The 121,896-nt window shown below is 40.9% G+C and overlaps 1 protein-coding gene across 1 annotated transcript; it reads left to right on the forward strand.

The window, feature by feature from the left end:
- The first annotated feature begins 31,918 nt into the window (after positions 1 to 31,918).
- On the forward strand, positions 31,919 to 121,583 carry ptprdb (protein tyrosine phosphatase receptor type Db). Its single transcript, XM_085357022.1, has 38 exons — positions 31,919 to 32,133; positions 54,269 to 54,415; positions 67,974 to 68,119; positions 70,683 to 70,824; positions 77,110 to 77,298; positions 82,869 to 82,979; positions 84,434 to 84,703; positions 86,588 to 86,697; positions 87,546 to 87,743; positions 89,313 to 89,438; positions 89,594 to 89,741; positions 89,824 to 89,972; positions 90,837 to 90,981; positions 91,795 to 92,097; positions 93,217 to 93,410; positions 95,237 to 95,263; positions 95,863 to 95,980; positions 96,260 to 96,847; positions 97,240 to 97,334; positions 97,961 to 98,217; positions 99,901 to 99,994; positions 100,717 to 100,941; positions 101,040 to 101,200; positions 103,199 to 103,210; positions 103,519 to 103,631; positions 103,720 to 103,761; positions 104,265 to 104,362; positions 106,347 to 106,470; positions 108,641 to 108,816; positions 112,206 to 112,325; positions 112,757 to 112,911; positions 114,458 to 114,743; positions 116,967 to 117,145; positions 117,230 to 117,356; positions 119,072 to 119,197; positions 119,289 to 119,443; positions 120,558 to 120,693; positions 120,788 to 121,583. Exons 2-38 carry the CDS (start codon positions 54,334 to 54,336, stop codon positions 120,854 to 120,856), a joined length of 5,796 nt encoding a protein of 1,931 aa, XP_085213148.1. The 5' UTR covers positions 31,919 to 32,133; positions 54,269 to 54,333; the 3' UTR covers positions 120,857 to 121,583.
- Positions 121,584 to 121,896: the final 313 nt, after the last annotated feature.

Raw genomic sequence — 121,896 nt, forward strand, 5'->3', positions numbered from 1 at the left:
CGAGTGACAGGGATGAGAAAGTTCGTTTTTTTTTTTAAAAAAACAACAAAAAAAAACAACAACAACAACTGTGCAGAGTGGCATTACTTATGATTATTTATGATTTGTAGATTTTGGATTACTCTGCCTAGTGTAATACAAAACTTAATTAGGTTGCTCATTGACTGAAGGGGTTTCGTATGATGTTCTGTGCTTTTTGTTTTGCTTTTTGAGTTCTTGTTTTTGTTTTTTGGTTTTTTTTTTTTTTGTCCTAATTCTTTCTGTAATTACCAATGTTATTATGTTATTATTATTGTTATTTTCATTATGTTATTACTTTTTGTGTTTGGTTTTCGGATGTCTGAGGTTATCCTTGAATGGCATGGATACAACAGTGTGCACCTAGGAGTGCTCCTGTGGTCACAATGGCCTGCCATGTTGTGGTTAGTTGTAGATGTTTGTGAGCTTTTTGTTTGTTTCTTTTTTTTGTTTGTTTGTTTTTCAATTTAAAAATGAAAATAAATCTTATGAAGAAAAAAAACACTAACCATTTCAGAAACATGAAAATGATTTAGGTAGTTATCAGTAGGGCTGGGCGATATATCGAGTTTTTTTAAAAATATCGATATATTTTCATACGAGATATAAGATGTGGCAATATCGTTTATATCGATATAGCCTATGTTACGTTATAATTATACTTGTGGAGCCGCAGGTTTGCCTCTCTTTCGTCCACTTTTGTCTCTACGCAACGTTACTCGGCCTCGCCTCTCCTTCACTGAACACAACTCCGCCTCCCCCATAGCTTCACCTGCAGGCAATGACAAGATGAAAGCGGAAAATCTCCGTTAGCGAGTTACCGCGGATGGCCCCGTGCGTGGGGCTGGACGGCGTCAACGTGTTAGCGAGCTAACCGCGCTAACGACATGCAGCCCGGAGGGGCTGCACGGCCTAAAATCCTTTCATTTTCTCAAAACTCGACAGTGCGCCTTATGTATGAATTCTGGTTGTGCTTACTGACCGCAAACCGATTTTATGTGGTACACAGCGCTCAGCAATCTGTCAAAAAATGTTTTAATATGACTTTGCTAAGCTACGGAGCTGCACGGCTTGATGTCGGAGGATTACGGCTACCGGGGAGGAGCCTCGCGGAGTGATACGTACTGTGTGTGTATAAGGACCACAAATGGCACCTGTTTAGAGACGTGGTGCAGCTGTGAAATCTGTCTCTTTGTTATTACGCTCAGCGTCTATTAGTTTACATTTTGACTGCACAATTGTGAGCTTTTTGTTATGCACAAAAACAACATTGTTTTCTTTTATTTATGGACCATGATTATTTAATAAATGCTGATAATTTATTTTTGAGTAATTTCTTCATGTACATCTACGCTGTATGTAAATAAAAGTGCCCGTGTGACATCTGGGACACAGTGTGACTAAGAACTCTCTTTTTGTTCTTAACTTATGGCTTAAAAAAAAAAATCGAGATATATATCTTATATCGCCATCCAGCTAAAAAATATCGAGATATGAATTTTGGGTCATATCGCCCAGCCCTAGTTATCAGTAATTTGGTACTAAACCTTACTGTATGTATAACATGTTTCCGTGATGACTAAACCTCAGTCACTCCTACTTACAGCATTAATGCACTGTGCAATACACTGTGGGCTGTAATCGAAAGTGTGACAAAAATATAGTATGCTCCTGGATAAGACAAATGAGTACAAGTGCTGAAGAAGTTATCATAAGAAAATAGGTACTAGCAAACCGTGGCTTAATTATTGAATTTTAAAATACAGTACCTTCAGTACTCATAACTGAAAAAGTAGTCGTATTACTGAACTTCATTGCTAAAAATACTTATAGGAGAAAAGGTAAACTATGTGAATCGAGCTGTGTTTTCCCTTTGGTTTGTTTATGTTTTAAATATGTGATTTTCTTTCCCTGTTCATTTCCCCCTGTTTGTATGTGTATGTTTTTTTTTTTAAAAAGGGGCAGTTTTAAAGTGTTTATGAATCATTTCTTATCTGAGAAGGTGGGGAAATTATAAAACTAGTTAAAAACACCGTCCTCTTCATGCTGTCCAAGCCCCTTGGTAGAGCACAGTCTAGCTCAAGCATGGAAATAGAGCATCTCTTATTGAACTAACAACCGTGTTCACTTACACTGGGTGTCTGAGTACTGTATAATCAGTTGCCCACGGGAATTTTGTAATTGCAAGATATTTAACAAAATCCCCATCTATCTTGCAATGGTTTGCAATTTGGACTAGTCCTCACACTTTTACTTCATAAACCCTCCAAAATCTGTTTCTTATTTCTAAAAGTTTTGCAGAAACCCTTAAGGAAAAATCAATTCATTCATCCATACATAAAAAACACACATTTTCAATCCCATCTTGTCCTTTAAAGTGAAAGTTCATTTGTGTTATTGTAATTTACCATTTTCACTGTGACATTTTCTCCCAAGAAGGAGGACTGACCCCATCAGACTCCTCACCTGCCATAGTCCGAGCAAGCCCAAGAACTAATGGTTTAGAGGGAGGCTATACGAATCTCACCCAATAATTTTAATTAAATTTATGCATATTCTTCCCTCTGAAGAATTTGGGGCATCTGTATTAGTGAGAGAAGGAAGAAAAAGAGAGAGGAAGAGAAAATGGGTCATCTAAACAGAGGGACTGAGATGCTTCATTAGGATACCCGCTGCAGTCATTCTGTGGTCATTCTAATTCTGCCTCAGCATTCCCATTCAGCGCTCGTGGGAATCCAATATCTGCCTAACATTTGTGACCTCGTCAAAACAAAGAAATAACCAGGAGTCAGGTCACGCCGGTCTCACCCACCACCACAGTTGTGACATCCTGCCACCGCTTTCTATTTATTCTGCCTAAATTAGCACTTCATCTCGCTCGCCTTGGAAAGAAAAATGTCAGGTTGTTTCTAATCCAAAACTTTGCAGGTTCTCGGTGAAATGAAAAAAAATGCAGCCTTTGTCTTTGTCAGTGAAAGAATTAGGATGTTAGCGCTGAGACAATTTGATGTTAACTGTGCAGGGGAATTTGATGTACCATGTAATTTTGCCTTTCAAATATGATAGCTGAGCAGATGGAATAGGGCAAAGCTCTGTCAAAGTTTCTGCACTTCAGAAGTTCCTCCTCCCTCTCACATACCATTTGCACTTTCTCATTAGCTATAATTCTCCGTATCACCCTCTCTCTTCTTCACCCGATAGACGCTTGTAGACGCTTCCTTTCACTTGTTTCACTCCCTCAGTCAGCGCTCTCTTGGCCCCGAGCGCAGTAGACTCTAATATGTCTTTAAAAGTAGGACACCACTGAGTAATTTGTTGCACCTAGCAAATGATAATTCACAATTGTCACCATATATCCATGACTACAGGGCCACCCCAAGCACACAATAGCATCTGCTTCTCAGGAGAACAGCCATTGTGCTTTTTTTTTCCGTCATTGTATTACTGAATTGAATTTGAAAATATAGGATTATTTCACAAAGGCATGACACCATTTCACAGCAGGGATGTTTGTACCCTTTGTGTAAGCTGCATCATTTCACTGACATTACATGGAATTTGCTGTGTTCTCGATTGCTTACAGCCACCTTCTGTTGTAGCTGCTCTTCCTGGCAGTAAGCGTGAAAATATATCTGCCTTAATTTTAAGCTTTTATGCTTTAATGTTGAAGGCTTAGTGAAAGCAGTTTCACAAGGTTTGGCCTCTCAAGTGACTGAATGCCAACATTAGTATTAGTATCAGCAATATGTAAGTAATAATGTTACTTATATTATTTAACTGTCAGTTTTATGGTTCCGGTGGTTCTTTGTTAGTGTACAGTTTAAAGGGGGTGAAAAAGACATTTACAAGTCAAATACAGATGCAGGTCAATAGCATTTGTGGTCGCCTTGACCCATAGTAGCAGTTGTAAAAGTAAAAGCTTTTCAGTCTGCCGTCTTAGTCTTATGGAAATCTATAAATGGAGTGTTCCTACTGTTACAGTTTCTGAAACACAGGATTGCACTTAAGCTCACATTCATACATTTAGATTTAAATACGTTTTTTCCAAGATGCAGCACAACAGGCTGTCAACATAAGGCTGGCATGTTCTCGCCCAACAAAAGTTGACACTGTCAATCCATTATTACCCAAAGAAAGCCATGTATTGCACATTTCCTACAGGTAATACAGTCTGTTATATAATATTTATTACTCCCCATATAAAGTATATATATATATATGGTACTATGCTACTCGTTACATTATTTCTGCTTATTCCGTCATATGACCCACATTAAACTCATGGACTGACCCACAACCACCTACACACACACAATGGACAACTGTACCCTCAAACACACAATAATAACATGGACTGAACCACCACTCACAACCACTTACACTTTATATAGCCTCTGTAGAAACTATCCACATATCTCACTTATCTTGCACTACTGTATAGTTCTGTGTAAATAATCATTCTGTACATACAATAATTTTTAATCCAACAACTGTTTATAACCTGCATAGTTCACATTTCTGTATAACTGTATATCTCAGATTTCTGTATAGTTTTTTTTATTTCATATTCTGTATAGTTTTTCATATTTATATCCTGTACATAGCTTGTACTCACTACAGCCTGTGCATACTTATAGTTATAGAATATTCATAACATACTTCATACCGTGTACATTATAACATACCATAATAGACCCATTTCTGTAATATACTTACATATCTATATTATTGCTAATGTATATTGTAATATATCTATATCGTGGCTAAAGCACTTCTGGATGGATGCAAACTGCATTTCGTTGCCCTGTACCTGTGACATGTGCAATGACAAAAAAGTTGAATTCTAATTCTATTCTATTCTATATGAAATGAAATGCATTTACTGTAGTACAGTAACTGGAAAGTGTGTGATTATAGTAACACGCCATCACACCCAGCACTATTTATGATGTGCTTTGTTCCGTACCAGCTCTTTTCCCTAAATGGACATATCTTCATCTTTAATGGCTAAACACTCCACTGTGTTCAAGCTATTCTTGATCCCTTGTCTATACTGCTTTCTAGGAAGACCACATAATGTGGTGTGTTAAACAATCAAAGGCCTGTACTGTGAAGTAAGATTTTATCTCTTTGTGTGTGAGATAAAATTGTGTGTGATTGTGTGTACAGTGTCCATGTATGTCTATCCCTACGTTGGGTGAGTGCTGAGTATTTGTATATGTGTGCATGAGGGTGGGAATGCATGTTTGTGTCTGTGTCTATATGGTAAATAGCCTGCATTTGTATAGTGCTTTTCTAGTCCTTAAGGACCCCAAAGCGCTTTACACTACATTCAGACATTCACCCATTCACACACTGGCGATAGCAAGCTACATTGTAGCCACAGCTGCCCTGGGGCGCACTGACAGAGGCGAGGCTGCCGGACACTGGCGCCACCGGGCCCTCTGACCACCACCAGTAGGCAAACATGGGGTTAGTATCTTGCCCAAGGATATTTGGCATGCAGCCAGGAGGCAGCCTGGGATCGAACCACCGACCTTCAGATTAGTGACAGGTCGGGTCTTACACTCCACCTCTCTGGGAACTCCCAGGCCCTCCAAAGGCCTATCTCCCCTCACCACACTCCCTGCTGGTAACTGATGCCCTCAGGGGTCGGTGCGTTGGTGGTTCTTGGTGTCCAGTGCTGGGCGCTCAGGTATGTACCAGCTCACTCCCGGTGACTACTTGGCGGGGCCTGGTGCCTGGTGCCTGTTGCTCGGTTAGGCCTCTTCCGGGGCAAAGGGGGCCCTCGGGCCTCTGGCCTCTGGCCTCTGGGCCTGTGGCTTAGTTCACTCTGGCACAGCTGGCTGCCGGCAGAGCCAGCGGGCACGCCACTGCAGCCCCCTCTGGCTTCTGCTCAGTGGCTACTGGGTGACCCCTCATCTGGGGCTCTCCTCAGCTCTTCCCAGAAGGGTGGCACGGATGCCCCTCCGGTGGTCCTCCTTGGGCTCTCGCACTCTGGGGCCTCTGGATGTCTGGAGCCTGGATCTCCTCCATGCCTGCTTCATGCCCTGGAGGACAGAGCCATGGCTCTCTACATCCTCTAGCAGACCATTACATGGGGAAACCTTTTGAATACAAGCGCGCTGATCCACACAGGTGTGCACACGGGTGTTCACTGTTCATAGACACAAACCTTTATTGGCTGCTATATCCAAGCACATTGTGCGCTGTCGGTCCTGCTTGCTACACAACAACATTCAATATTTAGTATTTACTGCTGTTTACACTTAGCTAGATTAACGTGATGGTGCTGTGTTTAGTATGTTGCTCTGTTGTTGTTTTTTTGGCTTGTTTTCTCTTCTTTTTCTCTCAACAGGTGATCCAGGAGATTTCTTTTTCTCTTCTTTCTCGTTTTAAGTGCCCTTTCTCACTGTCCCTCTTCCCTTCTGTTTTTCTTTTCCTTCATCTTTCTTTCTCCCTTTCCTATCCCTGAGTCATGTCTGTCCCGTCTGTAACAACTGAAAATAAAATAAAATAAATAATAACAACAAATGTCGATCAAATGGACCAATACGCCAAGGCCGTGATGATCCATTTGGCAAAGTAAATCCATTGGGTATCCTTGCTGGTCTTTAGACAACAATTCTGACGTCTAAAGAACCACATGGGACAGGCAAAAAAAAAAAAAAAAGATTTTATCTCTCTTTCGCGTCTTTTTTAAGATCACCAGGTTTCAACTTGCTTGCATCACCCTGGTTACTGCTCTGAAGCACATTAGAGATCAACATGTGTGAAATTAACACCTATTTGCCAGTCAGTTCAATCAAAATATGATCAAAATTCATGAAAGATTGAACTTTTGCTGGTGGATAGTAGGACTGTCTAAAGTTTTTGTGTTTCCATGATGAGCTTCAGTAATAAATACAGATTCGTAGACGCGGCTTTATTTTTTCCCTGGTGGCTGCAAACAATTACTTTTAAACTATTTTACTTTTTGTATGCATTAATAAATGATGTACTTTCTGACCTTACATCAAATTGGAGACAGTCTGTGCTTGAATTGAAAAAATAAAAACTAAAACTGTATTTTAAACATTAATTTACTGTCAGATTCTCTTGCGTCTTTCAGATAAAGTTGTTGTTTTTTACTTGCAGTACAAAGTTTGCACTTTTGCCAGACTTCTTTCGAGGTTTCAAATAGGCTACATTTTATTGATCTGAGGTCTTTTCCAGTCTCACTAATCAAAAACTTTTCAACCACACACACAACGCTTCAGTTTTTGTTTTTTTTTATCATACTGTTTAGTGTTTGTGCTCTCAGACTTTACAGACTTTGTCTGCAGCAGCAGTGCTACTTTCAGTCTGTATTATGTGTTTGACCTCTTACTAGTTTTCCATAGCGTAGGCTGCCAGTGCACTTATTCATATATGTGATTGGGCTGATGCTTCCAGCGTCACCTCTTTTGTGTGAATGCGCAAAGGAAACCCCGGGTTAATTTAGGGAACTGATAATCAGCTTCATGTGCCTGCTTCTTCTGATTGCCAGTGTTGGTGTAACTGAATTCAGATAAGGGAAAGGTACCCAGCATATGTTCAGTTCACTTCACAGTAGTACAGGCCCCAGGTCAGGTATGTTTTTTGTTTTGTTCTTTGTTTTTTTCAGTCTGTTCATACCCACGTTGTAATACAACTGGACCAAAATCTGTGCAGTATAATCTTCTTTATTAATTTCCTGTATTGATGTTTTTTGTTGTAGGAGGTGGAAGTAAGATTTAACTTTTTGTATATAACTTTTTGAAGCATATGAACTAATTATTTTAGTTTGTGTGGCAGACAGCACACAGCTATTAATTACATTATTAATGAAAGCTACTGGTTTGAACCTAAAGCTTTTCGTTAAGTGGTCTTTGGGCATGTGAGTCTCTGGTTGGGTTCACGTAAGATCAGATCGCTTTTGAAGTTGTCTGGATGACAAACTTAGGCTTATGTGTGAAGGCTTGAACTGGACACTAATTTATACTAATCCTGATGATCTAAAAGAAGGTTGATGAACGTTGTGAGACGGAACCACAAACAAAGCCTAGTTTGTCTGCTTTTTTGTTGTTATTGGGTTTTTTTTTTCAGTTGTCAGGTGCATTTGATTGAAAGATGTGCTCCTGTTTCAGTCAATAAAAGTGTCCACACAGGCTGTGCAGCCTGACACGTGAAATGTAGATTGAGCTCTTGCTGGTCTTTTGATGGAACGCTTTAGTCACAAAATTTTACACAGGCTGTTTATAAAAGTCCCATGATTAATCTAAAACTGAAAATCTAAAAAGCAGAAAAATATAATAAAATATGCTGTAGAACTGAGAAAGGTTGGTTGCTGCTTAAGTACACAGGCACTACCACTTCTGTTAATTAAAAATAAATATTAGCACAGAAAATCCAGTTAAAATGGACAAAAAAAACCTTTCACCATATAATGAAAAGCTTTATATGTGGAACCCCTTTACTGTGATCTAACATAAAGGCAGCTGTATGTCATTTTTTTATTGTTTCTCTGTGTGCTTCACAATAACTTGTCATTTGTCTAAGGTTATTCTGCATCGTCTCTATTAAAGTGACAGTTTGAAATTGACCTCAAATTCCAAGCCATTTTTTGAGTGAAATACTAAACTACAATATCTGCATCCTGTTGAAGAAAATGAAGTAACAGAGCACTTTATAGAAGAAAAGGAAATCATTTGTATGCATTGAGCCGAGTGGAAAATTAAACAAGTATTGCGAAGGGGTGCTTATAACCCACAATGTAATGCTTGAACCAGATCATTTGCTGAAATAGAAATAGTCATACAGATATGAGATTTAAACTGGGTGAATAACAGCCAATGACAGTTTCATCTAAAGCGTATGGAAAGAGTTTATATAAGAAGAAAACTTAAGCTGGGCTTCTTGCATCAGCAAGGTCTCTGACAGGCAGAAAGCGTTGTTCAATGAAAGTGAGTATGGCAGATGAAAAATACAAAAAGCTGACTTACTGTTCTCTGAATCTAAAAGATGCCCGGCAGCACCATCAGCAAAGAACTGGCAGAAACAAGTGGGTACATCCATCTAATGTGTACAGTCTGGTCATAAGTAGACTTTACTGAATCAGTGCTTATTAAAGTTGTATTTATGGAAGTATCTATAAATGTGGAAACAAAGAAAAGTGATGCTTGAAAATATAAAAACTGGGTCTAACTGAAGGCAATTTAGAATAGAATAGAATTGAATAGAATTCAACTTTATTGTCATTGCACATGTCACAAGTACAAGGCAACAAAATGCAGTTTGCATCCATCCAGAAGTGCTTTAGCCATGATATAGATATATTACAAAATATATATTAGCAATAATATATATACATATTTTACAGAAATGGGTCTGTTATAGGTATGAGGGTACAAAAATGGGTCTATTATGGGTATGTTACAATGTACATGGTATGAAGGTATGTTATGAATATGCTATAAGTATGTACAGGCTGTAGTGGGTATACAAGCCATGTACAGGCTATGAACAGGATATACATATGAAACTATACAGAAATATGAAATATAGAGCTATACAGAAATATGCAAGTTATAAACAGTTGTAGAATTATAATTATCTTATTGTGCAGAATGATTGTTTATACAGAATCATACAGTAGTGCAGTTAAGAGAAGAGAAATATGTGGCTACTTTCTACAGAGGCTATATAAAGTGCTAGTGGTTGTGGATGTCTGTATGTTCAGTCCATGAGTTTAACGTGGGTCAGATGTCAGGAGGCAGAGTTCAGGAGTCTGACAGCTGTGGGGAAGAAGCTGTTCCGGTACCTGGTGGTCTTAGTCCGGAGGCTCCTGTAGCGCCTCCCAGAAGGCAGGAGGGTGAAGAGTCCATGTGATGGGTGACTGGGGTCTTTGATGATTTTCCCAGCCCTTTTCAGACACTGCTTCCTGTAGATGTCATTTATGGCAGGAAGTGGTGCTCCGGCGATGCGCTGGGCAGTTTTCACGACCCTCTGCAACGCCTTCCGGTCCGAGGCAGAGCAGTTCTCGTACTAGACTGTTATACAGTTGGTCAGGATGCTCTCGATGGTGCAGCGATAGAAGTTCACCAGGATGTCTGAGGACAGGAGTCCTCAGGAAGAAGAGGTGCTGGTGAGCCTTCTTGACCAGCTTGGAGAAGTCGGTCGTCCAGATGAGATCCTTGGAGATGAGGACACCCAGGAACTTGAAGCTGCTCACAGCAGGTTGTTTCTGTCGCACCACTCAGCCAGACGATCCACCTCCTCCTTGTAGGCGGCCTCATCGTTGTCATGGATGAGGCCAATCACCGTGGTGTCATCTGCAAACTTAATGATGGTGTTGGAACCATCGGTAGGTCTGCAGTCGTGGGTGAAGAGGGAGTAGAGGAAAGGGCTCATCACACAGCCTTGTGGTACACCAGTGTTCATTGTGATTGTAGATGAGCAGTGGTTATCCAGCCGGACATGTTGGGGCCGGTTGGTCAGGAAGTCCAGTAACCATTTACACATGAGGGAACTGATGCCTAGGTCTGTCAATTTCCTGATGAGTTGTGAGGGGAGGATTGTGTTGAACGCTGAACTGAAGTCTTTAAACAGCATTCTGGCATAGGTGTTGTTATTCGTTGGCAAAGTGCAAATTTTGGTGGCAAAGTGCAAATTTCGTTGGCAAAGTGCTGAAGAATCATGCTTTAACCAGGAAACACAGTAGAGGTTCTCTGCTGCTTTAGGACTGCATTGCTGCAAATGGAGCGAGGGGCTTGGTCAGAATTAGTGACCTTCTCATTAATAAGAAATATAGACAAAATCTCATTTGTCGTCCAATACCACCAAAGAGGCATCTGTTTGTCCCCAACCTTAAAAATGAGTCATAAAGAATTATTTTAGTGGCATGAAAAAGAGCCAAGTCGTGTAACAGATTGTTTGCCCAACACAGAACCCTTCAGTCAACATCAGTGAGTCAGTCTGGGGATTCACAAAGAGGAAGAAGTGACTTAGAGTCCCTAAACAGATGCAAAAACTGTAGCAGGTTCACAGGGATGCTAAAAAACTGTACCCTGATGGACCTGGGGAAAAATCATGTTTTTTTGTTTTTTTTTAAAAACCATGGTCACAAAAGAATTAATTGCAGTTGATAGAGATTATGTTTTTCCCTTTCTGCATTTTTATTGAATAATGATCAGCTCTTACTAAAAATATCCTCACTTTAAAGCAAATGCTTAAAGATTTTACTCATTGTTCTGGATGTACGGTGGGGATAAATGTCTGAGAATGCCAATAGAGGAATCAAATTTTAACTCACTGTTTTGAATCAAATCCCAAGAGACCCAGCTGCATTTGCTATAATAAACCGAGACGTGAAGGAACACCAGAGCTCTGTAATCCGATCAAACTTGAAACGCCAGACAGCTGTACTTACTTTTGACTTTTCAGAAGTGGTAATTTTATGTAGTTTAGGATTAAAGTGAGTGTGTGTCTGAACTGCCTACCTGTCAACTTGCTTCTTCTTATACAGCTTTTTCAATGGGTGGAGGAACAATTGGGTTTTGAATGTAGCTGTATTATTATACTGTATATCTTTTCAGCTTAAAAGGTTCAAGAGCAGCAGGTCAGTTTTGAAGTTTCATTTGAATTATGCAGGCATCTTGAATCCTCTCAAGATGTTTGATCATCCTTGTGGGGTCAGATTTAATCCTCACCCAGTTTATTCCCTTTGTGTAAACTCTTAAACGCTAGAGATGCACACACACACACACACACACACACACACACACACACACACACACACACACACACACACACACACACACACAAGTATGCAAGTTGTAAACAAGTTGGAGAAGTTGTTGAAGCAAGACTGTGCCATTCCACTCTGAGAGTCCCTGTTGCCAGCTTGACCTGCAACAACCTCCTTAACGTTCTGGGCCAATTCTGATCAGTGTCGCACATACACTTCGAAAGAGTAAACATGTTTACAAACTGAAATATGCTGCTGAAATATATTTCTCTAAAAGGGAATGACACTTCTGGTGAACATATGATCTTGAAACATTTCACACTTTACTGACACTGTAAAAAGATGGTGCAGCTTGAGGACGGTTGCGTCTGCAGATAAAGTTTGTAGGTAATCATGTCAGTGTTGTCCGTGGCTTAACTGTGACACTGCATTTAAAATAGGCTTAAGAGACATCTGATGCCCACTCTGCTGCCCCGCTTCCCCACTTGCCTTGATTTTGAGTCTGAGTGACAGAAGCCTATGAAGAGTGTTTCATACATGCTGAGTGAAGCCAAACCAAAGTAAGCGGAGTTCCACTGAGCTGCCCTGGTTAGGGTTAGACATCAAAAAATTATCTGGGCCATTGCTGTGCAGATCAGTGCAGAAATAGTTTGGTTCATGGTGTGAAAGGGCCATGTGAAAGCACTTCAGTGACCTAAATAATATGCTACCATGCCCAGAACCATTTCCACCACCAGCAGAAACCTTTAAGGTGACGTCCAGACGTAGCACCTAGAGATGAATTCCCTTCAAATTACTATCAACATTTTCACTCTCTCTGAATAATCACTTTCAGCCATTAACATAAAAGGGCTTCAAAGGCTGCTCTGAAGGGTTCCCATGGGAGCAAAAAAGGTTTGCAGACAGGCTTTCACCAGTGGGTGCCACTTTATTGCATAAAAGTCACAGAAGAATCTAAAGTAACGCCGTGTCCACCAATGCAGGACAAACATAACTTGTCCTATGTCGCTATGCAAGATCTGTAAACTGAATTGCTTGCACCAACACGAGCTTTCTCACTGATCTAGTTTCCAGACTCTCCCTTTCCTGCACAAAGCTGCTGAGGCTTTAATTACTTCTGCTGGGCCAGCACAGGTGAAGCACATTCTCACTAACAAGGTGGTTTCCAACCAGGGAGTACTGAAACCCAACAGGAAAACAACATGATTGAGGGGGAAACCAGTTCCCGCAATAGAGGGTAACCGATGCTTATAATAATCCTCTGCACAACTCATTTCACCAGCACTGTAAGATCATTACAGAGGAAACATGTTGCGAGTGGATGGGAATCGAGGGAGGAATGTGTCATCGACTGAAAATAAAATGTTAGCTTGCCTCCACACGTGATGCACGGTCATTTGCAATTGTGCGAACACAAGCCTGAACTCAGATCACACGCTTAGGTTGTCAAAGTCAGACAAAGAAACACATTCTTTGAATTTTGCATCATTGAAGATCTCACCTTTATAACCTAAAAACAACAGGTGATTACAGGCCAAGGAACGCACAGCATGACCTGGTTATGATTTGCAAACAAATCAATCTTGATATTTACATCACCAGATTCTGCAGTTAATGTATTCTGCCATCACCGTCTTTGCCCTTGTTTGGTAAGTCGGTCAGCAGCACAAACACAGGAGTGGTATAATAGCACAGACCAGTGGTGACTCTTTGTTATGGCATCTTTTGGCAGGGACTGATTTATTCTAATCATCTTGATATTATTAATAGGCTTTTCTATTACATTCTTTCAATTTGATTTTAATATATTTATTGCACATTATATTATTTATTTGGTGATATAAAAAATTTATAGGCTAGCCACCACAGTGCTTAGAGTGGCCATCCCATCAGATACACCAGAAGTAGTAGAAAATAATAAAAAGAAGAAGAAGAAGAAGAAGAAGAAGAAGAAGAATTATAGATTTAAGTTGAAAATGTTCAAAATGTTCTTTTTTTTAAGTGGCTGATTCACAGCATGTGTGTAGAGGACTTTTGGTCAAAATATATAACTTCAATAAAAGACAAATATCATCATCAACGCAAGCAGTTCTGGAAACAACCCTGTAATCCTTTCAGATCCACACTGATTTCCCTCCACCAGTGATTGCTTCTTTGCTACATCTTGATGTCACTGGAGTCACAAAACATAGAAGAGTGACATCTGTATATCTGTGTGCAGGTCTGTGTGTGCACATGCATGTATGGTCTGTTACATTAAACATGCCTCCTTGCTAGTATTCTCACATGAACCTTTGATCTGCGAGTGTGTACTTTTCATGCCGAGGTGCTGCATGCTTTTCCCACTTGGGCATTTCAGCCCCTGTTCCACTCACAAGCCTGTACATCTTGCTGGCACGGAAGCCTTAAAAGCCTTAAAAGCTCCCAGTGTAGAAGTTGAGCCGCGGCTGTCCATTTGACCCAGACTGCTTTTGGAACGACTGAGCTGCACTAGCTGAACTCGGGTTTCAGATTGGAAGCTTTGATCTGAATGCAATGATATAAACAAATGAGTGCAAGAAGAACATGGAGAACTTAGCTGAAAGTCAGAGTTGTCTTTAAGATCAGTGACTTCTATAAAGCTAAAGCTCTGCTCTTAATTCCTTTCCTTCTCCTTCTTTCTCTTCTCTTTCCTTCCCCAACCTCTTTGCTTTCTCACTGTATCCTCTCTTCTCTCTTGCAGGAGAATTCTGGGGAGATTTCTTACTCTTTCATTCCTCAAGGATGAAGCAGCGCAGTGTGTCTGTGCACTGAAACAGGTAGGCAATGATTACCACAGTGAACGTCAGACAGACACATGCACGCACATGAACATTTACCGTCAGAAGCCCCCTTTTCCCCAGGTGTTTTGTGTATGATCTATTTTGCTAAAAGGCTGCACCATGACCACTAAGGAAGAAACAGCAAGGGAGCACACAAAGATAAAGAAAGGAATGGAACCTTTCTTCTGAGAGAGTGAAGAAAACTCAGATGGAGATTCATCATAAGGCCCAGAGAAAAATCAAGTGAAGACGTTGATAGGATGAAAGTTTAACCAAACATCAGCTCCCCACAGGAGTAGCAAATCTGCTGCCGTCGCAGTGGACGGACCGGGAGAAAGACATGCAAAGAGACAGACTGACAGACAGGACAAGACAGAGCGGCGATCCCCAGCTGTTTTTAAAATCCTGCCTCTGATACATTATTGAATATGCGGCTCTCTAACGCATCGCTGAGCTTTCCTCTCATGTTAGTGCTCAAGTTTGTATAGCGTCACCATTCTAAATATAAAGCATTCGCTCACCCCCTTTTATTTTTTGCTAAAAGATGCAGAGGCTGCACGTAGGCTGTGTGTTGCTCTGAGAGCCACTTTCCTTTTCTGAGGCTATAGCTGGAGTTTGAGTTGAGTTTGTGTGTGACTCATTTTGGTACCAAGCCTCAGCAAACTTTACAAAAACCAAAATAGATATCATCAAACTCCTTGAAAGCTGGCTAGATGGTGCATAGAGTATGCTGAAGCACGATGAGTGCTTCACTGGGACTCGTATGTACTGTTTGCTGAAGGAAGGGGATTGATTTTGCTGCTTAACAGCAGGTGGAATACGGCAGATCTAAGACACCTCATTTTTCTTAGTTCCTTTTTTTCTAATTTTTAATATGGTGAATTTCCGTGGATGTTGCAAGGCCAGAGTCCTGAGACTTATATGTTTATATTGTGGAGTACCAGGTGTAATCTACAGGTGGCAGCAGAGCAGCATACCCAGCAGAAATGTTTCTGGAGCAGACTTTATTTGCTCATTTTAAGCGGCTAAGGCTTTTGTACAGTAGGGTCTTCATAAACCTCTGTGGCATCATTGCAAGTTTTCAAACAGATCATTCTTCCGGTCCTAGAAAACCAATATTCTTCAATAATCTTCTCTTGCAGCTCCCACTTTCAAACTTCATGTGACAGGATGAACCATGAGCAAAGGTAATAAAGTTTGCTTTCTTTAACTGTTTCTGTGCTTGTGTGCTTCATTAGTGTATGCAGTGGCATGCACATTTTAAGGGCGTGTGTCTCCGTTGTCTGACAGATGTTGCAATGGCATGATTAGTCCTCTGTGTGTGAGGTTGCTATAGTGACTGTGGGTTGAGTGTTGGGGAGGCCAGAGTGGAATAGAAGGGGTGCTGAGGATGAGAAGAGGGGGTGGAATAGGAAATGAAGTGCTTGTTGCCTCTGGCCTGCGTGTGTTTCTTTTTCTTGTTTTGTATGTGAGAGTGGGAGTGTTTGTGTGATGTTTATGTCTGTTTGTTTGTGTATCTGTATAAAGAGCACAGCATTGAAGAGACACTCGTCTGTGTAATTGGGAATTTGATCAAGATAACTCACTCGAATACACAGTCGATCATGTGCGCACACACATTTTCTTTCTGCGTAGGAGCGACAGAGACAGGGATCCTGTGATGGCTGGAGCGTGGGCTTGGGGTAACCTGTTCTGCCTCACAGACCAACACTATGAGTGGGTCATACTTATCACTTAAACTGCCACGTCAATGAAGCTGTTTAGCAAACTGGTACAAGCAAAAGAAATGCCCTCTGCTTCTGTGAGCACAGAGATTGTACAACACTAGTCTGAAGCACTTAAATGTAAGGCTCCAGAGTAGGACAGTATCAACAGTATTACCCTGAGGGTATCATCTTCCATGAGGCTTTGTCAGACCAAAGTGGGGATCCCTGAGATTGACTTTTAGATGTTTTGTAACCTTTTCGTTTCCTTTTGTGAAGTAAGAGACAGTTTGGGAGTTCTGAAACATATCTTGTTGGTTGAACTGCATAAAACTCAGACATGATTTACAGGTTTGTTTTAAGGGGAGCTCAAAAGCCACCTATAGACATAGAGATGATTGTGAACTCTTTCATTAATTTTGTGTTTCTATTGTTATCTGTAGGGATAACAATAGCGAGATCAACTTTTTATTACTTGATACACTTTCAAGTACTTGAGCTCTCGCTGTGTTTGATGTTGATTCTGAGTACTGACCCACAACCTGTGCATTCCTAACCCTTGTTTGAGGTTCACGGTTTTGTTGCGCTCCTGTTTACTGATCTGGTGGAGAAGCAATAATTTACAGAGTATATTTAAAGGTTGAGTAATGTTATCTTATCTTCAATTACAACATATGAAGAAAGAATTCATGATTAGTTTCTTCTTTTTTCTGCATTGGTAATTTTTCGTCTTATTTTGAAATTGCCATTTGTTAGGGAATTGTCATGGCTACTGAACGGACCCACGCGCAGACAGTTCTTTCAAGGAAACAAAAAGGGGATTTATTTACAATAGGGATCACCTTAGTGCAAAATATATGTACAGTGAGTTGGGAGGGGGTCCAGGGCTCCAGGGAGAGAAGGGGGGGGGGGGGGGGGGGGATCCACACACACGCTTCCTCTTCCACTCAGTCACCGCCACCGCTCCTCCGCACACGCGCACTCCTCTTCAGCCGCACTCGCTCCAACACTCCACACACTGCCCCACTTGGACAGGTCCGGTGATTCGGTCCAGAATCTACAGACAGAAGGTCAAGGTTAGTTCCACAACATAAAACACGTGTAAGCGATTCTTCTTTGAATATGCCGCGAGCACGAACTCAGGTGGTTCGACGTTCCAGCGGTGAGCTGCTCTGTGCCACTGCCTTAAATAGCAGCTGGGGAAATCAGCCAGATCAGCCGCAGGTGGACACCATCCACAGGGGTGCGTGGGCCAAGAGTGAGAGCCCGTAATGAGCTCCACCCAGGCAGAGAGGAGGAGGAGAGACAAAAAACTAAAACTAACAACAACAAAACCTGTAGCCAGCGTGGGCCAACCAGAGAGACACGGGGACCGTGACAGGAATTCTTAGAAAAAGCTGTAGAAAGTCTATTCAGATCCTTATTATGCTAATTACATTTTTCCCAACCTATTACAGTCTAGCTTTCAAAAACAGCATCACGCTGAGACTGCGCTTTTGAAATTCTATAACAGTCTTTTGATGGCTTCTAATGCAGGGATTTGTTCTGTACTCATTCTACTTGACCTCAGTTCAGCCTTTGATACTGTTGATCATACAATTTTACTTAATAGGCTTAAGTTTCTGGCTGGTCTCTCTGGCTCTGTGTTACATTGGTTTTCTTCCTATTTATATATTCCTCTGACAAGACTTTCTCTGTTAGGGTGAACAAGTTCTTCTCTGATTATGCCTCCCTAACCTGTGGGGGTTCCACAAGGTTCAGTAATGGGTCCATTATTATTTTCTTTCTACATTCTTCTCCTAGCTGGCACCATTAAGTATTTTTCTGATGTTTCTTAACATTTCTATGCAGATGACGTTTAGCTGGATATGTCTTTAAAACCTCACCAGCTGAATTGTCTGTTCGCTCTAGTCTCCTCTTTAACCCCCATTAGTGTCTGGCTCTCAAGCTATTATTTTGTTCTAAACAGCGCAAGACTGAGGCTATGATTGTAGCTTCTCCTCTATTATATATGAAAATCAGTCAGGCTCATGCTTCTATTTGTTCATCTGCTAGGTCCGGCATTTGAAATATTGGCATAATATTTGATTCCTCTCTATTTATTGTTCCTGTTTCTTTCATATCAGGAACATTTTAAAATGTAACATATGGTCTCTTTGGCCAAACCACACATAATTGTTCATGCGTTTGTGTTATCATGCTTAGATTATTGTAATTCCCCGTTTACTGACTCAGATAAATTATGTTTTGGGGGCCTCAAACAGGCACAAAACGCTGCAGTCAGACTATTAATGTTTATAATATATATAATATAATATTTATTATTTATTTATTATTTTATTTTATTTCTTTACCAGTAGATTTTAAGATCTGTTTTAAAATTCTTGTACTTAGATACAGAGCACTAAATGGCCAGGATCCATAGTATTTATATAAACTTTTTACTAAACAAACCTGTCCTCGCAGTATTCGATCACAGGCTCAGAATTTGTTAGTTGTTTCTTGTATAAGATTAAAAACTAGGGCAATAGACAGCCTGTGGCACCAAGTCTCCCGTTTTGTATTGCTATTACAGCTCTTGATTTTCTTGTTTATTTTACTCTGTCTTGTTGTACAGCGCTTTGTGATTGCTTGTCTGTGAAAGCGCTTTATAAATAAACTGTTGTGGTGGTACATATGAAGGTTCCCCCGTTTGATTCCAGAAGGACACACAAACTCAGCCTCAGCTAGTGTCCTATTAGTGCCAGTCCCAAGACAGTTGAGAGGGTTGTGTTAGGAAGGGCATCTGGCATAAAATCTGTGCCAAATCAAACATGTGGATCCATCCGCTGTGGCGACCACTTGGGAAATAAGGGAGCAACCAAAAGAAATTAGTGGTATTTCTGTCAGCTACAGTGCACTTATCAATACAAATACAGTTCTGGTTTGGAATAAACCACTAAATCTTTGCCCTTTTTAAAATGCACTGTAGGTTTATGGGGTGCACAATCTCTGATCCCAGATTTCTTGATTTTGAAAATAAATAAAGAGTAAGTGAATAATTTAACATCTGATATTCAAAACCAAACATACTCCCATATAGGAGATTTGTCTAAAATATGAGTAGAGAAGCATGTTAAAATATCTTAAAATCTGTATTCCTGTATGTAAGGTGTCATGACATGAGGGATTTCTCTGGTAATAAAAACTGACTCAGCTGCTCACTACTCGAGCAGTAGATGAATACAAAATGTTTTTATCTGTACATCACTACTTCCATACTTTGTAGCATTCATCATGACTTTAATCAAAGGATGAACGGATTAGAAATTTGTAGTCAAAGATCAAGGTCACTATGACCTTACAGAGCTGAGTTTGGGGATAACTCAAGACAATTCCACACCATTGTCTAATATAATAAACTGCTGATGTTTATCTTCAAGGTCAAAGGTCATTGTCACATCATAAAGCATTTTCTCACCTGTACTCCAGTCTGACATTACCCAGGGGAATTCACATACCCTCCACTGTCAGAGCAGATTTTTGATGGTTACCACTGTCTCCTCACAGAAAGAAGGTTCTGTCTTGTTTCTTTTATGAGTTTGCACATTCTCCTCTTACCTCAATAGACTTCCTTTGGTTGGTGATAACCCCTTATGAAGGAAGGGTGATCATGTTGTTCCCCAACCCTCACCCTAGGACACCTGGGATAAGCTATCATTATATTTAACTACTTAATGCAATTTAATTCATATATAGATGGAATTTGGCTTATACATATTAGTTCCTTCTATAAATATCTGATTGTCTGTAAAGTTTGTCATTATTTCTGTTATTCAACTGTTTGTTTTTGATTTATAGGCACTTTCGGTTTATTTGCCCTTATTACTTTATTTCTTTCTTGATTTTTTTTTCTCCCTGCACATTCAACAGAAAGGGAAATGGAAAAATGCAAATGTTAAATGTTCATGCAAATGTAGAAAATGGGAGACAGGATTACTAAAGAAATATGTGACAGAGTGTATTAAAATGTTAATATTTTAATCACCTAGGTGTGGAAAAACAACTTGCCAGAATTAGCTGATCTCTTCCCAGGAGGGCCCACCTTAAGTGAGCCAATCTCACTTCACATAACAAACCCTTAAGGTCCCTTGCCTATGCACAGCAAACCGCCCTTGTGCTTGTCTCCAGAATCTCCAGAGTGCACAGCCTGATGTGAATAATAGTCATTGTGAGAGATATAATGTGCTGTACCATACAGGGCTGGCTTCACACAGGGATTACACCTAGATGATTCTTCAATAGAGAATTTAGTCTCGGGTAGCCGAGCTTAATCCGCGGCTGTGGAAGCAGACCACAGTGCTGTGGAGCCATGGCCAGATATGACAAAGAACAGAGAGCAGCCAGATTAGTTCATACTAGGAAAAGGGCTGAGCTTGAAGCTGCCTGACAGAGCATCTCTTGACAGCTCCTCCCAAATCTCTCTGCTCTCTCTAATGCAGGCTGAGGGAAACATTGTTCCCCTTTCTGTCTTTTGGCTTTCTCTCTTTCTTTTGCTCTGTCCTTGTGTCTCTATGTGAGGTAATACCAACACATAGAGAGAAACAGTGTGTGTGTGTGTGTGTGTGTGTGTGTGTGTGTGTGTGTGTGTGTGTGTGTGTGTGTGTGTGTGTGTGTGTGTGTGTCTTATCGCTTCATTAGCCTGTGGATTTCTGGGTCAGTCATAGCCTTGTTCCCACTGTCTCAGATGCGGTAATTACCCTCACGTGAGCCTCGTCTGATAATTAGGATGGTCCAAGCGGGACTCGGCCATACATGCGCATACACACCCTTCATGCTCATACGTGTGAGTTATTAGTGGAGAGCTTAACATGCAGTACAGTACTAATGGGATTATCATTGCTAAGGGTTCCACTCATCAAGCTCTCACTCCTCTCTCTACTCATCATCAAGCAGGATTCTCAAAAAATGAGAAGACTCAGTGCTTTCTATGCAATGTAATTCTTTCTCTTTTTCGTGTTTCTTTCTTCATTACCTTTAAGGACATTTTAATGAAAGTTCATTCAATGGATTCTATGGATGGATGGCAGCACAGGGGCCTTCACAGATGTGCACGCTACTCATGCCAAGAGCACTAATGCACATCCACAGCATCACAAATACTGGCTTTTCAATTGCGCACTGGAAAAAAAATTATGGTCCCTCTCCTCTTTAGCCTGAAGGACGCAGCCTTCATAATTTCCAAAAAGAATCTCAAGTCGTGATTTGTCAGGGAACAAAATCATTTTCTAATTCACTCTGGTCTCCATCTTAAATGAACTTGAGCCCAGACCATGCCCTTTTCATTTTTATGCATGGATTTTCTTTGAATAGCAGTTTTAACTTGTATTTGTTATTGCAGGGACAGTTTTTGTTCATAAGGATTTTCTAAAGCTATTGACCCCATTCTCTGATTTCCACAACAGAATTTCATCTGGTTTTAGTTGAAATATTAAAAATCACAGCCACCTAAATATTGTTTTTCAGCCGTGTCCAAGATTTATCCAGCTCATAATCATTCAATAATATTGTGACATCATTCCCAGTGTCTTTGGCAGCCTTGGCCTACTTTGAAGGGCAGCTGGCTGACATGAATCACAAACAGTGTGTGCATGTTCAAATTCCCTCTGGCTTCCATCCACCTAAATCTCACCTTTTTATTTTTTGTTTGTACCATCAACAGGTTCGCAGGAAGTATGACACACAATCGATGCTTGTATCACTGATGTTACTGACTTCTTCTGAGATTAATTCCTATTGACTTAACCAAATCTATTGCATTGACTTTCTACTAGGCACTTTATTACAGTCATTTTTTGCAAATGCCACGTGGCTCATTGGTAGTCACTATAAATCACTCATAACAGGAAGCTTTAACATAACCAGATAGGTTTGATTGTCCCGGACAAACCCCCATTTATCTAAAACTTGTACTAACAAACTGACAAGCAGGGAGTCCATGCAAGAGCTTTTCTTGGCCCACCAGAAGAGAGCGAGTGTTTGAGAGAGAAATAGAAGCGCTTTTACAGCCTGCATTAGCTGATTGTCTGTGTTACTGTTTAATGTACAGTATATACTGAAGTCTCCAAGTCGTAATAATTTTATTTTAAATTTTTGAACTGCTTTTCCATGCACCCATCTTTAATTCTTATTTTGAAAGGCTGAGCTTCTCTGAGATGATCTTTTAAGCTGATGCACCATTACTGAATTGTGATCAAGTAGGTTTTTTTGTTTATTTATTTTTTTATTGTTAGAGTTACACAACTTTTTCAGTCTTTTTTTTACCCCATCTCTGCTTTTTGAAAAGTGTTCCTGGGATCAGATTAAAATGACCTTACATTTTTTAAAGAAATATGGTTCTCAATGATTGAATTCTGTTTTTTCCATTATTTTTCTCATTATTCCCTGTCTGTTTAAACAAAATATCTAAAACACCAAAATAAGATCTAAATTAGTTTCTATCTATGACTATATAGTAGTATTTTCCAAGCATTTTGGTCAGTGACTCCATGCAAACAAAGAGTCTTTTGTACAAACCTTTATCTCAGATTGCATATGCAGTTCTGACCACTTAAACCAGACTGTTTTGTTTGTTTTTTCTGTGTATCTGAATCTGTTTAGAGGCACTGAGAATTGAAACAATCCAGTATTTTACCAGAAAACATAGGAAGAGGAAAGTGTTTTGTGCAAGAAATAGTTTTATGCTTTATTGCCATAAACCCACCTGGACAGTCTGAACACCAGACTAGGAATTACTGGTTTATAGTCATGTGTGTCATAATGAAATTAATTAAACTTAGAGTAAGCTTGCATAATATAGTCTGTGCAAAAGTGTACAGGCACTTGAACAGGTTGTCCTACTCAAAGTGATGCATGAAAAAAATCCTTACATTTGAATAAGAATATGAAACCAAAACAGAAAAGATATGACTGTGAGGAAAAGTAATACTGATTTGTTGGTCTGTTCATGTATCTTTTAGTTAAAATGACATATTAACCTCTCCTCATCTGAGCCACTCTCGGCCCTCTCTCCCATCGCCACTGCACCCATTTCATCAGCTCATTTAAAAGTAATATAACCCATAACCATTCAATTTCCACTGTGTTTATTCTGTTGACAGAAATGGTAATGGAGATATTGACTGCAGAGCGATTGTGTCTAGGCCATTGTGCTGAGTGGTTCGATGGAGTGGAGTGGATGACTGGAGGGCTATCTATCTGTGATGTTACATATAGTGTTGAAGTCATGGGAAAGAGAGACCCTCTGAAAGCCACGAGCTTAAATACCATGTATAACACGCACAAACGTAAAAGGACAGCACAGACACACACACACAGGCAGACACACAGGCAGTGGATTAGGATGGGGATTATCAAAGCATAGCTGTAAAACAGGCAGAGACAGATCAGTGTCATACTTCATAAGCACTCGCACACACACATTGAGTGTGTATTAAGAGTGTACAGTAAGATGGATTTATTTTGAGGTGGATGGTATGATGACTTTGGTTCACGCATCATGACTGAGCACCATTCAAGCTTAAATAGGAGGACAGTTCGGTTTAACAGTAGAGAAGCTTTAGCAATCAATTATGGAGCTATAGAGCTCGAATGGAAGGAACATAAAGCTGCAGATATTTCCTGTCTGGGTCTTGAAGCATTTTACAATGTGTGTTTTTACTTTCTACTAAATGACCAAAGTGAAAAATTACAGTGAAGCACACATTTGAGAGCTTTATATGTTTCTATTACATCCATAAAAAGAAAAAGATAAAACCTCAGATGATGAGCTGTGATGCAGCTAAAGTCTGACAAAAAGTCAATGAATGCCAAGCAGATAATATTTGACCCTCTGGGTAGAAAGGATCATGGTTACCTTTAAACTGGAATGTCAAAACGAGATATGTCTTCTTCAAGTCCCTAATCACTACCTTTATAGCTGTACAGGCTATTACGATTGTCATCTAATTAGTCACTTTGTTAATTCTTAGTAGAAAAAAATCTTTTCCCTATATCTAAAGACATAAATGCTTTCTGTGTCACTGTGGTCTGATTAACATCTATAACAGCTAGACATACAATCATTGTAATTTTCATGGTTGATTTTGATTTTTCTGAGAGCCTGACCTGCTTTTCTTCCAAAGAACTATAACTGCCATAATGTACAAAACAAAAATGAAATTTTCTCCTCTTACTAAAATAACAGAAAGCAAAGTTCTCTGCTTCTCGAAAGAGGTACAGATAAAAGAGCTGCTGTACTTATCTGATGATTTCACCTTACTAAACAAAAGCGGGTGCAGCCGATTTATGCAACAAAACAAGCCTCAGTCACTTACATAATTTTAGAGTACGTTTTATACTTCACCAGATAACAGGACATCAACCTTTTTCTCTTGTCTCCATAATTTTGCTTATATCTGCTTTTGTCCTTTCACTGCTGATACCCAGGCTCATGATGAAGCTGTTGACTTTAGCTTTAGCGTCTTCAAACGAGGCATGTTGAGCTGGCTGATGGTGATGTTCACCTACAGTTTACTAAAGCTAAATGTGTGGCTTGCTCACTAACAGGGAAAACTTTGCTAATAGCCAATGGCTGCATTCAAACCACATGACAGCATATTGGGACTGTTTGCCTGCGCCACTGTGCGTGTATTGCATATGCATAAAACAGACTGGCGCATTATTGGATATAGGTGAGAGCGACCACGGTCTGAGCTTAGTTCACTGAAAATGTGTTCAATTCTGGTCTTCAGCAGGCTGATTGCTGCATCTTTAATGGTGGCTGGTGGACTTTGTAACCAATCTTGACCTAAGTTGTCATGCTGAGCGTGGAAGACACAAACTCACATTATCAGAAAATGAGAGCTCTCAACCACTCACCTTGTTAGTTTGTAACAGTCTCTGATTCTGTGCACTGCTGTGAATCAGAGTGCATATGAGCTTTATACTTTGTGCTGTTTCTGATGAATTTCAAAGTAAATGGTAAATGGGCTGCATTTATCTTTTCTAGTCTTATCGACTACTGAAAGTGCTTTTCACTTTAAGCCACATTCAACAAATACCACACACTTTCATACAGCGCTTTATTGAATACATACAAAGCTTTGTCACACACAGTGACATATCAAGGGCAGTTTTGGGGTTCAGGATCTTGCCCAAGGGCACTCTGATATGGTGATTGAAGCATAGAGCTTCCAGTTAGGCAGGTCTGTACTCATCCTAATATTGCGATGGTACCTTCTGTCCGCACTAGTCAGAGCTCAGTCACACACTTCATATATGATGAAGCACCAGTCATATGCTGACTGAGAGCCTCAATCTGCGGCCATCTAAACTTTAGCCCTGCCGCATCAGGCATGTCGGTCACCAGACATCTGTCATCAGCATGCAGCTCAGCGGAGGTCTGTGGCTCCTCCGTGATCCCATCTTCTCTACTACTGTCAAATATAATAATCAATCTCTTCTTTGCTTCCTTTTATATTCACTCTGCATATTTCTGCCTGGTCTACTCAAACTCTCCCCTCTTACCCTCCTCCTCTTTCTCCTCCTCCACATTTCTCCTCTCTTCTTTCAGCATGCTGAAATATATAACTAGCAATTTGCCAATCTCTCCCCCTATGACACACATGCACGCTCGCGCAGACGCTCATGCACACACAGACACATGCAGAGTTATCCAGACCGCAAGAGCTTCTGTGGTGTATAATGACAGATAATTGGCTATTGTGGGTTTGCCCTCGGCAGCAGGAACCAATCACAGTGACAGCCACTTCTCTGTGACCCGTGCATGCGCGAGTGAGCGTGTGCGTTCATGCAAGTGTGAGTCTCTGTGTGTGCGAAGTGCTGATAGTATTTTATTTTGCTGTCTGCTTTTGTTGCTCCGTGCATAGAAGTAATTGCTTGTCGAGTGTGTACAGCAAGTAACTGACAGCTCTCTTTATAGTTCACAGTAATGCATTTATGTAAACATAAATAAGCTGTTCGGCGGCAGCAGTTTGTGTGACAGTGTGAGTGTTTGTGTGCGGGAGCGCGATTGTGCGAGTGTGAATATGCAGGTACAGCCTCCTTATATAGCACAAATTTCTTTTGCTCCTCGTTTTACATTTTCAGGGTTTATACACCCAACTTGAGAATCTACAGCTTAACACAGTGCAGCCTTGCCAACAACCATCAGTACTGTGATCATTTGCCACTCATTTTGAGTCAGCATCCATGGGTAATGGTCTGTCTGCTTGACATTTGTATAGAACCTGTTGAATCCAGCTGTTCCTAACAGTAGAATAATGATTTTCTTTTTTCTTTTTCGTTTTTTTTTGGGGGGGGGGTGAAAAACAATTCTGATGTGTTGAATTGTCACCACATCAACAGCAACACTTTTAGCTCCTACAGTGGTGCTGATGAAGGATATCTTGCTCTTTTTTCGTGATTCGCTCATCTATTCCTCAAACCTGCTTTCTGTCTCTCTTTCTCTACCACTTCCTCTTCTCTTGCTGTCTCTTCACTCTTTTATCTCTCTCCCTGTTTGCACCGATTCTCATTTCCGCTCATTCAATAGTGGGAAGTGCTGATCCAACCCATGCACACAGACTAAATGAGATCCTGTGTGCGTGTGCGCGTGCAACGTGTGCATGTAGCTCTGTGAGCATGATTGTTTCTGTATTGCTAATACACTGTACCATAAAAATGTGAGCATTTGTGTGCGCGTGTGGGGGAGGAGTTGTGTACTTCATCATGCCAGCCAGTTCAATATTCCCAAATGCAATTTCCTCAATGTGAAAAGCTCAGGCTGGGTGTTCATCATTCTATACTCCCTTCTTAGTGTTCAATAAAAGCTTCTTTAGAACTGCCAGGCTGCTCGCTCTGTGGCTCTTCCTATTTTGTCACGCCTTCATTTTCAGTCTTTCTCACCATGCACAGTCAAGCACATGTGCACGCACGCACACTTTGAAGTGTCATACCTTTGTGGCCTTTGTTAAACAGATCTGTCTCAGGTGCACGGTTACAATGTGTATCATAGCATGTTGCCTGAATGCTTCTTTGTAATTCTGCTCAACATTCTGAGCCTGTAACATGTCATTGAGACCACCTAAGCTCATCTGCAATGTGTTTGCAAAAATCAATTCTAGTTATGGAGGTTTTAACATTTATATATAAATGAAAACACATTTCAGAAATCGATCAATTCCCGTTGCGAAAGCTCTGAAATGCCTTTTCCAGCAGCTATTTCAGAGGGGATTGACATCGTCAGAGCTAAATCAACATGTTTACAGTAGTGAAAAAGAAAAAATACTCAATCCCTTTAAGACTGATAACAAAGAATTCATAAAAGAAAATGGTAGGTGTAGAGTGAATTGGACAATACAAATGTGTTGTTATCCTTGTTTATCCTTTTAGCGTGATTCCGATATATGACTGCAGAAAAGAATACAGCTTTCATACACTACAATAAACAAGTCAACAGCTTTTCCCCTGACATCCCCCTGACTGTTTATGCCTGCCTTATTAGTTGCATTAGTGTCTCCCGCTATGAAATTATAGTCGTAATTGTCCAGGTGCAACTAGAGAAGGTGCCATCTCCAATACCAGCCAAAGTCGCTAACGGTTAGCAACTGCAGCCTCTAATGTCTGTGCAGAAAACAAATGACGGGAGCACTAGCAAATGTCAAGTTGGTGCCTAAAGGAAGGAAGAGATAATGATGTGTTATGAAGTCATAGATGTGCAAATTATACAAAACAAATTTTTCACGTGCACTAAGAGAAAGATGCCCGTGCGTGTCACTGACTTGTCAGTGTTTAGCTTCTGATCCATCTGGCAATCCCACCGTACTAAAAACGACCTAAAACACGCAGCTGGAGTCATAAAAACACAATCTTAAGCTACAAGGACTGGGATTCCTGCAACAGATAATAAATATCCTGAGCACAGAGCTCTGATCTCAACATCACAGAGTGAATCTGGGAGTACAGAAAGAGACAGGAGCGACCAAGAATCCACTACACAAGTGGAAGGCTTTCCTTGAGCAAGTTCAAGCCTGAACCTTGTAACATTTTCCTGTGTTTAGTGAACCTCCATGAAATTAAAGAAATAATCAATTAAATATAAATTTGCATATATCATCAGGCATTTTCTTGCAGATCACTCCTTTAAAATGTATCAAGCAATTTTGAAAAATTGAAAAAAATCAACCTGATGATGTAAAAGTGTCAAAATCTCAATTTTTGAAAACTATTCTTCTCAGTATCTAGAGTCGTCCAGTTTGCATAGCATGTACACGCTGTGCAGCGTGTGTGTGTGTGTATGTGGGAGTCGAGTGTGTTGGGAGGGGGACATTAATCATTAAGATCATTAAGGTTAAAGAATGTGTGAGTGTGTGTCTGTGCGAGTAGTGCAAGTGGGTGGTACTGTGACTCTCTGTGATGCTGAGATTGGAGGCAATTATTCGAAATGTCATGGCTTTAATGGGCTTCTGCTCTGTTCCCCTCTCATAAGTCATGACTTGAACTCTCAAAGTGATGAAACAAGAGCCCGTATGCTGCGAGGCTGTGTGTTTATTAAATGCTTTTTTGTTTAGCATACTCTATCGTTCCTTTGTAGCCTCCTTTTACCTTCATTTATGTGGTTTTCTTTCTCTCGCAGGCTGTGTTCTGGCAAAACTTTTCAACCCGTCAAGCGTGCGTGTCAGCAACAGAATTAATGATGACTGCTTTCTAAATATAATTAATGAAATAATCCCATTTATGTTATCTTTTAGAAGATGAAAGCACCACATGCCGCAGGTGGCGTGATGCAATCGGCTTCTTTAGATTGATACTTTTTCTCATTTTGCCTCTTTAGCTTGGACTTGAAACGAAGTAGTCAAGGAATTATTAAAGTGTGGACCACATTGTTGTTTTGACCAGTCCTAAAGCTCCTGTTATCTTTCTGATAGGTTTTTTGTTGTTGTTGTTATTTTTACAGCCTAATTACGCCCACTTGCACTTGCTATTCTTTGTACAGCTTATTGAGATTTCTCATTAAGCTGCTACCAAATGCAAATTACACAATAATAATGAACTCGAGACCTTTATCGGCTTAATTTGTCATGAAGTAATGAGGCAGCAGGCCGCACCTGACCATGAGACTTTTTGTCAGTGAACTTATTATTAATAAGCTTGTGAAAATGGAGGGATGATGTTAAAAGGAAAACATGGCTTTAATTCTTGAATGGCAAAAGAAATATTTCTGTTAAACATCTTGAATTAAAGCTGAAAGTCTCACACTTCTTTTGAATTACTTTGTTTTAAATCCCATGGCGTCGCACAGAGTGAAACGTACAAAAATTGTGCTACCATCCCGATATTTATGGACCTCGCTACTATCTCTACACCACAGGAGTAAATCCATAAGTGAGCAGGACACTTTGTATTACAATCACTTATTTAAAAAAGAAAATTTGCCGCCCTTACAGCCTGGAGTACAACCAGCTTTCCCAGAACTGTCGGGACTTTTCGTAAAACATATTGGAACAATTTGCACATCATTTAAGCCCCATATTTATTTGGAAATGGTACAGAGACAAGATATGAAATGTCGGAAACTAAACTATTATTGTTCTTATCCTCACTTTGAATTTTGTTCTTATTTGCATTTCACAGTCCCCAATTTTTGGAAAATGGGATTTTAATTTGTTCTATCTGCTTGTTAACAGTTTCGCAGAGAATATTATTGTTCCAGCTTTTGCCACAGTGGAGCACTGATATGTTCATAGGGGTTAATAAGTGCATTTAAACAGTACTCAAGTTCATGCATGGCTTTAAAGCTGATAGATAAATTGGCTCAAAGTGTGCACAGTGCCTGCGGGGAGCATGTGAACCACAGTGCATGTGTGTGTGTGTGTGTACACAATCTTGCGTTTTCACATACAGAAAGCATCCATGCATAAACACACACTGAACGTTGAGCGCACAAATCCATACATATTTATTAGAGGATCAGCTGACTATTTTATCAAGAGCTGTTTGTACTGTGGACTTGATAGAGAGCGCGGGGTGAAATGAAGCAAAACAATAGCAACAATAGTTGCAAAGAATAGTATAGGAAACAAACTGACACATTAGCACATGTGTATTGTGCAAACGTGGTGCTGTGTCTTGAAGCTTATCAAAACAGAGCTCTGAATTCTATTTTAGCCAGTGACGCTATCTTGATGGCAAACCCCTTATCTCCTATGTGCTGAGTGGTTATCTTTTGAGTGTCCTTGCATGTGCATGTGCATCATCATGCACGTATGGGCATTCACATCGTTCTCCCGTGTGCGTCTGCGAGAGAAACAGAGCTTTGCATCTGTGTGGGTGTGTGTCCGTGTATGTCCCAGCCCTGCCTGAGGTTGTGTTTTCTTTCACCCAGTGAGCTGAGGAGTTTCTGCAACAAAAGCAAGTTTACGGCTCTCCATCTCATTTACATTGTGCTGATGGGAATCTGCTGAACGACTGATTGTGTTTGGTGTTCTAGGTCAGCACACACAGATAAGTCTGTGTGCATCTAAGTGTTTCCCTATGTGTGTGAGTGGCGCACGCGTGTCTTAAGGCCCGTCTCGCCGGCTGACTTTGCTGACTTTCTTTATCTTTGTCAGCCCTGACACTGTTAGCTTTTTACACGCCATCTATATTTATTTTCACACAAAACTTGCTCTGCAGCTCATCATAACAATGAAATGTAGAAACACTGTAAGCCACACTGTGTTTAACCTCACACGCTGTTATAGGCCTATACGTAATTATTGATTTGATCTCCTTATTAGAGTGAATTGTTGAAGCTGCTCAGAACACGTTGTTGCCTGCGAGGATGACTTCTTTTATGACCATTCTGGCATATGAATAAACAGCAATGCATTAAATTAACACCAAACTAAATCACTAACATCCATACTGGCATAATCTTGTTAGAAGCATGTAATCGCTGTAAGCAGTTCCATCTGGTAAGATTTTGGATTTGATCTTGCACTCATCATACAGTTAACTAAGCTGTAGTCAGAGCAGTTCATCTGTTTGGCAAAATTAAGGTGAAAATGATTTTGTTTCTGCTATCACCCTGTTGGACTCCCTTTTCTGTGTCTGTATAATAGCACAATTTGACGACTGTTGGCCTAATACCATGAAATGTTCAGGCAATAGCCCGAGTTTATCTGGGAACTGCTCCTAGCTGCAGATAAGATCAACACCACTTGTCCACAGATAAATTGCTCCTGTGATTGCACCCCTCCCTCTAAAATTCTGCATTTTATCCCAGAGAGCCTTTTGACAAAAGAAGAAAAAAAAAATTAAATCTAAACATGAAGTTTTAATTTTCCCAAAATAATTGAGAAGACTTATTTCACTCCTGTCAATTTGATAAGACACCGAAACTGAATATGTGACTACTGCCGAGCTCCTTATCCACCAGCCCTTTCTCGCCACTCGTTTGCCTGGACGATCTCATCTCTTGCCGGGGGAGGGAGTGACGATAACGGGAGTTGAAGCCTTTTGGCGATTCCAAATCGCTGTATGGAACTATGCAACGGACTCCCCAGAAATAGCGTCGCAAACATTATGAGCGGCGCCTGCGGCTTTAAATATGCCCCAACTTCACTCCAGCCACCACACCGGGGGACTTAAGCAGCTACCTTACCGAGTCACACACACCGGGTAGGAAATTATTGGAGCGAGAGAGAGAGAGAGAGAGAGAGAGCAGACGCACGGCGCTGGATTATTTGGGCAAAGCGGCTGCAGCCACGGTGGATGTTACACAGGGAGACGAGTGACGGAGAGCTTCAATCTATTCAGACTGTGAGTTTTTCCCAACGACGGCGCCTGGCAGGACGCTGATATGGTGAGCGCGCCTCTCGTCATTTTGCCCGTAGTTGCTTTTTCTTGTTGTTCTTTTTGTTGTGCACAGCCGAGCCTTAACTTCTTGTCATTAAGCCTTCCCTTTGCAAAGCGTCCATTCGCATCTTTCCGCTCGTGGTGTGTGCGCGTGTGGGTGCATGCGTGCGCGTCCGTCCTCCGGCGTTAAACACGTATGACCGGCGATATAATCAGACTATTTTGGCGGATCCGTCCTGTCCAGCATGAGCAGGTACTTGTTTTATGGGTGTTTCAGGTGCAAGCCCTGGCTTTGAATTCACACCATTTGGGAAATCATTGTGATATTTCTGTTATATTTAGGACTTGGAGCTTGTCGTGGAGAGTCAATGGAGAGTTAGTGCTCATCTTAATTTGTCCTGATCAATTTTATTAATTGTGATCGGTTTATTAGAGCCTGTCCTTTTCTGTGGGAGGCTATTCTCTCGTTGTGTTATTCCTACTGGGGCTTTACAGGACAAGATGACTGTTGCCCATTGATCTTTGTGCTCTTTATTTTATGTCACAGCCATATAAATATACACTTAATAGATTGTTAATCAGAATTGCATTTCTGTCTGTTTTGCTGCGAGATGACCACAGTTCTTTTCGCTTTAGAGCGGCCCATGAAATGAGGTTTTTAATGCTGATTAGAGATTAAGGAGGCTGTAAACCGCTTGGTTTCCACCGGGGTTGATGCTGCCTGGGGTTTGGTGCTCCCCCTCTAAACATGCTCAGAGGTATTTTCCCATGACTGGACCGATCCCACCGGCACAGAGGAGACTGGATGGACTGCTAATGGTGTAGACTCAAAGCAACAGGACTTGTTAATGGCTGTCAGTCACCTCAACCTGTATTGAGTTGGCTCCTTGCGAATTTATGCAAAATTGCGTGAACATTTTAGACTCTAGCAGGCTACAGTGGATTATAGAGGGCGAATTTCTGCCTGTGGATTTCACTGCCAGCCTGCATCCAGTCCATTGGACACATATAAGAGGTAATTCGAAACACAGCTGATCTTCGTGAAGCATGTCCAGGTTATCAAGTCTGCAATATGCTCTCACCTGTGAGAGATGTAATGACCGCATACAGTTTTGCTGCTATATTCCTGTATTTATGCCATAACTCAAAGACTCTAATGTGCTGTAATGTGCTGATGGCTGTGTGTTTTTGTGTATGCGTGTTTGACAGCAGTCAGCAGTCTTGCTCAAACACTGTCTATGGCAGCATTACAGACCTCACTAGCTTACAAATCAATCATGCAAGTACTTTTACAGCAATTAGGTTTGAGGATGTGAGAGAGAGATGTACATAGAGAAGGTAAGTAGGAGAGGTGCCTGCATGTGCTTGACGGATATCACATATGCAGTTGTTTCTCTAACCCCACTATGCTTGAATCTACATTTAGCATGCTATGAAAAAAAAAACTACACTTACTTTTTTTTTAACTATTCATCCAAGTTATATTTAATTTAATGACCAGGTGTTCATCGCATTAATATTCTATGCAAAGAACTTGTGAAAGGTTTTTTTAACACTAAGTGTGAGCACTTCCTAATGTGTATCTTAAAACTGAAAGCTGAAACCAAATAATTCCCTTCCCGAAACACTGATGAACACTGTGATGCCTATGATTAGCTGCCTGTTTGATTTGAACTGTTAAAAAGAAAAGGAATACACACATACATGCATCACAAGACCTGCTTTCGCTGCTCTCTGCAGATACTTTTCGGGCACATTAAGCAGTGACTGCTACCGCTTTTACGACCACAGGCTGCTACTGACGGGTCAGAGGTGCCCTGTGACATGCCAGTCTGCAGATGAACAAGTTTACTCCAGCTGATCTTCTGCTGTTTTCCTGAGCTGTGTGTGATTGTGCGCACATGTGGGCACGCGTGCACGTGTACATGCGTGGCTCTGCAGCTGTTCCACCTTGTGGGGAGATTAAGTTTCACAAGATGTGATGGATGCCAGTGTCTGCAGAGCCAGGTGTGTGTGTGCATGTGTTTGCGTGTGTATCTTGCATGCTTGTCAGCACTTTTCTGTGTACACATATGCACTAAGCTGTGACATGATTGCCTATACATGCAGTAAATGTTTGGCCAGATTGGGTGACGTTAAGGTCAGGGAACTCATGAGTTGGGCTGGTAATTATAGTGGCTGTGCTATTGGTCCCCACACCCCAGCCTACACAGTTTAAACCAGGAAAACATGAGCGGGTCAACAGTGCCAGATTGCTGCTCGAGTCAAGCTGTTCTGCTGATAACAAAAGACAGAGTCAAGAAAAAAAAAGTTATACAAAGGAAGAAGACGACAGGCTGGCCTTATTATAAGGAAAAAAAGGTTCTTGTTAAAAATATCTGCCTAGATATTTCTTATATTTATTGCCTGGTGTGGTGGAAGAGTGAAAAAGTAAGCGTGCCTACAATTATATTCCCCTTCACTCATGATCTGTAAATGTTTTAGAAGAGGCTATTTTGAGAGACACGCTTGTGGTGAAAGGAAGCCGTAAGTCTAAAGGGATGAGCAGGAGGCACTCGCTTCAGCTACAGTTAGTCAGCATCCAGCTGTGCCGCTGCTTGCAACAGTGATAAGATGACGAGCCGAGAGGAGTGGAATAGGTGGACGAGCAGCTGAGACAAGTGGAAGAGGCATAACGATGCTATTGATTTACTTTGCAGTTGGAGGGGACAGCTTCCAATCTATATCGGCTTTCCCTATCATCTGTCCATCGGTTCACCCCTCTGTCTCAGCCTTCCCTTCTTTTTCTATGTCTGATATCTAGATTGCCCCCTGCTTTCACTTTCCCACACTCCTCCCAGCATCTGAGGCTAATCGATACTCTACGTGTCATGTCTCTGTTTAATTGGTTTGTTCTCTGCTTGATCTGCTTGTTCATGTTACACCTAATTTTTGTCTTTTCATCGCCCCTTTTCTTTTCCATGCTCACTCATCCTTCACTTTGCCTCGTTATTTTTGTGTTTATCCGTCCATCACGCAATCACACCCACATACAGGCTGTGAATTGTTAATTAATAGCGAAGATGTCTTCACCTGTGGAGATGAGCATATGGCAAGGTATTAAAAATTTAACTTAAGACTTTCCTAGCTTCATCTGTTCTCCACTCAGGTGGGCGTGTTCTTCATGTCTCTTCTTTTCGTGCTTCTGTATTACTGAAAAACAAAACTGTTTGGTTGTATCCTGTTTTTACTTGGATTTTTTTTTTTAAATCAAAGCAAGCAAAGATTTTTTTTCTGCTCATGGACATTTTTAGCAGTGCTCTGCTTATTATTCCATAATAGAGAAGCACTGGCATCAGATTTCCATATTTATTACATGGATTGTGTATTCCCTATGTGTGTGTGTCTGTGAGCGAGAGAGAGAGGGAGGCTGAGTATCTGTGTTGGATTTTCCAGGAGGAAAGGGGTATGAGATATGGAGTGCATGGAATAAAGAAAAATAAAGGAGAGATTCAGAGTGTGTGAAAGAGACCGAAAGAGATTGTGTTTGGGGTTGTCCCTTTACAGATCCCCTTCATGTACCAATCCCAGGGAGGCAGGGAGACACCCTGAAGGAGCCAGGCACAACCACAACAATTCTGTTTTCCAACCACACTTGCACACACAAAATCACATGAGCGCACAATCCGAGCCAAACGGCCACAGTCACGACTTATGTGTTTCTTACGCACTCTTTTCAGGTTCACATTTATTTTTTCTGTCTTCTTTTCCCTGCCCTCTACTTCACTTATTGTCTCCTCTGTGTGTGTGTGTGTGTGTGTGTGTGTGTTGTGCTCTTTCTTCCTCATCTTCTATCCCTGTGGTGCGCATGATGGTTTAACATAGCAAACTGGTGCCAGACCACAAAGCTTTATTCTCTCTTTACAGTTCTTTCTCTTTTTTGGCTCTCTCTTTATCTGTCTCTCCCCTCCTTTCCTTCCCTCCCCTGCTTACTACTGTACAGTTTAATCTGCAGTGGGGGCTTAGTGGCACGGCTGCAGGACTTCCACATCACTTCGTTTTTTTGCTGCCAGAGAATCTACTTCTGTTTTTTCCCTATTGCCCTCTTTGCCTTAGGTCCTCTAAAGCTATGAATTTATTTAATCATTTATTCATTTTTAGATTTCCTCAGAAATTGTCTTCACAGCAGTGCTTGAGTGACACGCATTTGCATTAGAACATTATTCTATCTTTAGCCACTATTCAGTTGACACAGCGGTAAAACTCAGGTGATGTCTGTGAAATCACTGCTATGAGTTTTTGCACCACATATAGCTGCAAAGACAGGGCTTCCAACCACTGCTTGATCCACTTTTGAATATATAACTTTGACGACTGATTGTCATCTAAACATTTGTTCTTTCTTCCTTTATTTTTCTTTGGCAGTCATCCATTACCGCTGTGGTATTTTCCCAGAGATTACTTGTCAGTCAGACAGTGTTGGCACCTCTCTGTCTTGGAATTTATCCACTGATTGTAAATAAAAGATGGGCACGGCCCTGAGTCTGAAAAGTGAAGTCAGCGATGGATTGCCTTAAACATACATTCTTTCTAATGGCCAGCAGGAGGCGCCGCATCTGGCTGGAGCAAACTAAAAACGAAAGTAGGGTAAACTTGGGTGTGACTATCATTGGTACTGACATGTTACCAGCACATGAGGCTACAGTGTCATGTCATGTTTAAAAAAAATGCTCAAGTCAAGATTTCAGGATGGCACAAACCAATTTGTGAGGTGACAGTGGCTATGTCTATTTTACATTTTCTGTAAGTTACACACTTTTTTCTCATTTTTTTCCCCTTGCAAGCAGATGTTTCCCATCATATGTTTTTAATGTCAACCCGATACACGTTACTGCTGTTTTATATAAATCAGAAATAGAGCTGCAAAGTCCACACTGGACACGAACGTCTCACAGATGACTATTCCATTCTACAGTGAGTAATTATCCAGGTCATTACAAATATGAAGGCGTAGTCTTTGCTCTGTCCTCTGGAGTCTGTTGTTCTAACCACAATGACAGGGTTTCAGTACTTTACCTACTTTCACAACCTCTCCATTCTCAAACAAAAGTCCAAACCGCAACTAGGAACCTAAAATTGGTTTCCACCAATCACCCACAGCTCATTAATTCTATTAGTCTCTCTTAGCTCCTAATTCTTCTGCCTGTCCAGGATTAGCCTTCATCGCTGCTTGTCTGTTGATTTATAATTAATAACTTTGATTGTCTTCGTTGTTTGTTTTTGCCAATTGAATCAGAAGAGGTCTTTTGAGTTGAGCTTTTTCTTTTGTTCTCATGATCATTCTTCATCCTGTTGTCTTTCATTTTCTCTCGGCTTCTCTCTGGGGGGCTGAAAGTCCAACACAAATCCTATTTCTTGTTGTTCATGTTCAGGAATTACGTTCAGCCGTGCTATTTCCCTCAGACTCCCTAAGGCACCTGGGATTAAATGATGCGTGATATGTGATGTGTGGGTTTTCTATGTGTAACAGCCACAGTAAGACTCACCTTTGGTGCTCTAAAAGACTCGGGGTTTGTAGACTGTGGATTCGTTGAGTGTGTGGGAGCATGTGTAAGTCTGGGCGTGTGTGTGTGTGTGTGTGTGTGTGTGTGTGTGTGTGTGTGTGTGTGCATGGGGATGAATAATCTCTTTACATGCACCAAACATTTGAAATTACGTGGCATTTTTTGTCCTTAGAAGACCTTAGACACCAGGGAGCAAATGTTGCAGGCATGGCCTAAGATTTTGCCATATCAGATGGACTTAGTTCACAATAAGTGTTTCATTTATTTCAGAATGCATTTTTTATTATGCATATTATAGATAGTGACAATACCCATTTTTGATATTTGGATTAAAGAAACCAAGAAGCAGCCATATGTGTTTTTAATACGGGGCTCTATGCTGATCGACTCGCTTTATGAGCCTGCCTCTAGTGGAGACCTGAGGAACTGCAGTTTTTTGCACTTCCAAGTCAGTTCTCAGCCTCAGAGGTTACGGCTTGGATTATCTGAATGACACAGCATATGTACAAGTCTTCAAAATGTAGTGTCTATTGGATAACATAAAGTTAGCCGTGTGATACCTTAAATATATATAATAGCTATAACACTAATATCAATATCAACATTAGGAGATGCTATCTCTAAATATATTCTATCTAGCTCAACACTGAACCATCAGAAAAGGTTTGCATACTGTGCTCATCATTCTTCTTATAAACATGTGCTATGAAATCATTGCCTTTCCTCTCTAATGTATCCCAAACCACCTACTCAGCAATCCCCAACTACTCCATTCCTGGATGCCCTTTAGACACAGGAAGTGCCTTAGCAGGTTTCTCAATATCTCGATATTAAATTAGACTGGTCATTTAATACATCCCTTGGTGTACAGATTGGCATCATTTTCCCTGTGCATACTCTGAATCTCTCGGCCAAAGCAAAGAGACACCTAACCTACTGCGGCCTTTCATAAAAAGCTCCTGTAATAGGTTTATTGAAAATAACAAGGTTGTCTTCTAGAGTTACAGACGGGGCTCTGCCGCTGTCTCGGCTCGAACATCAATAAACTGTGGAGCGTTTTTTTTTCAATGGAGTGATTTTTTTTTTTTAGGCGCGTTTCGACTGCTTACCAAGGTATCCAGCCTAATGCTGAGAAATGTGAGCGTCCTGAGATTGTTCATAAAAGGGCACGAAACAACCCATAGAACAAAGCACAAAGTTGAATGGGGAAGCAGTTTTATTCAGAGTTTTTCTTAATCGTTTGTGTATAAGAAGCTATGAAACATACCTCTCTACATGAATACCATCTATTTGTGTTGATACTCAAACTCTCAAAGCATTGGATAAGATAATTTATATATATCTACAAGCAGCTGCTGATCATCACATAGGTTAATTGCACAACTGGTCTTCAGTTGTTTCAGCAGTGTGGTTTTTTTAAAGCAACACAGGGACACTTCAGAAATCAGTCACGTCACAGATTGATCCCCTTCCTCCTGCACAGCTCTGTCACCGCCTGAGCCTGAGACTGTCTGTGCTCCCCAGCGGGTGTGTGCATGTCCAAGTGTGTGCGAGTCTCTGTGTCGGCATCTGTGTTGCCTCCCTTTTCACAGAAAGGCAGACATGATAGGCCAGTGTAAAAACTATGGCACAAACACACACGCAAATATATATGTGTATGGAGTTAAAGGCACTAAAACGCGGGATTATAATATAATCTGACATTTCTTGGCTGGCTCACCGATTAGAAACCAGTCTGCCATGCCAGGGGTGAGTGTGTGTGTTTGTGTGTAAAAACAGAGACATAATAACAGATAAAGTGTGTGCATGGGTATGCGGTGTTTGTAGGCATGCTTTTTTGGCTAGATGATATGAAAGAGAGCGATCATCCAAAAGACAATTGTAAAACTACATCCCTCTTTGATTAGAACTAGAAACCTCTGTATTGTCATCAACTCACTCGGGCAAAACGCACTCTGTCATTCTCACACATGCTCACATACAAGCGAGCGAGTTATGATAAGCTTGCTTACCCCAAATGGGCTTCCCCGCCCATGCGCACACAACTCCATCTGCACAAGCAGCATACATTAAGCTTGCTCAAATTGGCTGCCTAGCACAGACACACACTGCATCACAGAGATATTTTCTTTTCTTTTTTGTTTTGTTTTCCTGTTGTGACGTGTGCTCATTTTAAGCAGCCTAGCTATGCCGTTCTACTCTCCTCACAGACAATTTAGCTGCCTCTCTGCTGCCCTGGGTGGCAGCCAGTAAAATGGTGGCGCTCATTGTGGAAGGCTGCTGGCTGCTATTGATTTGGCCCAGCAGGTCTCTGTGGATGCACACTGTTGCCCTGCCGGCTAGGCCCAGGGAAGGGAACTCTAGTGTTTGTACGTGTGTGTGTGTGTGTGTGTGTGTGTGTGTGTGTGTGTGTGTGTGTGTGTGTGTGTGTGTGTGTGTGTGTGTGTGTGTGTGTGTGTCAGATATAAAGGGAAAAGGGATTTTCAAGTGTACATTGGTGCAGTTTGTGACGACAACTCTCCTAAATCCCATTCTGCAGCAAGGCTGCAGTAACTATATGGTCTGAACTGTTTAAATCCCTTTGGGAAACTATAGGAAAGTCCAAAGTGATCAATTAGCAGGAATATTTTTGATGTGATTTCTTGTGTTTACTCAGAGAACAGATTTACCCGAAAAGTGCTGCTTTCTGCAATATTTCACTGTCATCTCACCTCCCTTTTCCTCACTTTCTTCCACCACTTCAGCTCCTTATACAAGCTTTGAAAAACAAACAAAGGGAAGCTGGCTTCAGACTATAAATAATGCAGAAACAGAGATTGGGGTCAAATGCTTTGGATTCCACAACACATATCGCTGAATGGATGCTTATGCACATACGTGCGCACATTTCGCAGATCACATAAAGCATTGTGTTTTTCTTTGTTAAGGGCAAAATTTATTCCCCGGTGATCAGTCAGTGTAGTAATTAAGTGCACTTGCACAGTGTCACATATGTAGCAGAGCACTAGATGACCCTCTCGCACACAGTTACTACTGTATAGGTGCAGAAGCTGTTGACTGCCGTGACGTCCCTCGATGGCAACGCGTGACAAATGAGTCTGTTCAGAACACATTTAGGTCTCGTTGCATCCTATCCCCCCTCCGCCCGTACCTCTCCTTTTCATAACTTCGACAAGGGCAACTCAGCCATCCTCTCCATCCACAGCTCCTATCCATCAGCACACTGCCATAATCTGCCGCTGCCCCGTGATGAATTACTTTTCACGTGCTGATGTATGAGCCTATCAGCCTTTGAGGAAATGACAGATTAGATCATTATGCCTCTTTATGATTATATGAGCGTTGTTGTTATTGTTTTCTATACGTTGGTGTTTATCCAGTGCCAGTTTGCGTTGTGTTATATGAGATTCATTTTTTCACTGTAGACTTTTCAAGGAGGGTGAAAAGAAGGAGATGAGATGAGCTGGGTGTTTATGAAGGTGGACTGTAGTGGAAGAAGCCAGTGCACAAGAAACAGGATTTCTTCTAAAGAAAAGCCTTTCAAGGAAAACACCTTAAAGTCTTGCAGTCTATGCTCTGTGTGTGGACTCGAAATTTCACAACCAATCTAAGCAGTAGAGAAATTTGGTATCGGTGACTATTTCAAAGTGATTTCCCTCCAGCGCATTAGGCAGAAATCAGTGCAGAATGCTCGTTGTTCTAGAGGGAAGCTCTTCCTCTTTGAATCTTAAGGACAACATTGATTTTATATGGAAACAAAACATTCTGTAATAAACCTTGATTATGCTGTCGGTCCAATGCCAAGTAGTCTATATTTGGAAAACTTCTGTACCCTCAATTTGTGATTTGTAGTTAACATTTGAATAAGAAGAGTTAGTTGAGATTGAATGCATTGGATGTGTGTAGTTTATAACCACATTGTGAAAGGAGCAATATGTGCTCAAGTATGTACTTCTACCTGCTTTGTGCTCATATGGAACCAAAGTGTACAAAATCTTTTAATAAGCAGTGCTGAAGGTTCTACAACATCTTCTGACGACAACTTTATATAACCGTCACATCAGACAGCTTGCTCCCTTAACTTATGGTACAACATTCAGCAGCATAAAATATTATACATATATGGGGTTTTCTTTCAGCTCTAGCCCTGAAAAACTAGTGCTAGCAATAAAAAAAAGCACTCAGTGTCAGATTATTGTGCTCTCAGATTCAGCACTTGAACAGCATTCCCCATGAGCCCTGTTTTAGGTAAACCAACCCTGCAATTAATTCATCGAGTGATGCGTGTCTCCAGCAATCACAAGCAAAGGTTTTGTTTTACAGTTTATATAGTAGAGAGTATGTACTGTACATGTTTACTCTGTGAGTGTTCGTTTCATTCAGCCAAATGCTTTCTCCCTGACCCCTGACTTCTGAATCCTCTCCAGTTGTATGTCACTCTGAGCATCAATGGCTCATAGAAACTAGGACATGCCTTGACAGACAGCAGGCTTTTCACATTCATCTTTCCCTAGCATGTGGAGGTGTTAGGGTCCATTTAACAAGCCTGAAGCTGCAAGATTGCAACATGCAAGATTTTCCATTGCTGCCTTCATCGTTATCACCAAACAACCAAGAATATTGCTGTGTTAATGCCTGTGAGAAAGCACTGCAGGTCACATATCTGTGCACCTGCAGTATTCTCTTCATGGTGCCTAGTATCCTCTGCTGTAAGACAACCTCTGCACTGCTGTCACTAGCCATTATAAAGTGTACACCACCTTACAGGTCTTTTCTCCTCACAGGCCAACACTCACACACACATAAACACACAGAAGGAAGCACATGCATATATTCTCCACATTTTATACGTGCACAGCATCACACGCATCATAGATTCTTGCTCTTGTTTGTGCTCACATCTTGCAGTTTTTATCCACTCTCACATACAAGCAGTAGTATCTTATTCTTTTTTCAGCTGCTCCATTTAGGGGTCACTACAGCAGCTCATCTTCCTCCCTGTATTCTTATCCCCAACATCCTCCTCTGTCACACCAACCCTCTGCATGTCCTTTTCTAATTTTGCCTCCAAAACAATTGTTAAAAGTATCTAAGTACATTTTTTTCTAATGTTGTATAGATGTGTGCACAGTTTTGAGGACCTTTACTTGAGTATTTTTGCTTATGCTACATCATACAGATTTTTTTTTTAGTGATGCTGCTTGTTTTATGGGTGCATCATGGGTGCAGATTTCCTGCTTTGTGGAACAACACAGTCAGTCTGTATGTAAAAGGTGATGTTAATTAATACACTCAAGCACTTTATTACTGCTCACTATGACTCCCATGATAAGCTAGTTTATCGCTAAAGGTGAAAACAACAGTAAACAGTTCACCTGTCTCTGAAGAAAGATAACAAAATCGAGCTAACAGCACCCTTAAGGCCCCTCCTGCTTCTTCCCCTCCATCCAGTCGTATTGCTAAGCTAACTGGCCGCTGGGTGTTACTTCATATTTAATGGTCAGATATGAGGGCAGTTTCAATCTTCTCAAAATGTCCACCAGAAAGCCAATAAGCAAACCTCCTAGTTCTTTTAGGAAAGTCTCCGAGTTCCACCACTGCTCCCTCTCTCCTGTCGCTCTCTCTAAAACAAAATATTCTTTTCTTTCTCTGAAAAGTCTCAATGAGTTTGGATAAACATGCATCACTGATAGATCTGGGACGCAAGTCATATTTTGAAGTCATGGCGCAATAAGATCCTTATCTGTTTAACACTCCACTGTATTCATCTTACTCTAGGAACTCAAACAAGCAAGCCTGCTGTTATATAAAACCCTGGATCCAGTTGAGACAAATGGAGCACTGATACTAACAAGCAGAACTTTTTAAGGGCTGGTTGGGAAATCATGTTAATCTCTCTGCCTCTTGGATTTCTTGCTCTTCAAACCACACACACACATACACACTGCAGGTCCAAACTTCCTTCCTTGGTGACATCATTGTGTTGCGGTGCCCCTAGCGGCAGCAGCCCAACGAAGGGCGGAGGTGCTGTGATGTCTGATTTGATTCACCCTGACAACCAAGGACCATTTGGGAACCCTGTAACCACGGCAACTCTCATCACAACATTCAGGGTGGTTGGTCGACAGGGCCAGTCAGGGTTCCTTGCATCCATTTTTAATGGCCAATGTGCTTAGTTGCTCTTCCCAGGCTTGTCTCCCCGCGGTCCCATCTCCAAGAAGGAGAGGCAGCCGCACTTGGTGGAAAAAGTCCCCATTACATATTTATTGTCCCCACTCTTAATTATTGAGCCAAAGGATATATAGCCAGGCTCTCTCTCTCTCTCTGTCTCGCTCTCCTGTCTTTCTTTTTAACTCGTAGCGATCAGATCGTCTTTCTCCTGTCTTTTTTTGCTCTCCCATCTCTCCATTTTTCAGACCTTTGTCCTTTCAAACTATGTAACTTCATATCCATATAAAGTAACCACCAATGGAAAATATGAGGTTTTGTGTAAACTGTAGTCTCAGCAGCTTGTGTTTTGGAAAGTTACCCAGCATGTTTGAATTTTCCTGCAGAAAACCAATGGAACTGGCACATGTGACAAGTGTGTGATGTTGCATGTGTCACAGCTCGAAGCAAAGCTATTTCTTATTTCTCAGTTTATACATACACCTCATTAAGCAATTTTGCATGTGTACAACTTGGTCTTTCTGCTCTTCTTTACCTTCTTTAAATTGGCAGCAGCATATGCAAGACATAATCAAGATTCTGGCACGTTTCCTTCCTAATTATAATAGTTATGGTTGATTATATAGTTGGAAAGAATCCTTCAAGATGCTGCCACGTGCTAAAAAAACACATTTAAAAATCCACGCATGGTGTTCACATCGTTGCTTTTCCCTGCATGTTATTTTGAGTCGTACCCATGTACTCCCACTACTCTGCTAGCCAAAATCAATCTGAGGAAAAAAGCTTTGGTAACCCCATCCTTCTCGTTCAGACGTTGTAACATGACATTGGAGAAGATTGATCTAGAAATGTATTTTTGGACTCCCTTTAACCTTGAGGGTAGTTACTCTTTACGACTTTTTAAAATCCCCTTTGTCTCTGTTTCGTTGTTGCTAGGAATATTTGTGTGTCTGTGTTTTTCCAGTAATCAGTAGGTTTCAGCCTTCTTCAAAGTTTTCCCTGAGCTTGTACAGATGAATAGTTGAAAAGGAGAGATTAGATTGATTTAATTTGCCCACTTTGCATGAAATCAGCCGGAGGGAAGCGTGGAAAAAGCATGACTTTTTACTTTCAAATGGAGCTCGCTTTTATCTAGTCAGCAGTCACTCCTCTCATTGACGAAGAAAGTGGTTTTCTCTCACAATAGGAAGGCCATTGACTTGTGGTGCACCGTGGAATTCAGTGAATGTGTGAAGTAGAGTTTATGAGCTGCTGCCGCCTCGTCCTCCTCAGTGTCAAAAGAAAACAGGAGGTTCGCTCAGTTGTTGAGCACCACTGGACATGTGAGTGGCTGTTTCTGTGAATGGTTGCATGTTTTGAGACCACAGGTACTGTAAGTGCATTCAGTGGACTCTCAGGGAAAGTGAGCAGAATGCAAAGGACTGCGCTGAGTGAGCTCTCAGGTTGATGAACCTATTGAGCACCCAGGTTAGATAGTATATAAAAGAAGAGGATTTGGGAGATAGGTTATAGCTGTAGATAACAGGTCCAGTTACATAAGGGTTAGCCCGCTTCTGGAGGAAATCCATATTTTATTTGATGTGAGAGCCGTTCAAAGGGCTGTAAATTATTACTGCCATATTCCTGCTTTTAGAGGTCACCCTGGCAGCTAGATAGATATTTGTATGTGTGTTTGTGGATGTGTGCCTGTGTTAGCGCTCATGTTCCCCCTGATGTGTATCCAGTTCTGCTAGACATGTGTAGCATGTCACAGGGCTGCAGCAGCAGTCACACCATAACCATACTGCGGGCCCATCGATCCATAGATCTATCCTCTCTCCGTCCATCCATATACTAAAACACATTACAGAGATGACTGCCTCTGATGTGACACTTTACCTCCAGCGATAAAGGCTTTCCGCTGTACAGTGAATGCCGCCGGAGGAAGCACACTTGGAAGCACGAGAATACGAAAAATATGACATAACTAGATTTTGAAGTACTGTACACGAGTGCTGTTTCTACTGTTTCTGAGGCTCATTGCAGATTTATCACTGTCCAGTACACTGCGGCACAATTTTGTTGTTGTTTACCAGACTTGATTGAGAAAATGAGAAGTGGTGTAATTCAGAGATGGTGTGTGCAGTTTACACTATAACCGAGGTGATGGTGGTGCAGTGCCCTGGTAAGTTGCTACATTGCTGGGATGTTGCCAGTTCTTTCGGTTGATTAATGAGTTAATTGGCTTATAGTTTCTGCTCTAATGTGAATTTTAAATCACAAGATTTTTTCTTTTTTACAGCTCCTGCTGCGCTTTTTAAAAAAAAAAAAGACATTTAATGAAAACAGGATACGTGTAAAACATGGCTGAAAATGTTTCCACTGTGTTGCCGCTACTTAAAATAAGGCATCTGAGCTCCAGTTACACGGGCACAGACATAAAATTACCACAGCGAAGTAACCGCATTGCTGTACTTTCTCTGTCTCTTTCCAGCTCTTGGTTTGTGTGCCACTGAAATCCCTCTCTTTAACCTTCATGGCCCTCAGCTGGTGCTCATCTCTCATCTTCTTCCCAGTTCCTCCCTCCATCCCTCCCTGCTGCTATCTTTACAGCCCTCTTACTAATGCACCGCTCAATTAGCCTTCGATGAGGCTTCCACTAAAGGCTGGATAAATAGGTAATTACATGTTGTCATCCCCCCACCTCTTGCTAATCCACTCAACTTCACTCCACTCCTCTCTGTCTACTTCTCTTTCCCTCTTGCTCTCTCGATATCATGGGTGGCTGCCAGAGATGGTCCAATAGAAACTCAAGAGTGGGTCTGTTAGTCACAGCTGGCTTAACCAGTGAACTGGCCATATTCAGCAGTCTGCTTAGTGCACAGTTTCCCACCCTTTTTTTCCTCCCTGTTATTTGGTGAAATGTATAATCATAATGGGAAAACTGGAACCACCCACTGGCTAAATGATGACACTATCTTGCCTGCTAATAGACTGTATGCAGTCCGGGGTATTTTGGTCTGTCAGAAAGAGGTGCCATAAATGGTCAGCGGTGGAGAGCAATAGTTGCAGTTTTTGTGAGACTGACAATCAGAAAAGCACTCGCTTTGGCTCAGCACTCTAACGGCTATTAAAGCAATCAAATCGCCTGCCTGAAGGCAACAGTCCACAGGCAGTCGGTGAAGCTAGTGGGATGTATTATTGTGCCGAGGCCCAAAAAAAAAATAGAAACAAACTATTCATCAGCTTCAGAGCGACTGAAATAAATAATTGCAACCATGTTGTCTTTGAGTTGTCATCTGTTACATCAGTGATAACAGTGTTTACCATAATACATACAGTGGGGCAAAAAAGTATTTAGTCAGCCACCGATTGTGCAAGTTCCCCCACTTAAAATGATGACAGAGGTCAGTAATTTGCACCAGAGGTACACTTCAACTGTGAGAGACAGAATGTGAAAAAAAAATCCATGAATTCACATGGTAGGATTTGTAAAGAATTTATTCGTAAATCAGGGTGGAAAATAAGTATTTGGTCACCTCAAACAAGGAAAATCTCTGGCTCTCACAGACCTGTAACATCTTCTGTAAGAAGCTTTTCTGTCCCCCACTCGTTACCTGTATGAATGGCACCTGTTTGAACTCATCATCTGTATAAAAGACACCTGTCCGCAGCCTCAAACAGTCAGACTCCAAACTCCGCCATGGCCAAGACCAAAGAGCTTTCGAAGGACACCAGGAAAAGTATTGTAGACCTGCACCAGACTGGGAAGAGTGAATCTACAATAGGCAAGCAGCTTGGTGTGAAAAAATCAACTGTGGGAGCAATCATCAGAAAATGGAAGACATACAAGACCACTGATAATCTCCCTCGATCTGGGGCGCCACGCAAGATCTCATCCCGTGGGGTCAAAATGATCATGAGAACGGTGAGCAAAGATCCCAGAACCACACGGGGGGACCTGGTGAATGACCTGCAGAGAGCTGGGACCAAAGTAACAAAGGTCACCATCAGTAACACACTACGACGGCAGGGAATCAAATCCCGCAGTGCCAGACGTGTTCCGCTGCTGAAGCCAGTGCATGTCCAGGCCCGTCTGAAGTTTGCCAGAGAGCACATGGATGATACAGCAGAGGATTGGGAGAATGTCATGTGGTCAGATGAAACCAAAGTAGAACTTTTTGGTATAAACTCAACTCGTCGTGTTTGGAGGAAGAAGAATACTGAGTTGCATCCCAAGAACACCATACCTACTGTGAAGCATGGGGGTGGAAACATCATGCTATGGGGCTGTTTTTCTGCCAAGGGGACAGGACGACTGATCCGTGTTAAGGACAGAATGAATGGGGCCATGTATCGTGAGATTTTGAGCCAAAACCTCCTTCCATCAGTGAGAACTTTGAAGATGAAACGAGGCTGGGTCTTCCAACATGACAATGATCCAAAACACACCGCCTGGGCAACAAAGGAGTGGCTCCGTAAGAAGCATTTGAAAGTCCTGGAGTGGCCTAGCCAGTTTCCAGACCTCAACCCCATAGAAAATCTGTGGCGGGAGTTGAAAGTCCGTGTTTCTCGGCGACAGCCCCAAAACATCACTGCTCTCGAGAAGATCTGCATGGAGGAATGGGCCAAAATACCAGCTACTGTGTGTGCAAACCTGGTAAAGACCTATAGTAAACGTTTGACCTCTGTTATTGCCAACAAAGGTTATGTTACAAAGTATTGAGTTGTATTTCTGTTATTGACCAAATACTTATTTTCCACCCTGATTTACGAATAAATTCTTTACAAATCCTACCATGTGGATTCATGGATTTTTTTTTCACATTCTGTCTCTCACAGTTGAAGTGTACCTCTGGTGCAATTTACTGACCTCTGTCATCATTTTAAGTGGGGGAACTTGCACAATCGGTGGCTGACTAAATACTTTTTTGCCCCACTGTAAATGGCTATTAAACAGTATTGAGCCAGTCAGGCTTGTGAAGTTTGCCATTCTCGAGGTTTCCACATTATTCAGCAATGTCACAGCAGTATGGATTTTCATCTTTCAGGTGTTAAGAACAGACTGCTTTCACGCAAGGAGCTGCTGAAAAGGGAGAACCAACTCAAAAGCTTTTATTCTAACATCAAGGAAACAGAACTGAGGAGGAAGGAAAAATGGGTAATGTCTGCAAATTAAAATAAAAATGTGTTCTGAAATGAAATAGAAGCCCGTCTCGCAATCTGAAATAGGTACTCTTTGCCTCTTTGAGTATGAAATTTGCTCTTATTTTTATTCAAGAAAATCCAAAATCCCCTGTTATCACCTGATAAGACACTTGATTGACATTGCAGTGCTCCTTAAGAGAGGTAAGATGTTGGTGAAACCATCTTACAAAGGCAAAAAAGAAAATGATAGTTTGCTTGAGAGTTTGGGATTGGATGAAAGTTCGGGGTAGCGAAGGGAGAGAGAAAAAACGAAAAGGGGAGGCAGAGAGAGAAGCAGCCAGGCTGAAGAAAGATATAAAGGGAGGCAGAAAGAAAGGATAAGAGGCATGTCGTGAGGGGAGGAGGACAGAGTGTTTGGTGAACCGGGGGAAGTGATAAGTTGAGTACAGCCAGATAGCCTAAATCCTCATCTCAATCAATCACATTTTCTCTTCCTCCCCTCTCAGTTTGTCTTATTGATTTCTTGTTGCTGCCAGTGTCCTGAAAGCCAGCTCAAATGACTTTTCAGAGTTTTGGGGGGCTCCATTTCCCAGTGAAAACTGGTATTTGGTCATTTGTTCTCATAGCTATATATAGCTATATGTGCAGCAGCTCACTGTTCCACATTGCACTCACATTAAAGTGCTTGACGTGTGTTATGGTGTGAACTGAGGAAATTGGGGCGTCTCTTTTTATCTTTAAGAGCAAGTAAATCATATGTCCTCTTAAACAAATGGAGATGTAAAGCTTGCTTATTTTGAAAATGTGGAGATTAATATCACAAATACATGTGATTTCAATTCATCATCTAAAATCTATTGCTCTTCACTTCTCCGTCATTGTACTCGGTGAGGTCAATAAGTCACGCAGCAGTCAAGTTTCAAGTGTATTGCTCCAATTTGGATTTACAGGTTTAAAATGTTGGTGCAAGAGGTGCAGCAAGTTCACAAATGTATGTGGTTTTTGATCTGTCATGCATGGCTAATGTGGAAAACATTGAAAAAAGTTGAGGCACAGATGGCCTTAATTTTTTGAAAATGTCATCAGTAATGAAAAACAATAATTGAATATAAGCATTTGAATCTTTGGGATATGCAGCTGATGTATACAGTTTACGTGCGTCTCAGCGCCCACACGATACCACCCTCTGAGTCACTTTTGAAAAGGCCAGCGAGGTGGCTCGGCAGAGCACTTTCTCTGTGTCTCTTGTCTTGTGTTTTTCTCACACTGACAAATAATAACACATGGGCATATGATGTATCTACCTGCATACAGCGGCTGCTCTTGAACGCTCAAAGGTGGGTGAGTTATCCTCTGCAGAGGCAATTAAAATGTGCCAGCGCAACGTTAAGTTTTGTGCCTTTAAAGATCATAATTTCTCTTAAATAAATGCTGAGGGCTTACTTCTGGAGTCTGTTTGAGTTTGTTTGTGTACACTTGGGAAGATGATGGATAACTGGTAATCAGCATGTGTATGAGTTTATGTGCACGCACATGCTCAGTAGTCATATACATCAAACAAACACTCTCCCTTCAAGCCATATCCAGCTGTGTTTTCTTTGTTGTGTTAGGAGACAGTTTGACAATTTGCTCCTTTTTCTTCTTTTTCTTATCGTATACTGCTTGTTATCTATCCGTTACGTCAGTGAGTGCTTTCAGATCGTGTGTTAGTGACAAGGCAGCATCTTCAACTTCGCCGTTAAGCCGTGGTATTAGTTTAAGGAGCTGTTAAATAATCAAACGACATGTTGCCGTCAAAACCACCTACACCGAGAAGGAGGAAAAGCTGAGAATTGAAGTCCTTTAGGAATTAAGTTAGTCATCTTGAGAAGAAGAAAAAAAGCCAGTTTTGCCACACGAGTGCTTTCAAGGAACCACCAGGTGTTACCGTGGTTACTAAATGATCTCACACAGGTCATTTGTAAGATGACTTTCTTCATAAAATAACAGCACCAGAGATGAGCTGACAGCTTTCACTCCAGAGTTCGTATGAGCTGATCCATAAAACTTGCTGCATGTGTGAAAGCGGCCCGAAATAATCAAAATATGGTCTTTGAGAAAACTTGAGCTCGCTGCTGAGGAGTGCAACAAAAACCTTGTTGTTGCCACTTAGCTTATCTTGTTTTTTCTCGTGCGGCGCTATGATGCAACAAACACAAATTGTCTCTTCATTGACATTTCTGTCAGTCTGCCACCATTTCAACAGGGCAAATAGAATAAGTTAATTAGTATGTCTAATTGCATTTGGTGGCTCAGCTTTTGGAATATCAAATCAAATTAGGATTCTCAGTGTTCTCTTCCATGGCACACGGTTTGCCTTAAGCTATGCTTTTTAGGATCTGTCTTTTGTCTTTGTCTCTATCTTTCTCAACATCCCTTCCAGCTGTACTAGGCTCTCGCTTTGTAGTCTCCCCTCCTCTCTCTCATCATCCGCCCACACTTTCTTTTCCTTTTCTTTCCGTTTTTGGATCAGATTTTCACTTTCTTTTAATTTGTTTTTTTTTTTCCTTTTGACTTGTACTTCCTCAGCTCTCAACTTTTGATCTCTTAATGAATTGTTTCTGTTCTAAATTGACTGTAACAACTGGAAGAATGCAATAGATTAAAATAAATACTATAAATAGCACTTAAATGAATTTAACCTTGTTTTTTTCTATGTTTTCTTGATCATTATTATTATTATTATTATTATTATTATTATTATTATTATTATTATTATTATTATTATTATTACTGAAACAAGGCTCCGGACATATTTTCTAATCCAGTTCACTTTTCTACGTCCGTCTGTCTGTCCCGGACGTAGAAGCATAAGCTGGTCTCCCACTCTTCAGTTAGTCTTTGTTCTGCCAGAAGCTATTCCAGCGATAAGTGTAACAGATAGCTGCAGGCCCAGGCAGACAGACAGTGTATAATTGAGTGATAGGGACTAATGTAAGTGAATGGCTTAGGGCCGACTGTGATCTACAGCAGCAGCAGAAGCTCGGGCATAGAGGGAGGCTTTCTGTTAGGCCGTCAGTAATACTAGCAACAACAGCCAGCAGATGACAATCTGGTGACTACCTGGCTGTGTGTGTGTGATTGTCCGTTTGTGTGTGTAAGTTTGTATTTTGGGCTTCTTTTAGTCTTTTTTCCATTACACGTTATTATATTTCTCCTCTCTCCACACACCTTTTCTCATATCTTTTTATTTATCACTACCTCCATCACTGCCATCCCCTAAACCACCCTGAGTTAGCTCTTTAATTAACGTGACACGCTGTGAAGTGAGTTACTAAATAATGCAGGCTTTTCCAGTGACAGTGAATAAGCTGCAGTGATTAGTGGGCATACACAGCACACACACACACATAAAAAAAAAGATCCATTCTTACCAATATTGAATTTTCTGCAAATTAGACTTAATTACACAAATGTGCATATGAATGCTCTGTGAAGAATGCTCTGTCTGTTATGAGTATGCATTTAGAATGACAATAGCAGTCACCCTGTAGTTAGTACAATAAGTAGAGTTTGTGTAATTGAGAGCAGTTTTTACAGCTAATAACAAAATAACTTGTGAATTAGTTAGTAAGAACACACACAAAAAAAACGTGTTTTTCTTTTGGGTAGATCCTCAAGAAACACAATAAGTATTGTGCCTGGCCATACTGTACTAGAGTAGTGTAAATCAGTGCAGGACTTAATTTGTGCACGGAGAGATCTAGGTTATCCCAAAGTAATTGTTCCAAACCTAACCAAGTGGAAAATCCAGCGAGGGTTTTAGTTGTTTGCTGCCTTAGCTGCAGGGATGCAAAGAGCTCTGGGTTCCAGTGTTCTTCCACCCCACCCCCCTTGTCTTTTTTTAATCAGATGGCTTGTTCACGAGTGGAGGGGATTAAGACTGCTGCCGTCACTGATGAATCTGTCCAGTTTTGGAAGGCACACAAACACATGCACATACCCTCTCAGTGACACAGCTGCAGGCACGCACAGATGCATATGTAGATGCACACACAGAAACAGTTCAGTTACAGGTACTTGCAATCAGAGTTAGCGAACACAGGAATTCACGTAAAGCAGCATGAGCATGAACCCGCGCATATGCTCGCATGTACGTTACAGCATAGGCCCAGACGCATCCCTCTCCTGCCTCTGCTCACTTTCAGTGTCTCTCATTCAACACTGTCAGCTTCTGGACAGCAGCAGTGATCTGCCATGTCTCATTGTGTCATGTGATTTGAGCTGTGAGATTTCTGACACACAGACTGACGCCTGTCTCTTCTAATGCCAAACACTCACACCAGGCACTGCAGATGGCACAAAGACAGACAGACAGACAGTTAGAGGGACAGAGAGTTAGGAATAATACAAAAAAAATTGACTGATGGAAAGGAGAAAGAATGATGCAATGGAGAGAGTAACAACAAATGACAGGAAAAGGGAAGGAACGTAAGTTAAAGAGAAAGGATATGAGGAAGTGACGTTTTGGAGAGTAAAGACTTTAAAAGCAGGAAAGGACCTGACAGAGTGTAAGGAAGGAAGGAGGCTTAAGATGAAGGGATAGAGACATTGAGCTGTATGTTGATCCAACACTGTGCAACATAGCCAGCAGATAAAACTAGTCAGTCTCCTCCCACTTTAATCTGCCCATCATCCATCAATCCCTTGCTCTAGCCTTCCACCCCTCCATCTTAAAGCCAGTCATTCCTTTTTTATCAATTTGAAATCATGACGATATGACGCACATTTGGAAGAAATCCATTACTGAAGTACTTTGTAGTACTTAAAAGCTTTGTAGATTATATAATGGGCAAAAAAAATAAAGCAGAAAAACTCAGACCATTGCTTGCTTGGCAGATTGGAAAAAAAAGAAAGAAAGAAAAGCATAACTGAACTTCAGAAGTTGCTGATTTTTTTTAATGCCAAATGTTTGCCATAAGTTGAAATTCATCAGCTACTTAGTCAACTCTCTCTCTCTCAAACACACACACAAGTGCACACACATCAAAACACACCTCTGGCAATGAGTGTATGGTCTTAATGAAGCGAGAAGGGGAGAGGCAGCTGCATAACTGGAGTGTGAGGCCCAGAGGGAACTCACACACTTCAAGTCTGTGTGTGCCCGTGTGTGTGCCCGTGTGTGTGTGTGTGTGTGTGTGTGTGTGTGTGTGTGTGTGTGTGTGTGTAGCCACAGTTGATATAATGTCTGAAATTCTCTAAAAAGTGGACTAATAACTGTGTTTCCTTTTCTTTCTTTCTCTGACTCCCTGATTCCCTCCCTAGGTTGTGAGAGCCTGTTTCTATTGTCCTGTTGTACAGTGAGGCAGTGAGCTCACGGCTGATACAGCATGCATGTGTCGACATATCCCATGATGCACTCCTGTCCAGGCCTGCTCCTCCTCAGCTTCCTCTTCCTCGCTGATGCTGACAGTGAGTGCTTTCACACTCTGCACTAGTGCAGACACAGCCACACACACACACACATGCACGCATATAATATTGTGCAGAGGTTTGTGACCCTTATATGTTTGGATTTGTGTACATTGAGGAGTCTGAATGTAATTTGGTTTATTCTGATGAAATCAAACCAAACAAACAGCCAGAGTCATGAAAGCAGAACAAACAGATCTGCAGTAGATGCCATGGACTCAACAGAGCCCTGATCTCATTAACATTTAGCTACTCTGAGATTACATGAAGTTCTTCAAGATGCACATGACAACAAACCTCCAAAGTATGTAAAGTGTAAAAAATATAATAAAATGCTTTTTTATAAACTGTTGCTGTAATTTATTGTACATTGTGATTCATTGCTTCATTGCTAAAGCTAATTGTATATATTATATGTTATATATACAGTGGGGCAAAAAAGTATTTAGTCAGCCACCGATTGTTTACAAATTCTTTACAAATCCTACCATGTGAATTCATGGATTTTTTTTTCACATTCTGTCTCTCACAGTTGAAGTGTACCTCTGGTGCAAATTACTGACCTCTGTCATCATTTTAAGTGGGGGAACTTGCACAATTGGTGGCTGACTAAATACTTTTTTGCCCCACTGTAGCAGTTTGTGTTTCATAGACCACTATTCCAGATATCACATCCCTACTATATGTGTGTGTGTTTGTGTGAGTTTATACATCTGTGCATGAGTGTATGTTTGGTAGCAGGTTTGATACAAGGCCAGATGTTTTTGTCCATCCCAGTATTACTTGGCATGGATAGACAGACCACATATGGCAAATCAGATAATTTCCCTACTGCTTGTGTAATTGTGATTATACCATGTGCGTGTGTGTGTGTGTGTGTGTGTGTGTGTGTGTGTGTGTGTGTGTGTGTGTGTGTGTGTGTGTGTGTGTGTGTGTGTGTGTGTGTATCCATGTGTGATCCCTGTGGCTCATCACATCATCCAATCCTCATCCGATATATTTGTCAAGGAAATTTACATGCACATTAGCATACTGGGTATAGTCACATCCTGGACGAAACTATAGCTGCAATTACTGCAAATCGTTACTTTTAATGTTACTGAACAAAAAAAGAATTTATTCATTTATTTATGTATTTTTTGTTTGTTTGTTTATGAAAGGATGGATTTTCCCACAGCCTAAGTTGATGTCATCAAAATGCTCAATATGTGTAACCACTGGCTAAATTAAAACTGAAAGACAATTAGTTTATTAATAGTCCATTTTGGAATTTTAAAATTTTGATTTTTTTTTTTATTTGTGCTCTAATGATTACAAGATAGTTGGTGATTCGTTTTCTTAAGCATAAGCTAGTTTACCAATAGTTTAAGCTTAGCTTGTTTAACTGAATTAATTTACAAGATCAAATCTGTACAAAAATCTGTATTGAGACACATTTTTGATCTCATGAAGAACATGTGTCCTACGTGTCCTACCAACATTATTAATAAGTGTAAAGAATTAAAATCTTTACCAGGTGTTTCTTGTCTCCAGTAATTGTCCACAAAATTTTTGGTATTTTAAATTTGCATTTTCATCTGCATTTATGAAACTGTGGAAACAAAAAAGCTACATTTCAGTGTTGTGATTTTTTTCATTATCAACAAAACGGAATATTTGTGATATGGAGGAAGGTCAGTTCTATCTATTTGTGCCAATGAAAAAAAATTAAAGCAGCTTTCTCTGATAATAAATAGAACAGAATAGAATAGAACACTTTTTTAAATAACTGGAGACTGTATAGATTGACAGACCGCCGGGAGCTGCTGAGAGGGACAAACGTGGCTCTGGAGATTTTGGAAACCAAAAACGTCGTGTTGAGTTGATGTGCTTGGAAACATATCCAGACTTTTTGAGAGAGAGACATGGCCAGGTCTGACTATTCAGGTTGACAATTAGCAATGAGGATCTTATAGCAGAGATGATGAAATGCTCCGGTCTGAGTTGAGACTAAGCATAAAAGACATTAAGGCATAAGAGGAATGTGGGAGTACTAAAAGACTTGATACTCAGAAAGGGAGTAATGTAAGAGGAAAAGGCTGCTAGTCAAGCTTTATGAGTCTTTTAAACATCCAGGAGTTATACTTTTTCAGTCAAAATGGTATCTAGTGGAAATTTCATTCCGTGTATTTGTTTTGAAATGCTTGTTGCATAAGTATATAATACATGAAGCATGCGTAGCTGTTTGTGGTTATAGAATAGAGCACATTTTTCATCATCACCTTCTAAAGCAGGCATACATATGCACAAAGCTGCTGTAATGACACACAAGTGCAGGCTTCAGTCAGCCATTTCCATCCTGCAATGTTTTAAAAGTACACAGTCACCCAGAGCACAGTTATAGCACACACACGCACACATATTCGCAAACCACTCTTGTTTTCCTTTCAGCCTCCTGCCCTCTTGTCCCACGTGTAAGTTCCAGGGTCGGCCAGTTAAGGCCCAGTCATCCATCAAAACAATGATGCTCCCACAGTTCCTCTATGAGAGTTCGGGGAGCAGCACAGATGCGACAAGGGGGGAAAGGATTCATACTTTGCCTTCTCTGTCTATGTTTTTCTTTTCTCCTGCCCTCATCTCATTCGTTGTGACTTTCTCCATTGCTCTTTTGGCGCTCGCTCTCTGCCTCCTCTCAGCACATCCATGTAATCTGGTGAGAAAGAAGGGACAGAGGGCTTGAAAGGGGGCAGTGGGATGTTTCTTCCCCTTTTTATCTCATTGTGTATGACATTCAGAGCTTCTTTTAATATCAACAGTAGGGACTCTGAGATTTGAATACTGAGGATTCAAACAGGGGTGCTGGGACACACTGGCATCTTTGGTCTTCAAAATGTGGCGACATGTTTTGAAATGTTAAATTCATTCTAAAAATTGCTTTCAGTTGTGCTTATCTCTCCTTAAACTTAATGCAGAAGGAATAAAACACATTTGAAGGATAATAGGGTTTTCTAGAAAAAGAGGCCACATTTGATTTTTTTATGTGTATGTGGCATAAAATGTTACTAAATTCTAGAAATCCCGACGACATCGACGCCCTTGCTCGACACCCAAGTTACTCGTATAGTTACACTAGAGTATTATGACGCAATCAAATGGAACAGTATCCCATGTGCATAGCTGGAAACCTTGCATGACTTCACCATATGTGCATTCTGCACACAAGCGCTGGTACGACTGTGCAAGCAGTGCACTGAGCTTGCATATGTGATTTCACGTTTTTATTTTTTTAATTCACCCTCTTTTACTCTCCACCTCTCCCCCCACACACTTTTCTTTCTCTGTGTTTCTGTGCGCGTGCATGTATATGACATCTATCTGGTGGATTAAGAGTAATGCCCTAATCCTGTCACAATCTAGGCCACTGCCACACGTACGCATCAAGATACGAGAAACTCCATCTCTCTGCGTATCATTCAGGGTGAGCGGGAACAAAACAACAACAGGGTTTCTTTCTGCTGGCCTGCATTTGCCCCCAAAAACCACTGGGTTGCCATGCTTCCCCATGTGGCTTGGATGTATCAGTGAAAACTCCAGCCCGCAGTATGTGAAACACAACACAAAGAAACAGCTCATGTTTCAGAGGCTTACAGTAGGGATGGCATTATCGAGTCGCAGCCATGTGCTTTCGTAAGGGGACTGTACATTTTGAAACCAAGCAAGAGTTTTTTAACATTTTGCCTGAGGAAGATTTCAGTAATGTGAAACTTTCCCTCAGCTTCGTCACTTCATTAATGTGTTGTAAAAACTGGGCAGCTCCGATTTATCTATTTTGAAAGGTTTTTGTATAAAGGGAAAAAACACAGGAGATTCAATAAACTCCTTAGTCTTTTTGTTCTTGTTGTTTTTTACTAGAAAAAATAATCTTTTCATTCATATTAGACAAGCGCACAACACTAGAAACAAAGAACTTGCTCATGTGGTGACCGATTGACCTGTCACCCTCTGAACACATTGCCATTGCCAGTATTTACTTGGCCTTTTGGACAAGCTTAAAGTGAGAGATGGTTGGCTCAGAATGCTACAGTGACAGTGGAGCTAGCTTTTCTTACTTTCACACACACACACACACACACATGCACACATAAAGAAAATAAGTAAATGTAGCTTTTCCTATTTGACATTTCATCCACATAAATTTTATTTTAGGTCACTTTGAAAGGAGATTTTGAAAAACCAGAGTGAAGATTTTGTTTTCCAACATCAAATGTTTGTGCCTTTCTCTCCTTTTTTATTGGCAGACTGCATGTTCAGTATTTTTTCAGGCTCCCGAATCGCTGACATTTCGACACAGTTGAGGTTATTTTGCCACCTGTTGCTTTGGCATGCACTTGATGACAACTGACATCATTTTTTGCATTTTCATTTTCATGGAAATAGTCAGAGATATTTTAGAAAACTAACATGGAAAATTCCAATACGTGTGGATGCAGCCATAGTCAGGATTCATTGGATCAGGGTGAAGAAACAGGGTCACAGAGGTCAGGTTAGCCTAAAGGTCAGGGTCAGCGGGTTGAGCCCAAAGAATTTGTTAAGTGCGTGAAAGATATACAAGCAATTTAATTTAAGGGATTTTGTTTCTTTTGTGATTTGTATCACTTTGCTCACTGAAAGAGGAGAGTAAAGCCCCGAACCTGGTTGACATGACTGGTTATAACGTCAGCACCTGCCTAACGCAGTTTGGGCCATGATGCAGACAGTTGCTGAATTCCTCTGTAGGCTCAGATTTTCAAATGACTGGCGCACTAGTGATCAATAACAGTGTCCAACTGTTCAAAGTATAGCCCCAAACTTTATGTATGTATTTAAACTTTGTACCTATTTAGGTATGTAGCTGACATATGAATGAGTGATGTCATTCATTATTGGGTGAGGTCCAAGAAATTAAGTTGGTATGATCACACTTGTGAAACTCTCTGTAGTTTGTTATTAACATACAGTTTTTGTGTGAATTCATTGCCTTCAATGACACTTTTTTGTACTGTATACAAAGATTTTTGTAGAAATAAATATAACAGCTCCCTATTCAGTATTAAGCAAGATCCAGCAGTTGTTTTGTATAAACTGAACAGGCAGATCTAACACATTATATATCTTTTTAATTTTATCTTCGTTGTGAGTAACCCTTCTCTGTACAATCACAATGGTTTAGTTTTACATTTGAGCTTTTGTAAAAAATTTTAAAAAAGATCTTTCATTGCTTTTGAGTTGACACTGTTGGTCTCCACATGAAATCAAAAAAGTACATGCCCCTCCAGTCCTCCGCTCTACTTCAGAGCTATCAAAGGAAGCAAAGTGTAAAACAGGTTATTTAATGGATAAAGTCTTTGCTTTAGAACTGACTTCAATTCTTTACTAATACCTACATTTATATATAATACATTTTTTAAAAATGAAAATGAGTATAGACCAATAGGCGATCTGTTTACATTAGGTCCTCTGCTCCTGTATCTTAAAAATGAAAAAGGCAATATAAACATTTTTTTTTAGGCAAGTAAAGGATTTATGAATTTATGGACACATGGAGAGTAGAAGGGTTAACAGTTTTCAGAAATCTGCTCCGATAGTGGAGAAAAGGATTGGTTATAAGAAATGTGTGCAGCTCATTATTAAATGAAAATGCCATCCATCAACTTAAGTAATTTTAGTCATTATCCAAATAATTCATGGTATGTTTTCTGAAATAATTCATTATATTGTATTAAAATTCATTTTCAGTGATGATGTGTCACCTCATGCTCATCTGCTCATTTTAAATCTTTGATCTGTGCAGCAGAAGGTGACAGAAATGGGCCACATCACAAACAATTTCCAAAGTCATTAACACACGAAACTAAAATGGCAATCAAAGTTGTGTTACTTTATTTTAACTAGCTCACGCTAGGATTAAGGGCCTTACTATTAACTTTCTGGGAAATTAGCCTGTTAAATTATTGTTAAATTGACTATTTGTGATCCCTCAATTTGTTCTTTATTGTTATTAATGTCCAACCCTGAGTAAGGTGATAGGCTGAGAGCAGGACAGTGCATGTGAAACTGAAGAAATATGAAGCTTCTCAGTTTTGTGCTATCACAGGCACTGTAGCTATTAGCAGCTAGCATAGCTGTGCGCTCATCTGTGAGTAACAGAATCTGACTACCTTGTCTTAGCATTAGCTTAGCAGGTGCACTCATCTGTGTTGAGGCCTGGATAATGTTAGCTTTGCTGTAACGTAACTGACCAGTGGTCTGTAACTAATGCAGTGCGACCAGCACTGAAAACCCTCTGTTCCTCTTTATGGGAAGCCAGCTCTGACCCAGTAAAGTAGTATACCCAGTGGGAAGCCCATGTGCTTCTAATGACCTGTGTATAAAAAGAGATCCTGTTTGATTAATTCCTCCCCTTGTGTTTCTAACAAATTAACCCTGATTAACTCAGCACTAGCCAAACCCTGCGGCAGCTTGGGTGGGTAAGTGTCATGCTAATTGGATGTGCGTTAACTATCAGCAATAAAAGTGCATTTTGTCTTTCCCTGCATTAGTGTAAAAATCACAATGTTTCGTTAATGCTTGTTAACATCAGCTGGCAGTTGCTCAGAAACTCCTAATCTATGTCAAATAAGTCAAATAATAAATTCACCCAAAAAACTGCAGGGCTTTGAGTTTAAAGAAGGATGTAATACTTTGCTTTGGCTTGGTTCAAATAGACACTTAAACTTTGTGCAACCTGAATAACATCATATTTTAATGTGAAATTGTTCCAAATGTTACGGCACTTTATTGTGTAAAATTTAATTTTGCTAAGTTGAAATTGCTCATTTTGCCAAATAATTTCCAATTAATGCTTCTGTGTTCTGCAGAAGGATGATAGCTCTGTGTTTCTGTGTTTATTGGCCCAAGCAATCCAATTTCATTACCAGGACGAAAGCGAGCAGCTGATAATTTGCTCTTAATGTGTCCGTTTGATGTTAATGTGTTTTAAGTTATGGTTCTGGCCAGCTGCCCACCCATTCTCGCCTGACTATCATGGCCCTGGCTCAGTCTTCTATATTGCCCTCGTTCCTCAACTTGTCTGACAAGCCTGATTCAGTGCTCTTTTGAGTACTGATCGGCCAGCCACATTTAGATCTTTTCTCTATCCCTAACATACTAATGAATCTCAGGTGCAGCACAGATGTTTGGTAAGATCTAGTCAGCGTTTTTAGACATGATCAAAACTTCCAACACAAGTACTCACATAACCTGTTCATACGCATGATTACACGTCCACACCCAGGATTATCTATGAGTACGTAGATGAAGATGCCCCTGATTTTGATGTGATCATAAAGGTTAAAAACAATTTGATCCTCATTTCCAAACATTAGCCAGCACATAGGAAAAGCTGACCTCAGTATCTGCTCCTTTTAGCTGAAACCTTAGTCTTTCACTAATGAAAACTCAGCTTACTCCCGCTATATTTTTATATTGTTTATATTAGTTTTTCTTTTCCAATTGATATCTGCAGTATCAGGCAGAATAGTCCCATTTCGTGTTGCTCAATCCATTGCTTTTTGTTGATTTGATTTGTTCGGATCCGCCTGTCTGCTTTATGGCTTTTTCGTATTGGATCAGCTAAGTGATTGCGGGCACACAAGATGAGATATGAGGGCACATAATTTGCAGCATTTTAAAAGATGTGTAGGAATGAGTTCAGAGCCCTTAGCCTGTCCAAAATATATTGCTATTTAAGGGTTACTTTTAGTAGAAAATGTAATCAAATGAATGAAAAAGTCATCCTAGGTTTCTGTAATCAAATGCATGAGTCTTGAGAATAAAATATACATTTCAGTCGTTGTTCATTACTCGGCACATATTCATGAATTTCTCTGCGCATTAAAAGTAGACTTTTATTTATCAAACCTTTAAAGTTCCACTACTTTCCATCTGTTTTCCCTACCAAACATCAGCTCTCCATTCTTATATCTAATCACATTCCCAATCCTAGTACACTATATCCGTAAATCATGCTCCCTGAAGGTTTGTTCTAGCATCTGTTCTTACAAACCCGATCTCTCTCTCCCTCCCTCTAGGTTAAGACAGCATCTGCCAGCTATAATATGCCCCCATAGTCTCCTACACGGTGCCATTAGCTTCCTTTAGTCTGGCTATTTGTCTTTTCAAAGTGCTTCTTCACTGAGCCCCCATCACCCCATTGCGGTTAATTCCGAAATGGCATAATATTTGTCACCATTTACAAAATTAAAACTAAAAATTGGACGGAAAAGACAATGTCTAAATGTGAAAGCATGTGTGAAGAAGTCAAAATTATTCAGGTTATAGATCCTCAGTGCTACTTGGTGGTAACCAAATTCTTATGTTTCTTTTATTTTTAATTACAGGGAAGATCTGAAGATTATCTTTTTGTTTACCGTAGATCTTTAGCCATGACTCAGAAGTGGTGCAGGGACAGGAGCTGACCGAATAATTTCTGCAATCTGTTGTGTAGATTAGGTCCCACTATATGGATTGCTATGTAGGCCACCCTTCTTCCACCCCCCCACACACACTCACACCAGAGTGGAAAGATTGGCACCGTCTAATTCCCTCTAAATCTCTCTCTGTGGACCACTTAGTAGTTTTCCTTCACTTCCATCTTGGATCACATTGAAGGATGGTGTGAGGAAATGTGGTAACATATGGTAACATTCATGAGCACCTTCTCACTGTAATTGTTCTTCATTTTTCCGAGTCCATCTACATCAGCAAAACAATGAACCTGTACATATTCCGTCCCTCCTGAAAACATGTACAAATATTTAAGTTTCCTTTTGAGTTTCAGCTTCTCTCCTTTGGCCCAGATGTCAATGCTTAATCCCACCAAGTGGCACAGTCACAAAAAAAACCCTGATGATCAAGGCAAAAGACAGACCAGTTAGGACACCCAGAGGGAGGAAACCAGAGGCGGAGAACAGTGAAGATGAATTCAGAGAAAATACAGTGAAGTAACTGAAAGGGAAATCAAAGAAAAGAGAATAAGGATGAGAGCCAATAAAGAGAGGGGAGGAGAGAAGAGATGGGGAATTGCGAGGAGAGAGTTGGGAGAAGTGTGGAGCATACGGTTGGAACCCCACCTCCCTTCATAAAGTCAGTCAATGTGACAGGAAGACTTATGTAACACCCCAGAGATGGAGGGAGGAGATGGGGAAAGAGTAACAAGGAGGAGGATGAAAGATGGAGGAAGGAGAGCAGCTGTGAAGCGGGAGAAAGAAGGGATTCAGTGGTTAAAAAAACTGGGATGGGGTAGAGAGATAGAGAGGCAAAGCTTAACGTAAGACAATTAAACACGAGATATATGAAGAGAATGATCAGGGTTAGGGTGGGTAAAAAAGAAGAGGGGGATAGATAAAAAAAAAAAGCAATTGGAAAGATCTACCGTTAGTATGGCCCTGCTGCCTTTACACTTTTCATTTGTTTTGTGGGGGAGAGATTAGCAAGAGGATTAAGAGAGAGATTCTCCTGCTCTTCATTCTTTCTCTTTCTCTCATGCTCTCTCTCTCTCTCTCTCTCTCTCTCTCTCTCTCTCTCTCTCTCTCTCTCTCTCTCTCTCTCAGAGGGACACACCCATCTACTCGCTCATGCATCACACACACACACATGCATTGTAATGACACACGCAAAAAATGTTGCACATACTTTACATGTTATAGCTGCAGGCAGGTCATTATTTCTGTTCTCTGTTAATCTGCAGACTGCTTTTTTTTTCTTTTCTTTTTTTTTTTTTTCCTTTTCTTTTTTTTTGGCCTGTCCCGTTTGGCTCTTTTGCCATCAGAATTGTTGTCTAAAGGCAAAGAAAGATGCCCAACGGATTTACTTTACCAAACTGACCATCCCAGCCTTGCCGTAATGGTCCATTTGATTCACCTTTTATTGTTTATTTTATTTTCACTTACTGAATACGGGACAGACTTGACTGGGGGAAAGAAGGGGAGAAAGAAAGAGGGAAAGAGAAACAGCTGAGAAGAGGGACGGGGGAGAAGGGCAAAAGACAAAAACCAACAGAACGGGCAGAGAAAAAAAAATGCATCTATCGATCACCTGGATCACCTGCTGAGAAAGAAAAAAGAAAGCAAGCAGAAGAGAACAAGAGTAATAGAATAAACAACATCACAATGATATATGGGAATATGACAGTAAATACTAAATGTTAAACATTATTGTGCAGCACATAAGATCAACAGAACACAGTGTGCTTTGAGGTAGGAGCCAAAAAGGGTGTAGTTTGTGGGTGTGATCACCCGTGTGTACACCTGTGAGCATGGACGCGCTTGTTTTTTGTTTTTTAAAAGGTTCCTTCATGTAATAATCTGCTAGAGGGTGTGGGGGGGCCACAGCCCCGTCCTCCAGGGCATGAAGCAGGTGTGGATGAGATCAAAACTCCAGACATCCAGAGGCCCCCAGAACACAAGAGACCAAGGAAGACCAACAGAGGGGCAGCTGCGCCACTGTCCCGGAAAGAGCTGAGGAGAGTCCCAGATGAGGGCTCACTCAGCAGCCGCGGAGCAGAAGCCAGGGGGAGTTGCAGTGACGCGCCCGTGAGCTCCGCCGGCAGCCAGCTGCGCCTGAGTGACCGAGCCCCAGGCCGAGAGGCCGGGGGCACCCCACCTCCGAAGTGGCCCGAGCGAGCCCCAGGCTCCAGGCCCCGATAAGCGGCCGCCAAGGAGTGAGCCGGTGTGTACCTGGATGCCCATCCCCGGACACAAAGAACCACCAACGCACCGATGTCTGAGGGGGTCCGCCACTGGCAGGGGAAGTGGTGGTGGGGGGAGATAGGCCTCCAAACCTTGGAGGGCCTGAGATGTCCCCAGAGAGGTGGCGCCTGACACCCAACCTGACATATAGACACAGACATACAGGCACACACAGATACAAACATCCATTCCCACCCTCATGCTCTCATATGCACTTACTCCACACTCAACCAACGTGGAGACAGACATAAAGAGACGTTGTACACACGATCACACTCCCCAAGCGTACTCTACAAACCGGGTCTAGGTGCCCCCGCCCCTGGAGGGGGGAACTGCACCCAGACCCAGGTGGTGTTTCCCTTTTCCCTGCGGTGGGGGGAGGCAGACCGCCCCGACTCCGCAGCAGCAGGAAGGCTCCACACTCCAGACCGCAGTCGGACGGCCAACTCCTCCTCCTAGCCCCCCTGCTCCAGCAGGTCGCAGAGAATGGGGGTGAGAGAAGACTCCAAACCTCCCTCCACCCGCTCATTGTAATGTTGATGCATGTGTGTTCTAAGGTGCATTTAAAACCCAGGAGGGCATGGAGCTACCTGCCAGAGAGCAGCAGGTAAGCGCATGGTCCCTCCTGCTAGCCCTCAATGTCTACGTGTATTTAAAATTGAGAGGTGGGCAACGACGCCAGGGGTGGGGTGTACACCCTGATGGTACTTTGGACTCCGTGTATCGTGCCCACCCCCAAGATCCTATATGTATGTGTAATGAGAGTGTGAGTAATGTGAATGTCTAAGTTGTGGGATAAAATTGAGGCAGAGGCAGCCAGAAGGGGACAGAGGGGGGGGGGGGGTAGCCTCCTCTGCACCCTGGTGACATACCCCTACTCCAAGGCCCTGCATGTGTGGGTGGTTGTGGTGGAGCGGGAAGAGGGAGGCAGCTGGAGATGGGGAGGGAAGGAAGGGAGGGGCAAGTGACCCCTCCCTGGGGCCAGCTCCCCCGCTGACCCCAGTAGGCACCCCCATACTCCGCGACCCGCCAGGGAAAGGGGGCCCAGGCCCATCCAGACCGGGCCCAGTGCAGCAGCGCCGCCCGGCCCCACAGAGCCCGGGACAGTCCACCCAACCCCACCACAGAGAAAACTGCACCCACCCCACCATCCACTCATCTTCCAGACTACATAAGACAATAAACACCCAGGCTGAGATCTTCCTCCACCTCTCCTGTATCTCCCCCTCCTGCAGAGGGAGCTCCTGAGGAGAGGAAATCTCCTGCAAGATGCAGACTGCTTTTCTGCTTGACTGATTTGTTAACTAAGATACTAAGATACTTTTTTTACTTATATTTTTGTTTTGTATACATGTTTACCAGGAGGATCTGCGAGTTTTCTTATTTTAAAAGCTTGGCCTGATGAAGGTATTTCTTGCCTCGCAGCTGACTGAAATAAATACACGACTAATAAGTTGTCAATTTTTTTTTGGCAGTCACCGCGAGCCTGTCGATAAGCATTTAGTAGCCTAGTCGTAACCCGAAACATGCGGTTTGCATGTAATGTGGCACGGAGGATGAAGAAGAACCCGGAAACATGCACACGTTACCTTTTTCTGGCTCTCTGACACAGACGCGCACACACACACATTGTTTTAGTCAGTCATTGAGGTAGATTTGGCTGCGAGCCAGTGAGGTGTAGAGGTGATTGGGCAGCTTGGGGCTCTCCGGCTATGTTTGCCAGTACATCTGGCTCGCTCGCGCTCCGTCTCACCCCTCGGTGTCTTGCTCGCTCCCTCTACTGCTCTCCATCTGTCTCTCTCACTCGTTCCTTTTATCTCATTCACTCCTCTGTTCATTTCTTCCCACTCTTTCACACACACACTCACTCTCTCTCGCTCTCTGTTTCCTTCCCTTTTCTGAAGAGCTTAGCTTTTCTCCCTTACTCCCTCCCTCCTTTTAAACAGCAAAAAGCAATTTCTCTCCCTTTGTCAGGGCGGTTGGCGGTAAGCCCTTAAGTAGGGATTTTCTGGTTTGGCTGGAATGCCATTAGGCAAGCTGGTGGTGACGTGCCGTGACTGACGTGCCGAATCTATTTGATGTCATGATGTCACAATCCAGCGGAGGCTGCGGTTATGATATTGTTGGCGTCCCTGGAACGAGGGGCTTTAGTGGTCATGTCAGGAGTAAGTCTTCATAAATCCTTTATGGCATATAAATATTAAGCTTCTTTGGTGGTACAGGGACAGAGGGAAAAACATGGCGGAACATACACAGACACATGTACAGAGAAAAAAGGACACACACAGACACACAGACAAAGCCAACCTCGTGAACATCCAACAGAAAGATGTGCTGAAGCTGTAGAGCTACTTCAAGAAGTAGCTGACATTATACCACACACACTCACACACACACACACTTACACACATTTGGATTGTTGAAATCGTTTCCAGGCTGCATCATTGTCCTTAATTTTTCCTACTTAAACTGCATAACACATACACAGCTGCCGTCCCTCTTTCCCACTCTGTGTAAGTGCAGCACAGATCACAATCACACTTTAACTGTTACTGATGTGTAAGCAGAAGTTTGTGGTTTTATATGAAGTGATATTTGGGTGCGAAACAACAAACCAGAGAACGGAAAAACATAATAATCTATTAGAGAATATTTGTAGGAGTGCCTGTAAATAGTAGTGGTGGAAATTCTATCAAGATTGTAACTGTATGTCACAACTTATCGTTTTGCTTTGCGGCATGTGGATGTGCATCCACACAGAGTAACACGCTCAGTGTGAACCTGATGTTTGATTTATGTTTTTTTTCATGCAGCACCCCCTAGATTCACACGAACCCCAGAGGACCAGACAGGAGTCCAGGGGGGAGTCGCGTCCTTTGTGTGCCAGGCCGCAGGAGATCCACAGCCCAAGATTGTCTGGAATAAGAAAGGCAAAAAAGTCAGCAATCAGCGATTTGAGGTAAAGAAGCTGAGATACTAATGGGATTTGAAACGTTGTGTCTCCTGTAACATTAACTAACTTTTTCCCGTGGTGAAGTGCTGTGAAAGAAAATAGATTAGTGTCCAACAACAGAGATTTATTGGCTACTTGGAAGCAGCTGTGTTTGCAGTGAGTGGCCACACAGAGCACTGAGGCAAGATGACTGCTGCTACTGTCAGTTCTTGTTAGCATTTTCCTGTCATGTTTTCTTTATAATTTTTCCCACAGCCCACGATTTATTTATTTATTTTTTAGTAAAAAGACTGCTTTGGGATGTTCACCATGGCAGACCATCTGCCTCCATCTCACCCCATCTCTAGCATCCTCCTTCACTACATCCATGAAGCTTCTCTGTGGTTTACCTCTTTTCCTCCTGCCTGAGAGCTCCATCTTCAACACCGTGTGTCTAATATTCACCAAAATCCTTCCTCTACATAACTGTCCCTCTGATATATTCATCATTTCTAACTTTGTCCATTCTAGTCACTCCCATCGAAAATCTTTGCATCTTCAACTTTGCCACCTCTGGCTCGACCTCCTGTCTTTTTGTCAAACATACATCACAGCAGGTCTCACCACCATCTTGTAATCCTTCCGATTCACTCATGCTGTTATCCCTCTGTCACAAATCATCCCCAAAACTCGTCTCCACCCACTCTTCCTGCACTCACCCCTTCACCTCTCTGACGCCAGGTATTTCAACTGATCTACCCTCGCTACTTCTGCTCCTTAAATATAGCTGTTAAAAGCACCGATATAATTGGCAATCAGCTGAAATCATTTTCAGCTGTTATTGTAATCACTTAATTGTTCAAAGTACTAATGAGAATTGTGGAAAACAAAAGAGGAAGCCGAAGATAATGTGTAATTTTTATAGTTTATTGTTCATACTGAGATGTCAAATATTAATAGGTTCAGTTTATAATCTTTGGATAATGCCAGGTTAACTGTTTATGCTGTCATACAACATAGCATGAAAGTGAAAAAGGATATTCCCAAAACTATTCGTCTAAAAAAAACTTTTTAAGAACAGATGCCGAACATTATAGTCCCAGCCGGCTGACAGCGAGGATGTTCTTTTTTTGTCTTATGAAACAAAACCCTTTGACGTTGAGAACAAAAAATAATAGCTGATGAAGTCAAACCGGCCTCCTGAAAACTGTCTAAACATTCTTTAAATTTCCTGACATTTTAACAGAGCAAACGATCAATTATTTAAGAAACGTATTCATGAAACGTATTCATGAACAAGGATTATTCCAGAGCGTCAGAGCTATTGTAAAAGCTACTGACTCAATCATTGTCTAAATATAACAGGACTAGTTCTTGACACATTAGATTCCCCACTGGGAGAAAGGTGTGCTGTTTGTACAAAAATTGACATGTAGCTGTATAATGAGTGCCCATCACTATTATTATGGGATCATCTGATTGGTGGGGTTTTCTCTCTAATAATGTAGGGTCTTGCAGCATAAAGTACCCTGTTGTTGTCGTCTGTCCCTATTAAGAATAAATAAATTGGAATTGTGTGTATATATGTATACATACATATGTAGGTATATATATATATATATATATATATATATATATATATATATATATATATATATATATATATATATATATATATATATATATATATATAATCCAATGCATCTGTTTGCATACAACAACAAAAACTGTCAATTTGAACAGTTTTTTATACTGCCATACAGATGTCTGGAATGCTTCAACTTTTTCATATGTCAGTTGATGCCTGGGGCTACACTATATGAAATTCTTATGTGATCAGCCTTATTGGTTTCCCGTAGGCTCTAACCTTTGCTTTATTTCCCCACCCCACAAGTCACTCTTAGATGGAGATGTTGAATCAGCCTTGGTCCTGCTCAGCCAGTGTCACCCTCAGCTCAGGGTGCTTTTCCACTTTAATAAGTGGAGTTTCCTTCCAGGTTCAAGTTCACCTCAGTATCTTCCTGTTCATGATTAAATCCCTCGAGGAGATATTTTATTTTTAATCCAGACTATATAACATTTGGGCTACCTGCTGTATATTTCCCATTGACGTCCTGTAGGTTAGGACTTGTTGTGGGATTTATTTTTATTGGATTTCAGTCAGTGGAAACATTCCCAGAATTCAGAATCCAGATCAATTACATGCATGTATTAGACTTATGCAACAGCAGTTATAATGTGCAGTCCAGCAGATCTGAAAAATCTGGTCATTACATGTGAAAAAGAACATGAGAGATATTCAAGTGTAAGGTCTTTGCTTTTCTCCAAACCTGAGATCTGTTTTAAGCTGTGTTTTCAACGATGTCATACTTTGGATTCAGCTTTCCATAGTAAAAAAAAAAATGGGGGGAAAGCCTTAAAAACCTTTTCCTTTGCAAATACAAATGATCCAAACAAATATGCTGCCACTGAATTTTGGGAACTGCACGTTATGCACTCCTTCATCAAGGAAATCTTTGACCTTGCGCATTCTCCAATCTATAATAGAAATAGAAATTTTAGCTGCTTTAACATATTCCCCCACTAACAGGTTATAGAGTTTGATGATGGATCCGGCTCAGTCCTGAGGATCCAGCCGCTGAGGACCCCCAGAGACGAGGCAGTTTATGAATGTCACGCCTCCAGCTCTGCAGGAGAGATTACTGCCACTGCCAGACTCACTGTGTTACGAGGTCAGTGTGAACTCCCCCACACAGTTTTTCCATCCAGCTGTCTCACATCTTAGGTGGCGTTTATAATCTGTACATAAACAGCTAATAAATTGTTTATGACACACTTCATTTTATAACAAATGGGGTTTTCCTGGCTCAGAGTGAACCTTTGAGGGTTCACTCTGAGGGTAACATGAGAATTTTTATTGACGAAAAACAAAAGCATTTGTCTTTTCAGGAGTTTAGAAAGACCTCTAAAAACGAAGTAAAGTAGTCTAGTAAGCGTCTGCATCACACCTAGCTGTGCCATTTCATTTGATTGTGAATTGATCAGGCAGCAACACGCCATCCACTCTAGGTATGCAGACTAGTAGTTCATCCATCCATCCATTCTCTTCTGCTTATCCATTTCAGGGTTGCAGGAAGGGGAATGCTGAAGTATATTATGCAATTTACATACGTGTGTGTGTGTGTGTGTGTGTGTGTGTGTGTGTGTGTGTGTGTGTGTGTGTGTGTGTGTGTGTGAGAGAGAGAGAGAGAGAGAGCGGGACTTCAGTGGTTAAGAAGTTTGCCTCACAGTGAGAGGCGTGTGGGTCTGAATCTCCTGCTCCTCATCTTTCAAAAGATGAAAGGAAATGCTCTTTTCACTTTTCAACCAAAATTCTTCAATAACCCAAAGAAACAAGGGTTTCATTTTTTAACTAAATGTCAGTGTCATTTAGACTTCTGCAAAAGTCATCTTTTCAACAGCTTTTCAGTGGCTTTTTACTGGATGGATTGGCCCTGTTTAAAACCCCATCCTTTTGTTCCTAGTAATACTTCTATGCCAAAAAATTCTCCATCCATTCATCCAACCTGGTAGCTGGGAGAGGCTCCAGTCCCCCCAGCTGCCAGAGAGCGAGAGGCGGGGTACACACTGGACAGGTCGCCAGTCTGTTGCAATCTCTTTATAAAGGCAGGTTCCATGCCCATGTGCTTGATTTTGTACAACTGTGGCAATAAGGCTGACAATATGTACATGCAAAGATTAAGTAGTGCGCCTGTTTTGTCCATGTAGTATATTTGTATATACGTATACAGTATATACATCACCTCACCTTTAGACCTTAAAGGTGAGTTGCCTCAATGCACTTTATATTGTAAGGTAAAGACCCTCCAAGACCCTCCAATAGTACAGAAATATATATATATATATATATATATATATATATATATATATATATATATATATATATATATATATATATATATATGTATATATGTATATATATATATATATATATATATATATATATATGTATATATGTATGTATATATATATATATATATATATATATATATATATATATATATATATATGTATGTATATATATATATGTATGTATATATATATATATATGTATATATATATATATATATATATGTATGTATATATATATGTATATATATATATATATATATATATATATGTATGTATACACAAATTAAACAATCATTGTTTTTGCAGGTTTTCTTAACTAACTAACTGAAGCAATATTTAAAAAGAAATAGTTGCAATGGTTAACTGCTCCTCTGATAATTTAGTGACAATGATTTGCAAATGACTATTCCTGTTTGTAACCCAGAATAACAGGATAAAGTGGGTGTAACTAATGGATGGCTGAGTGAATGGATGGAAATTGGAGGCTTGGGGGATTCTTCGCAAGCGGCTATATATTCAAGTGTGAGCCTGGATCCGCTGCAGTAGACGGTTTAGTGTTCGCAAGAGTCCATTAATGCAGATAGTGATGTTAGTGTTAGTGGAGTCCATTAGGAGAACATTATGTACCAGTTGTTTGAAGCTCAAGAGTGTCTTAGTGAGTGAAGTTGCTCAAGTGTGGATAATCACATTGCCTGCCTTTACAGTACATGCTCGTGGGGAACGGACATGCAGCCTATTGTTCTGTCTTCTCATGCTTTCTCTCCCCTTTGTCTTTCTCTTTCTCTCTGTGTCCCTCTTGTCTGTCTGATGGGTGATAGCATAGTTTTCAGTTCTTCCTGTTTCTCTTATACTTGTTTTTGTTTGTTTCCAAGTCCATCCCTCCTACTTTTACTCTTTCCCTTTCCTCTCTTTATCTTTTCAAACATTCCTCCTTTTCCCAAACTCTCGCTCATTTTGTCTCTCCTCATGCTCTTAGGTCTACTACACAGCAGCCTCTAAATTATTCACATCAGACCACTCTTTGCATCTTCTGTGCTGTTCTGCTCCATCCATCCAGAATTTTTCCTGTCTCACATGGTCGTCTTTGTGCGTGTTTGTGCACTTGTCCATCTGAGTGCAAGCAGGCATGCTTACTTTTGTGTGTGTCTGCGTCTATTTTTGATTTTTGTTTTACTCTTGATGGATGAATACACTCATTTCCAGGTTTTTTTTCCTTATCAAGACCATAACCACTCAAGCACACACACACTCACATAGAGACATACAAACGTATCCTCAATCTAAAACAGTCCGCCTTTATGTAGTGATTAGCCTCTTTCTGTTCCTCTGAGGACTCATTGTGTTGTGGATGAATAAAAGGCCACCTGGGAGCAGCTAATAGTCCCCGATAGACTGTCAGTCCAAATGTACCCACACAAATACACACACACGAACACACACACACATACACACTTAAACAAAAGCACTCAAACACACATGCAGTCTTGTCAGTCATGTCTCCATGCCTCCCCTCTGGCTCTCTAAAGACACAGCTCCGGTGACTGACTGACTGACTCACTCTCTGACAGGAGGGATCCAGTGTTAAGGTCAGCTGGCTTAATTACTGAGGATTAGAACCAGGCTAATTGAAATCTGGGCTTCCAGTAAATGGCTGTGATTGGCAGTGGTTGAAATAATAATGAAGCTGAGAGCAATTATGTGCTTTAGTATCTGTGGCACAATCAGGTATTGTATAACTAGTGGTTGAAGACAAAGCTTGTGCGTTATTTTAGGTACTTGAGCCCAAAAAAATAAAGTTAATGATGGAGTTTTGTAGTTCCAACTTATTTACTTTCTTCTGTTTGTGTTCAGTGACAACTTCTTGTTGTCATGTGGTGCTTTTTGCAACAATAAATGACTTGTAACAGTGCTAGAGTGTTGCAGGCACACCTGACAAACCCATCACAGACAGAAGGAAGAGGTTAACACGTCAGAAACACAACATTTTATTAGGAAATCTAAAGTCATCTGTTTTATAAGCATTCACTGTTTATACTGTGCAGCAGTTGTGAATGGCAGAAACAGGTTTGTTTGCAGGTGCACTCTGGGTTCTGATACAGCAGCCAGCTCATTCTTCCCATGATTATAAAACCAGGCTTGACTTCCAAATTTACAGATGACAAACCCAGAAAGCAATGCGTGCAGAATTCATTTTGGAGGTCTTATATAAAGGGGACAGTGTTCGCGCAGTGGTTCCCATGATTGCGAGAGCGGCGCTTTTTCTATGAGCTGTGAAATTATCTGGGTGGCTCTCAGTGGAAATGGTGAAGTAGGGAGCACATCCAAATGAAACAATGTGATGTGTGCAAGGCCACGCCAACAAGGGAGTGTAGGGTTACTAATCTACCCTGACCTCAGGGGGTTCTTAGCTGTTACCATTCAGCAGCCCAGTCTCAAATACACATGCTGCAGCGGCTTTGACCCAAACACACTGCGGTGTTGCTTACACCTGTCGCCATCATGGATGGCGGAATGCTGATTGTGTGCGCACGTTAACTTGTGTGTGTGCTTTAGCCAATTGAAACCTCCCTCAACCTTTCATTTACATCACTTTCCACCTTGTCAACTTTAAATTTGTGTGTATGTGTTTGTCTTTGTGGTGTTTCTTTGTACATATACTTCTATGTGTGTGCAAATATTTTCAGCTATTACATGAGCATACTTGTGTGTTTTGCAAGGCTTTAAACGCTTCAACCAGCAGTGGTACATTTCCAACTTTGTTTTCTTTGCGCACATGCTAAGTGGTTGTAGGAAAGGGGCAGAGAAAGATGCACGTTCTCAGGGAGTAGCATTCTGACTGTGCATCCTCAATGTTCAGTGCAGTGTCCCACCCCAGGTAGATGAAATAGAATGCATTATTCCTGCCTACAAGGGGCTGGCTTTGAAGTAAGCGTTTGCATAATGAAAGCAGAGAGAATCATGATTGTTATGCTGTATAGGTCCCTTGTGCTCTCTCTCCCTCTCTATTTCTCTATTTCTCTCTCTTGTTCTCTTGTTCTCTCTCGCTGTGTTTTCCTTTCTGTCACTCTTTCTTTTTCCCAGTCTGTTTGAATCTATTCTCTTTTTTCTTCTTCACACTTTCGCCCTCTTCGCCACCCGTGCTCGCTGGCACGCTCGTACACACAAACACCTTCTCATCTTGTTCTCTTGGTTTATTATGTCCGTGTTTCCATTTGTCGGGCGTGGTGATTGATTGAAACCGGAGCTGTTAAAAGGCCACACACGCACTCATGAAACCGGCGTCTCACGACCTATCAGCCATGGTTCGATGGGCTGGTACCAGAATTAGCATCTCCTTGGCGAGGTTCAGCGCTAGGATTTCCCGTTAATGAGGTTCTGTTTGGCGTAGAGGGATAAAGTCACAAGGGATTCTGGGTAAAACAAAAAATATATGTATGCGAGTGTTTGTGTGTGTGGGATTGTGGAGGGTTGAGGGCTTAAAATAAACTTGTCTTCTATATAAATATTCCTTGTTCGTCTGACTTTATTTAACGATTTTATTCCCTGTATTATAGATGACTCACAAATGTGGCATTCATTGTGTAGCCTTGAACAAAGTTTTAAAAACCTGGTTTGCTCTGTAGCTTTTTGATTCAAAGGGGGGATACCGTATCATTTCAGTTTTTAGTGAGCTGGGTTCACTCGTCTTTGATCCCCTACTTCCTCGAAGCCATTGTCCCCCCCTTCTGTTAAATCTCCTACTTCAGTTGAATGAAGTTGGTTCGCTGCCTTTGATTTCCTCTCTCACAGTGAAATGACTCTCTATTTTTGATTTAATTGATTTAATGAAATTACATTTGATTTTCCATCCCAAAAGAGTGCAAGTCCCAGTAGATAAGTCTTTATAGGGCTCACACATTTGACTTTATGCAACCTGCTCATGCTGTAGAAAACGCGGCGCTACAGAAACTGTAGCTCACCTGATTCCTGTTCAAAAAGCTGTTGCCTAAAGCATTAGTGAATTTGTCAGGTAGGATGAAATGTTACTTATGCTATTTGACCTCACTATTGGATTCTTCAAAAGTCTTGCCTCTGGACTCAAGGCTGATGAAACATATTTTGACTTAAACTGAATCCAAATTAGTCTTTTACCATTTAGCTCGCAAGTTTTCCCCTGAAAGTTCCTCTGAGACTGGACTAGCATTTGAACCTCCCTGATGTCATTTCGGTGCTTAAGCTGTGTGTCTTCAGGCCTCAGGAATTTCTTACATTGAGCACAGACTGATCACTGTGTGAGAGCTTTCTTAATAGCCTAAATTGCACTGCTCGCAGACAGGCGGGACAATCTCAAGTATTAGTTTGACATTTGGGGAAACACAGTTATTTGTTTTCATGCTGAATTCTTGGTGAGATCTACTCCCAAAGATTTAAATAAGGGGGGGTGATTGGCTGCTTTTCACTTCACGTCCTTGTACCTGACAATTTTAAGAGGATTGTTTGTTTGTTTGTCTGTTTCTTGAGCCACTTAACACTGATCTCATTTAAGCATAAAACGATGCCTAACTCAAGGGATGAAGTAGTGTTGTGTCTACACATAACAGACAACTTAGGAAAGAAACTGTTTTAAATTGAATCTTTAGGCTTTTTGCCTAACAGCCTGTAACAAAAACACATAATTTGTTCCAATTTCTTTAGCTGAATCCACAAAAAATGCCAAAGATAACACAATTTTACAGGCATAAACTTTTATTTTTGCGCCAACAAGGTCATTCCCAAAGAGTTATTAGTACAAACTAGGCATATCTCTGTGTGGTCTGCAGTGTGGGCTGGAAGAATTGAGCAAACTGGACAGCTGAGGACAAACAAAGTGGCTCTCAGTGGGAGGGTATTTTTTAAGGAGTTGAGGAAACTGGGAGAAATAGTCAAGGTATTCCAAATTACAGAAGAACTGGACAAAAATCAGAGACAACCTGTCTCATGGAACGATGGACTCAAATCTATTCAGTACAATCAAAACATGACAAACGTGTAAGTGAGGGTGAAAAGACTGCAGGAAGATGTTAGAAGAAAACTGCTTCTCTGTCTTACTAGGTTAAATATTTTACTTGTGTACCTAATCCTTCCAGAGGATCAGCTGCCCTCAGGGTTTCCCACCATTGACATGGGCCCCCAGCTGAAAGTGGTGGAGCGTTCTCGGACTGCCACTATGTTATGCGCCGCTAGTGGCAACCCTGACCCAGAAATTACCTGGTTCAAGGATTTCCTCCCGGTCAACACGTCCAATAACAATGGAAGAATCAAGCAGCTCCGCTCAGGTAACCAGTGCTTTTATCCCTCCATTCTTTTGCCTTCTCTTCAATCCCAGATTTTATTTCCACCTTAAGGGTTTTTCCTCCACCATTTTGTTTTATGTCCCCTTCTTAATATCTGCCCCTTAAACCCATTATTTATTTCCCATTCCTACAAAGTTTCTGTTTTTCTTGCCCTTGTTAACCCTTTTTCTTACTCCACTCTCCTCCTGCTATGGATACTGGCTGTATTTCTCAGCTGCCTCTCTTTCTGCTGCTGCTGCTGCTGTTGCTGCTGTTGTTATGAGTTGACTGTATACGGTTGCCAACCCTTCTAAACTCTTCTAAGCCTTTTTAAAAGTGGACTCCCAACTTTTCTCCTAATTCTGAGGTCTTCCTGTGCAAGTCACCATCACAGACAGTTAAAGTTTCTGTAAAAGAATACTAAAAATGTCCCTAAGAGACATCAGTGGGCTACATCTCTAGTAAAAACTCAAAAACTGTATCTACAGACAAGATTTAGCAAAACCAAGTGGTGGTGGCATGTACTGACTGAATGGCCTCTCTAACATAGAGCTCACTGCTGTGACTTACTTGAATAACATTTTGTTTTTCCTGATTTGAGCGTCCTGGGTGGATGTGACACTGAGCCCAAGAACATGTATTCGTGTTATCTGAGAAAATCTGATAACAGAATTTCAAAAACCAAAATTGAATAATACGAGGACAGTTTATTCTGTTCCAGTCAAATCATTAATCCATTTCAATCGAGATTTTTTTTTATATTTTTGTTTTTTTCTTGAGCCACAGTAGTGTGTAAGTCTGCTCCCTCCTCAGTCCTCCTTCTGCTTTCAGGGACCGACTCTGGACCTAAAACCCCCTTTCTTGTGATTGGACACCCAAGTCTCTGGCTTCTGTGTGGATATACCAACCTATTTGTTTGTGTCCCTGCTTTTTTTATTATTATTATTATTATCTGGCTCAACCCCCAAGACCCTGCACTGGATTCTTTATTATCTTAATTTATAAAGAAATATAAAAAAAACATTTAAAGGATGTAGAAAAATTGTTACAACTTAAATGTAAAATACTTGGTAGTTAGCCATGTTAGCTTTTTTAAGTGGTTATTATTATGATGAAAAATAGCGTGACTTGTATGATTCTTTAAAGTATAAATTTCCATGTCATTACTTTTTTTTGTGGAGTTTTCAAGGTGTTTCTACTAAGTCAACTCCTCTGTGTAACTAATGGTCCGATTGTAATGCAATGTCTATGCTGTTTCTTTTCTCTTTGTATCTTTTTAACCACAGAGTCCTTTGGTAAGTGCTTCTGTTCCAAGGCCCACACCCTCACTGTCCACTTTTCTATATACTGTTCACTAATGTTGCTACTGATTTTGCTGCTGCTCACTTTTACAACTATTGCAGTGTTATTAAAATGCATGGCATACTAACAGTTTTTACACAGCACAAAGCATAGATGTGAACACACCCACTGTAATACACGCACTTGTCTCTCAAAGCACCTGTACATTGTACTGGCTAAAGGTAGATGCCACAAAGAGGACGTACAAACACACACACACACAGACATGCACATAGAAAGACACACACACACTCTGTCAACCTAGATGTAGCTGACCTCACCCTCATCTGTGCACCTGCAGCCCTTCCACGCCCAGAGAATAATATTTTTTCTCCTCACACTCACCTATTTACTTTTCCACTCCTTTGCTAATTCAAATATTCTTTCCCTCACTCACTCACTCACCCTGCCTTTCACTCATCCACTTACTATCTCCAGTCTGCTGTATAAAGTTACCAGTCAATAGCTATGAGCTCTAGATGGCCACTGGTGGAGCCAGGATAAAGAAATCAATCGAGACCACGTTTCAGCCTTCTAGACATTAGCTGTGCATTGTGATAGGCATATATGAAAACATATAAGTCTAGTTGCTGTGGTGTAAAAGTAGTGGTCAGACGTTACACTGCATTAGTGTAAAAAAGAGCTTAGTAAGGATTAACTGTTTTAGAAAGAAGAAGAAACAATCTCGTCTGCTCAGTTTATGGATAGTTGAAAATTTAGTGATGCTGTAATTTCCACTAATTTTCCAACAATCACGTAAAATGTTTTAGACATTTGAATCATTTACTTGATTTAGAAAAACTTCTTTGGCATATAAATGCACAGTGGGCCAAATATGCGATTACTACAGCTTAAATTTTCCTGTAATGTGAGGACTCAGACCTTAGCTTTTCCTCATGTTACACCTTTAAAGGCAGAGTTGTATCTGTTAAATTGCAAATCTACTTTCTGATATATAGTTTAATCTGATTAAAACTGATGTTTTTTGTCATGTTAGTTTATAAATTTTAAAATTTCATTATAAGACTGAGGGGGGGGGAAGTAGAGGCTGGCTTTAGCTTTCATTTCTCATAGGTAGTATTACCTTAAAAAACTTTGCTATACTTTTTTTAAAATACATTTTCAGTTTAGATACCTTAAGATGAGCCTAAGAGACATCAGCTCGACACATGCGTCTGATTTCAGTTGAGCATTTCTTGGCTGACAGTTGATGCCCTGCTGAAAGCGCTCTGATGTGATAAGCCCTATTTTAGTGGTGGCACAAAAGCTTGCGCTTTATCGGTTTGGTAATTTCCTGACCTTTAAATGACTTTACTTTGCGACCACACTGTGCGCACGTCACACAAACAGGTGTGAGTTCATTCCAATAAGTCAGCGCCGCGTGGGGTGTCTGCATTTTTGGTGGAAAATATGTATAGACGTGCTGGGAAAAGTTATCTGAGAACCACGCTGTTGTGATTTCATCAGCGAGAGCAAATGAAGTATGACAGAGTATGAAAATATGTATTTATGATTTATGCAAATACATCACCTTAATTAATCGCTCTCCAGACAGTTGAGTCTTTTAAATCACCATAAAAAATGTTTATTTTGTGCAAAGCTGCATGTCAGCATTTATCATTTAAGGTAGTTCTGAGAGATTAGGGCACATCAAAGGCTTCTGCCACGTTTTTATTGTTTGTTTCTGGTATTATTCCACAACTTGAATAAAAACCCACACCATCTGCCTTTGGCTGAAAATTTGATGTGTTGTGTGTTTAGGATGTGCCTTTCGGCACCACCCAGACAATAATAACATTTTTTAATCAGCCTCTTGCTGTTTTTGGAGCTGTTGTCATCATGCATCACTGTAATTGGCACAGCTGTTTCAGAGAATAGAGACCTGTGATGTGACTGGCTAAGAGTGAATTTACTAGGAAGTCACTGCTCAGATGAACTCAGAAGCCACGAACTAAAATAGCGGGTGCTTGCCTTGCATGGGGCAAATATCGCATTATCTAATAGAGGTTTTAACACACTTTGCAACTAGCAGGATTAAACCTGGTTTCGAGCCATTTAGAGGACAAGAGCAGTTAAAAGCTCATAGTAGTTAATGGACTTAGAGTTCGCCAGTACACTTTTTAGACACCCAGATGAGTGTAGTGCAGACACCCTTCTCCTATAGCCACATCCACCCCTGCTACAAGTCAATAAAGTCCAATCAATAACCCATCTCCTTATAGCTCTGTCACTGTCTATCGCTCTATCTCAGGTCAGTTTTTCCTCTTCTCAGGCTTATTCTGTCTTAGTTTATTCTATTTCCTTTATGCCTCTTCTTCCTCTCGCTCTGTAAGGATCTATATTTTGAGTCTTTCTCTCTAATTTGATTCTTCTCCTTGCCAAGTTACTCCCCACCCCCACCCCCTTCCCCCAGTCCCTCCCTCCCTTATCCCCTTCTCCTTCTGTGGTACTAACATTTTCTTCTTCTTCTCCTTCTCTAATCTCGTGCATTCATTGCCCACTCAGGTGGCACGCCCATACGAGGTAAGACTGCTGGGAGGACCAACATGACACAGTGGCCTGATTCCTTTTCAACCCCTGGTTCCTACTTGTCTCACAGATCTGAAAAGCAGCCCCGGGTGGGTTAATCAATATGGGGTTTAGTCCAAAAGACTCAAGACTCTGTGACATTGGTAAAACTCATCCAACTGCTTCAGATCTGCAGTAGGTGCAAGAGGAGGAATTGGAGTTGAGCAAGCAACTCATTATACTATGACTGTCACCTCCCCTCTTCTCATCCTTCATCCCCTCTTCACACTTTAATTTTTCCATCTCAGCCTCAGCGTTCACTCTGTAACAAAGAAGTCCATTGCTTCCTTCCTCGTCATGTTGTGATCTCTCTTTCGTACCCATCAGTTTAACCACCGTTCACATCGACCGTGTTTCCAATCAAACGCATGATATGTTTACAACTTGGTTTTCTTTCTTTGTTGCTTAGTTTGAGGTGAAAAAGCGTACTCACTTCTACCTCTGTTTGTTTGTTTGTTGCTTTTTAAATTTTTGTGACCTGAATTTCTTTTTTTTTTTTTCTCTCTTTTTCTCAGAGGTCTTGACCTAAGCTTGGCCTGGCCTCTCCTTCTACCTTGTCTCTATTTGCCCAATCAAACGTCCCAGTTTTGTTTTTCCTCCCAGCTGTTATTCGCTCAGGCTGAAAAGTCCAGATGGCAAAGACTCAGACACACACTTGCAAACATGAGTGCGCTCACACGCACACATAAATTCTCAAATCTCCACACGCACACACACAGAAACACACATACTTTCATGGTTTTTACCATTACCTCTCTCTTTACCTCTCTCATTACCGATAAAAAGCCCCAAACAACCACTTTTTTGATAAAGTTTTTATGGGCGCTTTTTTGCCTTACCACACCATCTTTAAAGAACCTCTGGTTGACTCTTTTTTTGACAGTTTTTCTATTTTCAGGGAGCGAGAAAACATCGGTCCCTTCCCAAGGCTTTGCGTATGTCGTTCTTTTTTTTTTTCCAATCTGTTGGCCTTGACGGAGGTCGGTTGATGTCTTTACCTCCTTATTGGGTGTGTTTTAAATTGACATCACACTCCTGATCCCATTGGTGGATCCGAAAGGGTTGGGAAAATCTTATTGCCATGGCAATATCTTTTGTCAGACGTTATCCTTGGAAAATGAAACATGATTTGTTGCTTAATGTAACTGCATCTCAATTTTCAGCATTTTTTTTTCTTCTCAAAATACAGTGACGGATTTCTGCGCATTCTAGCTGTTTGTTTCATTTGCTTTGCATGAAGACCGCATTCTCCTTTTTTGTAGGTTTTGTTTTGGTCTTTTGGGTTGTTTTTCTCTTTTTTTCTTTTTTCTTTTTTTCATATTTTGAAATCAGGAAGCTGACCCTTGTTTTGGGCAGATTCTTGCTGAAAGTGGTAGAAACTTGTTAAAGTCGCTCTATAGATTTGCCTCTGTTTGTACCCCTACTTTCCTCAGAATGAGTTCAGCCTGTTTGTTTTCTGAAAATGCCCACAGACTCATTTATTCTTATTCTTTCTGCAGTTTTTTTTTTTACCATTTATATGTTAATGTATATACTTACTATATCAAAATTCCTAATGTCTTCCACTTCTGTGTGATTGCTCTTTCTTCTGTCTGTCTGTCTGTGTGACTCTCTGTCCTCTCTTTATCTTTTTGCTCTTCCTCTCCGTCCCTCCATGCATCCAGGTGCCCTCCAGATAGAGATGAGTGAGGAGTCAGACCAGGGGAAGTATGAGTGTGTTGCTACCAACAGGGATGGGACACGTTATTCCACCCCAGCTAACCTTTATGTAAGAGGTAAGAGTTTGAACACTTTTTTTATGATGATGCAACAATTCTAATGATTATGTGTGGATGAGATGAAATTTACACACACGTATCAGTAGATAGACCTATATTAGGAATATATCTAATTTATTAACATGATACAATGCTTTTAAGTAGACTATATTTTATAGTTTTTAGCTATCGAGCAATGAAACTGGATGGTTTAAGAATGAGCGCTCTTAAGGCTGGCCTAAATGTTTCACTCGAGTCACTTATCTCTTTGCCCTGCCTTCTTAGCCTTTAGACCTCAGAGAAAAACCAAATCATTGTCTGGTTAAAACTTGTATTTCTCTCCAAATCTGACAGCCATCTCACCTCCTCAGGCGCTGTCTTCCCCTCTGCTCCTTCAGCACACGCACATTCACACGCATACCCACGAAATGTTTGAATCTCGGAGACATTTTTATTCCTGGGGCCTTTTGCTCTGTTGTCTGCCTTCAACCCACCCCTTAAAAAAGGTCTTAAACAGTGGAGCATCTTTTTTTTTCTTTTTTTCTGACTCCAACATGGCTCATGGGGATACATAGCAAACACTGAATTCACACACATTAGGATACACACCTATGTCATATATAAAATCCACATGCACGTACACATAAACACAAACAGCATACAGTCAGTGATGTGTGTCTAACAGTGCTTGCAGGGCCAGGGAAATCTTGCAGAGCTGCTCAGTGAGTGTTTGACAGGCAGTCTATGGAGACAGCTGGCAGAGGAGCCTGCCTTAAACAGGAACGCTTTCACCAACGTTGGCCATGTATGGCCTCCTTTTCTTTCCTGTCCTCCCCTCACACGTTCTTGCCCTTCCTTGCTCGTTCTCTTGTCCTTTCTGTATTTTGCCACCTTGCAAAGCTCTTTTTGTCTAACATATCTCTCTTTGTCTTGTATTCTCTTTCTGATATTTTGCATTTTCCTGTCTTTTCTTCCTCCTCCCGCCATGTCATATCTCCCACTGCAGAGCTGCGAGAAGGTTGGTACTGTAACGACCGAGTGGTTCTCTCGAGTCCTGAGTTGTTGTTTTTTGCCTTTTTTCTTCCATTAAACTGACACTTTCTGTTTGTGTGGCTCAGCTGTGGCCTGTGTGCAATACTGAAAGTCTAAACCCGCCTGTACATTTTACTCCAGAGTAATATACCATGTGCTGTTTTTCCATGTGAATGCATGTGTGTGTGTGTTGTGATTTTTGCTCTCCTTTTTTCTGTCTTTTATGTTCATAAAATTTTAAAATTCACATTAATAAAACATCTTGATATCACATGCACCCTAATGGTAGTGTACCAGACTGTTCAAATGCTTGTACTCTAACTTGAATGTCATAAAACTTTATCTCAGAGCTCAAACCTCCTGATTGTTCTCCGTCGCTCTGCACAATCATTAAATTGTAATTGTTTGTCTTCTCTTGCCTTCTTTGCCGTTTGGTCCAGTGCGCCGTGTCCCCCCTCGCTTTTCCATTCCTCCGGCGGATAGCGAAATCATGCCAGGAGGGAACGTCAACATCACCTGCGTGGCGGTAGGCTCACCCATGCCATATGTGAAATGGATGCTGGGGGCAGAAGACCTGACGCCAGAGGACGACATGCCCATTGGCCGCAATGTACTAGAACTGACTGACGTACGCCAGTCCAACAATTACACGTGCGTTGCCATGTCAACGCTAGGTGTGATTGAGGCAGTGGCACAGATTATAGTTAAAGGTGAGTAGTGGAAAGGATAGGAACAAAAGAGTTATACACCAACCTTAATCGAGGGCGATTTTGCTTATGACTTTGTAATAAGGCAGAACTGCAGTACTCTCTTTCTCTCTGTTTAACATGTATTTTTATTACAAAAGAATTAAAAAGTAAGACAGTAAAGAAACTTATTTGTATGAGAGCTCCTTTATATACAGATGTTAAAAATATGTATTGAAGAGGAAAGTAATGAGTGCATCTAATGAACACACTAAAGATGCAGTTCTGTACTATATGGACGCAGACAAATAGTCACTGAATACATTTGAAGCAGATACAAAGACAACTACATGTTTTACAGTTAATTAAAATTAAGAAGAAACTATTATAATGGAAGCCAGAAAAAAGGTTAGTAACCAAACACTCTCCACCAAGCAAACAATCACAAAAAAACAATGTCACTAGCTGCAACCTCCAAACACTCACACAGCTAACTTAGTGCAAACACACAGCTAACTAGCTGCAACCACTCACATGGCACTCTGGCGCCAGAGCTCACCTTTCTCTGCCCTTAAATACCTTTAATTGCTGACGTGAGTCAGCTGTACGATAGAAAAAGGTGGCACCTAAGGCAGGAGAGATGGTAGGACACGCCCACACAGGCAACTTCAGGAGGAGGCCCTGCTAGGGCCGTAACATGGACTTATGAGATTTAGTTAGATTTGTTTTGTTATGGTTTAGATTGGAAAAGGCTCTTTTTTATTGCTGTAACAGCTGTATCAGTTTGAATACTTAATTATTTCAAGAGGGTTAATTTGGTTTCAAATGCAACTCTATTCCTTGGGGAGCTGCTTTAAGCAAATGGAAATCAAAAGACAGTGTAGTGATGTGCAAATCTAAACTCAGTATTGTATGAAAAACGTGTTAAATACTGAAGCTGAGATTTTACTGTTGTAGTTACTTTGTGAAGAATGTGCTGATTTTGAATTGAGTTCCTGTAACTCTCAGAAAAGTTGGAACAGGGGTAAGAAAGAAAATTTGTGTTTTAAGAAAGTTCTTAGGAATAACGCCTGTTGGAGTATCTTTCAGCTATTTAGGCAAATGGGTAACAGGTAGCTAACGTAATGATATACTGTATGAAAAGAGCATCCATAGAGACTTTTAAAGTCTTTCAGAAGGAAAAATGGGGATTGTCATCACAAAAATTAAAAAGAAATGTTGAAATTTAAAGAGCTTGTGGTAAATCTATGTACTCAAAGGACAAGACCTAGAACAATATTGAATTACTATGATCTTCATGGCCTCAAGTGGCACTACATTAAAAACTGACCTAATGGGTTTGTGAAAATCTCTCTTTGAGCTCAATGAACAATGCTTGTCATGGTTTCTACTGTAAGACTTCACCATGCAATGAATAAATAAACATGAAAAGTGTAAGACAAAAATCCAGAAAGAGTTGCACGAGTTACACTGTATGAGTTCTGGGCCTGAACTCATGTAAGATTGTAAGACTCAGTCAAAAATATGAAATTCTACTTTAAAAAAAATCAAGAACTGCATCCTGTGGGCTACCAGTAAACTAGTCTTACTTCTGTCAGCAAGACAATACCAAGCCATGTCTATACATTAAACTAGCACAGCTTTGCAGTAAAATGCTGTTAAGTGGTCTTAAATTCATTGCGTGTTTCTCTTCAAGACAAAATATTTAGAGAATTAATTTAAAAAAATATATATGACAAAGAAGGCCCTGATCTGCTGAGCAGCTTAAATCCTATCAAGAAACACTGAGAAAATGTTGCTTGGGGCGCTTAAAAAAGAGGTGATGCACTAGAGTGCTAAACGTGTCTCTGCCCAGCTGTCTATTACAATAAACAATAAAATATGTCTCGTCTTTTTTCCACACTTCAGCTTTGCCAAAGGCTCCTGGCATGCCTGTGGTGACAGAGAGAACTGCAACAAGCATCACTCTCACCTGGGATTCTGGAAACCCTGAACCCGTCTCCTACTATATCATACAGGTATAACAGACTTGTAAGCACGTAAACATTACCTCCCTCACAGCACTATATGTACACAAATTGCTGAGACACACATTATACAACTCGAATTCCAAGAAACTTGGGATGTATAATGCTGTATACATAAAACACAATCCAGTGAATTCCAGATCTCATAAACCAATATTTTCAGAACAATGCACAGAAAGCTTGAATTGAGGCATTTTATCATTTTATTAAAAATACAAAACGTGGAACAATTTCGCAATAATGTTCCTCAATGTAAACGTGTAAAGACTCGTTATCTAGAATAAATAATATCGTTAAAGGATTTAGAAAATGTCATGTTTTCTATGTTCTGTTGTAAATAAAAAATGCTATTTATGAATTATTGCATTCTCTGCATACCCAGAGTCTTAGAGCACTAGGATTTATCAATATAAACTGTTATTATGTTGGCCTCAAGCCTACTTAGTATGGCTGCGAAGGCAGGAATCCCTGTTTCTCCCAATACTAATAACCTCCCTCGAAGTGTTCAAAGTAAATCTGGTGTCCTGTGAATACTCCCTACTGACAGTGGTAAATTCATAAAAGAGAATGAATTAACAGTACTATGGTTAACAGTAGTATTGAAATACTCACTTTCTAAATTGCAGGACTCCTGCATGAAACATGAATTGCCAAATTTCACTCTGTACATTTCAATGTAAATCTAGATGAGTAGATGCAGGTATGGTTTTACATAGTTTTGATGTATTTATGTATACAGACACAGCTGTAGCTGTTAACTCAATACAAAGTTGTTTATTGCAGCTTGAATTCAGTCTGTACTACTTCTTCTTCCCCTTTTCATCTCTTGTTTCATCTAGCATCGCGCCAAAGGCTCAGAGGACCCCTATAAAGAGATTGATGGCATTGCTACAACACGCTATAGTGTGGGCGGCCTGAGTCCTTACTCTCACTATGACTTTCGGGTGGCAGCTGTCAACACCATTGGTCAGGGCCCCTCCAGCGAGGTGGTGGAGGCTCGCACAGCTGAGCAGGCCCCCTCCTCGCCTCCTCGCCAGGTCAGGATGATGCCTTTATTTGACAAAGTGGAAAGCAGTTTTTACAGCGATAAAAATGTTCTTTCCAAATATGGATCGAGGCTATTTTTGACTCTGAGACAGCCGTTGCTGGAGCTGTCTGTCCATCCTGTTCTATTCTCATAAAAGCTTTGAGGGAATTTCAAATTTGGTACAAGCATACATACTGGAATGATTAGAATTTGTTCAAAGGGCCATATACCAGGATTTATTTCACTAATTATTGCAAACTATGGTATACAAAAATGTGGAATTGGATAAAATATCACAGTGATGGCATTTTAGCCAAAATAAATCATCATAATTTTCTATAAAATACATGTTTCTTATATTTATATAGGGTTTTAAATCATTTACATTTGGTCAGAGACCAAATTTTTCTAAGGCTTCACCTCACATATTATACATTTTACATATCATAACATTTCATATTACATGTAGAGAGATATGGATGTAATATGCAACTTGACTAGTTAGGCATATAAATACAAATTGGTATTTCTGGTTCAATATGAGGATGCATTTATGTAACCTCTATTTTAATGCATTTCAGTGTGTGCTGTTTTCCAGTGCTGTGACAAACTTTTTTCCCCCTTCTTGATTTCTTAGTTTTATTTTTGTTTTGTTTTTGCATATTTGTCATGTTTACATCTCTCCAATCATCAAACAACTTTTAATATTAGACAAAGATAAGTAAATACAAAATGCAGTTTTTACACAATGGTTTCATTTCTTTATGGAAAAAACATGCCAAACTTCCCAGGTTCTGCATCAAAAAAGTAATCAGTCCTCCTTTTTCAATTATTAATTAATTGTGATTAATCATGTTTTTGCAAAGAGTTCAGTTGAACTAGCCACATCCAGACCTGATTACTTCTAGGACTGCTGAATCAAGAAACCCCTTACATATCTGACACCTGTCTGACAAAATGAAGTAGGCCAAAAGATCTTTTTTTAAAGTAACACATTGTGCCACAATCTACAAACAACTCAATAATAGCTGACAAACAAAGACACTGACATCTATCAGTCTGGAAGATGTTACAAAGCCATTTGTAAGGCTTTAGGACCCCATTGAACCCTGATGTAAACCATTATTTACAAATTGAGAAAACTTGGAACAGTGGTGAACCTTCCCAGGATTGGCCAGCCTACCGAAATTACTCCAAGAGTACATCGGTGACTTATCCAGGAGGGCGCAAAAGAACCCAGAATAACATCTAAAGAACTGCCAGCTCACTTGTCTCAGTTAAGGTCTTACAGCTGGTGTAAAACTAACACAGCATTTCAATACAAAGAACTTACCAATAGTCAAACATGGTGGTGGTAGTGCGATGGCACTTTCACACGCGCAATATTGACATGTCAACCAAAACGTACACCTTCTATAGATGAAGGGTCTTTTCCCCCTAGACTTAAATGCGATCATTGTCCGTTTGGCAACCACATAAACTGTCCCCTGTTGCCTATTAGCAGAATCCAGGTTTAAACTTTCTCCACATTTGTGTCACTTTTGCACTTGGTGTTTAATTTTACTCTTTTTATTTGTAGGTCATAGGTCGGATGCTGAGCGCCACAACAGCAATGATCCACTGGGATGAGCCTGAGGAACCTAATGGACAGGTGGTTGGTTACAGAGTGTACTACACCTCTGACAATTCGCTGCCAGTGAACCAGGTGTGTATTCCTGTGTGTGTGGTTTGGCTTATTGTTATTGTTACTATTTATGCATAACAGATGATAACTTGTGTTGCCAAGATGTATAAGGTATGAGAGTGTATCTGTGTGCCTGCTTGCATTCATGCATTGTGTTGTGCACCGGTGTTGTGCAGTGGGAGAAGCAGATGGTGCGTGGATCCAGCTTCATCACCATCCAGGATTTGACTCCTAACAAGACTTATTACATCCGAGTGCTGGCCTTTACCTCTGTAGGAGATGGCCCCTTGTCCCAGGACCTGCAGATTATAGCCAAGACTGGAGGTAAAATAAGAGAAGCAAATGGCATATAATGGTTAAGATTATGTAGTCTTAGTGTTCTTTAAACAATCCTCTTCCCCTTTAGTTCCTTCTCAACCATTAGATTTTAAGGGTGAGGCAAAGTCTGAAACCAGTATCCTGTTGTTCTGGGTGGCTCCAACGACCCAGGGTGGCCCAGATAACCAGATTACAGGATATGAACTTGTTTACCGACGAGCTGACAACACAGAAGAGGTAAAGATGGGGAGATAAAAAAAATTGTCACTAAATGGGCTGTTTTCATAAATTTATAATTTTATAGGTAAAGTTGTGGTCAGAAGTTTACCTAAACCCATCATTGGTATGAATGTCATGATCATTTTGGACGTTGAATGTTTTCTTTGAACTGTTCAGTTTTCAGGGTGGTATGATTGTACAGAAAAGAAAACTTTAATGACTTTAAAAAACATGAATTGAGTGCACAAGTTTGAATTTAATGATTTATTTATTTCTCGAGTCCACACAGGCTCAACAGGGCACGCAAACAGGCTCAATTTGAATCTTGATTCTTTTAATCATTGGTGATCGTGACTGATTACAACTGGTAGTTTCTCTTTTCCCGCATAACATGGATTAGTTTCACAGCAGTTGTTGGATTGACCAATTTTTTAAAACAATGGGAAAAACGAGTAAAGAAACAGAACAATGATCCCAAACACACATCAAAACCATTTTTGAAATGTTTGATGTTACGTTTTTGGAAGGGCTTCCCAAAGCCCCAACATCAACTCTATTGAAAATTTGTGGATCAGCCAGTTCTGTCTCAGGAAACCAACCATTTCAAACAAACTCTACTAATTCTGCCAGTTCAGCAAACAGTCACTAAAGATGTATGCTGTAAAATCAGTCACCTGAAAAAATGAAAAGTTGAAAGAAATCATTAAAAGCTCCAAGATACCATGACATCCATGCCCTTAATGAGTGTCCCTAAAATTCTGATCACATTGGTAGGTGGATAGACAATAACAAATTCAAATACGATTGTGTAAAGTGATACTAATTTGATATCATTATTGATCTAGTTATAAAAAGTTAACTCTTGTCTTTTTGTCCCTTCAGAAAAAAGTGAGCTTTGAGCCCGCCGCATCCTACCTGCTCAAGAACTTGAAGCCCTTTTCCACCTACACCTTCCAGCTAGCTGCCAAAAGCAAAAATGGAATTGGGGCATATACCAATGAAGTGTCCATTGACACACCACAGACACGTAGGTCTACCTGCACAGACTGCAGTGTGTGAAAGTGTGAAGGTGTTTGTGAGAGCGAAAGAGAAACAAGATCCAGTTTTGACAATGCAAAAGCAAATACATGTAATGCTAAATCACGTAGGTTTCTCTGCTGCAATTTTAATTAGACACATATGTGGCATTGTTGCATTGTCAAAAAGGGGCCATCATGAATCAAGACCATAGCTGGAGCTGACCTCAGAATTGATATTTCAACAAATATATAAAAGACCAATAATTATTTCAAGAACTTAGCTTTAGTTGATGTATTTTGCATACAGTACTAAGCAATTCTTTTAAGATTGCCAGAAAAACTTCATTTGTTGGCTACCAATCTGAGGTCCGTAAGAGACTCAGTAAAACAAGGTAAGACGAGGTTGGCAGATAGACATGAGAAGTCCAACATGGACCACAGAGGCTTGTAGGCTGTAAGGACAAATTATGGGAAGGTATGTGTGTTTCAAGCTCTAGTCAGTGTTTTTGTCATTCACTCGTTTTCATTAATCAAACATTGCTACCAAACAGAAGTTGACACCCATCATTTCAGTATCTCTGTTCAACCATCTTTTAATTTCTATGGTCATTTTTCAAAAGAGCTTCAGTTCTCCAGAGTTTCTTTTTCATTTTGTGTTTCTTTGTCTTTTGCTCTCTGTCTCTCATCTGCTCAATTTCACCCCCATGGCAAACCTCACTTCTCCACTCACCTCTCCACCCACCAATAACAACTTGTACACACAACCAAATAACATTTACCCAAACAACCCCTATTGTGCCTCCTCAAAACTGGCCAATCAGTTCCTTCAGCACCTCCCCAGGACATCAAATGCACCAGTCCCAGTTCTACCAGCGTCCTGGTAAGTTGGGCACCACCACCTGTGGAGTTTCAGAACGGCATCATTACAGGATACTCCATCCAGTATGCCACTACAGAGGGCAACAAAACATCAAAAAGAATTGATGGAATTTCTCCGGAAAGTTCTCCGTATCTCCTGGAAAACCTAGAGAAATGGACTGAGTACGGCATAACCGTGAGGGCACAGACGGAAGCTGGGGATGGACCAGAAAGTTTACAGCTTCTTATCCGCACTGAGGAAGATGGTATGTTCCCAACAAAAGATACAAATAAAAATAGGATGGTCCTCCCTACTAATAGTCGCTACCTCTAACTTACTAACCAAGCAGCACCCTAAACTAACAGCAAGCTTGTTCTACTGGCCAGTAAACTCATTTATTCTGTTCTTGAGCTGCAATTTAAACGGACAATGCATTTGTGAACCACTGTCAGACCCTCCAGTGAAAACCTCCTCTTTATTTTTCCTTTGTAACCACCAGAATCTGCCAACATACAGAATCTCCCTCACCACTGCTTTCTCTTGTCAGCAGCAGTCCCCTTTTTTCCTGCAGCAGCTGGCATTATCCGCTTTTATTTTTTTTGAACCAGCATCTTTTTTCCTCACCTTTCCCTTTCTTCTAAAAGCCCCTCTTTTTACTAAAAGGATTGCTGAGATTTTCCTGTCGAAAGCTAGCAATAGTCCCCTCTAACAATAACAAGGCTGTCGGTGTACCTCAATCTTTCCTCACCTTGGCTTTTCTCACCAGTAATCTGTCCTACCAAATCATTTCCAGTACCTTTACAATTATTTTGATACATCTAATGTTAAACCAGTGCAGTGTCTTATTGTATCTAGAGTAATTTGTTATATTTTTGATTCCAGTACTCTTTGTGCTTGTGGGTGGGTCTGTCAAATAGATAAAGGTGGCTGGAGTTTTTTCCTTCTTTTTGTATATTTTTGCTTTTTGGGGAAAGAAGTGTAGTTCTTGGCAGTACGGGAGAGGTTTTTCTTGATAACAGTATTTTCTCTTTGACTGCCTGCCACTATTTATCTGCCCCTGGCAACAAATCCTTTTCTATCTGCCATTCTTATCTTTTCTACATTTGCTTCTTATCCTCCACTGCTTTTTTCCTCCATGTTTTTCCTCAAGCGCTCTCATTTTTTTTACTATTTTGACTTTTTTTCCCTGACATCAGAGCTGTTTTAGACTTTTTGTAGGGTTGTAGTTTTTCACCTTTTTTTAGCTTTTGGCTGTTTTTGCCCCTGAAAGCATTTTTTTTTTTTTTACTAGAAAGAAACTTCACTAAAGTGAAGGCCTTTAACTGAGAGGTTTAACTGCCCATCATCTGTGACCCTTGACTTCTATCCAAAAATGCATTTGTAGTTCCAAGTGGTCCTCCACGAGGGGTGGAGGCAGAAACTGTGAACGCCTCGGCTGTTAGGGTGAAATGGCGAGCCCCTGCACCTGAAAGACAGCACGGTCTGATCCGAGGCTACCAAGTCCATTATGTGAGGATGAACTACGGAGAACCTCAGGGTCAGCCATTCATCAAGGACATCCTCATAGATGACTCACAGGTAACCCGAGAATATTACCTTAATGGGTAATCTGTAAATAAGTAATCTATAAATGCAATATAAAACATTATGAGATAAATTATATTACATGGTAATGCTGATTATTAGCACAGTCAGCTCAGTTCAGCAGCACGTAGGTTTACTTGGACATATTATACAGATGTCAAAAACCACGATGTGGCCATTAAGACAATAAAGTATCTTATTTCAATTGTGCAAACACCATCTGTCATAGAAGGTGTTGTGCTGGAATTAGGACCCAAATATAGGACAATATAGGCTTTTTATTTAAGTCCAAAATACATTAACACAAGTTCAGAAACACAAAGAGAACCATAAGAAACAGCAAAGAGCAAACAGAAGAAAGGTCAGTGAGGACTAACTAGGGATTAGACTCAGATGTGTATAATCAGCACAGGTGAGGACAATCAAGTAGGGAGGAAAAAGAACACATGAGAGGACCAACTTTTTAAAGTAAAACAGGAAATGTGTAACAACTGTTAGTTTAAAAAAAAAAAAAGAAGCGCAAAGAAGGACAACAAGACAGAGGCAAAGGAAGCAAAATTAACCCAACAAAGCAGGAAATGGCTAGAAGACAATTAAAACCTAAGAAGACATCAGACCAGGTAGCACTGGTGAGCCACGACATTACTATAGAACTGAAAACACTGAAGAAACTAAACATGTTAGAAAGAAAAAAATGACAAATTTTAACTCAAATTAAATATGAACCAAGCACACAAAAAACTAACACTAGAACAGCAACTTCACAGGTATTCAGAAAACTAAATGAGAGCTAGAACTTAAATAAAATAGTGAAACTAAAGGTGAGCTTTACTGGAACAATAAAAACAAAACAGGGATCCAATATTACTAAAATAGCAGGAAACAACACTATGACAACAGAATTAGTGACTACACATTTGCTAAATAAGAAGCTAACTCTCTTATTTGTCTGTATAATATCTCATACCTGCAACCAGTACGCTTAGTTTTGCATGAATACGGGAAACAAGCTGGTCCATCTTTGTGCAGGTCGGCGAATGTCAGACTTTTTCTACCCTTTAGAAATGAAAGAACCTTCAAACCCTCACCACAATTTTAAAGAATCAACGGTTATAGAGACATCAACTAAAAAGGATCCAAATTAAATTTTGCTTAAATGCACCCTCTCTGTTGTCTAAATCTCTTCACCCAGCTGTGGGCTTACTTGTATTTGAGAATCAGTGTTTTCTCCTGATTGTGCTAAGTCAACAGTCCGCAACCCGTAGCTAAACACTTAGCGAACAGACGTGAGAACAAAATCATTATTCTCATCACATGTTATGTAACTCCACTAATGTCCAAGTAGTAATAACAGCTAGTAACTCATGTTATGTGCCAGCAAAAGCAAGCAAATGTCATGTCAGCCAAAGTCCGTTGGTAAAGAAAATACCACAGTGTTAAGTATCGTACTTTACATCTTTAACATCTAAACTCAACATTAAAAATGCGCTTTTTTCAGTAAGGGTAAACTATTTTCTGACTCTTACTCTTTCGAGTAAGTGGAGCTAGCATTTGTTTCTTCTTGTTTTGTTTTCTGGTAAATGTGAGAATTTTTCCCATCGCAACTCTAAAAGTAATGTGAACACAGCCTGACTCACAGAATTCCTAAAATAAGATTTACAATCTGATAAGGTTAAACAGCCTTAATGTGTGTTATTACGTTTTATTTAAATTAAACTGGAGATTTTGTTAAATGCAGATAAAAAAAAAAGTCCTTTTGACTATTACTCATAATGTGTTTCTCTCTTCTGTTTTTTTCCTCCTGCTGCTTCATCATTCAGTGGGAATACGATGACTCAACAGTATATGTGAGTAAACATTTATTTGTGCATATTATTTGATGTTAGAAAAAGAAAAAAAAGTAGATGAGTCATATTTATGAGACTGGAGCTTTAAAATTAAGTCTTTAAACGTCGTGCAAGAACACATTTCTATTTCTGTATTGCGTGTTCACCAGGAACATAGAAAAGAGAATATATTTAATAAAGGGACCTAAAAAAAACCCCACAGATGACTGATAATATGAGTCATTTTTTGTATCACCAAAATATTCTTGCTATATATACGATTTACACACATACTAAGAAATTAACAAAATATATGTGTTTATATGGAGACAAATCAGTTTTTAATTTCTTTGTAGGTAAACGATATTTTGAGTTTAAAAAATGATTTAAACAAGAGTATCCGTACATGTCTTGATATTGTTTGTGCAGAAGTGAGCTGAATAACTGCACAGTCACACTGTCAGGCACAAAGACTGTACGCTTTTGCTGTACCTCTTTGTGTTGCTTTAACCGCACCCTCCTTGAGTCTCTTTTTGTTGAGCAGTGACTGCTCATTATCCCGAGGACAAACAAAAATTGGTGGCCTTTTGTCGCTGACAATGCTTTTTGTTGTTCTGCAGGAAGTGGTGCTTGGGGACCTGAAGGCAGATACTGCCTACTCTGTATCAGTAGGGGCTTACACTGCCAAGGGCGATGGCGCTCGCAGCAAACCTGTTACTGTGTGCACCGCCCCGCCATGTAAGTGTGTCTGCACAGACCCAACCATACACAAAGACACAGAGGTTGAAATAAATGACACACGTAGTTGATTGTCTTTGAGAGTTTGGCATCACTAATGATAATTATTGCCCATTGAAATGGTCTCACACCTTGCTGTGCCACAAGAAGCCACGGGTGCTGTATTAATCGTATTGTGCAGTTTTGCTCGAGGTAATGAATAATGTGCTTTGTAATTACCGTCTAATTTTCTTTTCATTATTCTCTCCCTCTCTCCTGTTTCTTTCCTTTCCCTCGTAGTGCCCGAGAAGCCCAAACTGCTAGTGAGTGCCACTGACTCGGGTACGGCCCTGCTTCAGTGGTACCCCCCTCCCAGTCCAGCCACCCCGCTCCTGGGGTACCGCCTCACCTTCGGCCGCGTTGACGTTCTCCCTTTTACAGTGGTTGGGTTTCCCCCCAAGGAAAACCGCTACACTGCCCAGGATATCCACAAGGGTGCTAACTATGTGTTCAGACTGTCAGCCCGCAACAAGATGGGCTATGGAGAAGAGGCTGTAAAAGAGGTGACTACTCCAGAAGACGTCCCGAGTGGATATCCAGAAAATATTATCTCAGAAGAGGCGTCTGCCACCTCGCTTCAGCTGGCGTGGAAAACAGTCCCGCTGATTGAGCAAAATGGGAAAATTTTGAAATACTCGGTGCTATACAAGGATATAAACAGTCGGGGAAACGCTACAGAGGTTGTGGTGCCCACTCAAAGGTCGAGTGTTTTGTTGGAGGGTCTGAGTGCCGATACTGTGTATGATGTCAGGGTGTGTGCGTTCACAGCTGTCGGTCCTGGGCCTTACAGCCCCAGTGTCCAATTTAGGACCCAACGGCTAGACCAAGGTAGGCTCACACTCACATTCTAACGACCCATCTTCACCAGGCTCAGGATGCTAGACACACTTCCAAACAGCACATTTGAGAGTAAATCAAGCAAAGTCCCACATGAACATGAGACATCTTGTGGCTGCATCCTAAGTGTCCTTTTTCGTTGTCTTGTCACTGTAGCCTTAGACCCAACATCCTTTTCCTAAAGCAAGGTAAGAGTTTTGGGTCTTGGGCAGGAATCACAGTCCTGTGTGTTAATAAGAGCAAATAACTAGCATGAGGCTGGTACTAGAGAATGATACGCAGGTAAGACCAGTAGGACTGGACAGTAGAGACCGTAACTGCGAATGCTGTGCCACATTTATACTCCTTTCTTTTTTTTCTTTTTTCTTTTTCCCGTCCCGTAGTTTTTGCCACCAACTTCAGAGTAAAAGCATCCATGAAGAACTCTGTCCTGCTGTCCTGGGAGATCCGTGATAAGAACCCTGTCCAGCCGTTCACTGTAAGGAGATGTATATTTGTTTGTTAGTAGGTATAAAAATTAGCCGTGCCTCATGCAGTTTAACGTTTATAAGCTGAAAAAGCAGGACCTTGATAAAAGCCTGAGATTAAATTCAGAATTGCATGTTTTGCAGTTGTATATGGCAGATTAATTATGAGGAATCATATTTCCAACCACTCATTATCTATGAAACTTCACTCTTCCTGTCAAGAAAAGATAATGAAGTCTGGCTCCTTAACAGACAAAGGAAGATACTGTTACTTTTATCTCACAATTGCCACAATTTATGTCAAAATCTTTTCACTCCATCTTGGAGTCATAACGTAGTTAAATGTAAATACACAGACATTTGATACATATTTACAGATTAAATATGAAGAGAAAATTCATAGAACATCAAAACCTCTCACGTCTGTGGTAAACAAATATTCATGAACTGGTATTTTTTATAACAAAATAGCATCACAACTTGATTTTCTTCATTGTCAGTGCAATCCATCCTTTGTGGTTTCTACTTCCATTGGAGGAACTGCACAATATAAGCATAATTTTATTCTAATCAGCTAAGTGTAAGGCAAAACTAGGCTTCCTATTTAGACCTCTATGTGCATTTGTGGTGTTTTCAGATCCTGTATGGGAAGGGCCAGTCTGTGGAAGTGGATGGCAAACAAACTCAGAAGCTGATCACTGGTTTGGAGCCAGACACTCAGTACTCTTTTCTGCTAACCAACCGAGCCAACAGCGCTGGGGGCCTGCAGCACCGTGTCACTACTACCACCGCTCCAGACATCCTGAAAACCAAACCTATTGTAGTGGGAAAGACTAATGCAGATGGCATGGTGACTGTGCAGCTACCGACTGTACAGACCACAGCTAAAGTCAGGTAGGAAAGACTTAAAGCATGTAGACAGAGTGGATTTGTTATCCTAAATACCAACTGTGAAAGCTTTAAATTATTACTTTGTATCAATATATCTACGGACCCTGTGAGGTCATTTTACTATGTCTCGGAGCTTACAACAAGTCTGAGAACTCCCTCAACAGACCAAACGAATCCCCACTACTGAACATTTTATCTGCTTTTTGGCACCAATAATAAATATAGATACAAAGTCCAAATAGCCATACATGTTTAAATATGCATACTTCTTCTCACAGCTATTTTCCAGAAGTCTGTCTTTCTCTGTCACTTCAGTAGTGTTTTGGGGTGGGGGGGTTTTTCCACTCTTTTATTGTTTACAAGATGGTCACTCAAAATGTCAAAATAATCCAAAAACACAAACTGGATTTAAATACGTATCGATTTGGATACTATTCCCTCTTTACAAATTCTTATTGTCAGATTCAACATGAGGCCGCATACTGTATTAGTAGTTCTCTCCCAGCAGATGCCACACACTTTCAACGTACTATACTGTTTCACAGCAGCTACAACTACAGCAACATACTAATGTATATTAGTATAATGTATATCATATTGATGGTCAGATACTGCATACTCTTTTAAAGTAGAGATAACACCCAGAGTTAGATGAGAGGATCAATAGCACTTTTCTGTCACCAGCAGCCACTTAGCTTAGCTAAGCACTTGAAACAGCCTGAGTCTGTTTGTAATAGAAATTGCCAACCACTTTTTCTTATGCTCAGAAAGTAACTACAATTTTTTTTAAACTTTTCATAAAATTAATTTTCAAAGAATTAAATGGATAAAAAATCTATGAAAAAATTTAAATGGCTACAATTTAGGTCCAGGTCATTTATTTAGCCCTGTTATGCAATTAAAGTTACGACTGCTCTTGTGAACAACACATTTGTACTTTTGAATTTGGCTGCATGCGTCTTCCCCACAGTTCTGTCCTCTCTCCTTTTTCCTTCTACAGAGAAGCAATGTCATAATGTTGCCTCCACTATGCTTTACTATAGAGATGATATGAGTCAGTGCATTGTGTTTGCCAGATGCTTGGAGATCTGACTTCACAGTGCACCATTTGGCAAACTCCAAGTAGGCTCTGATATGCATTTTTCAGAAGTGACTTCTGTCTTGCTTCTCTACCATGAAGGCCAGTTTAATGGAGTTCTACTTCCAGGGAGTTTCCTTCATCTTTGAAGAGCACCTTTGAAGTTCCGTTTAATGATCTTGTGGTTTTAAGTCACTTTCCAGACCAAGACTATTCCTGCTCAGTTATTCCACTTGACCTGACAACCATCCTTATGATTATCCTTGTACATGGCCTTTGTGCCCGTGGTACCACTGATAGCGTTAGAAAGTTTTATGCCCCTATCCTTTTCTGTGCTTTAAAACAATATTATAATTGCTGGCTTTAGAGTTTCTTAACTTAATGGCTTGTTTTTGTGAATTATTGGTCTTTATATAGACAGGTGTGTCCATCATGTTCCATACACATCGAGAATAAATAAAGTGTAACATCAAATGCCTCCATACTTTTGTGTCTGAAATCCTTTTAAAGTATTCTGTTAAATGTCAGAACACTGACGGTTCTTAAGAAACTGTGCAGTTTGGAGTGTGCTTCCTCAGGCCTGATCCCAGTTGCATGTTGTGTTTCAGGGGTTATTTTGTGGTAGTGGTGCCGCTGAAGAAGCAGAGAGGGGGAAAATTCTTGAATCCTTGGGAGGACCCTGACCAAATGAACCTGGATGAGGTGAGACGTGCAGCAGGCAGGAAAAATAAAAAGCTAAATAATGGTCACACTTGTTATAAGGTAATACCGATGCTGGGGGGGAATGATTATGTTAATCAGGATGATGGGGGTAATAACTGTTAAATGCGATGCAGATTTTTTGTCTGTTGTATCAGACTTATCAGACTGTGCCTTGTTACGTGAAGGCAAACGGCCTAACCATCCATTCCTTGCTCACTCTAAACAATGCTTTCACATGCCATTTCCCATCTAATTCCACTTCCTGCCTTTTTCTAAAGACTTCACCACCTCATTATTCTGCTCTGAAAGCAATTGAGTCAATAGAGTTTTATGGCGCCTACTGTCTCAGTGGATAAATGTGGCAGCAATTCAGTTGATGAACAAATTTGGGCTAAGGTGATATTGCACTGTACAGTCCATTGTTTCTACAATAATGAGGGTTTTGTTTGGGGTAAAATTGTCAAAACTGACCTTTTTTTCTGAAGGTTTTTTTGTATGTGGGTTGGGATGGGAGGGGGGAGTTTGAAGCAGACTGATGATCTGGTCATGCCCTTTGTTTGAACTTGGTGCAACCAGCATTTGCAGGTTGTTGTCCTATTTTTATGTCACGTATTTGTGTCAGACGTTTTTTTGTTTCTTTGTTTCCTTTCTGTCAATTTTCCCCATCTCCTCTAAACTCTGAACCTGCCTGCTCATTTTCTCTGTTTTGTTTTTCCTCATAGCTCCTCAGAGAGATCAACAGAACCAGCGTCAGCCGAGCCCTTCGCATCCGCAGACAGGCTAGCCAGTCAGATCCCAGGGCTTATGTCACCGCTCACTTCAAGACTCTGCCCATTGAATTCACATTAGGGGACGGCCGAAACTACGGCGACTTTCGCAACCGTCCACTGCAGAACGGACAAGACTATGTTTTCTTTGTGCTGGCGCTGCTCGACCTCTCCGAGAATGTGAGTGCAGATGCAAACACGCCCGAACAAATCTACCGTCTGGGTACACTGGTGTTTAATTTATACGTGTAACTGCTTAAACCCTTGGTCTCTTGCAGACTATGTATTCAACCAGCCCTTACTCTGATCCTGTGACATCATCATATGTGGATCCTCAACCAATTGTTGATGAGGAGGAGGGTCTTTTGTGGGTGGTGGGGCCTGTGCTGGCTGTGATCTTCATTGTCTGCATCGTCATTGCCATTCTCCTCTTCAAGAGGTAAGATCAGCACGATGGAGGAAAACAGAAATAAACGCTGTTCAGTAGTACATTTGAATGCTGACACAAAGAAAGCTGTAAACAAAAGAGATTTTGAGTTTTGCTGAATATGGAGAAAAGAATTTAAAGCTTCACATAAGTCTTTATAGTAGGGACAACAGTTATTCTGCAGGGGTTTATCCATTTCCATCACTTAATGTATCTTTTTTGTTCATTTCATGAATATTTCCTACAAGTTATCAAGCAGTGTGTGACAGAAAAAGATCCTAATCAGCAGACAGTGTCAGTTTTCTTTCAGAGATGTGCATACAGATTATTATCGTTTACATCAGTTGTCAGATCTATCATTTTGTGTGAACATCATTTATATTTCTAAATGAATAAAAAAATCAGCATTTCCTTGTTGCTTTAAAGGTTAAACCAGTGGGTTAAATGTATGGTGAAATATTTATAATTATTTATACTAATAATAGCTAAGCTTAAATTTGAGGTTTTCATAGATATGTATTTTTTTCTGTCATCATCAGTACTGTGCAAAAGTCATGAGCAATGCTTCTTCAGGCTTTCTGAAGGTCATTCACCTCTAAGGTGATTCCCAAAGAGCTATTAGCTGAACATTTTTCATATCTCATAATGGTGTACGAGCTGCCCTTAAAAAAACTGAGAAAACTGGACGAGTGCACAGGTTTAAAAACATCTGAAATGATGTCTTTAAGAAATAAGAACATTTCCAGGACCTCAGAGATGCATCTGGTCCTTCACGCGATCCATCTACTGTTTGCTGAAGCCTTATGAGAAATGGCTTCAGTTGAAGAGTGGCTGTCAAGAAGCCACTCGTAAGGAAGGAAAAGTGGAGAAAAGAACTGGACCTAAAATCAGTGGCAACGGGTCTTCTGGAGTGACAGGAATGACTGTTTTCAGCCATCTTTCGTTATAAACAGCCTCTGTCATGGTTCGGAGCTTCATTTCCGCTGGTGATGTCAAAATTGATGGAATCATGAAAACTACCATCAGCGTGACAATGACGCCCAAACACACTGCCAGTGCAACAAAAACAAACCTGGAGAGAAAAACAGACAACAGAGCACTATGAGTCATGGATTGGCCTCCCCGGAGCCCGAACGTCATTATTGACAATATTGAAGCAGCGCGGGATCCTCTTGACAGAGAATGGAACAAAAATAAAGCCAACATCCAAACAAGAGACTTGAAAGCCCTTCAAGAAGCCTGGAGAACTATTCCTGACGACTACTTAATGAAACTACAAGAAAGCTGCCTAAGAGTGTGTTTTGAGGAAAAAAGATGGCAACACCAAATAATGACTTTCAAGCTCATTAGAAGCAAAGTCTGTTTTTGTCTTATATACTGAGTTTATATACTTCCAATAAATTGTTGCACCAATTTCCCATTTTTGAAGAAAACTGCAAATAAAAATAAATAAAGTATTTGCACAGTAACGCCCATTTAAAGCCAAATATAGGGAGCAGTGTTAGCTAGCATGAGAGAAAAGTGAAAGATAACATTATCACCCATTAGCACTATTCACGATAAGCTCGCCAGCCAATCTTCTAGCTAGAGGTTAGTTAATGCACATGAATAATTAGTGTGACTGATGCAGCTCAGCAAAATTATTAACCTTGATGGTCATAATCTAATACTCAGTACAGCCCTAGAGTGTAACTCCTGGTGATTTCTAGCTATTCATTTCACACTTGTTCTTAAGCTGTACCATTCCAGGGCAGAGTTGCTAGGTGTTGATATGTATGTAGTGTCCTTGTGTGAAAAAGCTTTTGTGTTTAGATTTACTGTTGATCTTTATAGCTACAGGAGGTGCTGTTTTGCATATTTAAGATCATATTATTATTCCTATCCATTTAAATGAGAGGAAGAGAATGATGAGTTCAGCAATGCTTTAGTCCCTGATGTTTGTTGATTGGACACTAATGTTATTCATCCTTGTCTCTGCTTTTATCTACACGTCTGCCTACGTGGATCCAGCAAACCTGACAGGTAAACAAACACTGCTTATTACCATTTCCTCTGTCCTACGGGGACAATTTCCTTGCAAAGAATCATTTAGAAAATTGAACCCAGAAGAGTCAGGATTATTGCCGTGTGCCTTTATTGACAATATATTAACTAGAAGTATACTGGCTGAATTGTACATTTGTAATCCCCCAAGCTCACTTTATTCAGTGTGTTGGATAAAGATATGTATGGGAAGAGTGACAGCTGCACTGCATCGGCTGGTTTATGTCCATCATTTTAAGTGCATTTTAAGTAGATCAGGTTGAGGTAAATTATGTTTGTTCTTCCAGGAAAAGAGCCGAGGCTGAAGGAAGAAAGGGCAGTTTTCCCTGCAGCAAAGCGATGTCCTCCCACCATCCCACTGATCCTGTGGAGCTACGCAGAATCAACTTCCAGACTCCAGGTAGATTGGGGAGAAATATCCACATGCAAAATATGCTATATGTGGCCAGTGTTGATGAGATTAACTGTGGTGTTGTTTCCCTTTTCAGCCTACCGTGTATCAGTGTACCGCGGTTATCGGCGTCTGTCAAGTTAGTTGGTCCTTGTCCCCCTCTTTCTTTCTTTCTCTTTCTTTTTCTGTCTTTCCATTTTTTCTACTCTTTTCCTTCTCCATATCCATGCTAACTAACCATCCATCCCGTATAGGATGAAGCTGCTTGACATTTCATCAAACGCCTCCGGAATACTTCTACTGAAAAAAAACAAAATTAAAATCATGCTAAATTTTTTATTGCCTGTGTCATAGCCTTTTTTTAAATCTTCACCAGCAGTGTGCGTATCCTCTGAAGACATGTTATTGTGCCTCAGTAACTTTCTGAACATGCACATTGTTCCTTCTGTCTGCCTGGAGAGAAAACGGTCACTTAACCAAAAAAAAAAAAAGACAACACTTCCATTTGCTTCCTCCACTCTCCATGGACCGAGCACTAAACAACACCTCCTTTGAGAATCCTAACTCTTAACATTTTCCTCCAAAGGAGTTCAATTGTGTGTGTATCAAAACCGCCTCTTTTTCTGTTTCTGTGCTCGGCAGGCATGGCAAGTCACCCGCCCGTCCCCATCTCTGAGCTGGCAGATCACATTGAGCGCCTCAAGGCAAATGACAATCTCAAGTTCTCTCAAGAGTACGAGGTACGAATGCTGATTATCTGATGCACATAAACACACGCACACACTCGCATATTTATCATTGACCTGCCGTTTCTTGCTCTTGCTCAGTTCCAGTTCTGATAGCGAGCGCGAGTAGATTTAAAGCCTCGCATTGACTATACAGTTAAGTTACGTTTGGATTCGTCTCCGTCGAACGATACAAAATCGAGCGCATCTCCCTCTCTCTGCTGTCTTGTTGTTATCTATACAAATATAAGAGGAAAATTGAAATTGCAAGCTCAAAGAGAGTTTGCTTACAGCCAGATGGTTATCAACCCCTCATTTCTACACTCTGGTGGAGAAAAGGGGAGCCAGAAATAAAGCGGCAGCCACAGAGAGCAGACTCGCCAAGAGATGCAAGAGGCAAATGTTCTCTGTAAAATAGACGCTTCTTGATTAGTTTCCTTCAACTTACAGAAGAGTTAATGTGGAACAACAACAGAAAAGCCATTTGCTTGGAGATAACAGTGTGGCTGAACTTGTCGTGCTGAACTGTGGCCCTCAAAAAAAAAGACATTAGCAGAAATATTATGGCTGTGTCGCAAATAGCGCTACAATGAGCTCCACGGAGAGCTGTTAAAAGAGTAAAAATGTTTTCTTTTCCCTGCATAAAAAATGTGTTTAGGCCAAGGGCTTCTGGGTGGAGGAGACTGCATAAGGCCCTAATTGGTTGCCGCAAAAGAGAGACAAATTGTGTGTGACAGATATATAGTACGTATATAGAGAAAGACAAGGACACATTATGCAAAAAGTAGAAAAACAGAGCAAGAATGTTTTTTGGGGGGCGGAGAGTGTTGGGAGAGAGGATAAAGGAGGATGGAGGAGACATTGAGGGAGAAGCTGTATGCAATTGTGGTGTGAGCTGGAACCACTCTGTTGAGCCTCACATTCTCTCTGCATGACTGTGTGCTTTGTTCGGTACTGAAGCTTTAACGAAGGAACAAGAGAGATGGATGGAAGAGGGACTGAGAGCGAGAGAGAGGCCAGAAATGCTTGCGGTGTAATAATCAGGCACACATGATGTCGGCTGCTCATGGAAAGCAGTCTTAAACACACACACACACAGATACGTGCACGTATCCAGTACCGCTCCTGTCCACTTTTTCCTCAACCAAACCATAATTATGTGTCGTAAAATATTCAGAATTGCTAAATTGCTCTGGCTCTCTCCTCTTCGTCCCTCTCCATTGACAGCCCTATAATGACCTCATGTCTGCCTCTCCCAGCTAACAGCAATGGTTGCTGTAATTACCCTCTAGGAACTTAATGTGTTGCTCTAACACAACCATCCCCTCTCTCCCAGGGTTATTGGTTGCGCTTTTATCGTCTTTCTCTTTTAGCTAGTTTTGAAAGTGGAAAGTCTTTCTTGAAAAGGGATATCATGGTTGCCCACGTTCCTATACAGTATCAATAATACCTTCTTAATTTTCAGTTTGTTGTTGGTTTTAACAGTGGGTTTTGCTGCAACGATCCTGCCCCGGTGCCTGTGAGCTCAGATTCTTGGAACTGTTAAAATCTTCCTGTTCTGGATGCCAATTTCTTGCACGTTGAGGTTCAGTTTAAGAGATAGCGATATCGATGCCAGCAGTAAATTTTAAGTGCTAATGCTTGGTGCTTATGTGTGATTTTAGAGAATCAGCCAATGCTGTGCACGCATAAGCAGCATATCGTACCTTACAATCATACGGGGATTAAAAGTGGTATGTAGCAAGATTGTTTTTTCCTCATTGCAAGTCCTGTGAATCATTCGTGCCACGGCCATTTATCTTAATCTAATGTTTTTGACAGACTGCATGCTAGTCCCACTGTCTGAAACCCACTTGCTTTAATAATGCCAAAATATTTCTGGTAACAAAAACATGATTGAGCACAGAACAACTGTGGTAAGCCACATGAAACGATATAACTGCAACAGCTTCTCGTTGATGTTTGTTCTTTGTTTGACCTTCGCTTGCGTGTCTTGCAGTCAGTCGATCCTGGTCAACAGTTCACGTGGGAGAACTCCAACTTGGAGGTCAACAAACCAAAGAACCGCTACGCGAACGTCATTGCCTACGATCACTCCAGAGTTATACTCTCCAGCATCGAGGGTAGGACACGCTTCCGCTGTGTTTGTGTGCGTGTGTGGGTGTGCATGACCTGTTACCTCCGTCTTTATATGGCTACGGTAATGGTTTCAGGAAATGAGGCCACTCTGGTCACTTTCTCAGGGCCATTTAAGGTTTACGATTTGGTTGCAGAGTTATGGTTTGGGCTAGGCTTTAAATTGGGCATGAAGTTGTGATTCTTGAGTTTGGGTGTGGAGGCAAAGTAGTGCGTTATGTCATACTGTGCATGTGTGTATATGACTGTGTGAACTTTTGCGTGAGAGCTTCTATCCGTGAAAGATGGGATGTTAATAGTTCGAAGCTGTTCTGCACTGGCTGTTCCCATGCATCACAAACCAAGTGCTGAGCCTACGTAAACACAATGAAAACAATCATTTTTTCCCATCTAACCAACTGCTGTGTCTTACCCCACTGTTTTACCACATCATATGACTGGTTTGGACCCGGCCTGACCAATTTAATATCTGAGGAGATAGCGTGTGATCGTGCTTTATTTAGACTGTTTACCGATTTATTCATGGTGTGCCCATTTTCCTGGATTTGGGCTTTCTGAATGGTTTAAAATGAGAAGAAACAAATAGTTCTGTACTCAGTGTGCATTTTGAAGCGCACTCACCCACCTCAGCTGGGAAAGACCCGAGGCAGAGAAACTGGCAGCTCCAATGTGGAGAGAGGGAGGCAGTGGGAGGCCAAGCCCAAACAGATGAGCCTTATCTGGGCAGAGCATGTGTGAGCAGCCCCTCCGCCCCCGCCTGTCCTGGAGCTGGAGCCCTGGCTGTCTGTCTTTCTTCCAGCTAAGAAAATGCAAATACTGTTGAGCATGTCCAAACACACACACACGAGCGCTTTCATGCACGCATAAACACACACAAAAAAACATATATGCCCAGATGTGGACGAGCACAAACATATACTCTCCTCGCAGCCGCTTCCATGCGTTGCTGAACGCAGACCTTCTGCCAAGCCAGCATTCCCACCAAGTGACTGGAAAGTGCGAGTGTGTGTTTTATCTGCAGATTGCTTCTGTTGTAGTCCATTGCAGTAAAGTTGTAGCGCAAAGAATTTAGGCAAGCTGTCTTTTAAAGACTGGGGTTGATAAACATATGTTAGAAGCTCTTCTTACCGTCTGTCCACATCCCATTTAAAGTAAGTTGTATAAGCATTCCTCTTGCTCCTCTGTCATTTGAGTGTGTGTGTGTCTGCTGTGTGTGTGTGTGTGTTTGCGATGTTGGCGTGGGATTTTACAACTGTATGGGACTGATTCGTGCTCGTAAAATAAGCTGCGGGAGGAGACTCGGCTGCAGGAGTTTCTTCCTGTCAGCATCCTGCTGTTTGTTCATTGATTTCAATCTGTTTAAACGTAAACTGCCATCTGAAGGCTCAAAAGGAGTTTTAGGTCCCATTTCGGCAGAATCGGGTCACAGCTGAACATACGCATGTGTGCCTGAGTGTATGTGTGTGTGTGTGTACTTTGGTGTTTTTGGCGTACATGTGCATGTTTGAGCTGTGACTCAGTGATTTTTGGGATTATGGTATTAGGCCCTAGATGAGCAGGCCTGATCCTAAATCAAACACACACAGACAGTCTTTCACATCTCTCTCACACACACACACACAATCCCTTCCAGGACAAGCAGTGTCAGCCGAGTCTTACACAGAGACGGCCTTACAGTCATATTGCCATTCAAAGCGACACATCCAGAGTATACTCAGATTAGGCCCGTGATCGTCTTAGCATGTATTATAAAACAAGACGGCTGAACAATCCAACACCAAAGGCCTCTGGGCCCTGTGAAAACATTAATCTCCCTGCCATGACCTCACATGATCCTCACCCTTTATTACTTGCACATAAACCTGCCTTTATAGTAGTAGACTTGGATTATTTCAACATGGAACAGAATAAAAATCAGGTTCATCTGCAGACAGTAATTTGATGCAATCGGTCCCATGCATCATTCCCATACTCTCAGCATACAGACTTAGAATTGAGTGTTTCATCACCGCCTGTATCTTTTGCTCCCATCTGTTTTTCTGTCTTTTCCCTTATTTGCTTTTTCCATCTAATTCATTCTCCAATTCAACTTGCACACATGTGTTTCTATTCTTTTCTCCACCTTAAATAACATCCACTTTTTCTCTTATTACTCAGGTGTCCTGGGCAGTGACTACATCAACGCTAACTATATTGATGGCTACCGCCGTCAGAATGCCTATATTGCCACTCAGGGCGCCCTTCCCGAGACCTTCGGGGACTTCTGGAGGATGGTCTGGGAGCAGCACACAGCCAACATCATCATGATGACCAAGCTGGAAGAGAAATCACGGGTAAGGAAATGGAATAAGGTGGGAGTGTGCACGACTGCAGAGCTGAATAGAGAGAGCATCACAGAGAATGAGTACAAATACAATATTACAGACGAAGCCAAAGACTAGAGCAGGACATGATAAAGCATAAGGCTAGATGAGAAAAATTGTGGTTTTATTATTGGATTAAATGTATCAAATGTAGTATAAGAACTGGGTAAGCTCTATTGTGAGGTCCACTGCATAAAATAGGAGAAAAGTTACACGTTTGGTTAAAATTAATGAGGTTATCTATTTGTCTTTGATTATGAAGCATCTACTTTTTCACAAGCTGAAAAGAATATGATATATAGAGTTCATCTGCAACAATAAATATATTATCGCAGCCTCCATTACAGCTCAGTAATGTTCTTATAGTAGGGTAATAGTTTCATAATAACAACATAATCAGATAATAATATAATAACCAAGATATTAAGCAAGTAATACAAAGGTATTAACAATTTGTAAACTTAATATTTACATTTATAAACCAAGGATGCCAGTGAGGTAGAACTATTTGGTAGCGTTGTGGTCGCCATGTGTTAAGGTGGTAACAAGAAAATGTTTTGGCTTAAAACTTCTACTATTATTACATTATTGTGGCGATAAGCTGATAATAATACGGTAATATTGGCTGGTGTTTTCATTGGATAGCTTCAAATGAAAATTGTGTCTAAATTGGTATCCACAAAATCACAATCATTGAAACTTAAATTAAACTTTTTGTTAGTGAGATTGTGTAGGCCAACAAAAGCTGCTGTTTTATACCATATGCAATGCTGTCCAGTCACTCCGAACTGGAAGCTAATGTTCTGTGGCTGAATTAACTTTTAAAGTTTGTGGGGAAAAGAGTCGTTTTGTTGGTAATTAGTACTGAAATATTGTTAGTGAGCTCCTAAATATTTTTCAGCATTAGCAGGCATGCTGACGGACAAACATTTTTCATCATCGGTATCGTCAGTATTTTTTCTTTACATTAGAAAGCAAGTTATGTGCAACGTGCGACTAATGCATAAGCTGTCATGATGGAGGCGTGTATATATAACTGATGGTTAGAGTGACATAATGAGTGAGAAATGCAAAACAGCTAAATTACAGCTAAGGTGTTGTGGCATGTTGTGAGGAGATACAGAGAGACTAGAAAAAGACATGAGTTTTATTTTATTTCATTTTATTTTATTTGAATGCACGAGGACAATAGATTGTAGGTGGAGTGAACAGAATAGGCTAAAAGAGGACACGCGAGGAATCGCTGGAATACAACATTTAGTGCATGACGATCAAGCTAAATGTTCTTGGGAAGTCAGAATGGGCGTGTAGTGTATCAGAGTAGAAGGCAAAAAAAATAGCGTGGATTGATGAACCAGACCTGGAGGAATTACAAGTACAGCTAAATTGGGGTAAGTAATGAATTAGAAAATAATCTGGCTTCGAGGCATTTGCTATTGTTAACAGAATGTGCACTTGAGTAAAAATTCAGTGTAATGAGAATGTCATGTCAGAGTAAAATGAACATGAATGGCTTGAGGTATGAATCATGACTGAAGTGTTAACCAATTATGTCCAAAGACCTTTTCAGAAAATTATCCTTTCTTCCCATTTGTGCTTCTTTTCCTATTAACCTGTGCCTTGTGTTAAAACACTGTTTCCTTTTCAACTTTTTCCAACTGTCTCTGTTGTGTCTGTTTGACCCTCAGATGCCCTCTTATTTCTTCTCTAAGGCAAGATCTCTCTTTCTCTCCTTTGCTAAAATCCCTTTATAAGTACAAACTCACTTCTCATGGTTTTCTCCTTACCTTTATCCCCCGTTTTGTTATAGTTTTTCTGCTCCCTCCCCACCTCCTCTTTTTTTTCTCCAAGCAATAGCAAATAATGCATTGGATGATAATGCAAAAATTGTATTGTAAACTGACCACATAGTTAACTAGTTAAAAATGTTATTTTTTGCTTTTAATACAGTTCATAAAGAGTGCACATAAGTGTTTATGGTTTGCATGATCGCACCCACAATGGGCATTTTCCTCCACTTCCTGTCTTGTGACTGTGTAGTATATTAAGTAGTCCTTGTTTTCTGGCCACATTGTCATAAGGTTTATTTTTTGGTTGTTTTTCGGTTGGGTTTTTTGGGTTTTTTTCCACTGCAGAGCAAGTTTGTGTTGAGCTTGTGAAGCTGTAAATTGTCAAAATTCAATAAACAGCGTTATGAAATGAAAACATTCAATTTGAAGATATTTAGCTGTTTATTATCAGCCCACTAGCTCTGCACGTACTGTTTGAGTGAGTAGTGGGCTGCTTGTTGGAGAAAATTATTTAATCTCATTTAACACCTCTCAACATTATACCATTATGTGTTTACGCATTAAGCGCACAGATGATCACAGATGGTCCCACTGTGGGAACGATGCCAGCATCCTTCCTTTTAGCACCAATCAAACCACGCTAGAACAGGGCACAGTTATGCTGCTAGCCTCATAAATCAATGGATAATATAGTCTTCACACCAGGGATTTTATTTTTTTTGCGATCCTGTTTATGCTCTGTCAGTGTGAGCCCCCCCTCCTCCTTACACAGGCAACCGTTCCTGTCCCCACAGTCTCTCAAGGTCTGGTGGGAAAACAACAGTTGAAAAGCTGTAATTACAGCCTGAACATCACGGGCCAAAACGCATAATCCCCAGTCTGGAGCAGTGGAATGCAGAGCAAGCTGAGCTGAGCTCCCTGCAGTCTTTGATGTGAGGACTGGAGGGATCAGCACATAACGTTTGGTTTGGCCTGATTCTGCCAAGCCCCCCCTCATCTCCTCTGGGATTTTTTTTTTCCTCCCTCCTCTGTGGTCTCCGAAGCCGAATCGAAGAACTACAAATATGACTGCCGGGTGCAGGGGAAATCAAAGTGTTTTGCTTGATAGGGATGCTGGGATTTTGTGTGTGCTACGATTGGTTATGTAGGGATTTGTGGGGCTGCGATGTATTAGCAACGTACAGCATCGAATATGTGAAGGATGAGTTTTCGGTATCTCTTGGCTTTTCTGAGCACTGGTGTGGATCTTTGAGAGAGCCCACCAACCTATAGCAGTTAACTAGCATGATCAAACGCCCACCCCACCCGACACAGACACACACTTACTAAAACCCCTTTTCATATGCTGGATTGTCTCTGTATGTACATTACTGTCTGATTCTCTCAAATTCTCTCACTGATCTGCTTTAGCACTCCTCTCCCCCTTCTTTTCTTTTTTTTTGTTCCCTCTACACATGCACTCAAAGTCACGTCAGCTCTTTTCTTTCTCTTTTCTTTCACCAAAATCTTTGCAAAGAATTATTCAACCTGCTCTTCGTCTCTCACAGCTTCTCCCCTCTTCCATTTTAGGTGAAGTGCGATCAGTACTGGCCAACACGTGGCACAGAGACCTACGGCCTGATCCAGGTCACTCTGCTTGACACAGTGGAGCTGGCCACCTACTCTGTCAGGACCTTCGCTCTTTACAAGGTACTGAAACATGGCATGTATAATGGAGTGTGCGTAATTGATCTGTTCAAATATTTATACATACTTCGTTGCAGGTCTATAAACAAAATTTCATTCCCAGCATGGTTGGATAGCATATTTTTAGAGCTAGCTCTGAGAGCTCACACTATAAACCATCCTGCTGCTGTAATGAGTGATCAAACCACATCAGCGTATTAATCAGTGGCTGAAGAGAGTGCCAACTAATACACTTTCTTTATATTTGAGCAGTGTTTGCCAAAAACTATAGTGCCCTGCAGATTTCTTTTAAAATAAACTAGACTAAACCTGATAGCCTGGGCAGCTCATGACATGCTTGTTTACGTTTTTTTAATGGGATTTGTGGACATTTACAAAAATTACAGAATAACTAAGTCTTTATATTTAACCCCACGTCTAATCTGCTCAACCAGAGCGGCTCAAATGAGAAGCGTGAAGTCCGTCACTTCCAGTTTACAGCCTGGCCAGACCACGGGGTGCCTGAACATCCCACCCCCTTCCTGGCCTTCCTTCGCCGGGTCAAGGCCTGCAATCCTCCAGATGCGGGACCCATGGTTGTCCATTGCAGGTATGTGTCTGTGTATTTTCAGTTCGGCTCATCCATTCTTATTATTCACTGAACCAGAATTATTTATGATATCCATCCACAACCATAAAGGAAACAGGTCTGCTCCGTGACTGTGTGTTTGTGAGTCTGCATGAAACACTTATGCGTTATTTTGGCATTTATGAGTTAACAACATTTTCAAAAGCCTGGCAGTCGGCGAAAATCAACAAGAGTCCAAGGGTGCTTGTATAAAATAGTTCAGAGGCGCTGAAGTAAAATAAGATTGACCTGCGATTATGCAAACCCCAAACATCCTGGCTGGCTTAGACACCCACATTCCTCCCACAACAACCTCCTTCATCTCCATCATCAGCTACCATGCTGACCCTATTTTCCATAATTAGCTTTCACAGTTGACAATATACCATTTAGGCTGGGGGTACATCTGGGTTCACAAGTTTATATTCAAATGAGCTGCTGTCTGAGCAGCAGGAGGCCAATGTGTTGGATGGAGAAGAGACTCTGGGAGCTTGTCATTACGGGCTTGGCACAGCGTTTAGCTCCAGAGCTCGAATGAAGCTTCTGTTTGCTCTTACTGGCAATCGCAGAGAAAAGAAGATAGAGCAGGGCAGTGGGAATATGGAGCAGAAACTCTCAGGAGGAAGAATTAGTGAGGTATGGATGTGGAGGAGAATGAAGGAGGGGAAGGGGGTAAGGCTGAGACAATGATGGAGAGGGAAAGGTAGCGAGGGACTGGGAGTTAGAGGAGGAGATGTGTGCAGAGTGAGAAAAAAGAAGGTGAGGTCAAATCCAGGACACAGTGAATGAAAATGATGAATTAAAGAAAAGGAAAGATGGAGAGAAAATGGTTTCCAAGAAGAAGAAAAGGACAAATGTGAGTGTGAAAAAGTGTCGGGGCTGGCGTGAGAGGGTACTTATCGGGGAGAAAAAGAGGCAGAGCGACGGGGGCGGGACGCAGCGGAGAAGGTTGGCAGGAGAGCAGCTCTTCCTAATCTTCCGTAGCAGTCAGATGGAGTATCTAACAGGATTATCAGTCAAATTTAATTATCCTGGCAAGACTCCATCATAATGTGCTTTTACATTTCAACCAACCTCTGTATCAAACAACGGACCAAATCTCATTCCACCTCGACAACGCTCCCGCGCATGCACACCAATATTCATTTAACCACATAAAGAATTTTCTATTCACTTGCACAAACTTGCTTGGTCAGGTTGTCTCACCGTTTACTAGCACAGCAAAAATGTGAAGTGTTTGGGTGGGCAGCTAACGGTATTATATTTCCGGATCGTGTGTCGATAGGGAGGATATCTTCTTAATGCCAGCGAGACAGTGTTGCTGACTCATCGCTGATGTCAATTTTTACCTGCTTTGACGGAAATATTGCTGGCTGGGATCTCGATGATAGTTAGCTGATTTAGGCAAAGCATGTTATGTTTGAGCTCTGCGGGGACAGATTTGCACCAGGTATTAGGACACAGCGCACACACTGCAGTTTATGTGAGAAAATAACCTCACTATCTGGTTCTCTTTTCCTATTTCCAGTGCTGGAGTGGGCCGCACTGGCTGTTTCATTGTGATTGATGCCATGACAGAGCGAATCAAGCATGAGAAGACCATCGACATCTACGGTCATGTCACGCTGATGCGCTCCGAGAGGAACTACATGGTGCAGACGGAAGACCAGTACATCTTCATTCACGATGCACTGCTGGAGGCGGTGACCTGCGGGAACACCGAAGTCCCTGCGAGGAACCTGTACTCCTACATCCAGAGGCTGACGCAGATTGAACCAGGAGAAAATGTCACCGGCATGGAGCTGGAGTTCAAGGTGAGGAGGATTCACTTTGTTCCTCCGAAGGCTATAAAATCTTTGAAGCACTGCAGATCTTCAGGGCCTGCTCAGAGATATCCAGCGGGATAAATCACTGTCTGAAGACTTTACCTACTGGCCATTCTGTCCATATAAAGAATAGAGCAAACGTTCATATTTCATATTTAATTCTTGACCTTGAAAGCCATAATTGACCAAAAAACAAAGTTGCACTTCAGGTCCCATGCTGAGGGTTTTCATAGGAAGATGGTTCTTACCACCAAAGCTTGGGAAGAACGTTGTCTAAAATGACATACAGAATGTTTAATTCAGGAAGCTTTGACTTTGATAGCCCCTGAGCATCTTTCCCAGGGCTGTTAGTGGTTCTTACAGTTTCAATCCCCCTCTGAGAGATTCATATAGATGGTTGGATTTGAAGGGGATTATGGGATTGCACCTTTTGAATCTAAGGTAAGAGAGTTAGCTTTTCTGAGGGTTTCTGAAAGCATCGCAGTTTGGGAAGTTTGATAGGCATGCACGTAAAGACCAAATAATGTAGGCCAGAAAGTTGAAGTTTGTAATAAAATCTTAGGGGGTTGGAAGTTATAACAGCTTTTTCAAAACTTTAGGGAGCTGATTAGAATATAAAGTGAGAACAGCAAATGTAGGCATCATAAACAATCGCAGTGAGAACATAAGGGATTCAAAGTCTTGCTGGGAAGTGTTATTTTCATTATATTCTAGTTGTTATTTTGTTTACTGTGTTGTTTACCTCATGCCAGATGAGTTCTCTGCAGACCTGACTGGCCTGGCTGGGTGAAAAAGAGAGAATCGGTTGTAGCTTTACAGGTATACGTTGAAAGCAGGTGGCTTAATTTTTCCCAGGAATGGCTTGTGTCTGCTCAGACAATCAGAGGGCAAGGTAAACACAAAGTGACTCTGAGCAATCTCCCTCATCCTATGCCCCAGCTGTCCTCCCTCCCTCTAATAGGAGCGCTCCCCTCAGAATGACAATGAACTGAGCGCTCGCTGTATTGTTTTCACAGCCTTAGATTGATGTGAAACACATGGCGGGGTTGTCCCACTCACCATATTTCATCTCACTTGAACTCGCGTGGTATATCACAGCCCACCGTCTGAAAGATTACTTTCCACCTCCGTCAACAAAACACCAAAAGGTTGGAACTTCTCGTGTAAGAGGCGTCATGTCCCTCAAATAAAATCACAAAGTTGAAGCAAGCGTGTGAGGAAAAGGGAGAGGTGAATGTTTTCTGGCTGCTTTTGGTAATCCAACACCTTAATACGCCGTGTTTTTGTTTCTTTTCACAGAGAGTTTATTGGTGGAGTTCTCGGAGCTTGCCAGGAGGGCATGATTTTCTCCTTGGTGAAAAATATTGGCATGTATCGAAGCGGTGAAAAGCTTTGTTTTTGCCAGGCTTTATTGATAAGACCGCGTCAAATTCAAACCAAATGACATGAAGAATTACTATTGTTGATGCTGGAAACTGGGTTCAGAGTACCCAGAATGAACTGGTGAACTTGTGATTAGTGGGGATTTTCCAGCTCAGTCTGTCTGTAAGAAAATAAGGTACTGCTGTTTCTCCCACAGCACTCCGGTAGCCGCTGATGGTAGATGTTGGGTTCATGAGACCCCATTGTTTCCCCCTGAGTCTGCGGTTTCCCTCTGCCTATTCTCTGTTTCTCTGTGTTTCTTTTTAAACCGTGTCATCCAGTGGTCGAGTGTGAGCGAGTGTACTGCATGTACTTACGGCTGCCTGTCTGCACATATCCACATATGAATGTGTGTGTTCCAGTTTTTCTTTTTCTTTTTTTTTTTGACTGGATCAACTGTGGTTCACATGTGTGTGTTGAGACAGTGTGGGGCCTTGTGGTTTCCTGCCCCCTGACTTTTGATTTTCTCCTTCCTCTCCCTGTTCCATTCCCTACCGCTGCCCTCGTCCCCTATATCGGCCCTGCTGTGTTGATTCAGTTGAAGATGTCTGACTAAATATCCTGAGGCCTGCAGATTAAAGATGGTTTTCTAATTCCACTTGTCCAATAAAAAACCAAACCTTGTACTTTTTAAAAGAGTACTTTTTTTTTCTTTTACTTCCTTGCTTATCCGTCCTTTTTTATTTCGCCATCATTTCAGTGCTCTCATCAGTGCTGCTTGTAATTCTTTTTCTGTAATTTTCATCTGCACAATATTACAGCATATTTCCTTTATTTCTTATATTTCAGCGTCTGGCCAGTGCCAAGGCCCACACATCACGGTTTGTGAGTGCCAATCTGCCGTGCAACAAGTTCAAAAACCGGCTGGTGAATATCATGCCCTACGAGACCACGCGTGTGTGTCTGCAGCCAATCAGAGGAGTGGAAGGATCCGACTACATCAATGCCAGCTTCATTGATGGATACAGGTCAGTTTAACATCAGTCACTTTACAATGTTCTCACGCATGGGGAGAAATTTATTTTCATTTATACTTATCCATGTGTTTATAGGCAGCAGAAGGCCTATATAGCAACCCAGGGCCCACTGGCTGAGACCACAGAGGACTACTGGAGGATGCTGTGGGAACATAACTCCACCATTGTTGTCATGCTAACCAAACTGAGAGAAATGGGACGGGTACGGATAAATGCACTCAAACACACTCAAATGTGATACATGCATTGGTCCTGCAGGATAAAAACATATAGCTGCACTGGTTGAATGTCTTTTTAATTAGCGTATCACAGTACTGTGCAAAAGTCTTGAGCTACATGTTGGTTTTTTTCCTTTGGACATTGGCAGCTTTTCTACTCATTTTCAGTCCAGTGCTTGACCATTTCAGAGGAATGTTGAGCTACTTAACACTGACCTATGAACCGTTCAAGGATAAAAAGGAACTGAACTCAAGAGATGAACCAGTGTTGGGTCTACACAAAGCAGCTTAGCAAAGAAGCAATTTTAAATTGTAGCTTTAGGCACTTTGTTACTAACAACCCATCACAAAAACACAGTTTGTTCCAATTTCTTTAGTTGAAATTACAGAAAATGCCAAAAAATTACACAGCCCATTATCATAAAATAGCTTTTTTTTGCACTAACAAGGCAGCTTTCAAAGGGCTATTAACTGAAAACCTGTTAGCACCTGACAGTCATGTCCTGGAGAAATAGGAAAAAAATGCTGCAAAGACCTGACACAGGGCCTGAGAGACGCATCTGGCCCTACAGACGACCCACCCACTGTTACCTGAAGCTTCATCAGGATGGTCTCAGTGAAAGGGTTGCTGTCAAGAAGTTCCTCTTAAGGAAGGAAAAGAGAAAGAAAAGACTGTGATATGCCAAAGAGTCTCAGAGATCCATTCCTGAAGACTACTTAAAGTAGAAATAAAGAAATAACAACAAAGCTTGCCTAGTAGTCTGTGTTGAAGAATAAAGGTGGTAATTACAAATATTGATTTTCACACGCGATAGAATGGTTAAAGATAAAAACAACAACAACATATAGACTGATTTCCACTCCCATTGTTAGGCTCTATAAAGTCTTATATTTTAGACCAAAGGAACCTGAAGAGGTTACAAATAACTTCAGTTAACAACAAAAAAGCATGTCACTTCACAGAAGGAAAGCAGACCATCCTATTCGGCTATTCAGAGCCCAGAGAATTACCAGTATGGAGATGTGTATAGCTGTACAAGCTCTTAACTAAAAACTAGACAAAGAATTTACAAATCCTTTGAAACTCACATTAATTAAATGTGTTTGGGCTAGCTGCAGCTTTTAAACAATAGACCCACATTTTTCCCTTGATTAAGTGCCGAAGCGTGTACTATAACATGCAGTATCACACAATATATTGTCATTTGAGCTAATTATTTTCAGTAAAAGAATATATTGAAGGGCTGACTGAATAGCAGCATAATGAGCAGCTCCATGTGTTGTTGTTGCAGAAGTTTACATCAGGAGAGGACGGAACTGTGAATAACAATGTCCTCTTAAAATGGGCAGCAGAATAGCTTTTGATGCCTGCAATAGGGGAAAAGCGAATGTTTCGTGATTAAGAATTTGCAATTTTGGGGGGGGAAATCTATCAAAAATTTAATATAATGAATTAAATATAATAAATGTTTGGGCGTTATGAAGCATTATGCATGGCACAGTGAGAGTGATATGACTTTCAGTATTAATTCAGTGAACATAATATCTCATCTGCATTGAGATGGTCTTGAAATGAATAATGAATATCACAAGTTATGGTGACATTTCCGTTATAAATTGCCTAGAAATGGTTCTCCTCACACACTGAGTACTTTAAATATGATGCAGCGCTCTGAAGAGAAGCCTTTGTACTCTACAGGAGAAGTGTCACCAGTACTGGCCTGCAGAGCGCTCAGCCAGGTACCAGTACTTTGTGGTGGATCCCATGGCTGAGTACAACATGCCCCAGTACATCTTGAGAGAGTTCAAAGTCACTGATGCCAGGGTGAGTCGTCAGCCTGTGAGCAAGACAGACTAATTTGTACTGGCTTCCAGAATTTTCTGAGTTTCAAATTACCATATTTTCTTTCACCCAGGATGGCCAGTCACGGACAGTTCGTCAGTTCCAGTTCACAGACTGGCCCGAGCAAGGAGTGCCAAAGTCAGGAGAAGGATTTATTGATTTTATTGGCCAAGTGCATAAAACTAAAGAACAGTTTGGCCAGGACGGGCCAATTACTGTGCACTGCAGGTAAGGTCTAGGCTGCCTACAAATACCTCAACATTTCACATATTGTTCATTAAGTTGTGCAGACTCGATAAAAAAGAATACCTACAAATTCACCAGATGACCTGTGAGAGATTCTTGGAACATTTTGTTTCTGCTTGAGTAAAGACTTGGGGAATCTTTTACGTTAAATTTATTCCACTCCTCTGTTAAATATATACAGTGCTTTAATATCAGACAAAGATAAATGAAAAATGCAGTTTTTAAATAATGATTTCATTTAATAAGGGAAAAAAACAAACCTTCCTGCTTCTATGTGAAAAAGTAGTTAAATGATAGATTAACTGTGAAAAAATCCATTTTTTGGGAAGCTAAGTTGAGTTAAATTTCAATACCACACTCTGGCCTGATTACTCCCAAACCAGTTGAATCAAGAAATCACTTGAATAGAGCCTTTCGGACAAAGTGATGTTGCTAAAAGATCTCCCAAAAAAAACCCAAAAAAAAACAACAGATGATGCCACGATCTAAAGAAACAGCTGAGATATAAAGTCACTAACATCTATCAGTCTGAAAAGGATTACAAAGCCATTTCTAAGGCTTAGGGACTCCAGGGAACCACAGTGAAGGCCATAAATGGAGAAAACTCAGAGCAGTAGTGAACCATCCTAGGAATGACAGGGCTAACAGAATTACCATGCTGATTACCTAGAGGTCACAAAAGAACCCAGAAAAACATCTAAACAACTGTAAGCCTCACTTGCCTTAGTTAAGGTCAGAGTTCATGATTCAAAAATAAGAAAGAGACTGGGCAAAAACCTTTTTTTTAAAGTCCATTTTGTATTTACTTGGTTTTCTTTGTCTAATATTAAAACTTCTTTGATGGTTGAAACACCTAGCTGTGACCGATATTGGAAAAAATATGAAATCAGGAAGAGGGAAATAGTTTTTCACAGCACTGGACTTTTTTTCTTGCTGATACGCTAATAAAGCACCACCACCGCTTGCTGCACCACGTGTGAGCAAATATTCAGAATAACGGTTTGGCACGACTAGTAGCAAACTGAGCTAGTGCATGATGCATACATAAGGAGATGTATTTCCAGCTCTGAATACGTTTCCACCTGTGCTCCAACAGTGCTGGTGTAGGAAGGACCGGTGTGTTCATCACCCTCAGCATCGTGCTAGAGAGGATGAGGTACGAGGGAGTGGTGGATATTTTCCAGACTGTCAAGATGCTGCGCACCCAGAGACCAGCCACCGTTCAGACAGAGGTGAGCTTTCTAAACCACTTCACGTCTTCAAAGAACACTTGAATGTTCGTTTAGTCTTTCTTCTCTTCTTCACAATTCTTCTGCTTCCCTCTAGGACCAGTACCAGTTCTGCTACCGCGCCAGTCTGGAGTACCTGGGAAGCTTTGATCACTATGCAACATAAACCCAGTGGCTGTCGATCATGCGCACGTTCAACCGAGTGCATTTTTCTCATGTTATGCACAGCCAGAATAAATGCACTAGGTTGCGATGTGCAGGTATGAAGACTTTGCCACTGCATGCAGAGTGAAGGGGGACCATCGGCTTATCCGTACCTAGAAACAGCACCTCTAACTGAGCCATAGCAACCTGCTTGACAAGGGTGTTTTCCTGCCACCCTCAGCCCAAACACACCCATTGGTCAGTCTGAAGCAGCAACTTCAACCACTGTTCCAATCAGAATACTTGATCAAATATAGATTTTTTCTTTTTTTATTTGTTTCAGTGCTTTTCCGAGCACCCAGATTGCGTTTTTTGTTGTTTGGGTGTGGAACTCCACCAGTGTAGCATCACCAACCTAAATACGGGACCCAGCTACAGCATTTTTTTCTGTCACAGGAAATTTCGATTTTTCTATCTCGAGGACAGTTCAGAAGGAAGCTACAAATCCATCTTATGGAAACCTCGTGGACAAGAAAGAACTGGGATATCAAGCACCAGAGAATTGCCAACAGGAGCCTGAAAACACAGAGCACAGAGTATTAAAAAGACCAAGAACACGCAACTTAAAAAAAAAAAAGACACAAGAAGTGTGGGTTGTTTTTTTCTGTCTTATTTTGGAAACAGACTCTTGTTTCCTGTGAATGAAAAAGAAGACATTTCTACCATACAGTAATAAACACCACCAGTTCAACCTTATGCTTCACGATTTAAGATAAGGGAAGGTTTACTGAGGTCTAAAAATGCATACTGCAAAGTAAAACATTAATTTAGTTTTCTAGAAAAAATATGTGACTATATTGTTTTTTAAAAACTGGATATTCCATATGGCACGTTCTGTTTTTCCATTCTTATAGGTTTATGATTTTGTCACCGTTGCCCATACATAGGCAAAGTTGCATTTTTTTTTTTCTGTGTAATCCAATGAGCTGTAGCCATTTTCTTTTTCTTTTGTTAAAGTGATACGGTACTGTTTTAAAGTGTACAATCAAATCTAGTGTGGAA

The sequence above is a fragment of the Diplotaxodon limnothrissa genome, linkage group LG6 (genome assembly GCF_057381915.1).
Source record: "Diplotaxodon limnothrissa isolate DT_005_m linkage group LG6, D_limnothrissa_male_GT1.1, whole genome shotgun sequence".
In the NCBI taxonomy this organism is placed as follows: domain Eukaryota; kingdom Metazoa; phylum Chordata; class Actinopteri; order Cichliformes; family Cichlidae; genus Diplotaxodon; species Diplotaxodon limnothrissa.

What these genes read in the sequence shown, in the direction of transcription:
- ptprdb (XM_085357022.1), top strand. Translation starts at nt 54,334, where the DNA reads ATGCATGTGTCGACATATCCCATGATGCACTCCTGTCCAGGCCTGCTC. An exon ending in ACGATGACTCAACAGTATAT is followed by an intron (nt 95,264 to 95,862) that starts GTGAGTAAACAT and finishes GTTGTTCTGCAG; the next exon opens with GAAGTGGTGCTTGGGGACCT. An exon ending in GGACCTTCGCTCTTTACAAG is followed by an intron (nt 112,326 to 112,756) that starts GTACTGAAACAT and finishes CTGCTCAACCAG; the next exon opens with AGCGGCTCAAATGAGAAGCG.